At 35.2% G+C, this 144,179-nt stretch overlaps 4 protein-coding genes across 6 annotated transcripts; 2 read left to right on the top strand and 2 right to left on the bottom strand.

Annotated features, from left to right (window-relative positions):
- Nucleotides 1-2,875: 2,875 nt before the first annotated feature.
- Nucleotides 2,876-44,410, top strand: GPR155 (G protein-coupled receptor 155). 3 transcript variants are annotated; one of them, XM_031960436.1, is made up of 17 exons: nt 2,876-3,084; nt 3,626-3,770; nt 8,394-8,891; nt 13,273-13,672; nt 15,951-16,116; nt 17,366-17,521; nt 18,905-18,988; nt 20,053-20,170; nt 22,336-22,420; nt 22,522-22,612; nt 23,667-23,880; nt 29,124-29,228; nt 34,114-34,250; nt 35,706-35,801; nt 38,052-38,116; nt 39,943-40,005; nt 40,117-40,307. In XM_031960436.1, exons 3-16 carry the CDS (start codon nt 8,426-8,428, stop codon nt 39,989-39,991), a joined length of 2,232 nt encoding a protein of 743 aa, XP_031816296.1. In that variant the 5' UTR covers nt 2,876-3,084; nt 3,626-3,770; nt 8,394-8,425; the 3' UTR covers nt 39,992-40,005; nt 40,117-40,307. The 3 variants fall into 3 exon arrangements, with proteins under 3 accessions (XP_031816296.1, XP_031816295.1, XP_031816297.1); XM_031960435.1 differs by lacking the exon at nt 39,943-40,005 and adding an exon at nt 42,321-44,410 and having other exon boundaries at nt 2,877-3,084; nt 40,117-40,254; XM_031960437.1 differs by lacking the exons at nt 39,943-40,005; nt 40,117-40,307 and adding an exon at nt 39,743-39,936 and having other exon boundaries at nt 2,877-3,084.
- Nucleotides 44,411-51,391: 6,981 nt separating this feature from the next.
- SCRN3 (secernin 3) lies at nt 51,392-69,009 on the bottom strand. The gene is made up of 8 exons (XM_003763979.2): nt 68,884-69,009; nt 64,494-64,665; nt 63,131-63,312; nt 62,612-62,808; nt 60,598-60,810; nt 56,491-56,653; nt 55,968-56,148; nt 51,392-51,630 (listed from the first exon to the last, which is right to left on the bottom strand). Exons 2-8 carry the CDS (start codon nt 64,647-64,649, stop codon nt 51,457-51,459), a joined length of 1,266 nt encoding a protein of 421 aa, XP_003764027.1. The 5' UTR covers nt 64,650-64,665; nt 68,884-69,009; the 3' UTR covers nt 51,392-51,456.
- A 10-nt stretch (nt 69,010-69,019) lies between these two features.
- CIR1 (corepressor interacting with RBPJ, 1) lies at nt 69,020-108,058 on the top strand. The gene is made up of 10 exons (XM_003763978.4): nt 69,020-69,209; nt 72,785-72,879; nt 75,055-75,128; nt 75,685-75,695; nt 75,792-75,856; nt 76,234-76,282; nt 77,887-78,004; nt 103,832-103,938; nt 104,771-104,856; nt 106,400-108,058. Exons 1-10 carry the CDS (start codon nt 69,138-69,140, stop codon nt 107,151-107,153), a joined length of 1,431 nt encoding a protein of 476 aa, XP_003764026.1. The 5' UTR covers nt 69,020-69,137; the 3' UTR covers nt 107,154-108,058.
- A 9,892-nt stretch (nt 108,059-117,950) lies between these two features.
- Nucleotides 117,951-119,703, bottom strand: SP9 (Sp9 transcription factor). Its single transcript, XM_031957224.1, has one exon. It carries the CDS (start codon nt 119,673-119,675, stop codon nt 118,281-118,283), a length of 1,395 nt encoding a protein of 464 aa, XP_031813084.1. The 5' UTR covers nt 119,676-119,703; the 3' UTR covers nt 117,951-118,280.
- Nucleotides 119,704-144,179: the final 24,476 nt, after the last annotated feature.

Genomic DNA, 144,179 nt, shown 5'->3' on the forward strand with positions numbered 1-144,179 from the left:
TACTATTTGAAATTTAAAACCATTCAAAGCCTGCCTCAAACCTCTTTCTAGGCTGACTTCATATTATTTATTTTACTATTCAACTAAACTGACTCACTTTCTGTTTCCTCCTAGGTACCCATTTTATTTTCCTTACATCTTTGTATTGGGTATCCCTCCATGCCTGGAATGTTCTCCGTCCTAGTATCCCTAGCTCCATTCAAGGGTCAGCTCCAGTTACCTCTTACCTCCAAGGCCTCTTCTATTCTCAGATATTGGCTCTCACCCAGGACCCTTACAAAAATTACTTTAAATTTACTTATCTGTGGTCTATTTCCCCCAGTAGGGAAGGAAATAAGTATAATATAAAACTAATTACATGCCAAGCATTGTGCTAAATAAACATTTAAAAAACTATTACCTCATTTGATCCTCATAACAACCCTAGGAGGTAGGTGCTATTATTATCATCCCCATTTTACAATTAAGGAAACCTACCCTGAAGTGATAGGGGTGATGACCTACGTAAAGACAGAGGCCTCTTTGCATTCAAGGTGAAAATACTAATTTGCAGGGAGGAAACTTTTCTGAATCTTGAAGAAGTGGAGTGAACTGAGCAATGACTCTTGTTTTGAAATGTTAACTCAAAACTAAATGTTAAGATATGACCTTTTCCTTCAAGATTCCCATTACCTCAAAATATCTAAGGATGATGTTATTTTCAAGGCCCTGAACTTGCTATCATTTAAAATTAACCTAAACCTAGGGCCTTCCTTTCATGAATTATTTCCTATTTATCCTGTACATAGTTTGTTTGTAAGTATGTATTGAAATGTTGCTTTCCCCTGAATTTCCAGCACTTAAAACAGTGCAGGACACATAATAAGGTACTTGACTGATGCTTATTGACCGAATAACAGACTAAACTTTCCAACTTTATTACTAACAGAACAGACAAGACTTAATATTTAATTGAACTAAATGATTTAAACTTTAGAACCTGGATTTTCCCAACTCCCCAATCCTTCTTGGTTTCATAACCAATCTGGAAAAAAGTGGAGAATAATAATGATTGTATTTCAAGGGAAAGGCTAGGTAAAAGAGAAGAGAAAGGAAGAGTAAAATGATTCGTTTGACTGTAAAAATGCCAGGATTTCTGTGTTTTCAGCACCACCCCCTCCTCCCAAATTTGGTTAGTTTCAGCTCCTCCCCAAGCCTCTGCAGGGAATTTACAGAACCTCCGGCTTCCAAGTAAATCCGCCCTAGATGGGTAAGAGGTCACGGCTGTCAGAAGAGGTGGTGAGGTTAGAAATGGAAGGCTATGGAGAGACTTACACGAACTGATGCTGAGTGAAATGAGCAGGACCAGGAGATCATTATATACTTCAACAACAATACTAGAGGATGACCAGTTCTGATGGATCAGGCCATCCTCAGCAACGAGATCAACCAAATCATTTCTAATGGAGCAGTAATGAACTGAACCAGCTATGCCCAGAAAAAGAACTCTGGGAGATGACTAAAAACCATTACATTGAATTCCCAATCCCTATATTTATGCCCACCTGCATTTTTGATTTCCTTCACAAGCTAATTGTACAATATTTCAGAGTCTGATTCTTTTTGTACAGCAAAATAACGTTTTGGTCATGCATACTTATTGTGTATCTAATTTATATTTTAATATATTTAACATCTACTGGTCATCCTGCCGTCTGGGGGAGGAGGTGGGGGGGTAAGAGGTGAAAAATTGGAACAAGAGGTTTGGCAATTGTTAATGCTGTAAAGTTACCCATGTATATATCCTGTAAATAAAAGGTTATTAAATTAAAAAAAAATTTAAAAAAATATTAAAAAAAAAAAAAAAAAGAAATGGAAGGCTAAGCAAAGTTTTGGCAATTATGCAAAACGGAATTGTTACTCCAAAGAAAATAAAATTCTAACAATAGCCAAGTAGTCTTACAGGTATGAACTGTTTTACTTGTAAAAAGAATAGGTTCTCATGACTTTAGACGGCGACCCAAAATTTTGATTGCAGTTTTAAGTTCAGGATTTAAATTTAAGCTTAAAACTGCCCTAAGGCTTCTGAGACACACGCTATTGGAATGCGAACGTGTAACTCGTTTTTTTTTTTAAGGTGTTTTCCTTAGTTCAGGTGGAACTTGGAGTAAATGTTCTGAGGGAGCTACGTTTAATTGATGGTTTAATTTTGGAGGGCGGGTTATGATACTGAGAATGGGTTTTGTAAGGTTGTTTCCACACCATTCAATGAGGGTCATTGTTCAGGATCCGTTAACACCTCCCGGCGCCTAAGGATGCTTAACTAGATGGAAGGTGATCTGTGTCGCCACACCTGTTATTGCATCAATAAACAAATTTTTTTTAAGGGAGCGGAGGGTCTTTACGATCGCGGAATGTTGACGTCTTCATGAGGTTTCCATTAGATGGGATCCGCGGCTTTCATAAGCCCCATTTGAGCTGATGGCCATTCATTCAGACAGGAGGCCGGGCGGCGGAGGACAGTGGCCACTGCGCGTCCCATTTCTCCCCTCTCCGGCTTCGAGGCCCTGGTGGGTCTTTCTAAGTTGACCCTCTGTGGGGACCGCGGCGCCCCGGAGGCGGGACTAGCGCAGAGAAGGACAAGTCCTTTCGAGGACGCCTGGAAGGTTACAGAGACCCATCCCCTCCGCGCCGCCGCCGCCGCCGCCGCCGCCATCTTGGGCCAAAGGGTCCCGGCGGAAGTAGTCGCCGACCCGTTCCAGGTCTCCGGTTCCCCCAGTCCCAGCAGGGGCGCCTCGGTGCCCCCGGACTCCGGTCCTCCGAGAGGGGCGGGGCCTGAACCGGGCTGGGGAGGGGCGCCCTGCAGGAGGCGGAGCCATTGGAGCTGTCGGGAGCGCGCGCGCGCGCGCGCGGGGAGGCTGGGGGCCAGGGTGGGCGGGTGACGCTCTCCCTTTCCGGGAACTTGCCCGAGAACCCGCCGGCACTCCACCGGGAGGCTCGGGGCAGGCTGGGAGATGCCTGAGGCTTCCTCCCCAGACTCCGGCCCAGCCCCAAGCTTTGGTGGCCCGCTCGGCTCGGCCGGCGGCCCCGGAGCTGCGGTGGCAGGTGAGAGGCTCCCCGCGTGTGACGCCTCCACCCTCCCTCTACGCGCGTCCACGCGCGCCCGGGGCTATGCGGCCTCGATGGGGGGGGGGGGGGGGGGGGGGAAGGGGGGGCAGGGGTCTGCGCCCGGCCCACACCTTGGTGGGGGTGGGAGGGAGAGACGCTCCTGACTCTGCCTCGACGCCTCTCACTGCGCCCTGGCCTGCAGCCCGCGCGCTGCGGCTCCTTCGCGCGTGAGAAAGCAGGCTCAGGACCCACGGAGCAGAGGGAGCCAAGCCGAGGTCTGACATGAGAAGGTCACTCCTCAGCCTCTTCCTTCAGAGGTTTAGGCTCTATTCTCTCGTTGGAAACCAACAGCCGCCGGCCCCCGGGAATTCGAGTTCCCGGGATCTGAACCCCCCCCCCCCGCCCCGGTGACAGGGATTGTGCCTCCCACGTCCTTCCCTACCGCCTCCCCCCGGCGCCCTGGGGCTGACAGACGGCTCGCGTTGCCACCTGCGCCCGAGCCTCAGCCCTTGGCTCACTCCCCCCCTCCCCCTTGCAGGCCCGTGGACGGAGTAGCATCTGCTCGGGCACTCCGGCGTCCGTAACGCCCGACTGACCCGGCTCCGCCGCCTACAGAAGGGAGCCCTGGCCCTGTGCAGGGACGCTGTCCGTCCCGAGAGTCCCCGGCCGCATTTCATCCTCAGGTCAGTAGGAAGTGGGCTGGGAAGCATTTAAGCCGGAGATGGTTTTTTTTTTTTTTTTTTTTTTGGGGGGGGGGGTCCTGTGGTTAGAGTGTACTGATGAGGGCAAGAGTTGCGTTTGTGTATGTGTGATGTGTGTGTGTGTTTTAATTCAGCCTGAACATCTTTTTTTCGGGGGATAATCAGAACCCAGTTTCATTTCACATTAACCCCTGTTTTTTAAGACTAAAATGGTTCACTTCCATCCACTAAAGCAAATGTTTGTTAAATGTTTTATGAGGGTGCTACGTTTCCCATTCCATTTATTCTGTTGTGAGATTAAGGTCTGGGAGACCTTTTTAAGGACAGCCAACTTTTTTTTTTTTTTTTTTTTTAAGTACCAGAATCTAGACTTTAACTTTGACCGGTAGGTGAAAATACTCAATATAACTCAAAAAACTTATTTTGGTTCTTTTTTTTTTTTTTATTTAAAACTTAAAACTCATTTTATGTTGTAAGCCTTTCGTAATGTTTTCTTCTATGTGGTACAGCCACGCGTCTGTCAAAGTCAATTTGAAAGTAATTTATATTGTTTCACTCTCCGTTGCTTAACCTTTAAAGAGATAAGAATATGAATTGAAGGGAAGCAATGCCTATTTTACATACAAATAAATTAACCAAGCCATTATTGTGGCATTATGACATGTACTTTCTTTTCATTTTAAATATCTTTAATCCTAAATGTGTCTTCAGGTTTTGTTGGCAGTTAATTTAGCACATCAGATTTTATCTAATGTTTGGACTAGTTAAAACTATTGGATTAGTTTATTTGAGTTAATGCTAAGGTAGTAGACGTGAATAGAAATAATTTTTCCTGTGTGGCATAAATAAATAAACTAAAACTAACTAAATAATAAATAAATAATAACTAAATAGATAAAACTAAAGGAAGTAATGGGCACATTTTAACCACTTGATTCTCCTAACTTTTCTTAGTCTTGAGGCATTGATTAATTGCTTCATTTAAGTGGCAGTACTATATAGTGCATAGACAGCTTGCTCAGGGAGTGGGAGAGGCCTATGTTCAAATCCTGCAGATTATGGATACTGGCCAGACCAGTCACTTCAATTACTAGTGCCTGAGGTAACTCTCTCAACACTATAAAAGTGTAGAACTTGTGCCTATCTGGGAACTCCCTGTGATGGTGAAATTACATGTCCAATAACGAAACCAGACTGCTTAGATTAGTTTTTTATTGGATTTTTATTTCTATAGCAGTTTATCTCTTACCCAGTAACTTGTCCCCCCCCCCCCCCCCCAAAAATTGACCCTGGCTTGTTTTTAATCTGTGAATCTCTGTATCTGTGTGTATGTGTGTGTGTGTGTGTGCGCGCGCGCGCGCACTCATACGCACATATCATGAGTTCATTCCTATAGAGAAACTGATGTGGTTATTTAAATATTGTGCCCCTTAGTATTTGTAAAATAGTCATGACTATTACTCCTTCCTCAGATATACTAGTTATTTTTCTTCTTTAGCATGTCATCAAACATCTCAGTTACTTGCCCTGCTTGGTAAAAAAACAAACAAAAACAAAAAACTTGTCATTATTGCTATTGTCAGGAAGCAAAAAACTTATTTCTTGTTTGAGACAGCTGGACCCGGAGTCAAAAACTTCTGAGTTCTACTATAGCCTCAGATACTAGCTGTGTGACCCTGAGCAAGTCATTTCACTTTTGTTTGCCTGAATTTCTTCTGCTATAATCTGGAGATAAGAAAAGCACATGCTTTTTAGAGTGTCATGAGGATCAAATGAGAAGAATTTCCAAAAGACTTATCACACAATATAGGTATTCAATAAGGGCTATATATAGCACCTATCTTGGGCCATAGGTGATTAAGGGTTTATTAAGTACTTAGTCTGTGCCCGAGAACTTTATAAGTGCTTTATAAATATCTCATTTGATCCTCACAACAACCCTTCCCTACCTCCCCCCTCATTGGACTCTGAGATGTTATGTTAATTACATATATTTTTTGGCATGAAAACTTATTCCTGAAACTCTAAGATTTGGTCCTTTTGAGATTCAACAAACATAAAAGCTTAAAACTGAATTTTTTGACTTTAATAATAGCACACTTTAGCTATACCTAACTCAAATAAAATTTGCCATACTGGTTCCTGCTTATGTACATAATTAAGCTGTATCACATTTCTCTTTAAAAAAAAAAAAAAGTTGAAGATATACCTTGTGGGAATAGCTCTTGCCTTGCATATAATTGGGTCTGACTTAATAAATCTTCATAAACAAAGTTCTGCATTATTATTTCTCTACTTCAACATGTTAAGTTACTTTGAGCCTTAATCACAGCCTATTTCATTCATTTGCTTAATGTAAATGGTAGACATGCAGTATGTGTGTAGAAGAAATGATTGATATTCAGTCCTAAGAATTGTATTACATGATTTTCTTTTATACCAATCTGGGCACCATAATACACAGAATGAGATAGAATGGAGATAGTGACTAAAGATGTGATTTTATTGCAAGAAGAATCTCCCACTAACAATCCCAAGCCAATTCTTTCTGTGCAATTTTACAGCCTAGAATACAAAAGGTTGTATTATAGATTATGTATAAAGGTTATGAATATGAAAGAATATGAAAGGTTAAGTGATTCCCTTAGGGTCACTCAGTCAGGATGTGTCAGAGATGGAACTTGAAGTCCTTCCTAGCTCTAAACCAGCCATGCTATTGCCACATGAAGTGTATAAAAATGCCTGACAGTAGTAGCACTCTGGATAAAATGGATAATTCTTTGCTATCTCTCTCTCTCTCTCTCTCTCTTTTTTTTTTTTTTTTTTTACCCCTTATCACCATTTCTTCTTCTAAAGTTGTCTTCTGATACCCCCCTGTTATATGGTGATTACCTTGAATTTTTGAGGATTGTGCCAATCAAGTACAAACTCTAGCAAGTCCTGCCAAGACCTTTATGAACTTTTGTATTTAACTCTGTGGCTTGCTCTTAGTGATAAAGTATATCTGTCTAAGCATCAACCTAAATTCAAAAAGGTGCGGTTCCCAGATTGCCTTTGGGGTAATTTTTTTTTTCCTTTGGCCCCAGCAAAATTCTTTGAATTTATCATTGATTCTATTCAGCAAATGCTGATTAAGTGGCTGCTCTGGGCAAGACACTATATGCTAGGTACTTAATCTACTGAATTCTAGAGGTATTGCTCTTTATATCAGTGAAGAAAGTGAGTGTCTATACTGGTGAAATTACAGTTCTTTGGAGTCCTGAAGTTCCTTCAGGCTTACAAACAGGTGTTTAGCTGAGCTCAAAAAAGGATTTGATGCTTGGAAGTTAGCCAAAAAAAATAAAGAGTTCCCATTAAAGTATCACATTTTTTTGTTTAGCTTATGTAACTTGGTTCTGGACTTGTTTTTATATAGCATGTCAATCTTTCTGTACTTTTCTCCATTAAAACCATACATAGTAGTTGATGAGATACAAAATAAGGCATAGCATAAGGCAACAGAAGGGCAAACATAGGTTGGTTTATTATGAGGGTTTGTTGTAAAACTTGAAAAATTAATTTGCTCTTTTTTTCTCACAAAATAGTGCTAAGAGATGGCTAGGATCTTTTCCTATTTGTTCCCTTTCCCCCCAAGGTCCCTCATGTTTAATCAACTTTCTCCTTTTAACCTATTTGCTTTGGACTTAAGTAGGAGACTTTCAGAGGAAAATAGAAAGGTGGGAAGTAGAAACTGACTTTAGGAAAAATATTGAAGCTTATCATTAGGCTTTATCCATATCTCTTCATTCTTTTCTTTCCTTTTCTACTTGGAAATTTTCTATTGAGATTCCTCATTAGCCAATAAATATTAGCTCTTTCATTGACCTATATAGTAAGCATTTAGCTTGAGAAATGCTTAGGGTACCTTAAGGATTTTTCTGGGTTCAACTGGGAATTAGATTGAAACCTTTTAAGGCAGTCCCCAAAATTAGTCTGCTTCAAGAAGGTTTCCATTGCCCAAGAGACTCTTCTAGAGCTCTAGAATTAAAGAGTGGGACTTAGGATTCCAAAATGAATCTAGAGTAAGTAGTACTAGTGATATCAGAAGCTATTATTGGGAATGTATGTGGATACAGGAAGATATAATGTATTTTCCTGATCTGTAACAATATAGGGTTGGTTAAGATGACTCGATCACTTCCAATTCCAGATGTATGATTGTGTTGACACGCTATCCTATAGTTATTTTATAATTCTCAAATTTTACTAAGCCAAAGGTGCCAAATGGAATAGCAAAAATTTCTTCTGCAGAGAAAGCACCTATGTAATTGGCAATATTTGATATATACCTTATTTACTCAGATTTTTTTCTTACTTGTCTGATAACATACATAATCATTGCAAGTAGAGCTGCATTCTAATTGAATATATTTTTAAAGCTTAAAATTAATATGAACTATTTTTCCATTGTATTTCTCTTAAATAGAGGGGAGTGGGTTTATTTACCTGTCCTACTAACGTTCTTATTGGGAAATAGGTAGGGGGAAGAGATTGAAGAATGTACTGTTTTAACAGAAATACTCAGATTTATCAAATCACACTGAATTTTATTTGCTTTTTTTCCAGAATTTTAGTTGGAGCAATCTGGTGAGAAAAAAATGAATTCCTTTGCTGGCCTGACTTCAAATAACCTCTCTTCGTCAGTCAACATGACCAGTTCTTTACCTACAACAGTAGCCTATCATTTCAATTCCACCAGTAGTCCTCCATCGATGTCAATAACGAGTCTTTTCCCAGCCTTGTTAGAATGCTTTGGCATAATCCTTTGTGGATATGTAGCAGGAAGGGCCCACATTATAACATCAACACAGGCCAAAGGATTAGGGAATTTTGTTTCCCATTTTGCACTTCCAGCTTTACTATTCAAAAACATGGTTATACTTAATTTTTCCAATGTAAATTGGTCCTTCCTTTATAGTATCTTAGTTGCTAAAGCTGCTATATTTTTTATCGTGTGTGTGTTAACATTATTAGTTGCCCGTCCTGACAGTCGATTTAGCAAAGCTGGATTGTTCCCTATATTTGCTACACAAAGCAATGATTTTGCATTGGGATATCCTATAGGTAAGGTGTTTTTTTTCCTATATTTTTATTATTCATATGTTTAATTACTTTATCCAAATGTCTTAGAATATTTAAGCTTTTAGTAGCAAAGAAAGTTTTTACAGTATGAGGATTTTCTTTTTTGGGGATGTTTATAGTTATGTTTTTCCTTAAAATTTGCTATTAATCTTCCTAGCTGGGTGACCCTAGGCAAGTTGTTTAACCCCAACTGCCTCAGGAAAAACAAAAATTGCTAATGATTTTTTCTCTTTAAAAATATAATAATGATAAATATGAGCTAAACCATGTATTTTTCCAGATGTTAAGAGTTAAAGTATCCTTTAAATGTCTATTTTAAAAATTTTATTTATATTTTATTTTCCCCCTATATATATTATATATATAAATAATATATAATTTATATATAAATTAATATATTTATATTAATATTTTATTTATATTTATATAAATAAATAAAACAAAATATTACAATTTTGTAATAAAACAAAAATATATTGGTTTAAATATAAAAACAATTTTTTAAAAAAATTTAATAGCCTTTTATTTACAGGTTATATGTATGGGTAACTTTACAGCATTAACAATTGCCAAACCTCTTGTTCCAATTTTTCACCTCTTACCCTCTCCCCCACCCCCTCCCCTAGATGGTAGGATGACCAGTAGATGTTAAATATATTAAAATTTAAATTAGATACACAATAAGTATACATGACCAAACCGTTATTAAAAACAATTTTTAACATTTGTGTTTTTTTTTTTTTTTTTTTTTTTTTTTATTTAATAGCCTTTTATTTACAGGTTATATGTATGGGTAACTTTACAGCATTAACAATTGCCAAACCTCTTGTTCCAATTTTTCACCTCTTACCCTCTCCCCCACCCCCTCCCCTAGATGGTAGGATGACCAGTAGATGTTAAATATATTAAAATATAAATTAGATACACAATAAGTATACCTGACCAAAACGTTTAACATTTATTTTTAAAAGTTTTGAGTTCCAAATTCTCTCCCTGCTTTTTTCCCCTCTTCCCTCATTTAGAAGGCAAGCAATTTGATATAGGTTATATTTGTTGCAGTCATGCAAAACATTTCCATATTAGTCTGACTTTTTTTTAAGAGCCTAACTAACCTTTAGAATAATATTGATTAGTTCTAAATCATATTTTTTCCCCTTTTCTACCCATCACATTTTACAGTACATTTAGTGTGAAAGAGTTGGTCCTTTTGCCATGTTTTAAAAACCAAAATTTCAATACTGTTTTTTGTTTCTAATTGAATATTTGGTAACTATAGCAAAAGACAACAGAATGTGTTGAATGTAAATATATCTTATTTCTAGCAAGAATTAGTGGAATTCAAGACCAGATTTCTTTTAAATTAAAGCTTTCAATCTATGGTAATGGGGTATTTGGATAACATGGATAAATGAACATTTCCCAAGTCCCAGATTTTGCCTTTGCTAAAAGGAATCTGATAGTCTAAAATGTTCACCTTTCTTCTTTTCCTTCCCATTTTGTTAGGTCTGAATGATAATTTATATCATAATCAAATTTAATTTTAAAATACTTTTTATAATAATACTTTTTTAGAAGTATGTCTGTTCTAAGATGCTTATCAAAGATGCTCATGCTGAAGTGAAGATTATTTAAATTTAAATTAGTATTAAAAATTAGCATACATAGGAAAGTCGGCCCCAGTCAGTATTTTTCTCCATACCTAAATTTGCTTGAATTAACTAAATAACAAAGTATGTTGCCTTGTAATTTGATATAATTTGAAAGATGTTGATCATTGTTTGTAGAATCTCTTGCTTCCCCATATTTTTTTAACTGGTATTATTAATAAGGTGTAATCATTTTCTTTTTTTTTATTATAGTTTTTTAATTTACAAGATATATGCATGGGTAATTTTTCAGCTGACAATTGCAAAACCTTTTGTTCCATCTTTTCCCCTCCTTCCCCCCACCCTTTACCCCAGATGGCAGGTTGACCAATACATGTTAAATATGTTAAAGTATAAGTTAAATACAATATATGTATATGGTGTAATCATTTTCATAGGAATCTTTCTGTAGATATTTATCATCAGCATTGCAGTATAACTTGAACAAATGTTGCATGAAATAATATAGCTTGTTGTCTTTGTATGCACAGTAAAAACCAGCTATACTAATTATTTTATTTGCCTCTCCAAGGAGAACCTATGAGACATCCTTTTTTTCCAATTATAGTCAAAATGTCGAGATTAACTTAGCTTAGTTTGCATCAGTTAATGAACAGAGTTCATTAGTTATGGCAGTTTAAAATAATACCTTCAAAAAAATTAAAGTTGTACATTTTCAGATATTGGTTCTGATAAGAATGTTCCATGTTCTAAGACTTGAGTCTACAAAGTCTACCATTTTGCTATTGGGCAATAACCCCATATTTAGAGTACTAGCAGCTGAATTAGTATTTATAGGTAGTCTGAAAATTCATTGTGTTAGTATCCTCTTTTCAACCACTCTACTACCTTTACTGCAGAAATGTAAGGGGAGCCATATTAATATTTTTCTTTCTTTTCCGAGTTGCCATGGCCAAAGAATTCATCAGCCTATTAGTGACGAGCCCCTCCATACTTAGCTAGATTGGACCATAAAAACAGATGTCTGTTGCTAGGACCATATTTGAGGGCTTTTGGTGTGATAGTATTGTTAGTACTTTTTGGTACTTGTGCTCTGCTAGCATACCCATCACCTAAGTAAGTACTTATGTTAAAAAAAATGGAAAATTCAAGGTTATATTCTCCAAACAAGTTATCTTAACTGATGAATGAAGGTGAAATTACAAAAGTTAAATAACTTGGTTATGTAAGTTTTGGAATATACTTTATATAAGTATCTCAGTGGACTAGGTAGATGAATATTTACTTATCAGTTTATGTTATCCTTCTGTAAATTTAGAAACTTAATCTTTCACATACTGTAAATATTTATCTTGTTCCTTGTGACTTTTTCTTTTCTTTTAATCTATAATATCAAATAAACTATAAACCTGTATTCTTATACACATTCATTTAGTTTACATAGCACCCACTGCCGAAATAATTAAGTTCTTTATCGTTACCACATGAAGCAGTGTGTTTGGCAAAATACATTGCTGATTGAGAAGCATAGGTTTTAGTGGGTGGAATAAGAGTTATTTTCAGAGCTCACTGAAACCTTTGTCTACAAGGGTAGTCTTGAAGTCTTATGTAAAGGGACATCATATACCAGATTAAGTAGTAGCCTGAGATTTCTACAATTTGTAGGATATAAATGCTGCTTCTACTCCCAAATGTAGATGCAGTTTTAGGCATATATTTCCATCTGCTTGTTTCTTAATTTATTCTTTTAAATAAATAGGATATCATTTTATTTTATTAAGTAGTTTGGAAAAGATTTTAAAATCTGATCTTACATTGTGAAAATGTATGACAATTAAAATAGGCTGGATTGAAGTCAGGATTATAATTTACTGAAAGACATATTGCCAGTCAATACACTTTTCATCTAGCTGCCATTCATTGTACATGTAGTTGTGTAAAAAATTTTTATTTTGGCATTACCCCCTGAAAAAATACAGACATTTCTGAGAAAGATGAACACATTAAATTAATTCCTATTAAATTTTTGGTGATCTTTGTGATGGGAAGGGGAAGTCATCTGAGAATTGTCCAGTTGCTTGGACATAGGGAAAGGAGCCAGAGCTGAGGAGCACCATGTTCTTAGTTATTTTCTGTTTTAGAATTAACCCTAAAATGCCTACTCTGACCAGAAAGTTTTTAAAAGCAAGGCCATAATGTAATACAAATTAATATTCTAAATACAATTATTAGAAGGAAGGTTGGTTTTTATTTTTAAATGCATATTATTGCACATAGTGGATGTTTAATGTTTAATGCTTTTTTGGTTTAGATCTTTTTCCCCCTCTGCTTTCAGTTTTGAGCTAGCTTGTATTCCAAAATTTCTATCTAAACAATAGTCTTTAGCTTCATATCGCACATTACATTCTAAGCCAAGGGTTTATCCTTTCTTTAACTTAAAACATGAAAACCATTCTTTCCCCAGTTAGTAACCTGTTAGTTAAAATTAGTAGAATTTTTCTGTAACTATTAAAAACAATTACTTAACACAATAAAGTTGTATACAATGTTTAATAGCATAATGTTCAAAATATCTAACTTTGTAACCTTCATTTCCAGGTATTTTCAAAAGTATTTTGAGTCAAACAGGCTAATGTGATCAACCTGTATTTAAGTTTATTTGGAAATATTTGTAATTATGCACATGGAAGCATTTTATGTATACTTTATTTAAATAATATATCATTTGGTAATCATTTTTAACTCTTGTTTTCCAGTTGAAGCTTTATATCAAACTACTTATCCAGAATACCTTGAGTACATTTATTTGGTGGCTCCAATATCTCTTATGATGCTAAACCCTATAGGATTTATCTTCTGTGAAATCCAAAAATACAAAGAGAATCGTGATACCTCACAAAACAAAGTGAAAATAGTTGGACTTGGACTTTTGCGTGTGCTGCAGAACCCTATTGTATTTATGGTCTTCATTGGAATTGCCTTCAATCTTATTCTTGGCCAAAAGGTGCCAGTTTACATGGAAAAATTTCTGGATGGGCTTGGGAGTTCTTTTTCTGGCTCAGCCCTATTTTATCTTGGTCTCACAATGGTGGGACAAATAAAAAAATTGAAGAAATCTGCATTTGTTGCAATAATTCTGCTAATCACAGCTAAACTGTAAGTTTTTTTTGTTTTTTAATGTGGGGTCTGTGTCTTATGGAAACTCTACCACTTTAAAGGTTATTGTGGGGGAAAGCCTTAGCCATGATTTTGGAGGAAGTTCCTCCAGCTGCTAGTTTCTTCTACTTTAATATATTAGGAATAGTGTCTTTACTTAAAATGAAAGAAAAATGTATTTTTTTTCTAGAAAGTTACTTCCTCATTACACTTGCATACCTTACTCTTTTGCATATCACTAAATGTAGATGAAGATATTGATTTCACTTCCTAAAGGCTTCTTTCACTTCTTTTTTGCTCAGTATTTTTTTTTCTTCTAGGTGTCTTGCATGAATTTCATGTTTTGGGAGATGGGGACATGCCTATTGTAGAAACTCCAAATACCAAAATCAATCAGAAACTCTTCAAAGCTACTTGCCCAATTTATGTCAGTCAGGTCTTCCTGATTCCAAGATAGGTCCCCTCCCTACCATGCCACAGTACACTTCTCCAAGTAGGAGGATTTTAATTTAATGGAATTTATTTTGTGGATTTAGAAAAGAAAATAATTATTTATGTTTGAGGCTAATGAACACTCCTCTCTATCGATTGATCCCAGCATATTTAAAAAAATAATTTATAGCTCCTTAGTAAATTTTGTTAAGCTTATTAGCTGTGAAGTTATAATCCAGTCTAGATGATTTACTGAGATATTATACAGAGTAGCTTGGGACACAGGCACAATGTTTAGTACTTTTATTTGAATATTTTAAATCAATTAAATGAATGTAGTTGTAGTATAATTTGACATACAGCATATTCCATGTAATATCTAAATGTTCTTATTAGTGAAAACTTAGAAAAATATGTGATTAGTGTATTCCCATTAAGGAAAATAATTTTTAGTATTGCTACAGTAATAATTACTGTCCTAACAGTAGTAGCGCTATCAGCCATTCTTTACATATAAAATATAATTGTTCTTCCTTTCAGTTTACAATTCAGACTTTGTTTTCTACTGTATTTCTTGATTTGACTTATTATTGTTTTTTCTTATATTATCAGTGTCATAATCTCTTAAATTTTCTAATGGAGAAAGTTGGGTTGTTTTTTTTTGTTTTTTTTTTGTTTGTTTTTTTTTTTTTTGTGAAAAGGATAAATGCTTTTAGACTAAAGAGCAAAAGATTTTTAAAAATTACTTACAATGTACTCTCAAGAGGAATCACAATGTGCTCCCGATAAGGATCATTGCTTACTAGCGTATTTATTGGGTTGGAATTCAGGAACTATAAGTTATGGTCCTGATGTGGTTTACTTTTTGGCTATAATACTTTGGAGAAGGTCATTTAATCTCTTCTAGTTTTGTTTTTTATTTTTTTCCCCACACCTATACAATAAGGTGTCAGACTTCCTTTTGGCATTTACATTCTTTGAGTTTATGTGTAGGCCATATTCTGATCAACAAGTGCCATGTGTATTGATGGTGTAGTGCCACTTTTTTTGTCAGTCTTTACTGAAGGTTTATTTAAGCTTTGATATAAAAATCACTTTAGTTTGCTATTTTTTTAATTTGGAAATCAAGGGGCTCTAGAAATATTTGTATATTAATTGATTCTTAGCTATACTGAATTTCAAGTCTTACTCTCAATTGTATCTTGTTCTTAAAAATCCTCAAACAGATAATAATGTTGTTTTCTAAAGGGTAGAGTTAATTCTAAGGATTTTTAAAAACTTTATGGCTAAATTATTAGCAGGCTTTTTTTTTTTTTTTATAACTAATGATGTCTTAGTAATCTTTTTTTTTCTAAATACCTATCAAATTTTATTGAAATGTTTGATTTTCCTAAAAGCTTTTCAATAATTTTCCTGAAAATTTCTTGTCAACTTTCACACTATACATATATCTTAAAACATTTTAAATAGACCAATAAGAAAAAGGAAAATCGAAGAATAAAATAAATTATTTTTGAAATACTATCAAATACTGTGCCTGAAATTTTTTACCAAGTGATTTAAATATGTCAATGACCTGTGATGAGTTAAGTTAAAAATAAAGTCAGAATCATTTTTTAAAAGTAGCCTTAGGATACATGCTTTGTGCTTTCAACAAACTATACCTACGTTTCATACTCAAAATATATGGATTTCACCATGCATGAGAGTACACTTGTTTGCAAGAGAGATAACAAACTATGTCTAAATTCATGGAAATAGCTGCTAATAAGAAAACACAGGAAACGAGGGTGAACTAAGAACTGGAATTTTTTATTGCAATATAAATGACTGACTTTCTTTTCAGCCTGGTGATGCCACTTCTATGTAGAGAAATGGTGGAACTTTTGGACAAGACTGGTGGCTTAGTGAATCATACTAGCTTATCCAATTATGCATTTTTATATGGAGTCTTTCCAGTAGCACCAGGAGTGGCTATCTTTGCAACACAGTTCAACATGGAAGTAGAGATTGTATGTACATATTATTTTAGAAATAATTCACTTTGTAAAAGTGTGGTAGTTTTATAATGTAGAAATCAACATTATTTTCTTGATTATGTAGCACAGTGGTGTCACACTTAAATATAAACATATCTTCCTGGGCTAAATATTGACTTAGAAAACCACAAATTAATACCATCTATGATATATTTTTATTTGTTTTGTTAAAATTTTCCAGTTACATTTTAATATGATTGGGGCAGCACTCAGAATTGGGCTTTGAGTTTGACACCTCTGGTTTGACATGCATATACTGATGTGGCAAGTATTTATACATATATTAAATCTGTTTATTCATTATATATATAGAAATAGTATTTTTTTCTTTCTGTGTAATAAATATTGTTAAATACTTCATCTTTATTCAGATTCTATTGTGAATTGTTTCATATTTTGTTTTTACCTGCTTAGTTTGGAATTTTTGATAATTATACTTAAGTATATTATAGGAAAGAAAATTTTCAGTGTTTGAGATATCAGTTCTACCAATATAGATAATGTATGGGGAAGTCCTTTATCATCACAAAATATTGTGTAAATGTAAATTTTGATCAATATGTTCAGTTTACCAGATAATAAACTCCTAAATTTGGTATAATACAATAAACAGCACTTATACTGTTCTAATATTAAATTATCAATGATTTAGAGTAATATGTATAAACTCATCACCTTCTAAAAACATTGGTCAGAAAAGTTTTCAAATAGTATGAATGAACAAGACTCTAAGAAAATTTATCAGCCAATGTTCTTGGCAATTAAGTATTGGAGATATTCTTACTTTTTTTCAATCAAAAGGTAATTTTCCTTTTCAAATCATGATGCCTATCTATATTTTAGTCTATATTTTATATAAGTCTATATTTTAATTACTATGGAAGTTCTGAAAACTGTTTAGAAACTTCCTTAAATCTTTGGTTTATGCCAAAAAATATTGGGAAAAGTAGCAATTAATAGCATAATTTTATACTGTATGGATAGTACAGGTATAAAATTGAGTAATTAAGATTAGAGAAATAAACTTAGAAAGCTAATTTATCAGGTATCATTTCAAGGAAACTGAAAAAAAGATTATATTTAGTGTCAACATTTAACATTTTTTTAAATGATTTAGTTTATCTTTGGTATTCTCTGGAAACAAAGTTTGCTTTTTTTTTTTTTTTTTTTTTTTTTTTAAGCAGAATTGTCAATCTTTCCCTAAATGGATCTCTGTTTACAGATAACTTCAGGGATGGTGATAAGCACTTTTGTTTCAGCTCCAATTATGTATGTTTCTGCATGGTTACTAACCATTCCTTCCATGGATCCAAAGCCCATGGCATATGCCATCCAGAATGTTAGTTTTGACATAAGTATCGTCAGTTTGGTCTCTTTGGTAAGTAACTAAGTAAAAATGAAATGACAACCACAAACTTATGTCAGAGGCAACTTTATTATAGAAAAGAATCAGGAATTTGAAAAAAATGGTTGGTTTGGGGTTTATTGGTGGTTTTGTTTGTTGGTTTGTTTGTTTGGTCAAGGTAGCAGATCAACAATCAAAGGTCTGGCTTTGAATTTGAATTTCACTATTTTATAGTCCATCTGATCGTGAGCTTAATCATAAATCATAGTTTGATTTTAAATCGTGTTTTAAATACCTAATAAAAGAGAGGAAAAGAATCTGGCTGTTGTTTTATCAACAGAGAATATAGTTCACAAAATGTTTCAAGTTCTCTTTTTGTCATATTAAGGTTTTTATGTTGAGTCTTAGGAATAAGAACCGTATGGACAACATTGCCATTTGCTTAGTAGTGAGGTAACAAAGCAGCCAGAAGATTTAATTAATTTAATCTAATTTAAAGACTAGCAACTTTTTCATTCAGAGAATAAAGCATGGAGGAGTGTTATATTTAGGGCTTAGTGCTACATATATTTGGATATGCATCTCTATATGTCCTTAAAAAATATAGTTATCTGGCAAGCATCTCAAAGGACTAGCACCATTAGTCTGAGAGCTCGCTGAGTCCTTTCCAGTGCTGCTCATCTATCCTTAGTGTCCACTTAGTACTCAGGTCTCACCTATACCTCTAAGAGGCTGTAGCATATGCAGTGGCCACACCCCGGTAAACCTCAGCCAGTGCACTATACCAAGTTGAGGGTATATGATGGTTCACAAACCCATCAGTGAATTAGGGGGATACTACTTAGGTAGTTGAAGTCAGACATCCAAGATCCCAAAGTCATCTATTTCATCCTGGGCCATCGGGTTGATGATTGTGTATCTGATTATTAATTGGGTCTTTAATCCCATTCACTTGAGTTGTCAAGATAATACTCTGTCGGGTTGTTTGTCCTCTTTGAAAACAAAGAGTAAAACAACAATAAACAAAATCTGGAGAGCTCAAAGAGCAAAAATAGAAAATGAGAGATTTAATAAAGCATGTAGAAGTTTTCTTCTGTCTACAGACACTTAACTACTTATGAGATGATAGCACTCAACTATACCTGCTTCTATTCTATCCACAAAAAATTGAAATGTAGGGATAATCCAAAAATAGCTCTGGATGTCTAGATATTCTCAAAGGCTCTATTTAAGGAAGAATTTCAGGTAAAAGCATCATTTCCCTGATTTTTTTACTTTAGGTACTTACATTTTATTTTGAAATGTAATCTCAGACTATTTAAAGTAGGAATTTTTTTAAAATAGCTGACTAATGGGTAACTAGATATGTATTCAATTGAAACCATGTTATAAGCTATTAACCCCTTAATCTTTCAGATTTGGTCTCTTGCTGTTCTACTTCTGAGTAAGAAATATAAACAGCTTCCTCATATGCTAACAACTAATTTACTCATTGCTCAGGTTAGTAAAAAAAACTTTACAGGTTTTTAGAAATAAGAATTTCTTAAGAATTACTCTGAGTATTGTGAAAGATTATTATTCCTTTAGGAGGAAGAATATTTGACTTTGTTATATTCTCAGATCTTTCCTAGTTTAAAAAAAAAAAAAGTTACCAAACTACAAATCAGTTAGAATTTGATACTCCCGTTATTATCTGATATGAATTACTTCAGTGTTTCTGTAATAATTTGAAATGAGATAAGAACTTCTCTAATGGTTCTGAGAATGTTTCCAAATTAAGAAAGTCAGTGAAGCTTAATAGCCTGGGGTATAAACAGCAATTGTTGCCCCTAGGCCTTAGCCAGCCTCTCTCCAAAACATGAAATTGCCTACAGGCAACAAATGAGCAGGAAAAAAAAAAGTTTGGACAGCTAAATTTGTGGCTTACCTTATACTGTGATTTCTTCATGACAAAGTAATATGGCTCAGGGATCCAGTATTCCTAGGTAGTTTTCACTGTATATCTCTGTTACATGTGTCCCAGAGAAAGTCATGGTACCAGACTATACTATGAGCTGCCTAAATTCTTGAGCAAGAGAACACTGAAGGGTTTGGAAGAAAATGAATCTGTATCACAATGTTGAGGATTACTATGTTCAACAGTGAGATAACTGCTCATATTACGTGTGAAATAAATCGTTAAAAATAGAATTTTTAAATGACTGAATCTTTGTTTTGAACTATAATCGAAAGGAAAATTAATAATTTTCTATGTAAAGTTTTTGTTTTATTTTGTTTTTATAGTGTTTTTGGAATTCTGCTAGATAGAAAGTTGATCATTAAAACTAGGACCGTTGGCAGTTTTTAGTGAATATGTTATTGATTTAGTAGATGTTTATCATGTACTACAGTATACTGAATATAAATATTGTAGTCATTATTCAAAACAAATTAAAAGTAAATGTGTATAATATGACCCTTGTGATAGGTATGATTAATTTCTTAATGGATAGCTTTTCTTTTGTATTAGCATGTTATAGTTTTCTTTACTTAGAATTAATTTTTTTTAAAATCTTTGTCCACAGTCTATTGTCTGTGCTGGAATGATGATGTGGAATTTTGTTAAAGAGAAAAATTTTGTTGGACAAATTCTGGTGTTTGTTGTGTTATATAGTTCTCTTTATAGCACCTATTTATGGACAGGTGAGTTGTATTACAAATGAAAGTTGTGTACTTTTTGAGTTAATGGATGAATTAAAAAATTTAGTAAGCACTTAATATGACAGATACTGGGCTATAATTCTCTTAGATATGCTTGTAAGTTAAAGGTCATAGCACTTATGGGGATATAAATATAAGAGTAGAAACAGTCCTTTCTCCAAATTCAGGAGAGTAGTAGCCAGCACAATATTTTGTTTTAAAAATATACAAGAAAGAGAAGTGGATCTATAGGAGAATACTAGCATTGGCATTATTGATTTGATTATGGTTTCAGAAGTAGAATGCAACTCGTGGGTGGCAAGGGAGGCTAATGAGTCATAGTGGTGCCTCATAGCTATGTGAAGCCTACTAAAATTAAAACAGTTAGCAAGTAATTAGAAGAGAAGAGAGGGACAAAAAGGGGGATGAAACTAACATATTAAGACTAATTTTTTGAAATGCAACTAGCAAGCTGGCTATTAAAGTATTTCCAAAGGAGAAATTCCAAAACGCTTTCTTTTTTTTTTTTTTTCTAGTAAGTTTATTGATTTTTAATACACATTTCTTTATGAATCATATTGGGAGAGAAAAATCAGAACAAAAAGGGAAAAACCATGGGAGAGATTAAAAACAACAGAAAAAAGAAGTGAATATAACTTGTATTGATAAAAAGGGGACATTTAGTCTCCTTAATTGTTTTTCTGGGAAGTGTGAGATGGCACCTTAGAGTTTTTTCAATTTGCACAAAATACTTTGAACAACATGAATTATTTAAACTTTGGGAAGATGTGATGTCATTTAATCCAATTGAATCAGTTTATAAATTATACTCTTTAGATCTAGATTAAGTTACTTAATCTAGGAAAAAAAGGTTTTTTTAATTATTGAATTATATTCAGAAGGAAAAATTTGCTAAATGGACATTTAATTGATCATTTATTATACAAAACAAAATTTTGAGTGGACTCTCTGGTCCTTAGTTTCTTTGTCTGTACGATGACCTGTAACATTGCTATCTCTGAGTTGAAAATCTATAGCACACCTACCATTGATGACCTATGAAATGATTTAGGGTAGCAAAGCTAAAAGCTTTCCTTAGGCAAAACTATGAACTAGACAATATTTCTATTTGGTACCTTCTTCTGGGTTCATTTAAATTTTTAGAGCAACTCTGAAGATATAAAAAAACTTAACTGGGTTATTAATATAATATAACTAGCGTTGGATTTGGGGTCAGAGGACTTTATTTCAAATAATCCCTGTTCCTACTTACTACCTATGAATCTTTGGGCAAGTAATTTAACTTTTTTAGCCTTCAATTTTCTCCTCTGTGTAATGAGAGAGAAAGAGTTGGACTAAAGGATCTCTAGGTCATCTTTAGCTCAAATTTATGCTCCCAATAATTTGAGGGAAGTGGCCTTCTTTATTTTTTAGGAGATCATTTGGTGACCATAAAGTCATAGAAGACTTGGGCAAAGTAAGGGAGAATATAGTCTGAGGTTACTCCCTTCTTTTTTATCTTGTCATTCCATTATTTAGAGTGGATTGGTAGACTTTTCCTCTCTCCTTTCTCCAACCCCACTCAACAAATGATACTTGGTGTACTACTTCTGAAAGACTGTTGACCCTTGATCAATTCATCTCTGATGCAAATTCTTTTGAGTTTTCCCAAAATAATGGGATGGCAAACTCCCTGCCAAGGACAAGAAAGACTGCCCACACTTAGCAATAGCAGTTCTTTAAAAATATTAACAATTAGATTTTTCCATCCCTGGCCAGTGTGTAAAATACATGTGTTAAAAGTAAAAGATATATCAAAGGTCATCTCGTTCAAACCAACCTAAACCCTAAAATACTTTTTTTTTTTTTTTTTTTTTAAACATTTCTGACTTGTGTCCCCCAGGGATGATAGGCGTACCATTCCTGGTGACTCTGAATAACAGTTACGATTCAAGTTTATAGGAAATCAACAATGCTTAAAATCTTTACTCAATAGTATTATTTGACTTTTAGTGGCAGTTTTGTGTACTGAAAGTTGTCAGAAAACAGAATGCTAAAATGCAGGCTTGGTTTGCAGCTTACTACTCTTGGTTTAATTTGCTTTGTTTGTATAATAATGCCACATAGTTGACAAATTTTCCCTTCTTTTTGATATATCTTGTTCATAGGACTTCTATCAATTTCTTTGCTTTTGTTGAAGAAGAAAGAGGCAATACAGATTCCTGTAGGGATTATTATTATATCTGGATGGGGGTGAGTTGGTAGCTTTCTTTATGCTTAATATCTTTTCATATACACAATTGCTATTCAGATACCTCTTTTCTGTGTCTCTCCTCTTTCTCTTGGTCTTGCAGCATTCCTGCACTTCTCGTGGGTGTTCTTTTGATAGCTGGAAAGCATAATGGTGATAGCATTGACTCGGCCTTTTTTTATGGGAAAGATCAGGTAAGAGGAATGTTTTAAGAAAAATCTTCCAATGAACAACTTCCAATTTAAGGTTTTAAAACTCCATTACAGCTGAGAAGAGAAGACTTGGATTCAGATATTACCTGAAAAACATGATAGCTGTAACTCTAGACAAATCACCATACAGTGATCTCTAAGGTCCCTTTCAGCTCTCAATGATCCTATAATGATCCTATAATCCTTTAAAATGCTGACATTATATATATAATAAACAGCTTTAGTCATCTCAGATAAATTAAGTAAATTATACTTTAATTAGCATCTTTTACTTAGATTAGTCAAAACAAGTGTCATGAATACTTTGCATTTTATAATTGTTTTTAGCTCAGGTTCTCTGTGCTTGAATTATTATTTAACTCTCTTAAATGAGTTATTTATGATTTTTGTAATGCCATTTAATGAGTCATTAGTTCAAACAGTAATAAAACTTTTTGACTTTTGAGTTACTTTTAGCTGAGAATTTAAAGAATAAAAATGTTTTAAGGATTAAAAATTTTAAGAAGAGAAAGGTGTTGTTAGAAAGTTGAGAAATAGGGTACATATAAAAATGGGCATAGAGAATTCTGTTAGAGTAAGGAGGGGAAAAGGATGTGGGAAAGAATTGAGGGACTGAAAGACTGATGAGTTGTTTGCCTTGTGCATGAATAAATGTCATTCTTTTCAGAAGGTAGTTCTACAGTATTGAAGAGACATTGCTGAAAAAGGGAATAGGTTGGTTTCCAAATAATTTGAGTGATTGGAGGTTTAGTTTTTTGTTGTTTTTAGGAGATGTCCCAGCAATTGTTAATCAGTCTTTTTAAATACCCATTTGATAAAAGTATACCAACAGAACAGTTGCTATAGTGAAAAGCAGACTATCATGTGTCTTTCTTTGAACCAGCTAATTAAATTTTTTTATTCATTCATAAAAGAAAATCCTAAATCATTTTGAGTCATGTGTTAATTTTGAACTTTTCTTTTTGTGAATCAACATACTAAGATTACTGATATGATTTTGAAAAGAACATTATAACTTCTTTTTTCTAACTAACAGATGATCACCACAGCCGTCACCCTGTTTTGTAGCATATTGGTATCCGGCATTTCATTGATGTGTATGAACCAGAATACACAGGAAGGGAATTATGAGGGATTAGATCACCGTTCTCAGAACAGCAAAGCAGGAGAGGCTGAAAGGACTGCTGTTGAGGAAAGCCCAGTGCCAACAAATGAACCAGAACCATTTACAAGTTCTACCCTAGAAAGAAGTAGGTCCCTTAAACATAAATCAGTGTTGATGTTTTTATGCTTTATAAATGTTTTGTTTTAAAGAGCCCTCACTAACTTGCCTTGAATAACATCATATAGGATACTTGGATCAATGTAATTAGCAAACAGAGTAATTGGTATGGTACTTATAGTTCTGTGTGGAAAATCATTTGTTAAACTTTGAGAGTTAGAATTTGCTTTCTGAAAAATATATTGACTGAGGATGAATCTAAATGAAATTCCCATATACTTAGAAAATTCAACTACCTTATCTTTTGGACAATAGTAGTGACTGAAACAAATCAAAGAGGTCTCATATAAAAATAAAATTTCTGTTGACAAGAGAAGTATAATTAATTATGAAGCTAACTAGTAAAATAGTATCTATTAATATTTGTCTAGATTGAGTATTAGCTTCACTGTATATATATATTATATCAGGAATGCAGAATCAAAATTTTATTTTAATATATTCATTAACAGATATGAAGATTTCACAGACAAAACATATAATTCCAGGAAATAGATTTATTTCATTACTGAGGGTTTGTTACTGAGAGATCAGTAATGTCAAGCAATAAAATTCTTATGTTGGTAAATAAAGAGCAAAAAGAGATGAGATAAAAGGGAAAGTGTGAGTATTTAATAATGTATTTAAAAGGGAGAGATTTACTGGGACCAAATGAACCCATGATTTGGTCCCAGGGCTGAATGAGACTGTCATCTCCAAGGATCCAGCAAACAGTGTGGGTTCTCAATGACATATATACACATGGCTCAGACACAGGGATAGACTGAGGCAGAGTCTGGGTGCTGAGAGCAGGAATGGGACTCTGACAGGGTGGGTGAGCCTCTGGAGAAGGGGATGACATAATAGGAGAGGCACCCTGTTCTTGGGGAAAGGCATCTTGATAAGAAGGTATCAGATATTCTGATAGCTTGGGATGGGGTGAGGCATTCTGATATTCTAAAACACAAGATCTTTTATCCTTATCAAATATTCTGATTAAGAGGGAGGGGAGGTTTTGCAGGACAATTAAAAACTGAGGCAGAACACTTAGAGAAACTGAGTCAGGACTGGGTCAGGATAATTAGGGAAACTGAGTCAGGACAATACAAGAGAACTGTGGTATAATAGACTAAAATGAAATTTTTCATAGAGAAGAGGAAAAGAAAGGGATTAAGCAAAAAAGCTTTCACTTTGTTAAACAGGTAATTACATTGTCATAGTTGTAGGAATTATTTTAAAAGTGTGCTTTACATTAATATTTTTCATTTTGCATCTGTGTTTTAGCTATCTTGATGGAGATAAAGATATTAAAAAGATGGGGAGGAAAGATAATCCTTTTGTCCAGAAAATCTTAATATTTAGCACTATGTCACATTTTAAAATTTGCAAAGTTTTTTTTTTTTTACAAACATCATCTCATTTTACCCTTACAACAAAGCTGGAAGGTAGGACCTGAGCATAAGTGACTTGTCCAAGGTCACATAGATATTGTGTGTCCGACGTGAGATTTGAATTCAGAACTTCCTGACTCCCAAATCCAGAACTCTATCCACTGAACCACCTCACTGTACAAGTAGCTAATGGAATAGATCAGTAGTGTAAGATTCAAATAAGCACAGTTCTATGCAGGTTTATTGAGTTAGGAAGCCACAGATTACCACTATGTTGTAATATATTTTTATTTATTTTGTTAAACATTTCTTACATTTTTTCCAATTATATTACTTATCTTCCAGAATTGTGAGAATCAAATGAAATAATGTTTGCAGAATTGCAGATTATGCAAATGAGATATCTGTAAAGCTCTTAGCATAGTATCTGGCTCATAGTGGGTTCTATATAAATGCTAATCCCTTTACTTCTTTACCTCCTTCCCCCCAAAATGTCAACTGTATTGGCCTGTGATTTCTTTGTCTGGTAGTTCTGAGATTCTATGATTTCTTTCCTCCTCATGTAATTCTAGGCTGATTTAGTATTAGTAACTAGCAGAAATTTATTATCACTTAGATATCCAGCCTGAATTCCCTCATTGAATTCCCACAAGAGGTATTCACAAACATTTCATTCACTGTTTCCCAGTTCCTTTACTATATGATTTTTCATCTCCATGTTGATATTCATTACAAGGGCTAGTTTTGATAAAAACTATAAATTGACTCCAGCAGCCTTCATTTATGAGCTCACCTTCTTCTAAGAGGACAAATGGATGAGTGAAAACGCATTTATTAAGTGCTTCCTATTTGCCAGGTACTAAACTAAGCTAAAAATATGAATATAAATGTAGAAAAGTCTATCCTTAAAGCTATATCTTTGGAGATGGGGGAGTAGGAGCTAGAATGTTTTGGTGAGTAGAACAATGGGCAGTCAACTGGATCATCCCACAGCAATGATAATTATTGTTTTAATTAGTCTCAGTAAAAAGTAGTTGGGGTTTAAAAATTACTGAGGTTAAAAATATGAATATAGGACCTACTAAATATTAGGATTTCTTATTCAGATCAGGAGGTCCATAACCCCTTTTAGGCTTTATCAGACAGAATGTAATAGAAGTAGAGAATCATTCAGACAATTTTGAGGAAATTTTTAAAGTGAGAAATATCTTTTAGCTAAGGAGAGGAACCTCGGGCAGAGGGAACACTTGGGCCAAACTTGGAGTAAAAAGTGGAGTTTCAGTTAGTGGAGATGAAGAAGGGATGCATTTCAAATGTGAGTTGAGGCAAAAGAATTCAGGATGAGATTTGGAAGTAACTCCTATATCTACTTTGTCAGGAAGTATGAAACAAAGGAAGGAGCAGTAAAAATAATATTGAAAAAGATAATTTAGACCTAAGAAGAGCCTTAAAGATAATTTAAAGCTAAGGAGATCCTTAAATTTCTGGCTGAAATAAATAAAAAAAAAAGGTTAATAAGTGATCTGATTAATATCTTTAAGCATAAGAGGAATTTTGTTATTCTTGGAAAAAGAATATTGATAAATTGTTTCATGAACTAGGACTGAAGCAGTAAAATTAAAATCCTACATTGCTGCTTTCAGCAGGCATTTATTGAGCACAACTTAGTACAGTTATGTTAGGTACTAAGGAATGTTCACAGATAAATAAGAGGATAGGGGAAGTTAACATCTAAATAAGTGTGATACAAATTAGAATTGTTTTATGTTGGCCAAAAGGAAAAGCTTAAGTGAATTAATATTTGTAAAATTCTTTGGAAACAGTAAAGTAATATGCTAATACTAGTTATTATTATGCCAGGGCAACAAACTACTAAAAGAGGGATACCTTTGGAGATTATTTCAAAATTGTTTACCTTTACTTATGATTTTGATAACTTTTAGGCAGAGGACAGGTATCTTTTCCATGGTGCTAATTTAACTCTTTTTTTAAATTATTAAATTTGGACATTAAATAAAACAATAATCTATTTTCCCTTCAGGTCATAGTGTTTATGAACATTATAGTAGATGGACCCTGAATTTCAGACTACAGTCTATTTAGTATTTGAACTTTGACATTTATATTTGTTGCCCAGGCAGTGCTGTTGTAAATTTTTATTGCCAACAAGAACCACATCTGGAATGTGCACACTTTCACAAAGGGCATACATAAGCTGTTACTCAGTAGACCATTTGAAGGAACAAAAGTTGATATATATTATCTATTTTAGTGTTGACTTCTTTATGCTACCTTCAGGATGATATTTAAAACCACGTAATTTTTCTTAAACTTCTAATTTAAAGGAGATCATTTAACATTCAGTAATACCTGTAGGTTTTATTATGTATATTTTAGACAGGAATAGCAAATAATAAGTATATATTTCAGAACTATCACTGCCAAATTCTGTGAAAGATATAAGAGAACTATCAACTAAAATGCCCTTCTTTAGTGGGTCTTTTTAGAGATAATTACTTGACAACCAAGTACAAAATTATATAATCTATACTAAATGTAGTCTGAAATTGTAGAACTAAATCTTGGAGTAGTGGGGCAAAATTTCAGTTATTTTAAGTGAGGGGAAAAACAAAAACTCTACAGACTCACATTTGTACAGAACTGAGTTTTCCAGGCATCCACCTAACAAAAGAACTGAAGTAAACATTGTATTGAAAAAACTGAGGCCCCAGATAAGTTAAGTGACTTACCTATGAGTCACACAAGTGTTGGAGTCAAGGGTCAAACCCAAGTCTTCACACTCCAAGTTTGATATTCTTTCCATTATACCGTGCTGCTTTTCAAATAACTTAGGATACTATAAGATTCTATAACTTATAAGATAAGAAAAGAACTTAGGATACCATAAGTTTCTATAACTTAAATATTAGTTTAGTTAAATATTATTCTAATATTTACTGATTTAACTAATATTCTAATATTAGTTAAATATTAGAAAAGAACTTATAGTATCCTAAGTTCTTTTCTCACAAAAAAAAAAATAGCAACATGAGAAATATAGGTAGTAAAAATACTCATGTAACAGATGAGAAAACTGATGGTTCAGAAAGTTTATGATTGCCTTTGATCAAATGTATGAAGTAAAATATGAATTCATATTTGACTTCAAGCTCAATGATTTTTTTACATAACACTATGCTGAGCATGCCATATAAGGGGACATTACAGAAATCATCTTGCCTGGAATGAAGAGTTTGTGTTGAAGAGTGAGAAATAAGAGTAGGCAGATAGGAAGAGGTCTACTTTTAAGAGTCTTAAAAGCTGAAGAGGACTTCTTAATCTAGAGTCAGCAAGTTTCAGGGGATCTGTTAATTTAGATGGGGAAAAAATTACCTTTTCCTCCCAACCCCTATTAATCTCTAACTTAAACAAAACAGTTCTTTCATTTATTTAAAAATGTTATTTTAAGCGGTCTCTAGGCTTCACTATTTACAAAAGGGATCCATGACAAAACAGATTTAAAATCACCTGGTTTTAAACCTTAAGGCAAGAGAGCATTATAATAGATTTCTAAGAAGAGTGACAGAATGAAAATAATATTTGAGGGAGATTTGAAACAAATTCTGAATTTTCCATACTTAATTTGATAGAATTAAAATGTAATGGGAGAACTCCTTGAAAACAGTATAAAATTTATTTATACATCCTTGTCTATGTATGGATACTTTTTAGAGAAGATGGTTCAAGACCATTTTGACACAACATAAAAAAATCTTCCATGAAATGTTATTTCATCTCATAAACTTTGGACAGACTTCTAACCTGACTTTTTCCCCCCTAGGTTCTTGTTCATGTTCAGTAGGCAATGGTGAATTGTGCCATTCTGTTGTAAAGCCAATAGCAAACACCACTGCAGATGAAACTCTGACTCCTTCCTTGGAGACAGGTAACTTACACTAAGAGTTTCAGGAGGAGATAGTTCCATAGTGTTATGATTCAAAATAAAAGTGAAAAAATTGGGTACTATAAAAAATTAAGTTTCTAAGTTCAGTTTTTCAAATGTGAGGGAAAATTGCTACTAGAAAAATCTGAAGGTTTTTTGGTTTGTTTGTTTGTTTTTGATGAGGCAATTGGGGTTAAGTGATTTGCCCAGGTCACACAGCTAGGAAATTTTAAGTGTCTGAGACCAGATTTGAACTCAGTCCTCCTGACTTCAGGGCTGGTTCTCTATCCCCTGCACCACCTAGATAACAGAATGAAGTTGTTTATCTTGTTTCCCTCCGGCAGGATCTCTCACTGAGGCAAAGTTGAAGGAGATTTTCTATTTTCTAAATTGCCTATATAATAGGTAATTTTTCAGTGAAGAAATTAAAACAATTTATAGTAATATGAAAAAATGCTCCAAATCAATATTGATTAGAGAAATGTAAATTAAAACAACCTTGAGATAGTATTTTATACCTTTCCAACTGATTAAAATGATAGAAGGGAAAGGCAACAAATGTTGGCGGGAATATGGAAAAATTAGAAATTTAATTTATTGTTAGTGGATCTGTGAGTTGATCTACCCATTTTGGAAAGCAATCTCAAATTATGCCCAAAGAATGATTAAACTATCTCCTTTGATCCAACAATGCCATTGTTAGGGTTGTTTGTTTCCCAAGATGATTGGGGAAAAAAAAAAGAACCTATATGTTCTAAAGTACTTATAACAGATCTCTTTATAGTGGTAAAGAACTGGAAAATTGTGGAAATGCTCTCAGTTGAGGAATGGTTGAACAAACTGTACTGTGTGTTCATGATGGAATATTACTCTGCTATAAAAAATGATGAGCTCATGGGTTTTACAAAAACATGGAAAGACTTATGTGAAATAAAAAAGTAAAATGAGCAGAATCAGTTGTACAAATTGTACATATACAATCAATTGTATGCAGTAATAACAATGTTGCTTTTAAGAACAATTTTGAGAGACTAAATTGTTCTATTATATAGAAGGAACCAAATTAATTACAAAGGTGCTATAAAGGAAGATACTGTCTGCATCCAAAATGCATACATATCTGTATTTAATGTTGGAGAGAGAGAATTAAAAAAAAAAAAGTTACATGATAACTTTGTTATATATTTGATAGGAGTAGCAAGTTGTACAAAATAGATTTGCAGTTTCAGATGCAATCTTCTTTTCTATTCCACTTTGTTATGGAAGTATTTGTTTTATTTCTTAAGTTCAGAATTTTTAACAAAGTTAAAAACAAAAACCTATGTGGCCTCAAACATTTGGCACTTTTGTGACCATAGAACCAATCATTTAACCCTGTTTGCCTCAGTTTTCCTGTTTATAAAATAAGTTGGAGAAGCAGATGGCAAACTACTTCAATATCTTTGCCAAGAAAACTCCAAAATTGGATTATAGAGAGCCAGATAGGACTAAAATAAATAAAAACTTGCTGACTTCAAAGCTGGCTCTCTGTCCACTATGCTGCAATGGAGCATATATGAATTTCTTATAAGATCATTAATCATACTTTTTATCTTTTTTTAAAGTTGATTATCTTTTTTAAACATCACTATGTGATCAGTATATCCCTCCTCCCAACTCAGAGAGTTATCATTTATACAAATATTTTTTTTTAAAAAAGGCAAAAGAGAGGGAAATGAGGAAATCCAAAAAACTACAAATATGTTCAATATACAAGCACTGTGGACCTCCCACTGATGGTATTTTCTCATGTCTTTTAAGCTATGTTTATTCTTTATAATTTTGTAACATTAACTTTTGATTTTTTATAGTAAATCTGCATTTACATTATTGTAGCCATTGTGTATATTGTTTTCTTGACTCTGCTTATTTAATTTTGCATCATTTCATAGAGATTTTTCTATTCTCTGTATCAGTCACATTCATCATTTCTTAGAGCACAGTAAATATTTCATTACATTCAACTACCACAGCTTTGTAAGAAAGAAAAATGTGGTCAAATGATATGAATGAACAATTTTCCCCCGCAAAAAAAAGAAAAGAAAGGAAAAGTATTCCTTACAGGCCTTTCCTCAATCAATAGGTATCTCCTTTGTTTCTAGTTCTTTCCTGCCACAAAAAGTTACAATTACACATATTTTTTTGTGTATACTTTCCTCTTTTTAATGGAATCTTTGGGTCAAAGAGTGTGGACATTTTAGCATTTTATTTACATAATTCCAAATAGATTTCCAAAATGTTTATACTGATTCATAGCTTCACCAACAGTGTACTAGCGTACCTATCTTTTCACAATCCTTCTTACATTAATGATTCTCAATTTTTGTCATCTTTGCTAATTTGCTAGGAATGAGATAAAACTTTATGGTTTTGAATTGCATTTCTCTTATTAGTAATATGGAGCAAGTGTTCATACAATTTTTAATAACTTTAAATTCTTTTAAGAACTGTTTGTTCATATCCAGTGACTGCATTTTTATTTTCAAAATTGTTCCTGTTAGAAAAATCCTAGTACTAATACTGTTTTGGTATATGTATTGGAAATGAAGGGGTTATTTTTTTAGATATCTTATATATTCATAGATTTAAAACTGGAAGGGACCTTAGAAATAATAACATCTAAATCCCTCCTGCAAGAAGTGAAATGTAGCTTACTACATTAAGTCTCTTGCCCAGGTCTACACAATTATGAAGTATCTAACACAAGATTTAAAATGATTCTGAGGCTATTTACTATATCATGCTATCTCCATTTACTACCGCACTTAATGGCTGCTTTCCCTTCTACCCATTCTCCCTCCAAAAAAATATCCAAAGGACATTAATAAGATGCTAAATTGCCTTGAATTCATTAGTTAATATTTTTTGAATGTCTGCCATATACTAAGTATTAAACATTAGAAATATTCTTTCCTTTCATTTCAAACTAAACCAAAATTTTGTCCCAAGTACTGCTTTTTAAAAATTGTTTTGACTTAGAAAGTGAATAATATTTATTTCATAAACTTTTTTGATTTATATGCATGTCTTTTTGAAAAATATTCTTTCCACATACACTTGAGTGTTGCTGCTAAAGGGAATGACCTTTTTGGCTTAAAGATTGAAATTCAATCATGGATTTATTGGATTTATCTCATGACTATTTCATATTATTTAAAACCATTGAATTGGTTTGTATATATGTGTTTTGGATAAGTTGTCAGCCTCATGGATTGATTTAAACATGGGTTGGGCGAAGGAACCAAAAAAGATGGTCTGTACACATGAAACATGAACTATTGTAAAATTTTTAATAATATATAAAATATTCTATTTGTTCTCAGGATGAGTCTTTCTCTCCTTTGTGCTGCCATCTGCTGGTATAGACTGAATATTTAATACTATTCAACTTTCCAAAGGGCTAAACACACATACACATTCACATGTGCACATGTGCATGCATGTATACAAACAACTGCAACCCTCTCTCTAAGCCTTTGAGATTGTGACTTAACGTTTTATGCCAAGGACCTCTTGCATCTGTCTAAACAAGAGACTAAATTTTTCTTCAACTATTCTCCAATCCCTAAATCAAAAAAAAAAATAAAATTGGGGGGATGGGGGTGGGTTTTTTGTTTTGTTTTTGACAAGGCAGCAGAGTTAAATAATTTTCCCACAGTCATGCTTCTAGTAAGTATCAACTGTCTGAGGTTAAGTTTGAACTCAGGCCCTCCTGACATTAGGACTGATGTTCTATCCACTGTGCCAACTTGCTTCCCCTTCTAAATTATTAGTATTCTTCCACATAAACAGGTTCTTTATGCACGTAAGTGGAAAACATTCTCAAAACATCATCTGATGCTCTTGTTCACCTCTTTTTTTGCCTCCAAGGTCTGGTTTTTAATCATTCTTCCCTCACTGGTAAATTCTCCTCCCAAAGTCCTGGTGATCTCTAGAGTTGTTATATGGAAAATCCTTTGCAACTTTTATAGCATAACTTAAGCATGAATTTACATAAGCTGTTTTTGTTGAATTTATCACTGACCTCCAACCTATGGGGTTTTGTCAGTATGGGTGCTTCCATTTTATAGATCCCAGCTCCCCAAGGCTCTCCCACAGGTATGCTGTGCCAGAGAATTTATTATCTGATGATCTCTTTCCAGACTTAGATGATAGACATACTTTTATTAGATATTATTACTCTTTTATCATGTGAGTTTTTATCTGTTAGGATAAAAAGTCTGTTTTGTGAAAGATTGAAAAATTCTTGTTTTAACTATTTTAAAATAGCAATTTAGATAGCAAAGTTGATGTTTTATTAGTAAGGGTAAATCCTAGTGAATCTGTAGTAAGAAAAATAATAGTTGTATATCTTTCTATATAATGCTTCAGAATTCAACAAATTTAAAAACATTTAATGCAGTTTTTCAGTTGAATTTTGATTCATTATAAACATAAAGCACTTTGTATATGCACTATTTATTATTATAATTTATATTAACCAACCAAACTGAGAAGTATAAAGCCTTTCTTGAAAACAGACAACAAATATGTAAATCAGTTAAGAGTGAAATTTAAGAATTCTCAATTGAGGTCTTTCTTTTTTGTAATGATCTTAAAATTATACTTTTAAAGGTACAAAAGCAAGTGTTTTTATAACTTTTCAGATAGATGGAGTTTGTGAGAGAAAATATGGAATATGTTCTTGTTTTGTACTATGAAAGGAAGAACTTTCTATAGAGCTTTTGTAAAATAATCTGTTATGACTCTGGGTTGTATTTGGACATGACAATTTGCTTAGTCATTAAACAATTTTAATTCCCTTTAAAATAAAAAGCTCTGATTATATATTATTCTTAATGTTTTCTAGATGAACATTGTGTGAGTCATTGTAATTCTCAGAGTTGCATATTAGCCCAGGAAGAAGAACAGCTTCTACAGATTGGAGACAAACAACTGGCTAGACATGTGTTGCTGTGTTTACTACTTATTGTCGGCTTACTTGCAGTAAATATTTCTTTTATTCTTATTTGAGACCCATACCTTTAAGTGTTTTGCAAAAATTGTAGTTGGGCAGCTAAAAAAGCTTAGTTACTTTTACAAATGGTAGTAGACAGAATCTTAAATCTCCCACCTTTTTTAAAAAGAGAAAAAAAAAAGGATTAGTAGTCTATTTTGCGGTATTACTGTCCTATTTGTGGAAAAAATATTTTTATATTGTCTGGGATATGCTTGGATAATTATCCATCCAAGACCTTAAATCTAAAATTTGAAAAAAATCTGAATTTTTCTGTTAATCACTCACTGTTCATCATAGGTCATCAATTAGCTGATTTTTATGAAGAGACTCCACTATGTCTTTTTAAAGAGATCTTCCCAAAATAACTATTTTCCGAGATAGCTACAGACATGGCAGTAAATAGAATGAACATAGAGTAATCTCTCCAACAATTCTGATATTCATTTTATATATATTTTATTATATATAATATGTTATAAAATATATACATATATTTATATAGAATGGTATCATTCTATATACCATTCTGCTTGCCTTTTAAGGATAATAATCAGAAAAGATCTAGGAGTATCTGGGTCTTTTTTTTTTTTTTTTTCCATAAAGTGTATTGTTTTGTTGGTTTTCTGGAGGTCTTGGGACAGCCTTCCTTTCAGTTGAGTAATCACCACAAGAATAGCCAGATGTTAAAGTCCAAATTCTTTATTGACTCCTTGCCTGGGGCTGGACAGATTTCTGAAGAGCCTTTCAAATTGGCTTTGGTCTGAGAGGGGCAAGTGCAAGAGGCTAGCCACCACGTGGTGTGAGATGAAATGAATGAATCTGGTTCTGAGTCCCAGGGCTTGTGCTGTGCTTCAGCCTCCAGCCACCACAAAGGTAGAATTCCAATGAATGAATCTCTCTCTCAGTTCCTCCTGGATATTATATATTCTATTATAATTACATCATTGTAGGTATGAGTCTTGTAGAATTATATTAAGTACTAAATACATGTACTGAACTAGAGAACTATTAATCACCATGCTAAACTAGATAACCATTGTCTTTATCAATTCCACTGACTTAACACCTTGTAAGAATCTTTGTTTCAAGTACAAGAGTTCTCGCCTATAATAATAAAGTATTTAAATTTTTAAAATCTTCCGTTTGCAATTAGGCATCAATACTGATGTCTTACATAAACTTTTACAATATAGATGATGTCTTTTTACCCCCCAGAATTAATTAGAATAGACATCTGAATAAAGGCCATATCTCAGAAGGATGTATCAACCTCTTTCTAGAAAGACAAAGGTGTTATATAGTCCCTTAATGTTTTGTCCTTTATTCTTCCTTTTCAAATTTTAAGTAGATTTTAGATTTGAGGCATTTGTTTAATTGTAACTATTCTGGTAAGTAAGGTGAATAGCTTTCTTCATTTAAAAAAAATTATTATTTCTTTGCAGAATCTTTCAAGTTGTTTGTGGTGGCTGTTCAACCAGGAACCTGGAAGACTATATGTTGAATTACAATTTTTTTGTGCTGTATTTAATTTTGGACAGGTACTTATTCACTAGGAATATTGAAGAAACATTTGTGTGCGCATGCACATGTGTTCTGTTTGATCAAACTATATTATATTATCAGTCAGAAATATACCTATCTCTGAGTAGGAAAATGTATTATTATATTGATTGAATTGATCGGATCAATTGAACTGATTGACCAGTTTGTATTCTGAATATTTCAACCAGAAATATTGAATTCATCTTCCATTTTAATTTTGAAAGCAAGAATGCTTATGGAAACAAAGGCAATGCATCTCATGATCTATATAAACTTTATTAAATATTTATTAGATTAGCTTTGACAAATAAATTCTTTATTACAGCTTCACATAAAATAAATTATTTAATAATTCTTGAGCAGAAAGTCTTATTGAAATTCTAAATATGTATTTAGACTTTTAACAGCTTAAAATCACACTAAGATCCTATATTTGTTAAATATTATTTTAAAATTTATCGGCAATTTTTAATATATCTTCAATATTTCAAGAATTCATGATTTCATTGATGATTTCAGTTCTTACATAAAAATCCCAGCTCCTTTCTTTGCTTTAACAGACAATTTCCATTAAAAAAATTAATCATCTTTGGTAAACTTGGTCACAAGCCTCTTTGAATTTGGCTAGACTTATCTCTATTTAATAGACAGGAAGTTTGTTGGTATACTCTTCCTTAAAGCTTAGGTAAATCTACAAGAGCATATATGCCATTATTAGAATCTTCAAGAACCAAGGATCATTTCTATACTAAAAGGAGATAACAAAATAGAATCTTAATTAATAAACATTTATTAGTGGGAAAATTAATAAATTCTCCAATTTAATACTTTTAAACATCAAGTTCTCTTATATTTATTTGATTTGACATATGCAACCCTGTAGTTATTAGCAAAATTCTTTTTGAAACCCCCACATCTCATTCCATAAAAAGTATGAGAGGGAAGCCTTATTTTTAGGCAGAAGCTTTGAAGGGAAAACTTAAGAGTGAGATTAAAGGATAAGTTGAAATGAATCGATAAGCGTTTATTTTGTTCCCGTTATATGCCAATCACTGAGAATACAAAGACAAAATAAGGTCCTCAAGGACCTTATGTTCTACTAGGAGAATGTGGGTATAGAGGAAGGAAATTTTTTAGATAGATAGATGTGTATCTGTGTGTGTGTGTGTGTGTGTACATAAATACACATACATACATATATACACAAATATATCTTTATAAACACAAACAGTTTACAAAGTAAATATAGGGTAAAAAAGGAAGCTAGGCCTTGTCTGCCAGATATTGTGCATGAGAGCAAGAACACCAGTTTGGCTAGACTGTAGAATTAGTGAAAAGTGAATAATGTTTAATAAACATGTAGAAAGATAGGTTGGTTAAGTCAGAGATTCATAGTATTACTTTATTGTTCCATTTGAGATCATTTTGAGACATAATAGCATTAAAATATCAGAATAGTGATATAGTTAAAGACTCAATATAAATGATTTTTTTCTTTCCTTCTTGTTGTGGATTATCTTATTTCTACTATCCATTAGTCTCAATAAACAAGAATTGTCTATAAAACAATTTCTATGCCACGTAAAGTTTATGTCACTTATAGTTTGCATTACACAAAAATGATTTAATATGTAGTACTTGTTGCCAGCATCATTTTCTATGTATTGGCTATTATATCAGAATGCAAATAATTCTGATAATGTGTTCTGAAGGCATATGATATTTATATGAAACATGAATTCTTGGATAAGTGCACAAAATTACATGATAGAGGTGCAAGGTAGAGACCACATCCATAAGAAAGTAATAATTTATATGATTCCAGAAGCCAGACATTGATTTGAAATAATTATTTCTACTACATGTTTTCCTTCCCAGTAGCACTGGCTGTAAGGTTGAGGTAAAAGCTACCAAATATCTTCCCAGTTTTGTCTGACTACTTTTTTACCTGTCTCTGCTACCCAATACAAAGAAGAATGGGAATATCATGTGGAGCAGAACTCTTCCTTTCTTCAGCTTCTGTTCTCTTCTAGAGGAGTATCACAAAGTCTGTTAACAAAATTGGCAAGACCAGGTGCCTAGAGCAAGCAACCAGAAAAATGCTCTTGTTTTAGGGCCTAAAACTTTAAACTGCCTTTTTGGTTACTTTTTAAATGTTCTCTGGATTTTTTTTTTTTTTGGCCTAAAATTTTATTTCTAAGTTTTAAATATGTAACTTTGTGTATATGTGTTTTTTTTTCCACCAGGGTTTTATTTCTTTTGGAATCTTTGGGTTAGACAAACATTTTATCATTCTGCCTTTCAAAAGAAGGTAAACTAAACTTTTAAATGTATCTAATTTTTAATAAAATGAATGGTAAAAGTAGGCTCCTAATACTTAATGGCAGAAACAACAGTGTCATCTGCTGATTGATATATTTATAAGAAGTGTCCACAGATAAAGTATTAAAGGAACCATTATAAATCCAATAGATAATATTTCCATTTTACAAAGAATTATTGGATATTGTATTTAAAAAAACTTACTGAATTAAAAATGCAATTTTAAAATATGCTTAAAGATAATATAAAGATAGTAAAGAGTTTTTATCTCATCTTTGATAGGTATTTCTATACTTTAATAGTGTATCTCTTTATCAAAAGTAGTTTAGATTCTTGCAATTTGACTTTTTTCTCCAAGAAAAAAACTCATTCTGCTTTTCTAAAGTTTTAGTTCTACTATTTTCTGCAAAGTTTGTTCACGTATCAACTTTAATAGGGGACACTTATTTACAAATATTCTGAGTCATAAGCATTAAGTTTGGATAATTTTTTTTGAAAGTATATAAAACATTCTCATTAGCCTCATTAGGTTTCATGGTAAAACTAGCAAAATGTAGAAATGTTCACTAGAGTTCCCCTTACCAAGGCACTACATAATAAGGACTGCATGTTAACAGGCTTCATAAATGTTTAAAAGTGGCAACTTCAGTGTTCATTCCTTGTCAGCACTGTGGAAAATGCTGAGGACACAGACAGACAGACAAAATCCAAAAGGGTACCTTTTGGAGCCCTTATGGGAGTCTATATTGTAATGGAAAAGACAATAGGCAAAAGAAATGTACGTACAAGATATATATGTAGTATAAATAGAAGGTAATCTAATCTCAGAGAGGGCACAAGTATTGGAAAAGGAGGCAAAAGGAGACTGGGAGAGGGCTACTTGTGGATGGTGAGATTTGAGCCAAGTAATACAAGAAGCCAGCCAGAAAAGCCAAGATCAGGCTTTAAGATTTGGCATTATTAGGTTCTTAGTCTCCATTTGAGTTTTTTTTTCCCACTTAATTTTTTTATTTTTTTCAATCACATGTAAACAAAATCTTCTAATTTTTTCTTTGTTAAATAGTATTTTATTTTTCCAAATACATGCAAAAATAATATTCAACATTTACCCTTGCAAACCTTGTGTTACAAATTTTTCTCCCTTCTTTGTCCCCTCCCCCAAACAACAAGCAATCTAATATAGGTTAAACATAACATTCAATTTTAAAATTTTGAGTTCTAAATTCTCCTCTTCCCTCCCTTCCTTGACAAGGCAAGCTGGTATAACTAGCCCTGTTTTATTTGTGCTGTAGTTTGGGCCTAACTGCCACCCCAGAGGAAGCCTTTTCCTGCTGACCTCCTAAGTTCTCATAGGCTGTAAAGTTATTTCACACAGCCTTTTGTTCTGATTCTAGAATTTGATATGAGGTGTTACTTTAGATTTGTTTGGAGAGGAATTTGGGAGAGCTTGGCTGAGTGACAGTAATTTAACTCTGCCATCTTGTTTCCTGTTTCCACAGTGAAATCCTCATGTAGTCTTAACTAAAAAGCAGTCAAGGTGGTCCCATGGTAAAGAAATAGGAAAATAAAGTGGTCATTTACAGGAGATTTAATCATCTGTTTCAATATTGATTAGATTAAAGAATAAATAAACCAGATGGCTGGATTGACTCACAGAATAGATGTTCTACATTCAAGATATACAGGAAATCTGCCTATTACACAAAAATGCTGAAATACAATCTTTGATCTCTGTTAAGACTGTTTTTAAAATATCTCAAGGAAAATGGAGTTTGACAAATCACAAATATGCCAAATTTGTTGTATGTATTTAAGGAATAAAATATCAATGAAGACAGATTACCATTGCTTCAGGCTTGAGTGATACGGATATGCCAGGTAGATGATGACTACTATTGAACAAGCATGTTTTTATAGAGGAATAGATCCCCTGTGTGGTGTTCTTTGTTTTCCCTTACAATTAGCCTCTTCTTCAATTGTGATTTTCAGATTTGAATTCCTATGGAGTAATAAAGAAACAGCAGAAAATAGATCATCACCTGTTGCTGAGGAGATCAGAATGACCTGTCAACAGTTTGTCCATTATCATCGTGATCTCTGTGTCCGAAGCATTGTCAAGGAAAGGAGGTGGGCAAATGCCTGTACAGAGAAACCTGTTAATTAAAATATTAAATGTTGAGCCTATCTTTTAGATTAATTAATACCATTGACTTGGGCATGTTAACCAAAAATGTTTGGTTCATGAGACAGTACGTGTAAGAAATGGATTATCCCTTAAATAAAACTTATGTAACATACCTAGGCTATCTTTATTTAGATAATTTTGAAAAGATGTTAACTTTGATTTCTCGTAAAAATTATGGAAATATATTTTGAGAAACAAGACACTAAGATATTAGAATTGAGGGGACATTAGTTATTAATGCTTTTCAGAGAATTTTAAAGACTTTGAATTTAGAAACAATTTTATTTTCATATATTCCTGTTGATGTTACTTTTTACCAAAAAAAAAATTTCAAAGCTATGACAGTCCTGACACCAGCTACTGTTTTTCACCTCATGCCCAAGCATCTCAGTAATATCTATAAGAACCAATTAATTGATCTTAGCCTCAGATATTAAAATAAAAAGAATAAATGCATTGCCATGTTTTTTTTAAGTTGTGTAATGGGGAAAGTGAAAAAGCAGATAAGCAAAGACTACTATTTATAGACCACACAACAGTCTTTTTTTGTGACAGTAGATTTTGATACTGGACAGGCAAAATAAATTGAGTTTCCTTCAGCAGTTCAAGAGGGTGAGAAAACTAAAATTTTTAGGAGAAAATTTCATTTGATATCTTTACACAAGTTATAAAACAGAAAGGGAATCATAGTGCTGTTGCTGCTTTTTAGGATTGCTAAGGTGGGTGATGGTAAAACCCTCTATTCCACTATACCCTTTTCAGGATACATACCCTCATTATTTAATAGTGACCTTTGTCCCATTGTAAGGATACATGAGTTGTCATTACATAGTTATCAGCTGACATGTTTATCAGAAACCATACTAGATTTTAATTGAACATTTAAAATTAACAATAAGAATGGATGTTCAACCATACATTATTTGGGGAATTAGTCTCATATTTGAACTATCTGAAATTTAGTGTCCAAATTACGATGTATTACATCTTATATGTACCTGAAATTACATTTTTTTGTGTTCATTGTAATGTTACTTGAGATGTTTAAATGTATATTAGCCTTTTGTGACTTTTGTATGACTTCTTAGTCTACTCATGTAATTAAGTGTATTCTTTTTCATTATCTGCTTTCTTCATTTCACCTTGATCTTTGATTACTGTTTCCTTTTTCATTCTGTAACAGTTCTTTTGCTTGACTGATGCTTTTATTGAATGTACTGCATGTCCATTATATGTTTCTATTAAAATTTACAGGTTCATTTGGTTCTTGTTCCTCTTGTTGTCATAAACTTTAATCATTTGCTGAAACATGAGGAACAATGCTTTTATATTAGGAGTGCATTTAAAATAATCAAAAGTATCATACCAACTACAACTTTTATCTCGTTGTTTTATTAAAACAAATTTTACATCTCTGATTAAATATTATTATCTGAGAAACAATTCCTGATTTACTGTAGTTTTCAATCTTAATGAGAACATTTTGTATTTTTATAATTGGACAAATTTTATTTAAAGCTTATGTAGCAGGGGCAGGGAGATAGCACAATAGAGAGAGCATCAGCCCTGGAGTCAGGAGGATTTAAGTTCAAATCCAATCTCAGACATTTGGCATTTACTAGCATTGTGACCCTGGGCAAGTCACTTAACCCCAATTGCCTTGCAAATAAATAAAAATTTTTAGTAGTAGTTTCTAACAAAGCTATTACAAAAGTTGATGCTATTGTATAATGATTTAAACACATTTATATATAGTGTGTCACTTTTGTGTTTAATGTTCCATGTATTAAGTTTAACTCTTTTCATAAACATAATTATCATATTTTTCATGATTTTTACAGCTTAACAAATCATTAATAATCCAAAAGTTTCTTTTCTCCCATACATTTTACGTATCAACTATCATGCTGTCTTTCCTCATTTTCCCAATTTCCTTGCCTGTCCCTATTATGCAGTGCTGATAGCAGATTTACAGAACATATGGGTGAATCATTCCTTTGACATACAGGTGTGGTGCAAAGACTTCTACTGGAACTTTCTGTGGCTGTGACCTGGTGAACTGGCTAATTGAAGTTGGCCTTGCCTCTGACCGTGGTGAAGCAGTGATATATGGAGACAGGCTGGTACAAGGAGGAGTTGTACAACACATTACTAATGAATATGAATTTCGGGATGAATATTTGTTTTATCGATTTCTTCAGGACAGTCCCACAGAAAGTCCTCTAGGCACTAATTCAGGTACATCTTCACAGGATAGACAGGTAGAAATTGAGCACTCATCCCCTACCTCACTTTCTCCCCAAATTTAAAATATGTGAATATAAGACACTTAAAGAAACTTTATGAAACAAAAACAAGAACAATTTTTCCTTATTATATCATTATTATTAGAGAGCTCCTTTTGAATATAATAATCACCAGTTTAGGCAAAAATTGTTATTGATTGATTTGCATGTAATTATTTAATATAATTTTAATAACCAATAAGCCACTACTCTAAATTACTGAATTTTACAGTTGGATATTGAGCTGTAAATGAATCTCATGATTATGTATACTTTGCACTTACTAATTGCACTTGGAGAGACTGAAAATCATTTTATTAAGATGTCTTCCTAATACTTAATTTCTCCACCACTATCCAATTTTTTGACAAGTGGTACTCATTCAAATCGGGAATACAATGAATTTTTGTTTTTAAAGTACACTTATTCTTGCTTTTCTATCAAAAGGTAAGGGATAATCTCCACAAATCTATAACAGAAGTTAATATATAAGTTTAGTCTTTAACTTTTGTTATGCACATTATGATTAGAATACTTTAACTTACAAGACACCAACAAAATTACTACTATAATTGTTGAGGTATACATATATACATGTATACATATACATATGTGAATATATATGTATACATTTATAATTTTTGCACATCCCGGCTTAGAAAATTTTTGCACATCTCATCTGAAGCACTATTTAGATAAATTAAGATGGGAAAGAAGTGGTTCTTGTCAACAATCATTTATCATGTGGCTCTTACTTGTCATGCACCTTGCCAAGCACTGGGGATACAAAGATACAAATGAAAGCCTTTTATGTATTTCAAACTATTTTTGAAGCCAAATCTAATATGCTGCTATAAATTTTAGAATTTAATTTTTGGCATACTGATTCCTAAGCACCTACAAATGTATGTAGTTATAAAATATTATTCTTGTTTTGAAATTGGTGGGGAAAAGATGGAGAAAAGGATGATCATGTTATCTGAGTCACTCAGTGTTTAGTGTGCTTTATTTCCTAAGTTTTAACAGTCACTTTTTTAAACTGTCTAGAAAATATGCCCAAGTTGTCTTACTTTTTTAAGCCCAATTTAACAACAAACTCTTACATTAAATATTTGGCCCCCTACTGATTTAACTTAAAATATTTAGTTTCTTTGTACTTAGCTTCTAACTTCCATATGAAAGAGACGGAGAGTTTTTTCTATTGTCTACTTGGATGTTGTTTTTTTTTTAAGTGAATAGGACATATTTTACTACCCTTTTAAATCTGTATGTTTAAAAAAAATTTAGGAAAACCCTAGTGTTAGTTTAATGAGTAAATCTAAATACTTTGGATGACATTTGTTTTAAATTAACATTTTGAGGGTGGAGCAGTTTTATCAATTAAGAGTCATCTTGACAAGGAAATGTCTAGTTTTTTTATATTCTAATTGTGACTGTCTTAATGCTCTGGAATTTAGACTAATTTTAAGCTTAAAATATAACTTATGCCAGGAAGAACTGATTTACAATTGCAATATTTGAGGTGCAAACTCAAATGCATGTATCTCAAATTTAAATTAAGAATCAACTGTTTTATCTTTGCACATATGTACATTCTCTGAAACAAAGGGAAGCAGAAAACTGCATCTTTTAGCACATAAAGTACTGACAGAAAACTGTTCATCATTGTGATCCTTCAAGTTTGGCTAGCAGTACTTTTGTTATATTAAATATTTTTAGAATTAAGGATGTCAGTTTTATCAAATGAAAATATCTTTGTACCTGTGACCTCAATAATGTAGCAAGTTTCTCAATAAAATAGCTCTTCTAATTTGTGTTGCAGAAAATGTTTTTCTCGTAATTCTTTGATTTATTTGAGTAATGCAAAAAACACATAAGAGGTCTTTTCGGTCATTCCTTAATACTATTCTTATTTTAGTTCCTTCAAACTGTCTTCTTTTTTTTTTTTTTAAAACATTTTTTATGGTGCTATGGGGAAATAAAACTACTTTTTAAATAGTACTTTACAATTTCTGCAGTATAGTATGCTGTATAGTCACTGTATAAGTGCTGAATGAATGAATCTGGGAACCTATAATTTTCCTCTTGTGTCTGTCCCCTTTTCTGTACTCGGGTAGCCATCACCTGAATTCAGGCCTTCATCGCCCCTCACCTGTACTATTACAGTAGCTTCCTAATTGGCTTTCTGCCACAAGCCTCTTCCTAATGCAGTCCTTCCATAGGGCTCCAAAATAATGTTTTTGAAGCTCACATGTGATTTGATATTCTCTGAGCATTTGTCTTGCACAATAAGTGTGTAACTTTATACCCTAGCATAAAAAGCAGCAGAGAAAATTTTGGGGGGAAAATTTTTTGAGCTTGTCCCGCTGACAAAGCTACCTGCCTAAAATATTTAATCTATTTTCAAAACCAAATGCTATATCAGAATGCAAATTGGCACCATAGAGCACTGTATGTAGAGTTCAGGAAAACCTGAGTTCAAATTCATCCATAGATACTGCTAATTGTGACTTTAGACAAATCACTTCACCTCTGTTTACTTTTGTTTCTTCATCTGTAAAATAATGATAATTGCACCGCACCCACCTCCCAGGGTATGATGAGAATCAAATGATATTTTTAAATGTTTTAGTATAGTTTCTGGCATATAATAGGTGTCATCTATGTAAATGCTAGTTATTAATTATCTGAGGAATTCTGAAAAGTGTTCTTAAAACCAGACTATTTAAAAAATTATACATCAATTACCTCTAAAAATTTAAATCTAATTTTTAAAAAGGTAAAATATTTCACAAAATTGAATACCTTTAACTATTGATCATTTAGCTTTTTCCTTCTCTCTCCTCACCTCAGTCCTTTTTATAACTGGTGTTAAAACCTGTATCTAACTGTCCAAATGTTCTTTACATTGCTCATGTAGCCAACAATTTATTAAAAATCCTACTTGTATTAGAACTTTTAAAAACTCAACTTGATAAAAATGTAGGATAAGTTTTAAATTTTAGGATTAATATAGATTACACTAATAATTCAAACAAAACAAATTAATAAAGAATATATAACCTTATACAACTATGACAAGGAAAAATTCTTAACTAAATAATGGATAGAAGTAAGTTATCAAGAAGCATTAAAACTGAAAAGATTTTTCATGGGAAAAACTACAATAGAATTAAAAGAAAGGAAGGAATTGGGAAAAATCTTTGCAGCAAATATCCCTGATAAAAATTTGATGTCCAAGATAATAAGGAATACATACACATACACACAAGCCTTATCAAAAAGTATGAGCAGTTTTTAAAAAATGAAGCTTAAGCTATCAACCACCACATGAAAGAATGTTCCAGATCACTAATAAATGCAAATTGAAGCAACTTTGAAATTTTACTTCATGTCAATCAGATTGGCAAAAAAATAACAAAAGACAAAATGAAAGCTTTTGAGCTACTGGAAAGGTAGGCACATTAATGCACTGTTGGGAATATGAAACAGTCCATTCTGGAAGGTAATTTGGAGTTCAAATGAAAAAGTCATTCAAATGTACACATGCCATTTGATCCAGCAATACCTCATCACTAGGCATGCTATTCTAAAAGAAGGTCAGAGTAAAATGTCCTATATATCAACATGCACTTTTTAATGTTATAGAACTAGAAAGAAAGTGGCTGCTCGTAGATTCCTGGAAAAATGAGTGAACATATGATGATATATGAACATAATGGAACATTATTGGCTCTTAAAAGATGAAGAATTAAGTGAAACAAGGTTAGATCTGTATGAACTAATATTGAGTTTAGTAAGCAAAATCAGAATAATTTTCACAATAATGTAACGAAAATAATGCTGGAAGACTGAAGAAATCTTAGAAAGCTTTAACTTCAGAGAGCTTGGTAGACCACAAGTGTGGAATGAAGTCTATAAAGGTGCACCACAAGGTGGTATTTTGCTTATTCCTCACAAAGGAAGCTTGGAGAAGTCATTGGGAAAAGACAATGCTAAATAAAGCATAAGTGAAACTAAAAATGCATGTGTGACAGGACCGCTTTCTACAGAAAATGTCCTTCCTCTGGTTACATGGATTAGCATAGTTCTTCCCTGAAAGATGATAAAATGTGTCCTCCAGATTTGAGTGAGTCAGGGGAATTAGGATTCAAGTTGTACCCAGCTTGAAAGACCTTTCTCCTACATTCTGACCATAGTGATGTGACTTCTTAGTCATAAAAAAGGCCCACTCACATGGAGTTAGGGCTATTCATATTTGGCAGATACCCTAAGAGTGGTACTCACATCCTACCTAGATATATTTCCATATGGAAATAAAAGGGCCTTGTCTACTCAAGCTAAGCACTGAAGTATCCTTGGTTAAGAAAACCTTTGGTTAACTGCTGAATGACCTATGAGAGCATCATTTTATTTTGACATTGAATCTGAATAATAAATGGATACCAGGCTAAATTAGGCTTCTAGATTATAACAATCAGATAGGCAGTTCATTGAACTAATACATAAGTAAGTAAATATAAACTGGATAAACATTGAGCGTGGAAAATAATAAACTGGGTCCATTGAAAAACTATGTAATTTTCCATGATTATAATCTGCTCTGAAACATAAAAGGCAATCTATGTAGCAAAATTACCCAGGCAATATCAGAAGTTTGTGCATCAGAGAATACCATAACCTTATAAGATAATAAAAACATCTGTGGTAGATGATAAAGTTTCAATAACTTGCTAACAATGATGTGAAAAGTGGTATGAAAGTCTTGATTGATAATATTGGTGACTAGAAAAGGAGGTGGGCTTATGCAGCAATAATAGGTAGTCACCCTGAATGCTACACTGGTATTTGTAAAATATTAAAAAAAATCAGAGGAAGGTCTCAAGTGTCTAGATCCTATATAGAGGATAAATGCAAATATAAAAAGAATGAAAAGGTATGGAAGGAATGCAATCAGCCACACCAATGAGAGTATTCACACTTATATAAGATCAGGGTATTACACATTCACCATCATCATCAATAATAATTACATAATAATGCTTTGATTTTGAATACATTATCTCATTTGAACCCAGCCACCCTGAAGTAGTACAGTATTATTTTGGTTGCTATTAAAGTTTACTATAAACTACTGTAATTTATAAGATTAAAATCCTAAAGGGAAAGAGCTAAAACATGTACGTTCAAGTATAAGCTACCAAATGGGCTAAATAAAAGGTGTTAATTCTGGTGCATGGCTATAGTTGTGAATGATTTTTGGAAATGTAAGATGTATAACATAGCAATGCCTTGTTTAACAACTGCAACATACATAATTTAAGTTCCAACTAAGAAGTACTGGGCAAAATATTCATTAATGTAGTAGCATCCTTGCTGGGGAAGAAGGCAGATACTTTTGATTTGATACCTATTAAAAACTTACATGGGAAGCTATGTTTTATAGTGGACAGAGCACTGGACTTGTAATTAGACTCATCTACCTGAGTTCAAATCTAGTTTCAGACAGACACTAGCTTTGTGGCCCTAGAAAAATCACTTAACCCTGTTTGCCTCAGTTTCCTCATCTGTAAAATGAGCCAGAGAAGGAAATAGCAAATAACTCCTGTATTTTTGTTAAGAAAATCTCAAATGGGGTCACAAAAGAGTTGGACACGAATTTAATGACTAAACAGTAAAATACAAAAATTAAATGTTGACATAGAAAAAGGCCCCTCCAGACAAAGATAATTTTTGACAAGAAATATTACATGTTATTTTATCTCAGGTTCCTCTACTTTTCAAATTTAAATGGGGTATGAACTAGGATTCTAGGACTTAAGAAATTATGTAGTTCAGGAGTTCTTAACTTTCTTTTGAATCATGGACTACTTTGTATAATCTGTGAAGCCTAGAGGTACCTCAAAATACTGTTGTTGTCTTTTTTAATATTTTATTTTTCCCAGAAATTACATATAAAAATAATTTTTAACATTATCTTTAAATTTTGAGTTCCAAATTCTATCCATCTCTCTCTCTCATTCCTCTTCCATGAGATGGTAAACAATTTTATATAGGCTATACATGGGCAATCATGTAAAACATGGTTCCATAAGTCATTTTGAGGGGGGGAAAAGGGAAAAGAAAAGAAAAGAAAGCAAGTTTTCAGTCTATTCAGATGCCATTACCTTTTTTCTTTGAAGGTGGAAAGCATTCTTCATCATGAGTCCTTAGGGACTGTTTTGGATCATATTGCTGAGAATAGCTAAATCATTCACCATTGATCATAATACAATAATTACTACTACTGTGCACGTTATTTCGGTTCTCACTTCACTCTGCATTAGTTCATGTTATACTACAACTATTTAGCCATTCTCCATTTGATGGGCATTCATCAGTTTCCAATTCTTAGCTATTACAGAACTGCCATAAAAATTTTTGTATAATAGGTATACCTCAGATAAGAAATCTGAACACTAGCCAGGTGAAGTGACTTCCCCAAAGTCCACAAGAAATAAAATGGAAAAGTCAGGCTTTAAGTTCAGATGACTTGCTTCCCACATTGGCAACTGTAACTATATGTTACTAAGTGATCCCCTCCAAACCCTCCTGGCTCTAAATTGATAGCTCCAAGAGTCAGTCATTACATAAGCAGGCAAATTGCAGTGCTCAAACTACAAATTCCAATCTGCAGTGTCTTCAGTCTTATAAAGGTTTTTGTCCCCTACTTTATTATTTTCACAAGTCAAATTTAATATTTTGTTAAAACCAAGCTAAAAATGAATTACATAAATGCACAAGGGAAAGTAGTACACCTTATCTGAATTGGTAGATTACACTGAGAAATTACACAAAGCGTTATGATAATAAATTACATGATATAATGAAAATAAAATGGAACCTAAGAGTTGACACCTAAGGTTCAAATCCTGACTGCCACTAACTTAACTTAAATCAAGTGTACTCCTTTAAGCCCATTTCCTCATCTACAAAATAAGGGGTGTCAAGAGGGCTTTTCCAAACATAAATAAGTACTGTGTGCATACAATAAAGGGAGCATCAGCTTAATTCAAGGATGACTGATTTAAACTTTTTTATTTATCAATCTATGTTTAGGGGAACCACGCAATTATACAGAGTATTTTTTTTTTTTTATTAAAACTTGAGCTACATAGGCCAAACCTGGTAGTCTGAATATATTATATTCTTTGTTTCTTCTGTGGATTATTTCTTCAGTGTGGGGATTCCCTCCACCAATTCAGAAAAGAATCCCCTCCCAACTTCAAACCACCTTATTCCATATGACTTTTGTCCATCAGACCCCAAAAGAATACTACTCAATATTCTTGAGATCTTCTTTTAGTTTCTCAAGAATCAATGTGCGTTAGAGTACAATGTCCTCTAAACCTTCATAGAGATAGAAAGAGGGATCAAAACTAGTTTCACTGATCCAGAAAATTTATAGGAAAGGAAATTCCTTGTACCAATGCAAGCTGACACCTTCCCAAACAGAGATTTAAACACTACCTGCTTATCATAAATGTCTAAACACTTAATTTTCTGTTTTTCCTAACCTTTTCTTCCACTGGTAGAATGAACATAAGAATTTAAGTTCATGAAACAAACAAACAAAAAACAGCTAAGACCAAGTGTTCTCCATCTTTATGCTATGAAGAATATAAAGAATAAATAATATGCTCTGAAGAAAAAAAATTCAGAGGCAGTCAGATCAAGTTGGGATTTGGAAGTACAGATAACTGGGAATGCAAATATTCAGTTGAAATTAATTTAATAAGGCTGAAATATCTTTTTCCCAAAAAATACTGGAAATCAATTTGTAGAATGCATTAGTTAGTCAATTCTACAAACAGCACATTTGTGCCATATAAAGTGCTTTGACAGAATACAATAAATTAGAGAAGACTAATATGTAAATCTTAAAAAGTTTCTTGTTATGGGGCATGATAGCACATGCCTACAAACTCTATGGAAGGGGAGGCTGAAGCTAGTGCATCACTTGAACTCAAAAGCTTTGAGATCTAAAGCTTTGAGGTTTAAAACTAATCAAGTATCTACATTCTGGCACTAGCATGGGGGTCCCTGAGGAGGGCAGGTAGAGATAGAACAAGCTGCCAAAGACAGGGTCAAATTTGGTGTAAGTCAGAAAGGGATCAGATTGAAAGCTTCTATGCAAAGCTGCAGTGGGATCCAAACCACTAGTAGCAACTACACTTTCAGCCTGGGATGGGGGAGGGGAAAGGGGAGAAGAAAAAGAGAGAGATTGAGAGTGAGAGACAGAGACAGAGATATAGAGAGACAGAGTAGTTTCAAAAAAAAAAATATATATATATATATAATATGTATATATATATTATATATATATAATATGTATATATATATTATATATATATATATATATATATCTGGTAATTTCTATTTAAGTCTCAGATGACTCACTTTTTTAAAAGTCTGCATCATTAAAGTATTTTCTTACTGTAACTGGAAACATTTTACAATACTGCATAATTATATAATGAATCTGTACTGCAATGTACACATTTTGTGCTTACATTAAAGCATTAGAAAATCAGCTTGAAATTCATAATTACTTTGACAGTAACATAATATTCAAGTTTCCTAATTCCAAGTAACATTTAAATGTTCTATGAAATAAGTATATTAGTTAAAATTCATGTAAACTTAATTTTTTTTTTCAATATCCCCCCAAAAAAATGGCTTGATAATTTTATTATAATAGTCAAGATGAAATTTCAGTTACCTGAATATTACTAAAGTGATAAAATCTGCTGAACTCAGATTTGCTAGATTTAATAAGCTTAAGACTGATTTTAAAGAAGATCTTTGAACATGCTAGGTTCAGAAAGAGCTAATATTTGATTCATAAATTTTCATTTCATTGTTCACATATTGAGAAAAAAGGCTAGCAGCTCTGTTTACATCAAGATTCTTATTTTGAAGGACTGATTCCATCTCTTTGAGCATTTCTTTCTCCAGTATTTTCATCTCTTCCAGCATTTTTCTTCCTCTTTCCTAAAAGAATAATTTTAAAATAAAATATTAATACAGTACAAGATTTTAAAAGATCAACAAATGCCTTTATTCTAGTCTCCCATCTACCAATCTCTTCATACGAGATTCATTTTAATTTTGAAACAATTTTCATGGGTCTCTCTCCTTCCATCGTTTGAAAACAGAAATGATAAAACAATAACCAAAAAAAACTTTTAAATTGCTGCCATTTAAGACATCATATAAACAAAACAAAACAAAACAGAAAACAGAAATAACCATAGAGAGAAATCTAGGTAGGATAGGTTTTAAATTCACACTTCTTCACCAAGATGGAAAGAAAAGGAAAGAAAAAATTTTAATGCATTTTTTTAATGCAGGCTTTGAAAATGCCTGTGGCTTCCCATTTCTGAAACCATTTTGAAATAAATTTTTCTGAGATTAATACAAAATGTTTTTCTAGATAGATGTATTTAATGAAAAATTGATATTCAGACATTACAGAAGACTTAGGACTGCTCTTGTGTTCTTATTTTTTTCCACACAACAGCTAATTATATAATACTTAATGACTTAATGTTGGCTTTGTGTTATATTCCCCTCTTGTCAGTGATATCAGGAAAATGTCTCAAGTATCTTTGTACCTCACCAAGAGCCCAGCATATTTATTTCCATGACTACAGGGCTTAAAAATAGTTGACATAAATGTGATAGAATGAAAAAAAGAAATATACAAGGGAGAAACTAATTTCCAAATTTTCCAGCTGGAAGTAAATTAGGAATAAAGCCCAACACAATTAGCATATGCAAAAGTGCAATGCAAAAAAGTTAAGTTACTTGCCCCAAATCCCACAATCAGTTAGTGACAAAGCCAAGATTAGGGCCTATGCACCCATCTTTCCAATACACCACCTTGCTATTCTATAGTTAACACACACTAATTGTAATTTAATACATCCTAATTTTTTTTATATAATTTTAAAATAATCCTAATTTTTAAAGGCAATTCAATATAATTTGAAAAATATCACATTAATTGATAAATTCTTTTAGTCTAAAAAGAAAAAGTATTAATAAAATCAACAAAGTTGACTACCCTTGTTGTGGAACTCCTACTCTTTTAATTTCTTTTGAAAAATATAAATTATACATAATCAACTGCAAGTGACATTAACTCTAATTTTTGCCTTATTATACATTAAAAATGCTTCAATAAATTTCCATTCCAGTTCTGCTATACTTCAGACTTGTGGGATACTGAATTAAGTTCTGGATACCCCATTTTTAAAAAGATGCCATAAACTCATGCTATATGAAAATCAAATAAAGTAATGGGATGTTTAGCCTGAAAAAGACAAAACTTCAGTGGAAGATGACAGCTGCATCCATTATTTGAAAAACTGTCATGTGAAAGGATTAACCTTCTGCTTCATTCCAAAGAACACAACTTGAAACAATAGATGGAAAAATTCCTAATAACTACAGCTATCTGAAAGTAGTTGTGATGCCTTGGGAATGGTGGTTTCCTCCTCAAGCAAAGGCTTTGTGACCATTTGTTAGGGTTTTTGAGAATGAATTCTGGTTTATAGGTTAGTCTTAAAGTTTGAAGTCCTGTCCACATCTGAAATTCTGTAACTCAAGAAAGGCATTTTCAAAGTTTAATTAAAATTGGGAAACGAGTGATAAAGAAAAATAGGTAGTTAATACATAAATTAAGAATCAACTTTTCTGAAAAAAACTGGTTGACTTTTTTTCACCACTTAACTGACCAACCTGTTTTCACAGAATCCTAAGATTCTGAAGGGAATCTCAAAAGCTATCTACCTAATCTGGGTTGTACCTGAGTGAGAATCCTATCTATAATATACTTGTCAGACAATTATGCAGTTTTTGCTTAAAGATTCACAAGAAATTCATCACTTCATGTAGCTTTTTATTCCCTTTAGGAGAGAGCTATATAGGGCAGAGTTTTTCCAAACATCAAGCTCCAATATGCTTTTCTGAAACTTTTCTGTAAAATCACTTCTGGAGCCAAGCAGAATAAGGTTAATCCCCTTTAACTTGATTCTTTTCTATGCTTCAAGAGAACAATCATGAACTAGGCATAGACCAACATCTAATACTCTATACTAAGAGATGGTCGAAATGGATTCATGATTTAGATATAAAGGTGATACTATAAGCAAATTAGGAGAATAAGATATAGTGTACCTCTTAGATCTGTGGAGAAGGGAGGACTTTAAAGTTAAAGAAGAACTAAAGAATATTATGAAATGAAAAAAAATGGATAGTTTTGATTACATTAAAATTTAAAAGTTTCTGAACAAACAAAAACCAATCCGAGATTAGAAGGGAAACAGAAAGCTGGGGGGAAATTTTTTTTTCTGTTGCTGATGAAGGCCTTATTTCTAAAGTAGAGAAGAGAATTAACTCAAATTTATAAGCCATTCCTCAATAGTTAAATGGTCAAAGGACATAGAAAGGCAATTTTCACATTTAACACTCTCAGAATGGCTCAGATGGAAGGAGAATATAATTATTAATGTTGAAAGATATGTGGAAAAACTAGGTCACCAATGCATTGTTGATGGAGTTGAGAAATGACTCAACCATTCTGGAGAACAATTTGGAACTATGCCCAAAGGGCTATCAAACTGTACATGCCCTTTAATCCAACAATGTCTCTATTGGGCCTGTATCCCAAAGAGATAATAAAAGTGGGGAAAGGACCAAATGTGCAAAAATGTTTGTAGCAGCTCTTTTTATAGTGGCAAGGAACTAAAAACTGAGTAGATGCCCATTAGTTGGGGAGTGACTGATTAAGTTATGGTATATAAATGTAATGGAATATTATTGTTCTATAAGAAATGATGAGTACACTGATTTCAGAAAAAACCTGGAAAGACTTACAAAAACTTAAATGAACTTACATGTTAAGTGAGCAGAATCAAGAGAACACTGTATACAACAACGAGATTATGTGATAATCAACTGCAATGGATTTAGCTTTTTTCAACACTGAAGTGATTCAAGGCAATTTTAATAGACTTATGATAGAAAGTATCATCCACATCCAGAAAGGGAACTATGGAGACTGAATGTGGATCAAAGAATAGTTTTTCACCCTTTTTTTGTTGTTGTTATTTGTTTTCTTGTGTGTTTTTTTCTTTTTCTTTCACTTTTGAACTACTTTTTCTTGCACAGTATAACAAACATGGAAATATTTGGAAGAATTGCACATGTTTAACTTATATTGGATTGCTTGCTGTCTTGGAGAGTGAGGAAAGGGTGAGAGGGAGAAAAGTTTGGAATGGTGAATGTTGAAAATTATCTTTGCATGTATCTGGAAAAATACTATTAAAAAAAATAATCCAAATTTAAAGAAAGAAAGAGAGAGAACAATAATGACCTCATAAGTCTTCTTTTCTCCGGGCATTTTTTCCTACCAATCCTTTTATGGCATAATATTAAGGCCTTTTACCATCTTGATTATCTTTCACTAGATACTTTCTAGATCATCTAAATTCTTCTAAAATGTGCTGCCCATAACTAAATGCAAAACTCTAAATGTCTTCTGGACAGGGTATAATACAGAGAAACTTTTACCTACTTAGTCCTGGACACTATCTCTCTCTGGTGACTTTGAGAATAATTAAATCTTTTTGATTGCTAAATTACACTGTTAAAATCGGTACTAACCCTAACTCTAAATATCTAAAATCTCTTTCAGACAAACTGCTGTCCAGCAAAATTTTATTTTTGCAATTTTGCAAATTTTGCAATTTTATATTTGTGAAGCTGGTTTTTGGACTTAAGTGTAAAACACTGTGAAGCCCATTTCTTATCACCATTGTTTTTTACTAATTTAAAAGATAAATACTATGTCAGAAAGAAACATAAAGAACATAAATAACATGCGAAGGAATATTAATATATTCAGAAAAAGAAAATAAATGTCACATTGGAATAATAATCCATCCTACCCAATATTACTTGTTAATGCAATAACAAGGGATACTAGACAATAGATGGTCCTATCTGCCTTTCAATCACTTTTAGGCTAAGGTAAGGCATGTGTCCTATGTCACAAATATCTCATTTCCCTCAAAAATATATTAGAAAATAGAAATCTGTGATTTCACCAAACACTTTTTTGAACCTGTTTATACAAGTTGAAAGTCAGACTGGTGGTTATAGATGAAACACTAATAATTCTTGAAATAGACTATAGGTTCTATTAAGACAGATCCTTTGTCTAAAAGAACTTTGCATCTTACCACCACAATGGCTATGGACCTATAACTGGTTTTGTATAAAACAGACATTTAATAAATGTCAAATCAAATTGAATTTTATACCTTATTGGAAATTATCATTTCTACTGCCTCTTCATGTTTTCGGTAAAGAGGATGTCTTCTGTCAGGCTTATTCTGAAAACGTGGCTTCTTTTTAACTGGATCTTCTTGTCCAAATGTTGGTGAGCTAGTATCTAATAACTCAGTTATATTTGGTACAAAAATGAATGGTTTAAAAACAGATCTAGAAGCAAAAAAAACAAAGTCTTTATTAAGGGCAATCAAGATATAAAAGCATTTAAAACATTTATTTTCTCCTATTATTCTCTCTAGGAAAATTTCCATTAATAAACTGTGTTTAACTTATATAACCAAAAAATATTTAACATATTTATCTCTTCTTATAGAAACAAAGTATTTACTACTGACAATTATATGTTCATAGATGTAAGACTAAATATTTACAAGATAATATATCCTATATTTTAAACTGTTTAAAAATTCTAATTAAAATTTAAATGATATTAATTTAACTAAATTTTAAGTTTCTTTTCCCTATCCCTTAATCCCCCACCTCTAACTTCACCTTTCAGGATCAGGGGTTCCTGTAAAGAAATGAATACATGGAAGAGTAGGATCTGTAGGCAAAATAGAAACCATGCTGCTAGTAGTCTGAAATTCTCCCTCCATATTAATGCCACTTTCTTTATCTCGAAGAATTTCCATCATTTTTTCAGAAGTCATGCTTCCTATTGAAAATGTGAAAATTAAATTAGTTATACAAATATATTAACAAATCCTAACTCAGTTTGGCATGACAGCAATTTACTTTACAGACCTATATAAGTAAAACTCATTTTCCCTAAGTCCTCTTGCCAGAATAGAAGCCACAACAAAAACCTATAAGAATTAGATCTATAATTAACTCAAGTCTTTCTTACATATAAAGTGTTTTCTCTGCTCATAATTAATAACATGAAATGTTGGTCTCACTATAAACACTGCCTAAGATATTAACAAAATATAGTCTCTGTTATCAAATTTGCTACATGAAACTCATCAAGCTCATAACCAACTAGGAATAAATTTAAGAGAACATTAGCTATATAAATTATTATAGCTAAGACAGAACTCCCAAAAGAATAAAAAGCAAAAAGGGAACAATACAAAAAAATGCAACCATTCCTATTTTGCACATGGACTAGGAATAAAGTTATTTAAGTAACAATGATTTTAAAATTATTATTTAGACATTTTCCAAACTTTTCTCCCTTGGGAGCCAAATAATAAGAGAATGTTACATCACAAAAGTCCCTTCCTTCCTCAAAGTGGGAAATGTTAAGTCTATGTCTGTGATAACTTCAGCATAATTATTATTCTGAAGAAAAAGAATAGCTAATATTTGTATAGCACTTTAAAACTTTACAAAGACCTTTACGAAAAATCTCTCTTTTAATGCTCCCCATGACCCTGAGAGGTAGGTGCTATTTTTATTCCACTTGGCAAGTGAGAAAACTGAGGTTGAGACAGATAAAGTAATCTGCTGGGAATTATATCACTAAGAAGTGTCTGAGACAAAATTTGAATCCAGAATTTTGAGTGTTACAGAATGTAGAATATACACAGTCGGGAAACGAAGGGAATAAGATGTAATAAGACATGAAACATAAACTTGTAGTAGACCCAGTCAACAGTTTCATGGTTTTCTCCAGCTTTGTTCAACAATGTATATGTTGAGGCAAAGGTAGTAGCTAGTGGGAGTAATTCAAGGCTGAAAATGGGCAGGGCAAGATTTTCAATAGGATCAAGAGACAAGAGCTTCTGGAGGACAGTAAAAAGTTGAAATGGTTCATCAAGGATCAATATAAGGTCAAGAAAGTGTAGCCTGTGCAGGAGAGATGGCCTGGGAAGAAGGGGATCAGGATGAGGATGAAAAACATGGTTTGGAAAGGAAAAGAAAATAAGCCATCAATGGCTTTAAAAATGCTGAGAAAATAGCTAATTGTTCTCCATAAATTATCCTGTTACAAGTGAAATTTATTGTAATAAATTGAAAACAAAAATTTTAAAAATATATATTGGGCAACTTCTAAAAACAGCTCTTAATATTTTTTTGAAAGACAGACAAAGCCCAAACTACCAAAAAAAAAAAAAACAAACAAACAAAAACCTATGAATCAGGTAGATAACAGGAACACCCAGTGTGATTTTAAAGAGATTGAGACCTAAATTCCTGAAAATAAGGATTTATAATGAATACAGTGACAGAAACATAACACTCTTATAATACAGGTATTATGAAAATGTCTTCTCTATTCAAAACCTACAATTCTCGAAATGAAGGAAGGATTTACATGATCACAAGAGCAGGATAGCTATAAGTAATCCACTAGCAAGCATTGAATAAGTACTAAGGCTGTGGTGGTAGGGTTCAGTAAAATGAATAAAAAACACAGGGGTGCAATTTCATTGCAATTTAAACTAGTTATTTCAAATGCATGAGTGAATGTATTTGCAATTTGGATATACATGCAGCACAGTTAATAGCTACCATAAAGGAACAGTTGGAAGAGAAACATAGCAGTGTTGGTCTATAGAAATCTAAAGAAAAGTTACAATGATTACCAGAAAATTGAATGTTAGAGTGAGAAAAAGGCCTTTCCTCTTTTGAAGATTCACAGTGAACTATATGAATTGTCTTTTCTACACAGAAAATTTTTAAAATTAGCTACCAATTTTTTTATTGCAACTACCTATGAATTAAAAAGAAATTAACTTTCCAATTAATTTTGTAATTAAACAATTTAATTTTAACATATTACAAAGTAGATGGTAAATTCAAAGCCCTTTTCTTTCCTCCATCAATTATCCTAATAACATGATTTTTTACACTTCTTTCACAGTTCAACAATGAACATTTTATAATAAGTGTCTGATGGTTCTAATTCCTAAGCTAAAAGAAGTTTACTGTCATAAATAAACATCACAATCCTCTAACACAACCTACACAATTATTCTACCCAAGTTTCTAGAAATGTGTATAAACACACAAAAATAAACAACAAAGAAAAGTGAATTTTGAAATCTTTCTAAATGTAATCTACTTCTAACAGGTTAAAAACTAGATAACCTGAGAGTCGATTTTCTAATTAAAGCATTGACATTGCTTGATAACATATATATTAACCAAAAATATGTATAAATCTTATTCCATCAAAACTGAAAATAGTCAATCTGTGGTTTTTAAGCACCTACTGATATTGTGGAAAAGTCTAAACTATCAGTCCAACTTAATATTAGGCAAAATAAAGGTGATCTCAGCCTATGTTCACAGTTATTGAGGACACAGAAAAAGAAGAAAAGAAAATGAATCACTTCCACAATACAGTTTGTGACTATTCTTTTTCTTAAAATCTCTTGAATAATATTGCTAGAGAAGCCCCTATATCTTCTTCCTTCAGATATGGCCTTTTTTCCCCAAAGAGGTAATCAATATTTTAGTTATAGAGCCAATGAGATGAAACAATACTCAAATACTAGACATAGTAACTGAGAAAATTAATTTTAAAACATTCTCTAAAAGCCCCTATTTTTCAAAAGGAAAAAAAAATGAATTTCATTTAAGCAGCATTTATACAAGAATTTTTGTAAAATAAAATTGTTCATAGAATGCTTTTTGTGAAAAGCACTTATTGATAATATTAACAAAGCTATGATATCTCTTTTCAAAACAGCAGAAAATATGAAAATATTATGTATGTTAAAAATTCCATCACTAGTTTTTATTTTTCCTCATACTTAATAGTAATTAACACTAAACACTAATGAAGAAAGTAATTGTCCCTAACTATCTCACTTACTAAAAGCTAAATTCTGACTTTTAGAATCAATTCGTGCTTCAGTCAGTGAAAGAACATGTAGGTCACAGACACTATGGTTTTTATTATCTAAATAAAACTGACTCCTTTTGGTGAAACTTATTTAAAAAAAAAAAAAAAGGAAATATCTGTCATTCAGCAATTTGCTAAAAGATAATTTTTCTGGCATAATATTGGTGTTCAGTACATTGGAAATTATTACATCAGAAGCAGCAGTTGGCTTAGAGAATAATAAAGTTTTTATATGATGACCAGTTCTGATGGACCAGGCCATCCTCAGCAACGAGATCAACCAAATCATTTCCAATGGAGCAGTAATGAACTGAACCAGCTATGCCCAGAAAAAGAACTCTGGGAGATGACAAAAAACCATTACATTGAATTCCCAATCCCTATATTTATGCACACCTGCATTTTTGATTTCCTTCACAAGCTAATTGTACAATATTTCAGAGTCTGATTCTTTTTGTACAGCAAAATAACATTTTGGTCATGTATACTTATTGTGTATCTAATTTATATTTTAATATATTTAATATCTACTGATCATCCTGCCATCTGGGAGAGGGGGTGGGGGGGGGGGTAAGAGGTAAAAAATTGGAACAAGAGGTTTGGCAATTGTTAATGCTGTAAAGTTACCCATGCATATATCCTGTAAATAAAAGGCTATTAAATTAAAAAAAAAAAAAAAAGAATAATAAAGTTTTAATGAATTTGTTTATAAGTCCTCATAAAGACTTTTTATCATTACTATATAGGAATATACAAATGCTTGCAAAAATTTCATTCAGATGTTATTTAAATAAAAAGATTACCTTTATATTTGTTCAGAAGCTTGGAACCCTCACAGTATCTGCCTGTTAATGTGGTAATACAGGAATTTTGAAGATGGGAATACACAGCCGTGAAATCAAATTCCTTTTGACCATCCCACCAACCTTTTTCCTTAGCATATTCTCTCATTTTGGGATGTTCTCGGTCAATTTTGGTGGTTATACAGAGTTGATTGGAAATATTACGAACTCCCTCTGTTATCAAAGAGAAAAAAAATTATATATAGCCAGATTGATCAATAAACATTTATTAAGCAGCTATTATATAAACTTTTGCTAGGCACTAGGAATACAAGGACATAAAAATAATAGTTTTTGCTCTCAAGGAGCTTATATTATAGAGGAAAAAACTGCATGTACATATATATATATATATATATATATATATATATATATATATAAAATATACAAAGTAAATACAGGGGAATTTCACATTGAGAGATACTAGCAGCTGGAAGCATTGTAAAAAGCCTTGTGGTAGAAAGTGGCACAAGCTAAGTTTGAGGAAGGATGTAGATTCTAACAGATGAGAAGATATTGTGCATTCAGACAGAGAGCATGGCCTTGGACTTGGAGGAATACAGAAGTTTCTATGTGAATATCAGCAGGCAAGTTAGTTTTACTGAATGAAGGGGAATAGTCAGGTTGTAAAGAGTTTTAAATGCCAAATAAAGCAATTTGTATTTGATCCCAGAGAAAAGAGCTAAGAGAGGTTTTGAAGCAGGGGAGGAGCATGATCAAGCTTGTATTTTAAGATCTTGCATTGGCATCTGTGTCGAGGGTATACTGGAAGAAAGAGATACTTCAGAAAGAAGACCAATTAGCAGGATTTTGCAAGAGGTGATAAAGACCTAAATGAATATGTGTTAAACTAAATCGAATTTTGTCAACTGTTTCTTATGATTTACTTCTACTCACAGAAGAAAACCTTATACTGAAATCTATTATTGGAAAGGACAGTGAAAATTTAATCTGAAGAGGAAGAAATGATAATGGCTAGCATACAGCACTTTACAATTTGCAAAATATTTTGTATACATGAGCTCATCTCATTAACAACCCTGTGAGATAGGTATTCTCATTATCCCCATTTTCCAGCACCCCAAGAGGTGATGTAATTTGCTCCGGTTCACATAAATAATAAGCATCTGAGGCAAGATTTAAACTTGGTTTCTTGATTCCCAGTCCTGGGTTGTAACCACCAAGTCCCAGCTTCCAATTGTGTGATCTGGGCTGGCCATGTGACCTTTTTGCTCTCATTTTCTTTATCTGTAAAATAAAGATCTCTAAGATCTTTTAAAAATCCAAATCCATGTTTCTAGACTCCTAAAATGCAATGTCTTTATCACTCATTATGGATCAATCATAGGTACTACTGTATTATTTTGTATTTTTTAAAATTTCATCCTGTGTGTCTTCCTTGCCTAACCTTCCAATGAGACTGGAAGTTTCTTGAGAGAAGAAACCATAGGTTAAGAGTGCTCTTCCATCATCCAGAACACCTGCTAATCATACGCCACACATGGATTTAACTCAATATCTATCTCCCAGCTAAAATTAATGCAAAACATTCTCAAACAACTGAATTGATTTTACTAATGACTAGATTTTATATTTTAATGTACCTATAATAAAAGCCTAAAAAATCTAATCTGAGTACCTAGAATGGTCAAATGCTCAAAAATTCCTCTCCAAGTCCACACACCTTAGTATCAAGTGACAGTAGGGAAGAACAATAAAAAGTAATAAATAAGGTCAAAAGAGCTATTGATTAAAATATCAGAAATAGTTTATACTGAAGGAAATTACACTTCAAATTGGCCAAATATGGGAAAACAACCAAGATCTTTCTTCTCCAAAACATCCTTATATTACATCAGATTTACATCTTGGACAAATGAATACCTTTCAGTCCTGAGAAGCAATCCAGTAAAGTATGAGGAATTAAAAGTATTTAATGTATCATAAAATGAATTCAACAATATGTTGTCCATACCTTCTATTTTTTCTGCTGCCCAATATTGTCCTGCAGTTTCGAGAATCCAGGCTTCATGCCTATCAGCTATCAGAAAACTATTGTGATAGCTAAATACCATACTCTCCGAACAATTTCCACCCTGTCCATATTTTTCTAGTAAATTGACAATAGTAGTAACTGCTTTTTCAGCTGTATCAGCTCTTTCAAGACCAAGCCTAAAATAAAATTTAACATGTTCTTATAAGATATTTGCATTTTTTCAAAATTGTTGTTTGTAAGATATCATATATTAATCTCAACATAAAATTTTTTTAATAATTAAATTTATCCTCTATAAAAATTTGCAATTCTTACTATTTCATCTTTCTGTTCTGGAGTTTAGCCAAAAAAATAATGTTTTTTACTCTCTAAAAGTAATATAACAAATATCAGAACATTTTTAAAAGTCTGGCATTATAATTTTAAAAATAAAATTAAGTTTTATAAAATATAGTTTGTTTTTATTTTCCTACAAAACTCACAAATATATCTGATAACCTGACAAGGTCCATGCCAAGTAATGCCTCTTCATCGCTTACTTCTTCTCTTCCCCATACAGCTTCATTACCAATGCAAACTCCATGTTCATTGGCTCCCATTTCTGCACCCCATAACCAAGATGGCCGACTCAGGATGACAGCATATGTTTCTGTCACCTGTTCAATTTCTATATAGGTGCACTATAAAGAAATTCATAGTTTAAAAAAAGAATGTTAATGATTTAGCAAAAGCTGAAATTCAATAGTTTTCTAGCCAAATTATTACAAAAGAAGTGTAACAAAAAGCACTAAACAGAGCTCAACAATAATTAAAAATATTACAAAATACATTTAAAACTGCTCTAAAAAATTAACCAATATAAAAACAATCTAAAATATAGTATTCTATCCAGCCATTCTGGAAAGTGATTTGGAACTATGCTCAAAAAATTATCAAACTGTGCATACCCTTTGATCCAACAGATAAAAAAAAAAAAAGCTTATAGAAAGATTGGTGAGATGTTTAACCTATAATAGATTACTTGCTATCGAGGAGGGGATTAGGGAGACAGAAAAACTGAATGTTAAAAAGTACCTTTACATGTATTGGGAAAAACAAAAAGGTATTTAAAAATGTGTGGGATGTAGAAGACCCTTACCCAAAATGACTACTCAGAGTTCACTCAGTAGAAAACAGAAAGGTTGTTTATTAATATTTATAGACTATAAAGTTACATAGAAAAGAGTAATGTTAGATAAAACTTGAAAGATAAGGACATAATAGAGACTGTGGTAGGCCTTGAATGCAAGAATAAAGAGCTTAGAGTTTATAAAGTAAATTGCAATAGACAGAATGTTAGGATTCAAGAAGACTTGAATTCATGTGTGACCTCAGACACTTCTTAGCTGTGTGACCCTGTCACTTAACCCTTTTTGCTTCAATTTCCTCATCTGTAAAATGAGCTGGAGAAGAAAATGGCAAACCATTCTTGTAACCTTGCCAAGAAAATCCCAAAAGGAGTTATAAAGAGTTGAATACAACTGAACAACAACATCAAGCACAGTCACTGTAAAATTTTAAGCACAGAAGTATAGAACAGAAGTTCAAAAACAAAACAAAACAAAACAAAACAGGGATCGTCTCATTTTTTGTTTTTATATCCCTAGTACTACAGTACTCTATACAAAAAAAGTAATTAATAAAGGCTTTTTGAACTGATTTATACAAAATATTACAAAAGTGCATATATTTTTATTGAATTGTTTTTCATATTTAATTTCCTAACTTTTTAACTTGCTTATCCCCTGGAATACTGTCTCACTCACAAAAAACTAATCATGGTTCTTAAGAATAATATATTGAACAAAACATTTTACCTTACCTCAAGTTTTTTTCCAGAGCCATGAAATGCAGCAGGAAAATAAACTATCTCTTGTACTTCATCAAAGACTCTATCTGAATTTTTTCCAAAAATAATCCTATTGCCAATTGTTGCAGGAGGCAAAGCCACAAATGTATCACAAGAAGTAGGTTCCATGTTCCTTATGCCAATCCTTTAAAAAAAAATGTAAAAAATTAAGGAAGGAAAGTAATTTGGGAAATAAATCAAACAAAATCTAGGAGTTTCACTTGAGGATCAAGAGCTATGTAAAGACAAATTTTTGCCCATCACCCTTCAGTCAACCTAAGGAAAACCTACTCTAAACTTGAGCTGGCCCTCAGGTGATTGACATGCAATTTGTCTCCACTTTGGATCTTTCCAGCTTAGTAAGCCCTTCCATAATTTGTGCTCCACTCATACGCTTTGGGAATTCACCTCCACTCTACAATGAGGCAGTGAGACAGAATTTTCGTGTAACATAAGAAAGTTGCTAAGAAGTCTTATTAAGTTTCATATATTGCATCATATCCTCTCCTGTTTGAATACCTCGTTATGAAGACAGTTGTGGTTTCCCAAAGCCTATGCCAGTGTACTACTAAAAGCTCCAAGGATGCCATTACAAGCTTAAAAGACTTCACAAACAAAGAATTATGATAGATTCTATAATGATAGTCTAAAAATCAGCCTAGCCAAGTCTTGAAAGGTCAACCTTAGGGAATACATAGGACTTACAAAGGCCCTCTCCTATGATGGGGAACAAGTAATATCTATTGGTGGAGGGAGTACTTATACTAATGAAAGCATGGATTCTTGAAGTATGAACTATGTGAATCAAAGATCATGGCAAGGATAGGCACCATTTTCATTTGTAATAATACTTTCAAATACATATACATCATCAAATAACACATGCATATATACATAAATAACTTGTAAATCTTAAATAAATCTTGTGTCTGGATTAGGAAAATAATTTCAAATAGGAATATAAAGCTGACAAGATTTACATTTTATAGCAACTTATACCAATTAAATGAGAAATCTGTAAAGTATTTTGCGATAAATACAAGTGATTATTATTGTTATTATACTAACAAATCAAAAAAATGATGTCAGTTTACAAAAATTCCAAACTATTGGAATTCTTAGTTGTCCAAAATTGGCCATTGAGAATTTCAAACTGGGTGTCTCATCAAAATTCAACATATCTAAAAGAAAACTCATCTTTTCTCCAAAAAGTATAAATTTGGAGAATTTGTATTTAATTATCTTAATGATCACTCACAGTGCTCTATTATTTACTTCCTAATTTTCCTTCTAGTAGCTATTTTTATAATTCATCATGGTTTTCAAATGATCTTCTATCTCCCTCATTTTGTAAACCTGTAATACCATAATATTATATACATTATAGCATTTATCCATTACTATATGAGAACTATGAAGAGCAAATCAGGAAAGTTTAGCATACTGGTGGGACCTTCTATGGCAAACTTATGGGAGGACATTGACAAAAGTAACACAGCAGCTGGGCAGACAGACAGTTGTCCATCTGCAGATCACCAACATATTAGGAATATCACAGATCCATTTGGATGAATTTTTAAAAGTCTAAACAAGGAACATGAGGTTTGTAACTACATCAAGACTGCTATAGAAAAAAAGAATATGGAATTTCAAGCTCACCATCTGCTATGTGACATTCAGGAAGATCCTGCTCCTCTCTAGTCCTTAGTGTGATCATATGTAAGACCATGATATCTAAGGCCCCTTCTAGCTTTAATTTTTCTCCTACCCTTTTCCTTCCCTACCAAAATAGCAGGAGGAAGAGAAGCACTGGTGTGCTCCTCTTTTAAACCTGCTTTCTGCCTCACCCCTAGCCTGATTTCTTTCTCACTCCTTCCTCTGGGCACTCTGATGACACTGCTTACTTACCCAAACACCTTTCCAGTTTTAGCTGTCCTTCTTATACTCCCAACTCATTGGTCATGGAACAAAAGTAAAATTACAATTTACTTTCCACTGATATTTCCAGACTTTCTTTCTTCAACCGTCACTTACCAACCTCTACTCCTTTGAAATTGCTATCTCCAGATTATTACCCAATCAGTTCTTGGTGGTCATTATCCACCTATTCCATCTTCCTCCTTATTCACTGAGTTCTGGGACAGGCTCATGTTTTTTTCTCCACTCCAACTCCTGCCTTCACACTAGGACACTGGATCCATACATATTGATATTCCCTCAAATATTCTAATTTTCCAGTCTCTTACGTTTTCTATATCATTTTCTATGACTTTCTTTTTCCACTTTACCTCAGCTACAAATTGATGATCACAACCTTGATCTTCTCTTTATCCACAAGTATTCTAAGTTCATACCCTCCATAATGTCTTTATCTAATCATAATTTATTATTATTTCATCTTCCCCTAATCCAGTTCTCTGTTCTCATCAGGATTTCTAATCTCCCCTACTTCTCAATATTTTCCTAACTCGGCATTCCTCCTTCCCTATCTTGACTCTTTGATGATCCTATTCAACTCTACTCTTGAATCCCATTGCCCTCTGTTCTATAGCCAATCAAACCTTGAAAAACTAACTCCAAATTACTTCCCACCATTCTCTTCTTTCTTACTTCCCACCATTCTCTTCTTTCATTCTTACTCAAGTGCTTGCTGAAAAAAAAAAAAAAGCTGAGAAGTCCCAACGCATGCCGATTACATTCATTTGTAATGAACTCTCAAATAAATTACTCTCAAACAGACCCTGTTGTAAGGCAATCCTACAACTTCCAAATGTTTTTATTTCTCAAGCCTTTGGTGTCACAGTTCCTTCAATAGTGAAAATGACTTTCTGAGAACTTTGCTAACAGTCAGTTATAAACATTTATTAAATGCCTACAATGTCCCAGGCACAGTGCCACGGGAAGAGGACACAAAGAAAAGGCAAGCTAATTGTACAATATTTCAGAGTCTGATTCTTTTTGTAGCGCAAAATAACGGTTTGGTCATGTATACTTATTGTGTATCTAATTTATATTTTAATGTATTTAACATCTACTGGTCATCCTGCCATCTAGGGGAGGGGGTGGGGGGAAGGAGGTGAAAAATTGGAACAAGAAGTTTGGCAATTGTTAATGCTATAAAGTTACCCATACATATAACTTGTAAATAAAAGGCTATTAAAATTTAAAAAAAGAAAAGAAAAGGCAAAAACAAAGTCCCTAACCTCAGAAATTCTAATGGAGGAAAACTGACGACACATAAAAAGAAGCTGAAAAGGAAAAGGGAAGGGCAGGAAAGTTATACCGGCGAGAAGTCCTGCAGCAGGTGGCAAAAGTTGATAACTTCCTTGCGGGACCTCCTTAAATGGAAGGTCTGGGAAGAGCTCTTCAAGGTTCACTCTCCATCTAAAGAGGAGAGAGAGGGACGCCAGGAGGCAAGGCGTACTGAAAAGATCTGGTTTTCCCAAGAGATCATTATATACCTCAACATTGTTGAGATATATAATGTATGAGGATGTATTCTGATGCCAGTGATTCCTTCGACAAAGAGAAGACCTAATTCAGTTTCAATTGATCAAGGATGGACAGAAGCAGCTACACCCAAAGAAAAAAACACTGGGAAATGAATGTAAATTGTTTGCATTTTTGTGTTTCTTCCCGGGTTACTTCTACCTTCTGAATCCAATTCTCCCTGCGCAACAAGAAAACTGTTTGGATCTGCACACATACATTGTATCTAAGATATACTGCGACATATGTAACATGTATAGGACTGCTTGCCATCTAGGGGAGGGGGTGGAGGGTGGGAGGGAAAAATCGGAACAGAAGTGAGTGCAAGGGATAATGTTGTAAAAAATCACCCAGGCGTGGGTTCTGGCAATAAAAAAGTTACTATAATAAAAAAAAAAATTGGAAAAATTTGAAAAAAAAAGAAAAGATCTGGTTTTCAGAGCTGATAAGATTTAGCAGTATTATAAATTTCTGGAGACCATGATGAGAAGGGAGACAGACACACACACAAGCATTCGCTAAGCACCCTTCTATGGGCCAGTGCTCTTTATACTGATTATCTTAGTTAAGTCTTACAACCGCCCTAAGAGGTGGCTATCATGCCCATTTATAAAAGTATTTCCATTTTACGGATGAGGAAACTGGGGCAGGGGTGAAGCGAGATCACCCAACTGGGACGCATCTAAGGCTGAATTTCTCCTCAATGTCACTTTTCGCCTTCTTCAGAGCAGAGGGAGTTAGGAGTCCCAGGGGCAAAAAAAAAAGGTTCTCCACTCTGGCCCGGGTTTTCAGCCCCATCGGTCACACGTGACCGTTAAATACGTCCTTCCCCCAACCCTGCAAACTCCGAGGGACCTCGCTGTGCGATGCTCACCTGGATGTGGATGCTCTCCGGAGGCCGAGACGAGGAGGGGCGGGGCGTCAGAACCCGGACCGAGGGAGGCAACTGAGGGAGAAAGGGCCTGGGGTTGTCAATTACTGGGTCAGATTAAGGGAAGAGACTTGCGGTGGGGCGGAAGTCGTGTCCTTTAACCCCGGAAGTTGTCTCTAAACGGAAGAGCTGTTCCGGTTCGGGAGTGGAAAGTTGTTGTCGTTGGGATCCTCTCAGGCTCCCGGTCCGGCTCAGACATGGGGAAATCATTCGCCAACTTCATGTGCAAAAAGGACTTCCATCCGGCGTCCAAGTCCAACATCAAGAAAGTAAGAGGGGCCCGCGCCGTTGGGTGCCGCCGCCGCCGCGGAGACTGTGCTGCTGCACGTCGGGGTGGCCGTTACCCCCGGGCCCTTGGGCAGCCCTTAAGCATGCGCCCCCCTCCCTCCCGGTAAACCCTGGAGGTGACGCTCTTCCATCTCTGACCAGCACTTTGCTGACCGCTGTGGAACCTCTTTGAGGGTAGTTCCAAGCAGACCTCCGTTTTCCTTAAGGTCTTGAGCTTGTGTGTTCCTTGACTCCTTCGGCAAGGAAGCTGATGGTACATTTAATTGAGCCTCTCGTCACGATTCCAGCCGAGAGCACAGATACTCATGATCGGGGACCCCTTTCGGAATCATAGCCCCATTCTCTCCTGGCCCTTTGCCCCTTCGCCTTCTACTGCCTGATTCTCCTGCCTGGAGAGGGTGTGACTTCTCACCCGCTCAGGCGGCTACCATCCCGTGTTCCGAGACCGTCTCTTCTCCTAAGCCCCCGGGTGTTGGTTGGGTTGGTTTTATTTTGTCCTTTCCTCGGTGCAGATCTATCCGGAGCAATACAGAAAGCTAATACTGATAAGAAATTAAAACAAAAATGGGATGCAGAAATGATGCTATCATTGGGCTTGACTTTTTGAGTAGAGAAGACAATCATGTATCGGGGAAATTATTTGGAATTATGTGCCTCCTAATTTGAACGGCATAAATTTTTTTCCTCCGTGTTAATTCACAAAGCTGATTTTTTTTTAAGTTAATAGCCTTTTATTTGCAGGATATATGCATGGGTAACTTTACAGCATTAACAACTGCCAAACCTCTTGTTCCAATTTTTCACCTCTTACCCCCCCACCCCCTCCCCCAGATGGCAGGATGACCAGTAGATGTTAAATATATTAAAATATAAATTAGATACACAATAAGTATACCTGACCAAAACGTTATTTTGCTGTACAAAAAAAATCAGACTCTGAAATATTGTACAATTAGCCTGTGAAGGAAATCAAAAATGCAGGTGTGCATAAATATAGGGATTGGGAATTCAATGTAATGGTTTTTCTGGGCGTAGCTGGTTCAGTTCATTACTGCTCCATTGGAAATGATTTGGTTGATCTCATTGCTGAGGATGGCCAGGTCCATCAGAACTGGTCATCATATAGTATTGTTGTTGAAGTATATAATGATCTCCTGGTCCTGCTCATTTCACTCAGCATCAGTTCATGTAAGTCTCTCCAGGCCTTTCTGAAATCATCCTGTTGGTCATTTCTTACAGAACAATAATATTCATATACCACAATTTATTCAGCCATTCTCCAATTGATGGGCATCCCCTCAGTTTCCAGTTTCTGGCCACTACAAAGAAGGCTGCCGCAAACATTTTGGCACATACAGGTCCCTTTCCCTTCTTTATAATCTCTTTGGGATATAAGCCCAGTAGTAACACTGCAAAGCTGAGTTTCTAATGGATATCTCGAAACCCCACAGAAATTACCCCAGTACCCTTGTTCTAAGGTTGTTTTGGACCGTGATATTCGCCCTTTGTTTCCTGAACTTCTTTGATAACCTGTTTCCCTTTTATGAATTAATGTTCTCCTTTCCTCATCTCCTTAGTTTAGGAAATAACACTCTTCCTTCGAGAGTCAATTTCAAATGCTACTTCCTCCATGAAGCCTTTGCTTCACTGCAAATAATCTCTCTTTCCTAGAAGCTCTTTGTATGCCAGGGCCTAGGGTTTTGACTTTATTCAGGGAACAATGGAGAGCTATGAAATTTTGTAAATAGGGAAGATATTGTAACGGTGCTTTAGAAAGATTGCTCAAGTTATGGTGTGAAATATGATCTGGAACAGAAGAGATCAGAACCGGGAAGATTCATGGGGAAGCTGAATAAGTTAGAGCTTTAACTGAAGCTACTAATATGAAATAGAAAAAATATCATCACCAGGACTTGGCTGATGATTTAAAAAGATGCCTATGATAGGGAGAATTGTAGGGCCTTATAATGGCTTAAAGATGAACAATATTGAATGATTATAAAATCGATTTAATAGATACTATTATGATATTTTTAAAAATTTACTTTTATTCCTTTTTATTATTAATCTTTGATAACACTTTTTAAGGCTTTTTAATTTTATTATTTTGTTTAGGGTCCAGGGCTGCCTCTTTTGTTTGAGGTGGCTTGGATGGCAAAAGCTGTTTCCTTTGTTAAAATTGTTAAATGTTAAATTATTAAAATATTTTCTGACATCCCTAAGATTAGAAGCATTATGAAAGGCTTGAGAAACTTAATTTTGTTTATGGAAGGACCTCAACCTACTCTATCTGGCCCTTTAACTTCTATCTTTTTGACTTGTAAATAATCCTTCTCTGTTAGTAAATAACTCTCTGTTACCAGATGTAATTGAAAATTACATAAACTTTGTTAAGTTCTTAGTTATTTTTTGATCTTTGGACTTATGCTTAAACATAATAAAAACCTTGATTTTAACATGTAGGAACTCCGAATGTCATTCTTCACTAGCAATTACCCATCTCAAGAACTCGGGAAATATTTTCCCCAAAATCTGGGCTTGATAGGTTCTGTATTTGTTATTTCACTGTGGAAGAAAATGCCTAGTGAGATTTCCTCTACCAAACATCAGAATTTCCTTGGCAGCTTAGAAATTTCTAAGAAATACTTGGGGGTACCAGGTGGCTAAGTGGTTTACCTTGGTCAAAAGCAAATATGTATCTATGACTTGTGCCTGAACCCATGTCTTTGTGACTGAGCCAGGTCTTTATCCATTAGGAAAAGTTTCTTCTTATGATAGTGATGATGATATGTAAACTTGTAAAATACCGTGTTGAGGACCACACCTAACAGTGAAACCCAGAAAGCCTATAAAGGGTTAAAGGGGACTGTACCCTTAAGGGAGGGCCAGTTCTCCTAAAGCCCCCACAGCTGTGAATCTTATAACACACTTGAAGGAATTGCAAATCAGCTTTTACTGAGGCAGATATTCTTGTGAATTGGGAATGAAATAAATGGGAGGAAAAAGGAGGGAGGTCAGAGAAGGCAACTGCCTCTCAGTCTCCTTGTATTGTTATCATCCTCTCACATGAAGGGATCTATTCTGGTCAGATTTAGATCCTCAGCATCCACTAGCAGGTTGTTCCTGTAACAAACAAAATTTTGATTTTTGGTTGTTTTTTTTTTCTCTCCATTATTCCAAAAGATTGATAATTTTATTGGCATGTATGCTCCCTCTAGTTATGGAGATCACAACTCTCCCCTCCCTATCTTAGAATGAGTTGGCTGTGACCAGAAACTATTATTTGAGGCCAACTTTCTGATAAAAGACCGTTTCCAGTCTTTATAAGACTCATTCACAAATAAACAGTTCATTGCCAAGTACAAATCTTTCTGATGTTATAGGACCTACCTCCTAGAACCTGCACTCATCTGGCATAATCTAGGGTGATAGTGGGAAGAGACAATAGCTGGATGTCTTTATTGGAGGAAACTGACTATTAATAATAGAATTTATTATTGTAAAAATGAAACTGAAATTTAAATAGTAAGTATAAAGTTTTACTTTTATTAACAAGGTATGGATGGCTGAACAGAAAATATCATATGATAAGAAGAAACAAGAGGAATTAATGCAACAATATCTTAAGGAACAAGAATCATATGATAATAGGTGAGAAATGGCTTAATGTGTGTTTGTCTTTTTTTTTAAGTTAGCAAAGAGCTAAAGTGCTTGTGACAAAAAAAAAAAAAAAAAAACAACTTACCAATTTACTGTATGTATAGCTTGGGAGTGATATTTTCTTTTTGAGTCAGGAATGCACAGGTGCTATTCAAGCACTGTTGTAAAACTACATTTCTGATACATTTTTTCCTTAGAAACCAATATCTTGACTTTGATTCAGAATCTGCAGTTAAAAAAATATTCTTGTGTTTCAGAAAACATTTTTTGAATGGTTCAGTAATTCATTTTGAACAAGTCATCTTTTGACAATCTTTACTCTAAAAATTAATGTTTTAATCACATAAAATTATTACACGAATCATAGTTTGTCTATAGAACTGTGGTTTTTTAAATATTTTGTGATTGGCTCTATTATGACTTCTCAGTTTTAATTAATTTTCCATATTGGACAGTGTAAAGAGAAGAAGGCCAGCTTCAGAATCTGGATGACCTGGGTTTTTGTCTATAGAATTGTGGTTTTTAAATATTTTGTGTTTGGCTCTATTATGACTTCTCAGTTGTAACTAATTTTCCATATTGGAAAGTATAAGAGAAGGCCAGCTTCAGAATCTGGATGACCTCGGTTTAAGTCCTGCCTCAGTTATATATTTGTGTTTCTTTGGATAAGCCACTTAACTGATCCCCAGGCATCTAAGTTCATACATTGCAGAGCTGTTGCTTATCTGAATGGGTAGCAGTTTCCCTCCTGCTTAGTATTAAAAAAATCCAATTTCATAGTAGGCATCAGTACTCAAATATATGTAAATATATATATTTAAATCCTGAAAGTATAAGTGAATGATAATAGCTTAAATGTCTATAAACCTTAAAATTTGCAAAGTACTCTTATATACATTGTCATATTTGACCTATACAGCAACTGTGTGAGATATGTGCTACAAGTTTATCATCCCCATTTTATAGTTAAGAAACTGAGGCTTAGGGGCAGCTAGGTGGTGCAGTAGATAGCGCATCAGTCCTGAAATCAGGAGAATCTGAGTTCAAATCTGGTCTCAGACACTTAACACTTCCTAGCTGTGTGACCCTGGGCAAGTCACTTAACCCCAATTGCCTCAGGGAAAAAAAGAAAGAAAAAAGAAACTGAGGCTTAGTAACTTGTCCATGTTCACTCAACTAGTAAATGTCAGAGACAGGATTCAGACTTAGGTCTTGGGTGACTCTTTACATTATACCTTCCCTAAATTTTATAAAAATTATTTTGCATACACTACACTGCAAGCTAAACTAACAGTGAACTAACTGTGCATGTAGTAATAGGTCTGAAAGACCATTCTTTACCAATTTCACTCAATCTTTGATTGTTTTCCACATTGGATAAAAGCATACATAGTGAATAATTAATACAAACAATGAGAGGGATAGTTTTGCTGTGATTTCCTATACATATATACATATATACATACATACATATATATATATATACACATACATACATACATACACACACACACACACACACACACACACACTGTTTGAGTCTTGGAACTTCTTAGATCACTTTTTTGTATCCTTGAGTTGCACAAAAAACAGTTTGAAAAATATCATAGCATGAAATCGTTTTCATTCTTCTTTGTAGGGTAGCTCATAAAGGGGAACATCAAACTCTTTAATACTTAGGTCTCAAAATTGTTTAATACCATTCTTTTGGCTTTGATTTTTAAAGATATTGCTCTTTTTCAATTGAATAGAAATATTTACTATTTATTTCAAGTTATTACATAATGATTTAAGCAGTCACCAATTAAAATTTCTTTACTACTTCCTAAGTTGAAAAAAGTCTCTAAAGATGGCAATGGGACCACCACCACCCCTTTTTTTCCCCCAGCAAATGTACTTTGAACTCTCAATATAGGGATAACTCTCCATAATTATTGTGTGATTTGTTAGTCAAACATTTTTTGCTAGTGATTATGTAAAATTGTTTAAATTTACATGTCAGAATGTAAAATATACTTGCTTTTTGTGAAGTTAAAGTTATAGAAGATTCATTAAAAAAGTACATTGATACAAAATCTATAGCTTCTGCTTTTAGGGAGAATTATTCTTTAGAATGCATTTTGGTTTTTTTTTTTTGGTATAAACCTAAGTCTTCCTTTCACTTAGATTGCTTATGGGAGATGAACGTGTAAAGAATGGCCTAAATTTTATGTATGAGGCCCCACCAGGAGCTAAAAAAGGTAAAAGCCTAGTTGCTTTATTTTTTAAAAGTCTTTGGGAAGGGAAGAATCCAACCAGTAGAATAAAGATCATTATAACAAGTATCAAGGAAAATTGCTTTTTTTAAATGATATTGTACTTCTATGAAGATAATAAAGTAAATAATAGGTAAGAGAAGGTAAAAAAAAATGTTTTTATTGCCTAATAATATTTAATTTTGTCTTAAAAGAATTCAGTCTGAACACAGATTTAATATTTCCAAATCTTTAATACTGAATGTAGCCCATAAAGAAATTAGAAATGTAACATACCCATTTCAGCATGATAGATGTGCTAAATTTAACATGTTTATCAATAGTCTTATTTTAAATTGCTTTCAATTCTTTAATCTTAATTTTTAATTCTTTAATCTTTAAAACTTAAATCTGCAAAAAGAAAAAGCAAGAAAAAAAATTAGTTCTATATGAATTGCAATATAATGCCATTATAAATGACTACATATAGAGGTAACATATTATATCATTTATTTTAACGTTCTTAAACCTATCTTTTTCATGTTTTTGATATTCAATCAAGAAAACAAAGAGGTAAAATATTGTTTTCTGTTTTTCTATTTACTTTAAATTCAACAAATGTATCATTGTATCTTTTATGGAAATCTTAAAAAACATTTATATTTTTAGCAAGAAGATGCAAAAGGAGAGACTGAATACAAATTTGAATGGCAGAAAGGAGCCCCACGTGAAAAGTAAGAACTGTTTTTTTTTCTAAATAAAATTTATAAGTCATAGAATTTATTTATTTTCTCATTTCTTCTTTCCTTGCCCTTCATGTAAAAAAGGTGACTTTAAAAAATTGCTTTCATGTGACAGATCTACTTGATCTTGGTAATTTTTTATTTATCTGCTTAGTCTACAAATTCTGAATTGTCAGGTTCTAAACTAGGTAAAACTATGAAGTGCTTTTTGAAATATATTTCTTCGTTGAGAATGTTTCTAATAATGGTTTTATTATTTGCTTGTTGAAATGAAAAATTGCAGTAACCTAGGAATTATTAAACTTTCAGATTGTTATTGATGATTGACTTTCAGTTTTTGCAATATGTACATTTTCTGTACTTAATAGATATGCAAAAGATGACATGAATATCAGAGACCAGCCATTTGGTATTCAGGTAAATGATGTCTTTTTCACTTTGTCAGAATACTATTTACATAAAATAAAATTTTCTTTGATCATACCATTCAACACTTTTACAAGTGTTACACCTTCTATTTATTAACATCACATAACAAAAGAAAATTCAAAGGTTATAAACAGATATAAGTACTCTGATAAAACATGGACAAGATAGTTATGTGTATGAGGTACTATTAGCCTAGGGTATTGCTTCAAGCTTTTGGTCTCTTGAGAGCTATGGAGATTTTTTTTATCAGAATCTAGAAAAAGACATATTAAGTATAGGTCACTAAGTCACCAGAATACCAAAGATTTTGTCATCATGTTTTGTGGACTTAAGTTAAGCTGTGGAAATATACTTTTTTTTTTTTTTTTTTTTTTTTTTTTTATGTGTTCATGTTTTTTTGTCACAGTAACTACAAGAAACCTAAAGCACCATTCATTATGGAGAAAAAGAGGAGTCAAACATATACCAGCTCCAACTTGGACTCTAATCCCTTCACATACTTAAAGGAGAAAGAACTAACAGCACACCCAGTATAGGATCCTGGAAGTAACTTGACAGCTGTACTCCCTTCCTTTTTGAGACTTTCTGCAGAATTCCTTGAGACCTTCTGTAGACATTGAGTGATCATATTTTGTCTCTCAATCTTGAGTTTGGGAACTAATTTTTTAAAATACAAGAAGTCCTTGGTTCATGAACTATATAGAAACAGCAGGCTGGATTTGGCCCATGGGCCATATTTTGCCAATCCCTGCCTTAAAGTAACCTAATATGTTTTTATTTTTGTCTCTTGACTTGAAAATTTAAAAAAAATTAATCTGTGCACTACGGCTTCTAAATCCAAAAAGAGCTCATACATATAGTACATAAAAGCTATAAAGAATTGAACCTGGCCAATTCCAATAGACTTTGATGGAGAGAAGCATCTAAATCAAGAAAGAGGATAGTGGGGACTGAATATAGTTCACAACATAATATTTTCACCATTTTTGTTGTTTGCTTGAGCTTTTTTCCCTTTTTTTTTTTCCTTTTTGATTTGATTTTTCTTGTGTAGCATGATCAGTGTGGAAATATGTATAAAAGAAAAGCATTTGTTTAACATATATTGGATTACTTGATGTCTAGGGGAGGGGAATGGGGAGAAGGGAAAGAAAATTTTGGAACACAGGTTTTGCAAGGGTGAATGTTGAAAACTATCTTTGCATGTATTTTGAAAATAAAAAGCTATTATTAAAAAAAAAAAAATGAGCCTAGATGAACGAAGGCTAAGGAGTAACTTAACTGCCATATCAAAGAGGTAATCGTTCTATTAATATGTCAACGTAAAAGGCGCGGGGGGGAGGGGCTTAACTTTCACTTGTATAGGGATTTAGATTAAATATTAGAATTACCTTACAGTTAAAATTGTTAGTCATTGGATTGGAATTGCAAAAGGAGAGCATAACTTTTTTTTTTCCTGGAAATCCTTAAAAATAAATCAAAACTTGTCATTCCAGAATACTTTAAATTCAGTGCTTCATAGAAATAAAAGAGTTGAAATAACAAGAAAATCTGCAGAATATTCAGTAACTATAACAATAATTCTGATTTGTTAGGTGCGGAATGTGAGATGCATTAAATGTCACAAATGGGGTCACGTCAACACTGATAGAGAATGTCCTTTGTTTGGTCTTTCTGGAATCAATGCAAGTTCAGTTTCCAGTGATGGCTCAGGTAGGCAATGGAAGATATATTATTTTTTTTTGGGGGGGGGGAGGGAAGGGGAGGAGGGAGAAGAAGGGGAGTCATCTAGGACACATGGGAAGAAGACAAAATACAACTTTTTTGGTTGCCTCATATTTGGATTGGTACATCATTTTTTTCAAGAATGAAATTAAGGTTGTATTTTTAGATCAGAAAGGTTGTATTGTCAAAACTGTTTTAGATGTCATTTGTTAAAATTAAATGTGATTTTTCTGGACCTAGAATCATTGCCCATTGTTGTAAGGCTTAACATATTTACAGCTTTGTTAAGTTTGTTAAAATGGAAGGAGGGATAGAAACACATCCAAAATATTAAAATAGATGTTTCTCGTGTTCTGACTCCTTCCTTCTAAAAGCAGGTGAAAGTGAAAGCCAGTCATCTCTTCATAGCAGCTAGTTTGCTGCAGTTGACAGAGTGCTAAAACTGAGTTCAGGAAAACTAGAGTATACATCCTAAAGTGCTATTTAAGTGCTAGCTATTATTACAATCTTCTGGGGTTTTTTTGTATTACGGTGTATATAAAACTCTAATTAAATTTGATTTTCCATTAATATATTTTGCCAACAAAGAATTAAAACCCGATTGTGTCTATGTTTTAGCAATGAATCACATAGGATCATGAATCTAGAGCTAAAAGTATTGTTAGACGTCATCTGTCTGTGCCAAACCACCCGACACTGTCAGTCATACAGAGAGTAAATGGAGAGAAAAGCTGCAAACTCCAGGCTTTTAGTACCAAATTCATAAAGTTGCTCAAACTGAGAGCTAAACCACATATTCTGGACCCAAGACTCAGAGCAAAAGTTCAGATTGAGAGCCAGGGATGCAGTTCTACCCCCAAATTAAGCCAAAACACAGATAATGCTAACAAATAGCTCTCTCTAGAGCTTTTTACTTCTTCAAGCAAGACAGATTCAGACTGGGAGCCAAAGGATGCTTATTCCTGACATAAGGAATTTGAGTTTGATGTTAATCCTTTAGGATCAGTTTTGGCATGATCCACAGGCGTGGAAATTGAATTCCCAGTTTTCTAGTGACATTGTAAGTCTAGCTTCTTATGTAAAACAGTACTGAGAAATAAAAAAGAATTTTGGTCTTTTAGTATAGATATTCCCTCAGGGAGACTGACTACAATCCTTCCTGAATTGAAGTCTGGATATTTGGGTTCAGGCTTGTCCCAAAACACTTATTCTAACTGTGAAGGAGCCTCTAGTGTGTGTGTGTGTGTGTGTGTGTGTGCCTCAATTTTCTCATTTATAAAATGAAGATAATACCTATAGTGCTTATTCACAGTTCTCTATGAGGACCAGCCAAATGAAATGATGTACAGAGTACCTCTATAAACTTGAAAACACTATTGCTTTCTCTCTAATTCTTAAATATTTCAAGCCATGTAATTTGATTAGTTAATTCTTTTCCTCTATGTACTTCCCAGTTTTGAGAAAACAAATGTATTTTTTTTCTTTTTTCCCCATAATTCCCCATCTATTGAGCCACTAGTGAAGAGATACTAAAGCATCCTCCAAAAGTTTGATCAGCAAAGTAAATAAGTTTTTTCTGTAATTAAAAAAAAAAAGTTTTCAATCCCTCTTCATTTCACAAATTTTTGTGTGCCTTCAAAAGCTTTACCATCAATCATGAGAAAAAAGTTAGATCTAGAAGTAACCTCAGAGGCCATCCAGTCCAACCTTATTCTTTTACTGATAAAGGAGTCGAGGCCAAAGGGGGATAAGTAACTCACTCTCATCTGGTAGTATCTGAGATCGTACTGACTCCAGGGCCATTGTGCTTTCCATTGTCCTATATTTACAAAGAAATAGTCACTTCCTCCTATAAAATGTTCTCTGCTTTGGACAGGATTAACCAAGGGCATTCTTAAGATTGTTAGTGGACTTTTGAAAGCAGGAATGCACCAGTGATCAGTTTCACCAATACATAATGTAGCCATAATTGAAAGTTTTCCCCCTGAAGAATCTCTGAAGACTTATTAGTAAGAACAATTGAAGATGTATGTAGAGTAGTTATTTTAGCTTCTCTTAGCAAATATTCAGAGATGTCCTGTTGCCAATCAGAAACAATCTTACTCTGAGAGATTTTTTTAAGAAAATATTTCCTCTTCAGAATGGAAAGGAGTTCAAGTAAATATGGTAATCCTCTATTTAACAAGGACCTGCTGATAGGATTTAACTGTGAGGCAAAGTAAAAATAGGTAGTATGTTTATTGAATTTTCATTTTTCTCTAAGCAGGAAGAAAATTTTCTCCAAGGTCCTCCAAATTTATATGCTTCTTCATGAGCATTTCTTTGTGTGTGTGTGTGTGTGTGTGTGTGTGTGTGTGTGTGTATACACATTTTTTTATTATAGCTTTTTATTGACAGAACATATGCATAGGTAATTTTTCAACATTGTCCCTTGCAATCACTTCTGTTCCAACTTTTCCCTTCCTTCCACCCCCTCCCCTAGAAGGCTAGCAGTCTCATACATGTTAAACATGTTAAAATATATCTTAAAATACAATATTTATACAGTTCTCTTGTCCCGCAAAATAAATCGGATTTAGAAAGATAAAAATAACCTGGGAAGAAAAACAAAAATGCAAACAGTCCACATTCATTTCCATGGGCATTTCTTTATACTGAGAGAACAGAAATATCTCTCTACAAAGTACCATTATCTCTGATAGGTAATCCCTGATTTAAAATATTTGAATTTTTTTTTTAAATCTAATAACAATAGTTCCTTACTTTAATGATATAATTTAAAAAAATATTTTGTGAAATATTTTATTTATTGTTTTTTTTGTGAAGTATTTTTATATCTGTAATGTCAATTTATGCTCTTACCCATGACAAGAATACTTATCCATACATAACTAATGTCTTCAAAATTCTCAGAAGAAATAGAATTTAGTCATTTAAGATTAGAACATGTGAAACAGTAATGATTAAGAAACTTATTTTAGAACAGTCCAATAAGTATAATCTTTTCTAATTGGTTCTTAGTAAGATTTTTCAAGTGTTCATTTAAAATTTTTTTTGCATTTTATGAAACAGATATAGATAGCTGTAGCTGACATTTATATAATATTTTAAAGGTTTGCAAGCCACTGTATACATGTTAACTCATTTGATTCTAACAACCTTTGAGATAGGTGATATTATTCCCATTTTACAATTGCAGAAAAAGGCACAGAGAGGTCAAGTGACTTGGCCACAGTCATACAGTTAAGAAGTATTAGAGACAGAATTCATACTCGAATTTTCTTGACTCCAGGGTCTGCTCTTTCTTTGATCCAATAGTAGACAAAAATTAGTTTAACTGATGAAAATAAGAGTACCCTTGATTGACTAAGATCATCTTGATCAAATGGCCTCAGTGGGACACACATATTTAATAAATGCCCAGGACGTAAGTTCAGTTATCTTCTGTAAAACCAGTTAGTTGCTTTTCAGAAAAATCAAGTGACTGTTGTTTGCCATATCAAGTAGTTCATTTAGGGTTCTTGAAAAAATATTCCAACAATTCTGTCTTTATCACAAAATGAAAAGAAATTGGAAGAAAAATAGTAGTTCTTTAATAATATGTTGTGATGGTTTCTCATTATTAATGATTATTAATTCTTTGAGGGCAGAACATATTTATTAATCATACACACACACCATTTTTAGTACAGTAAGTAAAATTAAAGCTGAATAAGTATTGAATGGATTAATTAATAATGAAAAAAGTTTACCTCTTCCAATCTTAACACAGATGCACAATGTAAAATGATGTCATCATTATTATATTTTTAGTGATTCTAAATTTGTTCTATATAATGCTCTTTTTAGATTATACCACTAAGTAAAGCTTAATATCTTTGAACTCAACCTTAGCTTCATCTTGTGATTAAAAGCTTAGGGAAGAAAATAAGCAAATGCCCTGGGTTTGTTCTTTAGCTAATAATTAAAGTTAGTAAATCCTTCTGCCTTAAGGTGGGTGAACTAATGTTAAACTGTTCAGATTTCAAAAACCTCATGTCTTATTTAACATCTTGAAAGGTGACTGAAGTGAATCTTGTTTCTGAAACAAAATTCTAGTTAAATTTTAGCACCTTAATTCAACCTTTGATTCTAAATTATGTTTAGAGACTATGCGTTTGACACTGTTTATCATACATAGACAATAGGAAAAAAAAACCCATTAAAAACTGTTGAGCAGGTGAGTAACATGATGGAAGTGATATTCCCCCCCCCCCCCCCAAGGCAGTTGGGGTTAAGTGACTTGCCCAAGATCACATAGTTGGCAAATATTAAGCATCTGAGACCAGATTTGAACTCAGTTCCTCCTCTGATTCCAGGGCCCATGCTTTATCTACTGTACTACTTAGCTGGCCCAAGTGGTCTTTTCAAAAAAGAACTTAGGCTGACTCTTAGACTGATTCTATTCATGAGTTCACACATTTTCCTTAGAATGATTGTCCCAAATTCTTCAGAACTAAAATCTAAAAGCTAGAGAATTTGCAGTCCTCTTTATTTGTTGTGACTGATAGACATGTTCAGAGGTGGAGAAAGCAACTTTCTTTGCCTTTCCTTTTCACAGAGGAAGATGTTAGGGAGGTATAGACCACTTCCCAAACTATCCTTTAAGGGCTAGTAAGTTGGAGGGGCTACATCACATGGGGATGAACACACAAATGCACAAATGAACCAAATTAACAAATTAGCTATAGATAAATCACTAGGGCCAATAGGAGAGAGTTGAAGGAACTTATCACCTAATAGCCAGTGTGGTAGGAAACTGATAGAATGTTGATGTAAAGAGTTCCAAAGCATAGGTAGGTCAAACTCAATGAATTACTATAGAATTACAAGTGACCTAAACAAATACAGTATATCTGTAAATTCATGGTGAAGCATTTTTAAATTTAATTGATTGGAATAAGTAGCAACCATGAGTTCATATTTATCTTTAAAGTTATAAAATCAATAACTTAGTCTAAATTTTTAAAAACAGTCAATACTTCATCCAGATATAAATTGCCAATGATAAAATCTAAATTTCTCATTCAACTCAGATATCTGACTCTAAAAGAGGCAGGAAGGCAAGTACATAGAAAAATGTAATTCTCTTTGATGTCACTTTTAAAAATTAGAGACAAACATCCTTATTTCTCTTAGCAATTTATTATGTGTTTCATCTGTAAATGTATCTCTGTCTTTTCCCAGTTTTTTTATGTTTTTAGTCTGTACCTCTTTAGTGATAATATAACGAGCTTCTAAAATACTACCCACTATGTTGTAAAGTACTTAAAATTTTTGTTTTCAATTTACATCTATCAGAGATCCATGAGCAACTGGTTCGACTTAATTCTGGACTCTGATGAACGGAGCTGTGTCATTACAAAATTTTCCTAATTTTATAGACCTTGATTTTATTTCCTCTTGTTGTCATCATCTTTCCAGATTAAAGAATCCTAAAATTAATCTGTTACGTAGAGCAACTGTCTTGATCAGTTCATTGTCCTAAATCTTCATTAGTTCCCATCCTATCTTTGGTAACTCACAAGCTTGATTTCATTGTTGATCCTTACCCTGAAAAAACTACTATGCTTTGGGTTGCCTGAAACTTAAATTATTCTGAGTTTAATAAAATGTGCCAAGAACGCTCCAAATGAGGACACAAAGAATTTGGCTCAACTGAATGAAATGCAAAGTCTAGAATCTAAATATTTCCTAACTTGCTTCTTAAGTCCATTTTCTATTTCGTCATGAAAATGCCAAACAAATATGCCTTCAACTTTTTAGCTTTACATTTTATTCTGCTATAATGTCTATTCCTTAGGATGTTATAAGATGTTCTATAATCACTTTGTAAAGGGAATTTAACAACTCTAAAATGAAAGAAATGGATTGTCGATGTATATGCTTTTTCAGGTCTGTGAAGTAGACGGTTCTTCCAATCATGCATATAAAACATTTTTCTATCTTAGACCATTTTTATGAATCACTGTGGCTAAATAATGCATTATTTTGTGGCCAATCTTCTGGTGATCAATCTCTCGAAATTTAGCTGGTCACTTCCAAAAATGAGGAGCATAGTACAGGCTCTGTGGTCAAAACATTTCCAGCTTAGTTTAAAAATCCAAGTTAAATGAAAGTTCATGAAAATAGAGATTTTAACTTTAACAGAGTTTAGCTTAACTCTAACAAGGGTTTCTTAAATTTTTTTCACTAGCAACCCTTTTGACCCAAGAATTTTTATATGACCCTGTCTTAAATCTGAGCAGAGGTGTTTCTGGCAGCGTTTATGCATATAAAGTAAAAAGTGCACACATTGTGTGCTCAGAATCGAGGCTGCAATGAAATCACATGATACATGTTTAACATTTTGATTTTGAGTTAATTTTTGGTAGTTGCATTAAGAAAGCTTTTACTATTGCCGAATTTTTCGCGAACCTGATATTCAATTGGGCAGTCTCATGGGGTTACAAACCACACAGGTTAAGAAGCTTTGAGCTATAGAATGTGATAAAATCTTACAATATAAAAGTTGTCCACAAAATGTATTTTTATCTACTCTATCAAAACTTGAGTTTAATGCTTGATTGTGTTTTTTTACTGTAATTTTTGCCTTGTATTTAAATTCCTAGTTCTTTTCAATAAGATATAGAAAATTAGAAAAGTTATGACACTGTATCCCAGAATATATGTTAGCTCAAATACTGGCAATAACACAAAATAAAGGTGATCCAAATTTAAATGTATAGTCAGTAATTTTTCTCTTGTTAAGTTCTTAAGGGATTTGAACTTGCTCACATTCACTGTTGCCAATTTATATAATTGTCCCTTGAGAAGATTACTCTAGGTTGGCCCTTGAAATCATATCAAATCATGCCTTCAGCTACTAACTGTGTAAAGGGGTAAATTTCAATTTCTCAGTGCCCCAAATAACACTGTTAGCTAGGTCTTTAAGAGAACTCTTTACAATGTTGAAATCAAAGTCTAAACCCCAAAAAGAATCCCTTATCATTCAACACTTTCATACTTTTCAGGGCATTTTCACATACATTCTCTCTACAGAAATAAATAACAAATAGTTACCTGAGAACTAGAACCAAAATTCTTCAAAAGAAAAGTATTTTACAAAAAGCAAGATGTACATTATCTAGATTCATGGTTTTATATGTAATCATCCTTTTCTATTCTGCTTTGTGTATGAAATGCTTCCCTTTCTGGTCCTAAGTGCAGAATTAAGAAAAAAAATATATAATGGTACTTTATGAATCCAATTAATACATATAACTTAAGATACTTTTTTGTATTAATTTACTGTGATTGCATATTGTACATAAACTCCATATGTAATTAATTATGAATCATAAATACCAGTGGAAGAACATTAATAAGTCTATATCAGTCATTTCTTGACATGACTTAATTTATAGGGTTAAAGTTTTGTAGTATTAGGTTAAAATACATTGAAAGAACTGGAGATCTGTTCTTTGTTTTAGAAATAATGGTCTTAAAAAAAGATAGGAATATAATCTTGATACTTAAATCAGAGAGAGAGAGACCAAGGAGAAAAAAGAAAATATAGATTAATGTCCCTCATAAATATCATCTCAAAATATTAAACAAATATTGGACAACTGGGGGGGATTCTGGGAAGATGATGGCGTAGGATAGAGAATTCTATTCTCTCAGTTTCCTTTGCAAAAAAAAAAAAAAAAGACAGAACATTATCTTAGAATGGAAAAATAAACAAGGGATAACACAATTTTCCTCCTAAGGCAATTTGAGAAGACCCCAGAAAAAATCCTGACTTCTGGGGGTGAAGGTTTGGCACAAATAATCCTTGGCAGATGCTTCCAGCAGAACTTTCCACTGTCGAGGCATATCGAGGCATAAATGTGCTGACGCAAGTGTGTGTATAGCTATGAGGGAGGAGCTAGCATACATCTGGTAAGTGCAGTACCAAGGGGTAGGGAATTTGTTGGTTATGGATACTTTCAGGAGAGCAGAGTCCCTGACTTGATATTTGGAGCATCATTCTTCATACTTACAAAGTACAAGTTGATTACCTCATTAGCTGCCAAAAACAAAACAAACAATAAATGAGCATGAAAAAAGGAGAAGAAACCCCAACATAGTTATTATAAGGATAAAGAAGATTGGGGTTCATATTCAGAGAAAGATAATGGAACTAGAAAAGCAACTCCTTTATCAATAAGAAATGTCATGTGATCTCAACCACAAAAAGAGTTCTTAGAAGGTCTAATCATTTACTTTGTATATGTGAAAATATTAGCCATATTCTTATGATTGATGTCACTATTTAAATAGTTTCAAAAAACTGTGGACTGAGCTGATATGATTGATTTTTTAAAAATTAAACTTTCGGGGGTGATTTTAAAAAGGAAAAATTATCTCATATGAACGGAGCATAAAAAGAATAGAAGAAGCTAATGGGGGCAATGGGTAGTGCTTATTATTTGGAATGGGTCTAAAAGAATATAAAGTCTTCTAAATTTAAAAAAAAAAAGTAAGGATAAGGGAATAAAATGGAAGAAGAGGATAAATTTGGAACTCCTAAAAGGTTGTGGAGATTAATGAATAGGTCAAGATAGCAGGTTTATTACTCATAAAACAGAAATGAATAGATTAAAATTTTGAATTCAACAGTATATTGCTTTTAGGAAACACTCTTTAAAAAAAAAATAAAGGGCAGGAGTAGAATTTAGGATGTAAAGAAAAAAAAACAGGGATAGTAATCATGATCTCAGACAAAGTGAAATGATGAGCTGGTTGATTTAGAAAAACATGGAAAGACTTGGATTTAGGAAAGAAGATGCTATTCACCTTCAGAGAAACAGATGATAGGAAGAAAAAGCGTAGTATGGTCGTGTGTGTGTGTGTGTGTGTGTGTGTGTGTGTGTGTGTGTGTGTGTAAGTAAACCACACTTGTAGCCTTTTTTAGCGGGCAGGGAGGGAGAAAAATAAAGGAAAAGTACGTAACAAAGAAAGGAAGAAAAGCTAAGCAGTTTGAAAACAATATAAAGCATTTCTTTTATATATATTTTTTCTGGAAATGGAAATTTCTTGTTTTATATTGAGTCCCCTCGTGGTCTGCAGTATATATAGCAATGTTTTTTTTTTTTCTTTTCTCATTTCGCATTTCATTTAAAACTTTTAAAAATTACACACACAGAACTTGGAATATTTAGCCTAGAGAATCAAAGACTTAAGGAACCCTAATAACTAGCTGTTTTCAAGTATCAGAAAGGCTATCTATAGTACAGGGATTATACTTGTATCATTTGGTCTCAGAGGGCAGAAGGAGGATCAATGAGTGAAAATTGCAAAGAGGCAACATCAGGAAAACTTCTTAACAATTAGAGCAGTCCAAAAGTGGAATAAGTTAGTAAAGTGATCGATTTCTTCTCTGCTATATGGGTTAGACTAAATGGCTAATAAAAGGAATGCCTCAACTCTCAAATTATCTGATTGCCAATTTCCTTTTCTTGTTGCAATGAGAAGACACAAGACGGGAAGAACTGAAAAAGTACAATTTGGAAGAGTTAGAAATATAAGACAAGAACATATTGCCTGGAAATATGAAAAAAGCATAGAAGTCTTAAAATTGCTAAAAAAAAAAAAAAAAAATTGTCATTTCTAAGAGTTGGAAAAAGACTAGTGATATTTCTAATATTTTAAGCCTCTAACCTCCCTAAGATAATGTTCTCATTATGAACCAGTTATATGGTTCATAAGGGTACGATAAAGCTAAAAACAATCATAAATAGTATTATTGTAGAAACATCTAACTTTGACCATCTGATATAGGAATTTAGTGGAGGCAGACATACTTAACTACAGAATATAAATCATTCAACCATATTTAGTGCCATACAGTTATGGACTTGAGGGTCAGAAGATCTAGGTTTGAATTCTAATATGCTACTTACTTAGATGTATGACATTGGGCAAGTCATTTTCTAAAGGAACAGATTGAGATATAGATATCTAGGATAAGTGACGTCTTGGTGATGTGGTTTTAAAGCCCACACTTTGCACTGCACCTCTGTAAGAATACCCAATGAGCATGCATCTTTATGTATAGAAATAAATGGACTATTGTCTTAAAAAATCTTTTCACTCCATATCCTTAATGTCATGAATTTATTTAATTCAATATGGATTTAGATAGTGTCTTTTAAATTAGTTGGAGCTTAGTTTAAATTTTATTGCTAAGAAGATGTGCGTGCCATTGAATTGTCCACTTTTAAGAGTGGCCTGAACAACTTAGCAGTAACCTTTAGAAATACTTGTCTGATGATAATAGAAACTCTAAGAGCTTCTCAGAAACAAAATCAAAGCTATACTGTATCAAACAGGAAAGCAAGTAATAACAATCCTGTATTCAAAGTTTGAATGCCAAGAAAAATAAACTGACCAATTTCCTAATCCACTTGCTGATTTGAGCTAAAAAATACAATCTTTTCATTTTAAAAAAAATCACCTATTGAATAATGTCTCACCAGTGAATAGAGATTATTTTTGCAATAAGGCAATTTCAGTGGATGTGGTTATCATGGGATAATCACACCCCTGGGGTACAGCCTTGTGTCTGTAATCTCCTAGGAGTGTAATTATTTCATGATAACCATACCCCCTGGTGTTGCATTATTTCTATTATGAAATTCTTAGTTTAGTATATAAAGTAACTTACTTTGATCACTTGAAACTGTAAGGTAGTGTTAGAATGTTCCAGCTGTGAGGTTTACAGAGACCAACTATAAGCTTTACTACTACTCCTTTACAAAGTTAAATTAGGCAATCAAAATGCTTCTTTGTACTAAGCTGGTTTAGAATATGTTTTCCACTGATAAGATCTTCTTAAGTTTCCGTTTTCATCATCAAGATAACAGCAGAAATTATATGTGAAATGTGTAGGTTTCAGTAATAAACCGAATCCACATAAAAATGTTTGTTTATATTAAAATAGAGTTCATTAAATGACTACTAAGACTAGCCTTATGACTGTGTACACTACGTCTCTTATTTTCTCCAATAACTGTTAGCACCTCTTATTTATATTCTTGTGCATAGTAGTTTGGCTATCAGCTTTTTATTTTTAAATCTAATGTTTTCAATACAGGATTTCCTTTTAATTAATTTTAATATTTAAAAACAGTTGAAATTTGTTTTGTTATTAGTACATTTTCTAATATACTAGAAAGCCCTAAATAGGTTAATCTCATAACCTCCAATCCAGTCAAGTTCACCAGTTGCTAAAGCTTATTTTTTCATTGGAAGTTAGTAGCTCATCTTTTCACATAAACACTTTATTATTCTAAAGGAGGCATTGTGGTGCAGAGTGAAAGGAAAGCAGAATTTGACATCAAAGAACCTGAATTCAAAACCTAACTCAGCCACCTACTACTTGTATTATTTAAGTCACTTAAATTCCATGGGCCAAAGTTTCTTTATATGTAAAATAAGAAGTTTGGATGAAATAATCTCTTATTCTAAGTTTTAAGTCTATAATTGGGAGCTGAGGGGGCTTAAAACAAAACAAATTGCTCTGATGAATCACACCATGCAAAGAATATTGGGCTTTGGAGTCAGACCTAGATTTGAATTCTGTTTTTTGAAATCTTGTTTGCTGTGTGGCATAGAGCTATACTCAACCTCTCTGGGCCTTAATTTATTTATATCATGAGACTGGGCTATGGTCTGAAATCTGTGGTTTTTGTATTACTTCTAAAGGCTACAAGTCTTGCCATTCTAGGCTACTAGTTTAAACCGCATCATTCAGTCCTTCCAGAAAAGTAAGGGTGTCTACAAGTAACACTGCCCACCTAATGAGGTCATTTTTTTCCTCCCTTTGAACCTTACTTGCTTTGTGAACCCAAGCAAATGATATCTCTGAGCCTTCATTTTCTCATCTATAAAATAGAATGATGATACAGACACCACCTGTTTCACAGTATTGTTGTGAGGAAAGTATTTTAAATCTGTAAGCATTATATAAAGGTGGTGTTAATAATTGTTTCCTCACAACATAATATTCTCACTCTTTTTTGCTGCTGCTCACTTGCATTTTGTTTTCTTACTAATTTTCTTTCCTTTTTGATCTGATTTTTTTTTAATGCAGCAAGATAATTGTATAAATTTGTTTACATATATTGGATTTAACATGTGTTTTACCATGTATAACATATATTGGATTGTTTGCCATCTAGGAGAGAGGGATGGAAGGAGGGGAAATTTTGGAACAAAAGGTTATGCAAGGGTCAATGTTGAAAAGTTATCTATCCATATGTTTTGAAAATAAAAAGCTTTAATAAACATTTTTTTAAACCCCACATAATTAGAAAAGTAAAATACTGAGAAAAGTTTTTTTAAAAAAGGAAAGTGACAATTTGAGACTTTAATGGGATTTTTTAAATATAAAGACTAATCTATTGTTGCCGCTAAAAATAATTGTTTCCTCTCTTTCCTACTGAATATTTACCCTAGAAATATAATTCTAACTATTTATTGTATTATATTGATTGTAAGCTTCTCAATGATCACAGTCCCTTTAAAGATTCATTGAATAGAATGTTTTTGTTCCCCCCCACTCCCAGTCTAACACTATGCTTTACAACATAGCAGTCATTTATTTATAAGTGCTTGTTTGATTGGATTGGATTGGCAAGAAAAAGCAACAACATTCTGCTGGGTCACTTGCTCAGAAGATCTTGTTACAAAAATAACTTTTAAAAATGCAATACGTATATATGCCAGGATTCTTTATTTAATTAGTGAGAGCATCATGTCCACTGATATTAGAGTAAGTTATGACCAAAAAAATTGATCACTTGATGAAAAACTTTCTGGTGAATTCTCAAATGTTGGATAAGCAATCTATTGCTTGACCCATATTTTTTTAAAAACCTCTGGTGGTATCTCTCAAACTTGTGTTTGAGAGGAAGCCTTCCAAAACCCAGATTCACCTATATGCCTCAATGAGCGCTAATAGTAAAACTTAATACTCTAGAATTTTATTAATTTGAATCTCATGAGCAAATATGTTTAATTCATTTGCATGATTTTAGTTTCTTGAGTTTGACATTCCAGGCTTATATTGAGATATATATATTTAAGCTTTTTTTTTTTTTTTTTTTTTTTTTTTTTTTTTTTTTTTTTTTTTTTTTTTTTTTTTTTTTTGCTGAGGCAACTGGGGTTAAGTGACTTGCCCAGCTAGGAAGTGTTAAGTGTCTGAGGGCAAATTTGAACTCAGGTCCTCCTGACTTCAAGGCTGGTGCTCTATCCACTGTTCTACTTAGCTGCCCTCTTAAAACTCTTTAACACAAAATGTTTTCATATAAGACATTTCAAAATGTCCACTGAATTACATAGAATTTCATGTAGCTTGCATTTTAATTATGTATAGAGATTGTCAACTTTGGATACTAATCTAGATGTTGGTTTTATTGTCTGTAAGTTGTTGGCCCTTTTCACATTTTGATATTTAAGATAATCTGAAAATGTTGAAACAGTCCTATTCTTTTCAGAGAGAAAGATTAGACCTGGGATATTACTCAAGGAATAATTCCTTTTCTGGATTGAAGAGGTTCATATTTAGCAAATTGTGAGTGGAAAAGGGTTTACTGATGAATTGTCTATGTGAGAAACTACTTCCTCTTTTCCATTGAAGGGCTTTATTGCCTCTGAAGGAAGGTGATCAGCCAAAAAAATTTCACAGAATTTATCTGTTCATAAGTTTTAAACAGGCATAGGCAGACCTCTAGAAAAGTGCCTCAGCAACCCTAAATGTGCCGAAAGTTGAAACTCCCTCTGCCTTGGAGCTACCTAATGGCCATCAAGAATTGGAAGTCTTATTAGGATAGTTTCTAATGTAGATCAAAATCTGGCAGGATTTCATAATAGAAATATTTATGCAAACCAAAGTAAGCACCAGAAAAATTAATAAATGAATGAGTAATTGATCAATGGCTGAGGCAAACTGAAGATAATTTCTGTCTCTTGCTTAATTTTCATATGTAGTAGACCAGTCAGAGAAGCAATTATATTTTTTGTATTTAGGGAAGCTTGATGAGAAATGAATGAGTAAACTATATAAAAACCCTGTCAGGTCAGAGAAAGTACAAAGTCAAAACTGGTAATGTCACAGTGCTCCAAAGGCCTGAACATTAATAATGATGACGCATACTTTGTAAAATCTTATAGTGTTAAAAGTCATTTGAAACTTTTTAAGCATTATCAAATTTGTTATTTAAAGTGGCTATAACATGAAATTCCTTTGTGATCTACTAGCTGATTATAGTACTGTTATGTCATAGAATTAATCTCATATCTGTTTTAAAGAAATATGAAGGATGGTGGAAGCTACATATTTCTTAATCTCAGAAATATTATGTTTCCATAATATAAGCCCTCAAATCATTTTCTCGTGTTACTTTTTTTTAATAATCTGTTTTGTATATATCCTGTAAAAATCATTCTACTCACAATCTGTAGGCTTTATGTCAAGACTAAGCTTGTGACTAATTAGGAGACTAACTTAGCATAACTGATAAGCTAACTGATTTCTATCCAAATCACCTGTGAATTTTGAAGAACACTATTCCTTTTGCTCTGGAAAGCAGCATTTACATGTTTCTCACCCATGACAAAATAATCAGCTATTCATAATCTAACTTGCAGGTACTTAATCTACACACACGTGTGCACACACACACTCATGCACTCAGCAAAAGAGATGAGCAGATAGTGTTAGAAAGACCTGCATTAACATACTCATCTTCTCTGTGACACTAGTTATGTGATTTATGGATTCATCTTTTAGCCCTTCTGAATTTTTAACAACTGTCTAATAGATCTTTGATGCATTGGTATGTATATACTTATATTTAGATTATTCTATATATATATACTTATTTTTAGATTATTCTATTATTTTAGTTTGCTGGAATATGTCAGCACTCTGGGACTGTGCTTTAATAAAATATTCACACATATTTCACACACATTATCTAGCACCCTGTGCTAGATAAAGAAAGGTTCTCTGCCTTCAAGGAATCTAATCTAATTACGGAATAAAACCAGTCACTAAGACCACAAACTTACTGCTATGAACCATATTGAAAAAACAAACAAACAAAAAAAAACATGATAACATGAAATAAAAACCATATCCATTGCAGCTATGAATACAAAGAAAAGTTATTTAGGTTACAGTGAATCCTGGGTAGTGCAGAGAAAATGAAAACTGTGAAGAGAATCTTCCAGACAATGCCTAATGACCTAAAATAAGTTCAAAGCAAGAAGACAGTAACAATATATAGATGTATAGACCCAATATACTCAAGCCTCTGATACATATGTGATATATAACAGGTATTTCAGTATTTCAGAACTCATTGTTTTGGTTGTCTCTGCAGAACAGATAGTGGTAAATTCTATTTTCATTTTTTACTCCATCTTAGAGCATTAAGTCTGGAATTGACCCAGAATATTATTTAATCCAATTTCTTTACTGTAGAAGTGATATAACTGAAGACCAGAGAAATAGAGTGACATCCCAAAGAACATACAGCTAGTTGATAGTTGGTATTGGAATCCAGTTCTTCAGAATATCTATCAGAGTACCAGAAACAAAACAAGGCCTTCCCTAGAGAACCTTATAGTCTAATGAGGGGAATGCTGAATCCCAACTACTTAATATTTCCAATTGGGTATCCGCTCTCACTTCAAATTCAGCACATCCCAAAGTAAACTAATCATCTGTCAGAATTGGTTCTCTCTCAATTTTCCTAGTTTATCAGTGGTATAATTCTTCCCATCACTTAGGCAAAAAATTTCAGAGACACTTTGATTCATCCTGAATTCCAGTGACCCTGGCCTACTTGCTGTTCCTCCCACATGACACTCCCATTTCCAGACTGTGATTTCAGTGACTGTTTCTCTCCCTCCTCATCTAAAAGCAGATGGATTTGTTGGTTTCATTCAAGTCATCAATTAAAATCCCACCTTCCACAAGAAGTCTTTCCCAGTCTTTTTTTTTGAAAACAGGTTTTATTGCTCATTCTAGGAATTCCCTCCAATATTCCTTTCCCTAATCCTCCTAGAGACCCCTCTTATCTAATATATAACATATATTAAAGACAAAAAGAAAGGAGAAAAGGTCAACATAACTTATCAAAAAAGTCTGGAAATATGTTCAATGGGCAACATTTATGGATATACCACTTCTGCAAAGGGATAGAGTTGGGAATATCTATAATGTCTTTCAATCCAAGCTTAGTCTCTATAATTTTGCAATATTCACTTTCAGGGGTGGGTAGATGTTTCTATTTACATTTTTGTAGTCTCTTTGTTTTCTTGACTCTGTTTACTTTTGTCAGTTCATGTAGATGTTTCCACATTTTCCTATATTGATTATATTTTTTATTTCCTACAATATAGTATTTCCTTTACACTGATGTACCAAGAATTTATTTGGCCATTACCTGATCATACTTTCACAAAAAGTGCTGCTATAAATATTTTGGTGTTTGTGGGATTTCTGATCTCTTTCAATGCTACAGCCTTCCCTGTTCTATCACCTCCAATTTATCCTATAGATTTATTTATTTATTTATTTGCATAGTTGTTATGTGTTGTTTACCCTATTAGGTTGTGAAGTAACTACTTGCGAGCAGGGGGAAAAAACAAATTTTTTTTTTAAACTTTCTTTGTATCCCTAGCACTTAGCACAGTGCCTGACACAATTTAGGTGCTTAATAAATGCTCATTAACTTAGTGAATGATATCTCTCCTTTCTATACATATGTTTTTCTTTCTAAGTATCTTTGAAATTTATCTTTTCTTGATAACTTCAGTGTCATCAATTTAGATTCAGGCTGAAGTTTATAGTATTGTATTAAACATCTAATCTGTTCCAAGAACTGAGAATAAAATAGTCCATATTTCTAATGCAACTTACATCTAAATGGAAAGAACAGATATCTGTGAAAAAAACACTTGCGTAAAAGTTAATATACATATATACAAAATAGTTTAAATGCATATTTTGGTAGCTACTGAAAAAAAATATTAATAATTATTGGAAAAAACTTCAGACTTGAAGATGGTTACTTAAACTGCTTCTTGAAAGAAGAGAGGAACCCAATTGAGATGGAATAAAGGAGGAAATAAATTACAGTTCATTGGTCAGTTACTTCTCAAGATCATCTAACAGTTAAACAGCCAATATGTGCCATAGATGATAACTTGAACTCATTTCCTAATGACTCTTAGACTGGCATACAATCCACAATGCTACACTCTCTCAATTGTTGGAATTTTAGCAAGCACCTACAATTTTAGATTGGAAAAGGAAATGGCAGAACATTCCAGTATGCCAAGAAAACCCCAAATGAGGTCACAGAGTCAGAACAACCACCACAACAAATAGATGAATACGAATAAGACATGGTCCTTAACCTTAACATACTTTTTCATATTAGATTTTTCAAGTATAGTTATGAAAACAGTTCTCTGACAAGGGACTGAGTAATATATGCCATAAATTGCTTCCTCTCCCTGTCATCATCTTTTTCATGTGCTATCTTGAATCTTTTTATAGATACTACATAGCTGACCCATTCAGTGTGTGACACCATTCCATACCTATACACATGTACTTTTTCTTCCCTCATGTCTCATGTGAATCTTTTTCCATCCTATTTTTAAGGGGGCAGAAAATAGTTGGCCCTAAATGCCCTTATAGTTGTAAAATTTAATTCAGTTTTGAGGAATCATTTTGCTATTTTGCCAGTTATCTAGCCTTAACTTTAATACAGCTGATTCCATCTCTCCATTTTAATTGTAGCTCTGCTTCAGATTCCAATTTATCCACTACTCTTCTATTGCTTCTCTTAGACACTTATGCTATCAAATTGAGACTACAGCCATTGGGAAATTAAAAAAAAAAATTAAGGCTAGCATTTTGCACTTGAAAATATAACTTTATTTGGAGTTATGCAGAGTAGAATACTATCTCCATTACAATGACTCTACCATATTCTACCTTTTGATCATTAGGAATTGTTAACTGACTTGAAATATTTTAAAGACTTTTTTTCCCAGTAACTTATTTAAATTTAAAATTAAAACAATTAATTTTTTTTCTTTTTTTTTTCCCTTGCTGAGGCAGTTGGGGTTAAGTGACTTGCCTAGGGTCACACAGCTAGGAAGTATTAAGTGTCTGAGATTTGAACTCAGGTCCTCCTGACTTCAGAGCTGGTACCCTATCCACTTCACCACCTAGTTGCCCCCAAACAGTTAATTCTTAATAGTTCAATTTATTCAACTTAATATTCAGAAATGCCCATTGTTAAAGTTGATTTTTCTTAAACTACAGTGTGATAAGAAATTTTTAAAATTACTTTATTGCTGCAAAATCCATCATCATTTCAACTGTGATGGACTTGTATCTTTTTAACAAGAAGGTGATCCAAGGCAATTCCTATTAACTTGTGATGAAAAGAGCCATCCACATCCAGAGAGAGATGGAGACTAAATGTGGATCAAAGCAAAGTGTTTTCACCTTTGTTGTTGTTTGCTTGGTTTTTTTTTTCTTTTTGTGTTTTTTCCCTTTTGATCTGATTTTTCTTGTACAGCATGATGAATATGGAAAACATGTTTAACCTATTGCTGGCTGTTTAGGGGAGAAGGGAAGGAGGGAAAAAAAATTTGGAACATAAGGTTTTGCAAAAATGAATGTTGAAAACTATCTTTGCATGTATTTGGAAAAAATAAGAAACCATTTTTTTTTTTTAAAGAAAAGAAACCCATCATCACTAAATTTCACTGATATAAATTCAGTTTGAAAATAAGTGATGTTTCTATGGTAGCATCACTGGAAACAAGTAGATGCCCATTGATTAGGAAATGAGTAAACTATGGTAAGTGGAGGAGAGGCAAAAGAGGGAAAAAGAACTTGGAACTCAACATTTAAAAAAAAGTATTAAATGATTTGTTAAATATAATTGGGAAATATTTAATGAAAAAAATAAAAATAATATCTTTACATATAATGTTTTTCTGGTAGTTTTTTTTCTTTTTAAAAAAAACATTATATGTAATGATTACAATAATGAAAATAAAATTACACAAAAAGCCTAAAATTAATTGCAGTGACTAATTTTCAGTGACTCCCTATTTTCTCTGGGTAAAAACGTTGATTTCCTCAGTCTAGGTGTCAGTGAGCTTTTCTATAATCTGGCTCTCATCTGCCATGTTTTCTGTCTCTGCCTGTTAATTTTTCATCTATTACAATCCATGACTTTGCAGAAGTGATCCCCTTTGTTTAGAATGTACTTCTTCCCCATCATCTTTACCTCATAGATTATCTAGCTTTTAAACCCAGATCATGTGTCAATTCCTTCAGAGGACCTTTCCTGCTTTTCTCAGTTATCAACGCTTTGTCTCGAAATTGCTTTGTATTATATATACTTTCCTCCTCTCAGTTGGGGAGCAGGGAGCTGGGACATAGCTACATGTATTGAATGTTGCATATCCTCCCAGGAATGGTCATTTTGGTGGTCAATTTTGCTTAACTATTTTCCTTTGTCACGAGAGAGTTCCGTCAGAGGTAAGAGATTATATCGAGAAATGACTAGCATAAAAAAAAAAAGAGGAATAAATAAAAATTTTAAATTGTGTAATGATGAATAAGACAACTAAATGTAATTTACTGACCTCTAACTACATAGGCTCCCTAAAGTAGGCCATAATAAGATCATCAAGGGTTTTCTAGAATATGTTGACATGAACAATTATGGCATGGTAGTTTTGTCCTAGAATAGAGTTTCATATTTCCTTGCCTTTTGTGTATCTTTCAGAAAACATTTAGGGATAAATTAAATGTTGAAATTTTCTTTAACATTGAACATTTTAATAATGATTAAATTGAATTTCTTCCCTATGAACTCAGATAAGGACAATAAGAGGCCCTATTGTTCTCAGCATCCATGAAGATGAACTGGCAATGTGTCAGGAAAATTCCCAGTATGAAAGAGTTTTATTACAATCCAGTACAATTGGTTCTTGCATAACCCTTAGAAAATCATACATAAAACATTTTCATTTATATAAATAAAAATCACCCACACACTCTATTAATAACTAGCTCACTTTTTTATTTGGGACTTAAATATTGCTTGTTCTTACTGTGAAATTTTTAAGAGATATATTCACTAAGGCTTTCTTAAAAGCAAAAATTCTGTGATCACATTAGGAAAGGAATATAATACCTAACATTCCCCCATCATAAATGCCCATATTCCTGAACTTCTGCACATAAGTGGCAGCCCTAAAATAATCCTTTTTATAAGTCAGTGACAAGGATGACATTCAAACTAAATAAAGGCAGTTTAGCTTTTTTGTTTGTTAGGCTTAATATTAAGCATCATATCAGATTTTATTTTTAGTTATGTTAAAGTTTTTGAAGTATTTTTTTCAACAAACAAAAATCTTTTAAGCCTTTAACTCCAAAGATATCAGTCCTACTGAGCAAATGGAGAAATGTAGATCCTTGAATAACTGAAAAGCAGATTTGCTTATTCTGGTAAGGTTTGTGCTCAGTGTCAATGATGTCCTATTTAGAAGGACTACCAGCTTGCAAAGTATCACTCATAGTGTCAGGTATGAGGGAAGGAGTTCCTCATAGACAACTGACAACAATATCTTTCTGTCAACTAACACCTCCCTCTTCCTTAGTAACATCACAGAGCTAAGGTGAAAGAAATGATCAACTGGATGATCTTTTCAGTTTAAATAATAAAACCTATTTGAGAAGAGTACTTGTACCTCCTTCTAGTAAGAAAATCAAGAAACGTAGACTGGAGCTTTCACTCTGTTCCACAGAAGATGTCTATGTGCCATAATAATTTTAGCTGACATTTAAATGATGCCTTCCTCATAAAAATAAAGGAACTGAGGCCCAGAGAGAGAAAGCAAGTTGCCCACACTTAACTCTGTTCTGAATCCTGTCAGTTATGTGCACTATATAGTCATTGCAATTTTATAGGCTTTTTGCATCTTATGACTAAAAATTTTACTAAATTTTGCAAAATATTTTGAGTTATTTTAATTTGAGTTGTTTTATGTGGAAGCTTTGCACTTTGGAGTAAGAATTTATAGTGTTGAAATCATATCTTATAAATACTGAAATAAAATGAACATTTACATTTTGCTACTGAATATTTTCACCAAAGAGTTGCTCAGCATGGTGTGGATGGAGAGCTAGCTTTAAGATAGGAAAATTTGGGTTCATTCTCACCTCAGAAATATACTAACTCTGGAAAATTTATTTAATCTATTAGTATCCAGGCAAACCTCTAAGAAGGTATTGCAGAATATTCACTGATCTGCATTAGAGGATGGCATTTTCTCACTAGAAGTTCCTCACTCAGATGAAATCACACATCTGGACAATAACAAAAAAAATTGCCTGTCAGTGACCATTCCTGTTTTGTCCTTTTTATTGGTCATTTGTCTAGTTCAAGGATCCTTAACCTGGAGTTCATGAACTTGTTTTGCTTTGTTTTTACTAATTTATAACTTTGTGTCAGTAGAATTGTCATCCCTTGTAATTTTCAAGGTTTTATTTTATATATTTTAACTATTATCCTGAGGTGTCCATTGGTTTCACTGGACTGCCAAAGGGGTCATTAACACAAACCACTACTATTGTTCTTTATGTATAGAATTTGAATTTCAAGTGCTACCTAATTCTGCTTCTGATTACAGATTGCAACAAACTTAAACATTCATGGAGCGACTTATACATTAAATATAAGTTATTTATTGATTTAGCTTTCTGAGTCTAGCATCTATGTACTCTAGAATACAGAGAATAAACCCATAGCTGGTTTTCCTTTGGTAGCCTACTAGAGTTCATCTCCTTCCTGGACTTAAGTTCCCACCAGGTTGCTCTTTACAATGATCCAATGAGATTAGCAGGAGAGTGAATCATTTTAAAAGTGATGCAACAGTGGATCCTTCAATTAGTGTTTAACCCATTTAAAGTACCAGGAGAACAAATAAGTATTGTCTCTAGGGGCTTTTTTCTGTGAACTTCATTCCCTTTTTTAAGAATGATTCTACCAAGTTCAATCTAGAGGCAAAATGCTTCTCACTTATTTTTGTCTATGAACTACACAAGCAACTTAGATCTAACAGAAAACTAGTCATACCAGTTTTACTGTCTTACGAAGGCTAAGATCCTTCAGTTTGAATTGCAAGAGAAGCACATAGAATTAAGAGATGTATTCAGAGCTGACAAATTATTTCACCAACATCAGAACCTTCAGATATGATCAGGACAGGAATTTGTTTTGCTTCACAATAAATATTTGTTTAAAAGAGTTTTGGTCTTTGTTTTTCTTTTTCAATAGGGGTTTCAGAAGTTCGAAGAGAAAGAAAATGTTTTCTAAATTTAAAAAATTAAAATTTAATATATCATAACTATCATGTGAAAAACTACTAATTCTACTTCTAAACTAGAGAGTTTTCATCTGTCTTCCTGTTTTGTATCATAGATTGTAAACTACAAAATGTAGAAATAGTTTTTCAGTTAATGCGTAAACCATAGTTCAACATCCTAATAAGTTTAATAAATAGAATTTAACTTTACTTATTTTAGAATAAAAAAGGTCAAATTTTCAATCCTATCTCAGATGCTTAATAACTTTTGTATTCGTTAAGGTGTAACCTCTTTGGTCCTCACTTTTCTGATTTGTAAAGTGGGAATAATACTTGTATTACTGAATACCATTGGAGTGAAATAAACAAAGAATTTTATAAACAAGATGCTTATATAGAAATAGCACTATTTTCTTTGGAAAATTGTAAAGAAAATATCATTAACCTATTCATAGCTGTTTTACCTGCTACTTGCTAAGTAGAAAACCATCATTGGTTCTACTAGTACATTACAATTATACAGAGTATGGAAATGAGTAGGTCTTATTAGAAATCACACCTTCAAAGAATCCACAAATACATAGATATCATGTTAAATATAAACAAGTAATTATATTTTTCCTGTAATTCATGTATATGGAAGCAAAACAAAATATTTTTCAAAAAATTATTCAAAAAATATCACTTTTTGTCTCTTCCCTTTTCTTCATAGTCTTGATTCTTCATTGCTTTTGTCACCTGCCATTGGTCTGACCTTTTGTTTGGGGATTTTGAATGGGGGAGGGGTTGTTTTGCTTTTTAGCAAAACCTTCTATGTTGCAATAGGCTAAACTACAATGTCTGAGACTGCTCAATAGGAGTATTCATGTATAATTTTATCACAGATGCTCTTCTCTGAGCAAAGCAGATTTTTTTAAACTGCCAAGACTCTTATATCAAATAAGATTTACTGGGAACAGTTTTGTATAAGTGGATTATAACCATTAATGTGATGGCAAAGGAGAAAAAAAATAGTGTATATGTATATACAACAATATTTATAATATGTCCAAAATAATATCAGAATCATTTCATTCCATTTTAATTCTAACCCATTTCACTTAATTCATTATCAAAATTATAGCTCATTTTGTGTTTAGTGTGGCCTTTTTTGCACCCTTAGGATAATAAAGTCTCAGCTCAAATTTCCCATCTTTGATTTTGCAGAAATTAGTTGGGATTATAAAGAAGTATTACTTTTAGAGGGAAATGAGATGAAAGGGTTTTTGTATCATAAGGCTTTTTAGAGATCATATAATCCAAAACTTTGATTTTGCAAATAAGGAAACTGAGGCGCAGGAAAGTTAATAAATATTGTTCTGACTCACAATTATATTCAGATCTTTAGACTTCAAATTCTTTCCAAAGATGAAGCCTATTGACATTTATTTAAATTGTTTAAAGCAATCCATACTAAGAATAATTAGACTTACTTGGTCAAAAAAAGGACTTCCATTTCATTGGAGTAGTTATAAGTACCACAAAAAAGTTGATGTGAAAACCATGTTTTCTGAAACATAAAAATTACCCATCTTTTGATGAAAACTGATGAAATTATAAAGGAAATGTTCTTTGGTTCCATATAAGTAATAATATACTGGATCATTTTTCAATTTAATTCCTAACATATTAACTTGTTCAATTCATTTGTTATCTAATCAGATTGTTGACAAGTAAACTTCAGTACAGAAATTTTGTTTTGTGAAAGTATACTCTTAAATATAAAGTTCAGATAGCCACCTAACTGAACGCATTATAGAATATTTAAACCTATTAAAAATGTTTAAACCATTTTAAAATGTGTGTCACATTGTTATCATTAACAAATTGTATTTGATTTAAATGTAACCAGTAGGAATAGCAATAAAAATTCTGGTTTTATTTAGGAATTTATCATTTTTGCTTCCTGTTTATCAAATTTCATAGAAACACATTGGATTAGTTGAAATCATTTAAAATAATTAGTGATAATTAAATTTCATGAGTAGAAAAGTAATTAATAATCCATAATTCCCTAATTTAGGCTTCCTTCTCAGTAATTAGAATGAAGTATAAATGTTTATTGCTATGTTTAATACATATTAATTTTATTTAAGGTATCATTATTTTTATTTAGTACCAAACCCTCTTAGACTTGTTCCCTCTATTTTTCCAAAAACTCAACAGTCAATTCTAAAACTATCAACAGTAAAATCTTTAACTCAGTTGTATGGTATCACCTGGTCCAAGTTGACCACAAAAAAAATTTTCCAAGGGAAATAACCAATGGACAAATTCTCATTTCATTACCTTTCTTTTCCCATAATCTGCCTCTAGTGAACATGGCAAAAGAAGTTAAATGGCTTAAGGTGATTTGCATTCAAAACCTTATCCATGAAGATACTCTCATTGCCAAATGTTTTTAACAAGATCATCAAATGTCCTCATTCCATTACAATTTGACTACTTTCATAACAAAGCAAAATAGAGAAAGGAATAAGGAAAATAATGAGAAAAGGAAGGTGGTATGCTCTAATTTCTGGAAGAGAAGGTATAGGAAGGGAAAGAAAACACATACACACACACACACACACACACACACACACACACACACACACAGATAGGGTTCTAGATTCATGTGTTTTCTCCTTTTTATTTTTTTTTCCTGGCCCATTTTTGCTATTTACTTATATCATGCTTATGTGTCCAGAAAGAAATCATGGATTGAGTTCCTGCTCATGTTAAAAAATGGCAATTTCAGCAATAAATTAATCATTCTCACCCCCACCACCACCACCACTACCACTACATTCCCCACTCTAACAACAAAAATTCATATTCCTCTAGCCTACTTCAAATTCCTTACCACACCCAAGCTCATGATTCAAAATTTCAAGGTCTAGGTATACTATATATTTGGGAATTTGACTAAAATTTTTTATGCCTTTAAATACCTATTTTAATTGGGTTTTTGTAGGAAATAGCCATTGGAAATTTAATTGTGATCTTTTCTTCATTCTTGTTGGGTTTCAAAATCTGAAATCCAACAGTAACAAAATGCATTTTTTCAATATGACAAAAGTTACATAAGAAGAGAATCCCCTTGCACGTAAAGAAAAATGCAATTATTTTCTATTCTGAATCTCCAGACTGCTGTTTTAGAAAATCATATCTGATTATTTGCTCAGCAGAAGATTATTGAGTTGATTTAGCTGTGATTTTACTTAACAAAGCTTCAACTGCATTCCTACTGTGGAGTCCAAAAAAGGTAGAGAGATATAAATGATACATTCAAACTGTGATTTTTGTGAACAGGGCCATCAATGCACCCCTCGGAGCTAATAGCGGAGATGAGAAACAGTGGGTTTGCACTAAAACGAAATGTACTGGGGAGAAACTTGACCGCAAATGATCCATCACAGGTAATGATCTTTTTATCAGTAAGCTGAAAATGTCTATAAATCTAAATGTGATTGCTTGTGAATTGCTACTTAATGTTTTCCAATATGCATGTCCATAGGAAAGCAAGAGAAAGCAATGGAAAATGTCTAAGATCTATTGTAGTTTTGATTCTTTACCAAGATGGCAAATAAGAACTTATTTTTAAACCTCTTTTTTAATAAATGAAACCTCCTCTGGTTAGTATAAATGGACTATCTACTGGCACAAGGGTACTGAGTATGATTTGATGCTACCTAAGGAATTTAGGTGACAGAAACAAGTGGGAGGGGGGAAGGGGAGTAGTATATAAAAGCAACCCCACCCTCCCAAAAATTATAATATAGTGTTTTAAACTGTTATTTATTGACTTAATTTTCACACAGTTGTCCTCATATAGAAATGCAATGCTTCTGAACATTGAGAGGGATTGTACAAATTAAGAAAACAGCTCGTGGAATAAACATGAAATTTAAGACTTTTATTGAAAATTTGAAACTAAAAATTCAAGCAGCTTTTCTTTTAAAGGTCCATGATCTTATTCATTATGTAAATTTCTTAAATTCAAAATAAATCTCAAAAGGTTTGACATGATTCACTCTGAAGAAAGAAGGTGGGGAGGAAAGTGATGATTTGTAGCTCTGGCATCCCGCCTTAAAACACCCTAATGCTGGCTCAGATGTTCCTCTCTACCCTAGTTCATCATATCCCCTTTGGGTGTTATTTCCACCATTCACCCAGAAGTATTTGTCAAGCAATCTTATATAACTTGTTAGGAAATTAAGCAATTTAATATCAGTCTCTTGTTGGTACCAGGAATATGTTGCAAGTGAGGGTGAAGAAGACCCAGAAGTTGAATTCTTAAAATCACTCTCAACTAAACAAAAACAGAAACTACTCAGGTAATTATAACAAAGTATATATTTGATGACTTGAGCTGTAATTTTCTTTATGTTGAATTTTAATGTACATATTTAACTGCATGTGAGTGAGCCTAAGAGTTTACAGCAAATACTTTGTACTCCAATTCTCTTCATCACATTTATTGATTTTTAAGTACAACTATAGTGATGGAATTTAGTAAGAAAGAAATGTGAATGCCCCATTTTGTTCTTACTTTATTAGTATAAATGTATGGATTTTTTTCCTAGTATATTAAAGGGACATTTATAGATTAAGGGACATTTATATAATGTGCTTTTTAAAAGAAATTTTAAATTTGTTTCTAATTTTCTGTAGAAAACATTTCCATTTTGGAGGTATTTTTATTTAATTTTGTTTTGTTGTTTTTTTTCCCCTCATTTAAATTAAACATGTTTGGGTTTCTAATGTATATTTAAATTATCTGTATCTTTTTGTGTATCAGTTTACCCCTGAAATTATGAAATCTCTTTTAGAGTACCAATAGAGGGAGCCTATATTTTGTAGGTACCACAGAAATGTTAGGAGTTTTTAAGGAGACTAGTAAATTTGCCTTTTCATTTTATGGAGACAGAGCTTAATGAAAACATATGTAATTTATAGTAGATCAGATGTATCTAATAAATCAATTAAAAAGTCTAGAAATTTTTTAAAATTTAATTCTAAATTACTTAGTAGTAAGATTAACAAGTATCTTAATTATTTAGAAAAATATGGAATTCTTTTTTGTTAAAGTAGCATTCTACATTAAACAAAAAAAGGATGAATTTTAAAAGAAATGTAAATTTATTTCTCTTCAAGTTGCCTTTTTTAATTTTAAAAAATGTTGAGTCATATTTTCATCATACTTTAAAACATTTAAACATATGTAATATGTAATTTTTTTAGATTAAATATATACCTACAGCCCCAAGTTCTGGCATCCCATATATTGTTTTATATACCTAATAGACTAGGCCATTTTAACATCTTATAATGTCAAATTCTGGCTCAGTAATGTGAGCAAAGAAAAAATAACATTAAAATGATTAAATGAATTAAAAACTATTCCAAGAATTGGCCTTTATTCGGTTGCTTTGATACATTATAGCTTCCTAATAATTTTGTAATTTCAAACATCATTCTTTACTTTTTTTAAACATATGCCATTTAAGTTGACAACAATTAACTCTGCATGAGAGAAAGAAAGTCTGTGTATTATATATGACTCATATTATTTGTATAGGTAGGTGAACTATATGATATATAAAATTCTTGCCAGTTCTAAATTTATTTGGAGGCTCTCTGGCTTTTTTTTTTCTTTTTGGCCACTTGACCCCATTTCCTTAGGAAAGAATAAGTACTGCAGAAAAGGGAAGTAACATTAAATTTAAAAGTAAGAAATATTTGTCATTTAATAAGGTATGGAATTAGTTATTTTAAAAGTCACCTTTTAAAAAAATAATTGGTGTACAGTGTTGAGCCACTGAGCTGAAATCAGAGAACTGTTTAACATACTGATTACTCTTTTATCTCCAAATAAAGGAAATTGGATCGCCTTGAGAAGAAAAAGAAGAAAAAGAAAAAAGATAGAAAGAAGCAGCAGCTGCAAAAGAAGAAAAGTAGAAGTAAACACAAAAGATATAAAAACAAGTCCTCTTCCTCCTCTAGTTCTACCACCTCCTCCTCCTCTTCCTCCTCTTCCTCTTCTTCCTCATCTTCCTCCTCTTCCTCCTCCTCCAATGAAACTTCAGAAAGCAGCAGTGAGAGTGAGAGTGACAGCAAAGAAAGAAAAGCCCGAAAGAAGATGTCTTCTAAGAAGAAAAAAAAAGCAAAGTCTTCAGATAGTGATAGCAGTGATTTTGGAGACAAGGGGGGAAAGTCTGTGAAGCCCAGATTTGATGATGAGCCCTCCAGTAGTCATAGTTACAAGGAAAAGGTGAGGGAGAAGTCCAGATTTTCAAAGCAAGAGAGTTTTGGAGAAAATAACAAAAGGAGCCATTGTGATTCTGAAAGAAAGTCTAAAAGGCAGGATCACAGCCCAGGCAAGAAAGAATCTGAGGGTAAGGAAAGGAATAGTGAGAGCCAAAGCAGGGAAGAGAGGGATCACGGAAACTCCAGCAGAAGTCACAACAGTTCTAAGCCAAGACAGATGAGAAAGAGACCAAGCCAGAGTCCCAGCAAAGAGTGGAGCCGAAAGAGTGAGTCCCGAAGCTCTAGCAGATGTGTGTACAGTGGAGGAAAGGAGTACAGAGAACGAAGCAGGAGTGGAGATCGAATGAAGAGAAAGTGTCTGTGACAGGTACCTGGAAATAGAAATAGCTCCACTTTTTTATTGACTACTCTTCTCCAAGGGCTAAATTATGTACTATTGTCTTTCTAATAAAAAAGCTCTATTTTCATTTTCCACTCCTGTAAACTGTCGTTTCGTGCACAAAACTCCCATCAGTACTATGAGAATGAATTTTGTGAATATTTGTAAATGGCCTATTTTGTCTGTAGAAATAGTTTCTTTTGATTTTTTTTGTTTTCCTGTGCTAGGGGAACATTCATAACTTTGTAAATGACATTTTCTTTGTTTTGAAATATCTTTAAAAAAAAAAAAAAAGAATGACAGTTCATTGAATGGGTATAATTTAATTTGAATTTCTCATTGTTTTTTAGATTTAGATTTTCCATGGGCAAAACGTAAGCTTTGTAAAAATCTTATCATAGTATGGTTAAATGCTAGAATGTTTCTGACTCCTTCTGGTATAAGGAGTAGCCAGAATATAATATTTGGGGCAATATTGAGGGAGTTTGGGTACTGGATTTTTTTATTCTTAAATTTCTATTAGTTTTCTACTCAAACTTCTACTAGTAGTTTTCATGAGCTAAATAATGGTTTTAAAAGTTCTGAAGAAATGTATAACATGTTTTGGCCTCCTGCCGTGTATAATGGGGGTGAGGTCTGTGTTAACATCATGAACCCCTGTTGGTCACTGTGGAGTCAAGTTATTGTTCGATAATTTTTCAAGACGTGAAAAGAATACTGCTTGAAGCTTTAACTGTTTCCAGGTATTTCATTTTAGGCAGTAGGATATTAACTTGAATGCCTTTTTTTTCTGTTGACACACAGCTATTTTGTTTCTGTGTTTTTCTAAGGTTTGGTTTTTCATTTCATGTCATAAAGATGAACCATTTTAATAAATTCCATTATTTTTAGAAGTAGTGAGAAACATTGCTTTTTGATGTTGTGTCTGACTTCAGAGGAACAAATTTTGTTGCAAAACATCCTTGAATTTAAATGTGGGGGGGAGATAAGATAAAGGATAGTCAAAGAGATATTTTAGTGATATATACAAGTACTTTTGTCATGTTTTCACATTTTCAGGGTGTGTGTTTAAATTCAGTTGTGTAGATTTCAAGGTTCTTACCCACCCCTTTAAAAAAAAATAAAACAGTTGAATCCCTTCAGATACTTGAATTAAATATTATTGAATCAGGTTTCCCTTTAATTGTTTTCATTATTCTTTAAAGCTTAACACAACCATGATGTGTCTGTAAGTTGGAGCTTTACATGTAAAGCCACTTTATTTGTTCCGAGATACATTGTTTCTTATTCACACCCAAGAAATCCATTATCGATAGATACTAAGTTAAGAAAAATCTGTTACATTTAATTGCTATCATACTGACTTTTTTTCCTTTCTTTGTGCCACATTGATAATTACTTTGTAATTTATTAAAACAGGGCATTGTTAACACCTAAAAACATTTCTCTGCCAAACTGGTTTTAATAATGGGACTTTGAATGACAATTAAACCAATCTAGAGCTGTTGTCCATTGGCCTTTAGCCTCTGAACACTTATTTGTGTAAACCAGTGGCCTAAACATTAGAGAAGCAAAGACCCCTTTTGTTCATAGGATGCCTTTTTTGGAAATTTTGTAATTTGGCCTGTTTTCTTCTTGTATTTAAGAGCCAATGTAAAATGCAAACAAAAGTCCAGATATAACTTGTCTGACTATAAGAAAGACTCCTACCAGACAAGACACACAGCATATAAAGTGGCTTTGAATTTTCAGTACAGCTTTTGGTATGAAGCACCTAAAGTGACTTTGGCTAAAGATCAGAGTAAGACTTGGATGGCTTTCATCTCAACTTTCCACACTTAAAAATCAAAAGGAGAGGCATTTTACACATGACACACAGAAATAATAAAGCACAGTTTTATGGAGACCTGCTCTGTTTTATATGTCTTAATGTAGATAGTAAGGAGAATGGCTTGAAAGTAATTTTGTTATCTTGACAAAACGGTAAATTTAAAACTTCTAATTCTAGGTTTTATTTTTCTGATTATTGTAATGGGAATGTAAATTACGAGAGAACGTAAGGAAATGAACTAACTGGATAATTCTAAAAGATCTTTTTTCTGTGTATCTCTTTTCTATGCAAATTCCTAATAAAAGATTTGGGAGAGAGCTGAAATCACAAAATAGATTCTCTACATTCCCTGATGCCAAAGAAGCACTATACAGTTTTAATTAACGCCAGAACTTAACTGTCTTCTGCTGTGACATTGCCTATTTCTAGGCTGAACAAATGTCCATTTTATTTGAGTATAAATATTCCATCCTTAGTTTTTCCTGCAATATAAGTCAGAAGATTAGTAAATAGTGATCTTAATGACGGGTTTTCCATTGCCTGTTTGTCTCTGCCTTTGGAAAAGATAATGTACACACTTTCTTTGGTTCTGACTGGTTCACTAGTACCTGATGATTGTAGATTTGACTTAATTTAACATGAGCAAATTAATTCCTGTAGGAGGTGCTGTTGATTTACAAATGGCTAGGACCGAACTATGGTTTCTGTGGTGAGACTTGATTGTTCTAGTATCTGTGTATGGAAATGTGCCGTTAGGCAGAATTGCATTATCTGTGCCAGGATAGACAGATGTGGCACATCATTTAGCAACTGGTTGGATTACCTTGCAGTGTTGAATGCAGATTTTTTTTGGGGGGGGAGAGGGAGCACGTTATTTTTAAGGCATGTATTGATAATACCTGGGAAAAACTCTTTCTCTAGAAAGCTTTGGGAAATCTCTTTGTTGCTTGTCCAGAGAACCCATTCTGGTAGTAAATCAGATCAGTCTTATAGTCCACAAACCTGATGTTTCCGATTTTAATCGCTGAACATTTAGCATAACTTAGTGCTGACCTACATATGTTTAAAAATCTACCTGGGCTCTAGGACTATCCCACTATCACCTAATGACCCCTTAGTCATAACATCAGCAGAGAATGCTAAGTAATTCATCCTGCCTGTCTCTATGTTCTAGTCCTCTTTGCAGTCTACTCTCTACACCTAGCTAGATAGTTCCTTGCATTTAAATTATCTGTAATGGAATTGAGGGGGGGAAATGAAGCTATTGAGAAAAATGAAGTTTGTCTTTATCAATTTAAGAGCCCTAAGGAAAGTTTTGTGTTTTGTTTTGTTTTGCTTTGTTTTATTCAAGAGATAGTGCAGCATTTCACTGCATCTCAAGCAAGAAAAAAAAGAACAAAAGGGATTGGTAAGACTGGACGCTAATGTGCAAGTCTTAACTCTAACTGGTAGATGAAGGAAGCTCACCTTTTCAAAGTCTCAAAAGAGAGAACTTATCTTCGTCTCTCATTCAGAGACTTCCAAAACCTAAAGGAACAGACATAGCCTTCCTCCTTTCCTTGCCTATTTACACAATACCATGCCTCACCTCCAGAATTAGGAGGGAAAAAAATAGCCGAGGGAGAGGAGCTAATAAGAATGGAAGGGAATTAGCAGTAGACTAAATTGAAATCCTTTTCCCGTGGAGAGAATCAGGAATCAGTCTTGCTCTCACATAGGCCCAAAGCGATTTATGACAGGAGAGGCATTACATTACAACTGAACAGGCTTGGAGGTGATGAGAATCCAGGACTCAGCCGCCTACATGCTTTCAGAAAGCTGCTTTAGGACTAGCCATAGAGCATGTTTTCCCAGTGGTGACTAAACCCAGAGGCAAAGTGCATGCCTGCCTGCCTGGCTGGGGGGTAAGGCCCAGTGAAGTCAACAGACTTACTTTTTCTTAAGACTTAGAAGCCCAAATAGAGAAGCTGGTCACCCCTAGGTATCCTTGTGATTTCCTCACCCAAGTGCCTCAAGCAAAATGCAGAACACATTCCAAACTCAAATAAAAGTGAACTGGGAGAGCTGCTACCTATGAAAAAGATTTCACATCCTGGCTAGAAAGGTTTTAAGGTAAGAGTCACTGGTCTGCTCCTCTCACTTTACAGCATTTTCTTTAGGTAAACCTCTCTAGGTTTCTTCTGTTCCATCTCTCCCTCTTCCCCCAGCAACACTGAACAAACTCTAGAGTGCTATTGCATGACTGCAGCTACTACTGATAAGGTTCTTGATTAGAGCTCACGGCAGTCCGAATTTGTCTTTCTGAATTCCTCCCTCTTTGGCACAGCTTATGAAGAGGGCACAGAACCGAAAGCACACACCTGCACTCTGGCATATTCTGAGCTCCCTGACCCCAAATGTGCTTAGGAGCAAAGACAAGTGGTTAGAAGAGGAAGCTGATGGATTTATCATACAGCCTTTATCTTTTCTGCTTTCAAGGCCTTCATTGCTGACTCCACAGGTGAATCAGTCACTTTTTTTTTTTTTTTAACCTTCAGTTTCTGTTTCTCCCACCACCTTCCCCCCCCCCCCCCCCCCCCCCCCCCCCCCCTTATCCTGGGCAGCAATAATAAGCCCAAAAAATCTCTTGGAGACTTAATTAAACGTCAGTGAATCCGTAAGAAAGAAAGATAAGCAAGGAGTCTGAGGGAGGAGTGGAATCAATTGGTAGCTTTGTCTTTAAAAAAAAAAAAATGCCCGAGAAATATTCAAAATGAAGAAAGGAGCTTCAGCAAAGTGAAAAGAGTCCCTGAGAGTGGGTGACCCTGATAAGTCCTATCACATCAAGGACATTCCCAGATATCTTTCACCTAAAGTGAATATGTACACAACACAGACGTATCTGAAGATATTCGCCTTCTATGCATTTCTATAAACTCCCTAGTCTGTAAGGGATGGGGGGTAAATAACACTGAACGGTTAAAATTATGGAGAAGGGATAATAACTGATTACTAATTTGAAAGTAAATAAACAGGTGACTTTTTCAGATCAAATTCCTCCTTGGATCGTTACAATAAATATCTCTGAAGGAAGCTCTCTATTTATGTTGTCATTGATTAATTCTTCACTACCTCATTTGATTTCGATTTAGAACGATTTGATTCTAATTTAATTAGCATGTAATTTGGATGTACATAATTACTGTAATTATGACATTCAGGTAAGGCAGCTTTAGGCTGAAAGGCAATTTCAAATTTTCTAGCAACCTACTTTGTACTGGGAAATGGACAAGGACTTTGCGCCCTGGTACCCAAGTAGTAATTAGCACATCTTTGAAATAGGCAGTGCAGTGGGGTTTGTATTAAAACAGCAAATACAAATCCAGCCGAATTACCCACTGCAAAGGTGGCTAACGTGTTCCCCCGGAAACACGCTACATTTTACTCATTGCGAGTTCGTGGGAGATTTCGTTTCTTGGAGCTGACGCTCTGAGGCTACAGAGTCCTGCTCGCCGCTGAGCTGCCAACAGCTCCGCCGCAGGAGCGCACTTGGGGTGGGCATGTAGGTTGCTGCTTTTAAAATAAAAATAAAATAAGGCGGGTGGGGGAGGGGGCTGTCGGGAAAGAAAAGGGTACTGGAGGAGAGAACAATCCACACAGTGGAGAGAAAATTATCAAACCGCCCCCGACTGCTATCCGATTTTAGAATTTGATTTAAAAGGAAAAAGGTGGGGGCGAAAGGGGGTCTGTTTGCGCTGCAAGAGAGCTTTGATCCCCTGGGAAGATCTGTGGGCGATGGGCTTAGGGACTTCTTACATCCCCCTTCCTCTCCCTCTGTTCCTCCCTCCATTTTTCCATACACACACACACCCCAAAATTGCAGCCTCCCAATCATTCCCAGCAGTCTGGATCACCAGGCTCAAGCAGAGGAAGGGATTGTTGGTTTGCAGACCTCCAGGCGAAACTGTACTGGATAAGGGTGAAGAGGTGACCGGTGTAAAACAACTATCCCTTCCTCCCCTTTCCTGCCTCCTCTCTCCATACTATTTCTTCCGGGGACCGCTTAAATTTTTTAAGTCCAGGTGCTGGGGTTGGGGTTTTTCCCCTTGATGGTTTGATCAATTTGGTTTCCCATTTTGTCATGGAAACTTTTGGCCGGCTTCCCCCCACAAAGGACAGGTTTCCCAAGCCACCCAGAAATTTCTTCCAGCCCCAAGAACCTTGAGGGGAAAAAGGGACACTGACTGAAGGTCGCCCCTGTGGGTGGTCGGAATGCCGCAGTTCACGAAGCTTGCCAAATCGGGCCCAGCGTGCTGGAACCAAGAGTTCTAGGGCACCGAAGTCACATTTTTAAAGAATATTAAATGGCAGCAATTCCAAATCTGGGCTCAAGCTCGAGTTAATTTTTCGTTTTACTTAGATTTTCAGTGGGTACGTTTCAGGAACGATCCCATTTTCCGGACCCAAAGCAGTAACACAGTTCGTTCAAAGTAACTCTTCTTTATCATTCCTCCTCTCCTCTCCCTCAAGAATACCAAACCTCGGTTTCTCTGCCCCAGCTCTCACGCCTGGATACTAAATAAAGCCCATTCCCTTTCTTGCCTTGTTTCAATCCCGGACAAGGGGGAAGTGCTTCCCTTCCTCTCCTAGACCTCTAGATGGCACCAGAGAGCCACAATTACAAGCATCCTCTCAAAGGAATCAAGAACGACTGTCAAACATAAAAGCAAATCAGAGTTTTCAGTTTTTTTAATGTGTTAAGAATGTTATTCCTTAAGAAAATTTGTAGCTAAATTATTCTCACTTAAAATAAACACTTAGTATACCAATTACACAAATGGGCGGGATTTATGTAAGATTTACTTCATCTGCATTTTTGTAGTGGAAGAGAGCCTTGGTGAATACAGATAATAGATGCAAATAAGATTAGAGTTAAAATAAATAAAGTTTTCATCTGAATAGAAGAAAATCATTTTTACATGACTTTTAACGATTTAACGAAAAGTCCACACAGGCATTCAGGTGCACGAATCTGATCTCAAAATAGTAATTTTTTAAAGAAAATACCGTAATTCTCAATAATCTCATCCCCACCCTCACCCCCCACTCATCAGGTAGGAAGCCACCGAGGGGAAAAGAACAATGACAACGACAAAAAAAAAAAAAAAAAAAATAGAACTCCTAGTGGATCAGAAACTTAGACAGCGAGCTCTGGCGGGGCTGGAGAAGTCAACTCCGGAGCTGGGCCCTCGACCCCCGAAGCCTTGCTCCAAACCTGTTTGGATTGGGGCTGGGTGGTGGCAGGGATGAGCGAAAACTTAGCCGAGCTCCTGGGACTGAAGGTGAAACTCGCAAAACAGAGCATCTGAAATGACACCGAATAAAGCGAAATTAAATTTTCAAAACGTGGGGCCAATAGCGTCTTCTTCTAAACCGACCTCGCTGAACTAAAGTCCCCGAACCAAAAAGGACACCGCAATACTCTCAAGCTTTGTCCTAGGTCCCCTCTCACCCTGTGGGACGCCGAGGCCCATCCTCCCAAAGCAAACCAGGGGGAGAGCCCCGGATTCCGGCAGGTTCTCCACTCCTATGGAAATGCTGCTGTTTAATAACAGTTTCGAGAGGAAAATTAACGAGTTTTTGTATGGTCCTTTTTGTTTACTTTCTCCAAACATCTCCACACCTTCCTCCAAAACTTCTCATTCACACAACCATTTACCAATCACTTGGGTAAAAAATTTTCCAAACCCAAATCCGTTGACTCTTAAGGATTTATCTACTGTTTGTTGCCCACAATGTCTTGGGGGTTCGGAATTTGGGCTTTATTGGGAAAAGTGTTGACTTGGAGGGATGCCTTTTTCTTTGTTTTTTTCTTTTCTTTTTACGAAGAAGGAAGGGAATGTGTTACGCCGCCCCCACCCCCACCCCCTTCTCTCTTTTCTTTTCAGGTTATACGCTCGCTATTTTCCTCGCTGAAGGAACCGGCTCTGCGGCCCCTCAGCCGTTTCCCCATCTCTGTTTCTGGGGAGTCTACAGATGATGGACGTTTTTTGACCTGCAGGGGCAAAAGCAACGCAGAAAGGTCCTTGATCACTGAGCTGAGAAGTGTAGCCCTAGCCGGAGAGAAACTGGACCTGGATGGTCAGGTCCTTTGATCTGTTTTTATTATACATGGGAAACAAAGCTGACTTCTGCCCAACACCCGGGGAGTATCGCATTCCTCTGAAAACCCAACAACATTAACAACCAGCCAAGAGGGGAGATCCCAGCCCAGCAGCCCCGGCGACCTCGCTTGTTTATTTTACCATGGCGCGACAGTATCATCCTCGCCAAGCTCTACTCCCCTATCATACTCCCCCCTACCCCCCATTTCTCACGCCAATCTCCCAAATACCATTCATCTTTCACCAGTTTTTCCAGGTACCCACCCGCCTACTCTGGGTAGGAAGCCGGAGAGAAAACACGCAAGGGAAACTGATAACAGCTCGAGGTGGCAGAGAAAATAGCAAAAAGAGACAAGGAAAAATCCAAGAAAAGTAGTACGGTGGAGGAAAGCAGTGGGGAAAGGCAAGCAAGGAAGGCGTGGGGAGGGGAGAGGAGAGAGGCGGGGGCACAATGGTATCATGTTGCTAAATGACACCAAAGCTGTGCTGAATACCCCTAAAAAAAATGTTGCTGGCAGGATGGATCCCTTTCTGTCCTGCCTGCCTGGCGACCTACACTACTACTTATCATCCTTAAGAGTCTGATATTTGGCTGTCCTTTCCAAATGGTATTTTGAGAGAGGATGTTTTGTTTAAAATTAACAACGGATTATGGGAGATTTTTTTTTTTTTTTTTAAAGATTCAAAATCCTCATTCGAGTTCATATGACCGGCAGTAATAAAATAGAATTTCCGTGGGGCTGGCTTAGCTTGCGTTTGCTATTGTGTAGGGGGCACTTGGAAATATTTTTATTCTTTGAACACGGATTTTATTTTCTAAATTAACATTTTTTGAATTGAGAAATTATCTCATTTAACCATTTTCTTTTGCTTCTTTCCCCTTCTCTCTTTTAAACTGTGGCTGTTAAGTTGGTGGTCAGAAGACAAAGGGAGTGAAAATAATTTTCATTTCAATAATTGCCTTCTGGTCAATTTAACTGTGCCTTATTTTGAAAGAGACTGTCTAAATGAGATTCCTGTCCCAAATGTGTTCCCAGGCCTTATCCCAGCCTTTAATTATTCCTGAGTTTTTTTTCTTCAGAATAAGACGCTGCGCTGAGTAATCACAAAGAAGTCAGAGAGCATCCTTGAACCTTTTCAATAGCAGAGCCACTGATATTCAAATAACCTGCGAGGGCCATTTGACTGCATGGGGACATAAGCATTTCCAATTCACTATTTGCATAGATCAACTGTCTTTGAAAAGGGAAGGAGCAGTTGTCTTCCATAACATTAAAAAGCCTAGTTATCAAATCAAGTGCTTAGTTTGGGGGCTTTTAAAACGTTTACACTTTATCTCAGGTTGCCCTTTACCGTTTGACATGCAAATTTGGTGCAGTTAATTTAGACAATTAAAAAGATCTTCAAGGGAGCTTTGTCACGGAGAATATTCCGAGTTTTCCCCGTGGACCAGCTGAGATAAAGTTGGCCAGAACAAATGATGTCTAGGAGATTAATTAGATATTTGATAAGACATGAATCCCTAATAAGGGAATACAAGGCACAGGGGGCTGCTGTGTGCTCTAAGTCAAAATTAATAACATTTAACAAGATTTTCATTTAGGCATGAAATGTCTTTTCCGGAGTATGACTAGCGATTTATCCCCCTGAGATCACCTCGAAACCTACGCAGCCTTGGGAGGCTAAAGACATTTTTGTATTATTTTTTCCCCCACTCGCTTAAAAAAACAAACAAAAACCCCTCATAGTTTTACTATGATCTAGGAGTATTCCCTCTAAATGGATGCGTTTTCATATTTAAAAATGCAAACTTCCCTCTCTTTTATCAAGCCTCCAGGAATTTTAAAATATCACCTTTTAAAAGAGCTCACATTAAGAAGTGCAGCTAATATCTTTGAGAAACAAATTTAGCTGTTGAAATATAAACTATTTTGCCTTCTGAGACATTTCTAGGTACTATATTTTTTTAATGAGCCAAATATGACCTATATTGACTACAATTATCATTGATGAGTTTTTCTCTGGGAGAAGAAAAAAGAAAAGTCTGCCTATAGAAGGGTTATTTGAGGGGTGGGAGGGAGTAGAAACCGGGAAAAGGAAATGTATTGTTCAGAGTCCTTTAATAATAGCAAAAGGAAAATATTATGATGCCAATATTTTCTTCATACAGATAAACGCATTTAATTTCTTTAGATGACCTTAACTTACGTGTTTGTGAGTGAAATGATAACTCAACATTTTAAATATCTTTACATATATACTGACTTCCACAAAGTGCATCAGAAAATTAAAAAAAAAAAACTCCCTGAATTTCAGGAATTCACAAAAAAAACCTATTTGAATAAACATTTACAAGAAAATAAAAGAGAACACAATCTTTTGAACCCTATTTATACAGATGTTATGAAATACAGAGAAATTGTCTTTAGACTTCCAGTTTAATTTCTCACCTTGAGCCTTTTTTGATGCTTCCTTTTTTAAAAAGTCTCATTGTAAATAGATATCATCAAGCAGGACTTGGAGTATTTTATATATAATATAATCCACACAAAGGGTCTGTTTTTATAGGTCCCATTTGTTTTCAAACGTTCTGACAGTCTCTGCTGGGTGGTGGTGGTGGTGGTGGGATTTTTGAGATGGGGAAGAGGTGGGTTAAGGGGGGAAGTTGGGCTGAGTTAGAGGAGGGAGAGTTTGTCTATTGCTCTTCACTCAAGAAGTTTGTATAGCGGTGTGTGTGTGTGTGTGTGTGTGTGTGTGTGTGTGTGTGCGCGTGTGTATGTGTTTTTCTGTGTCTAAAAAAAAAAAAAAACCAAACAAACCAACCCAAAAAACAAAAACAAAAAACCTCTTTTGACTTTGTCGGGGATTGTTATCAGCGGTCCCTGGACCAAGCGTGGCGTTCAAGTCTCCGCCGCAGTCAAGAGGGGAGAGATTCGCCCGGAGCGGGGAGAGTCGCGCCTCGCGCTCCAAACTCGGGCTCCGGAGCTCCCCGCGGCTCCTTCTCCTCCAAAGGCGGGAGCAGAGGAGGGCTGGGGGAGAGGAGAGGGACCTCTCTCGCGCTCGCTCCTGCTCTCTGCATCTCTCGCTTGCTCCGCGTCTGTCTCTCTCGCTCGCTCGCTCGCCTCAGTCTCACCCCCTCTAAGAGTCGTTGGGCCCCGCAGCGGATTCCTTGCCTCCCGCCGAAGCGGCCGCCGCAGCCGCCGCCGCCGCCGCCGCCGCCGCCGCGGCCCGGGCCGCGCTCACCCCGGAGTCGTGCAGGATGAGGTCGGGGGACTCGGAGCGGGGCGTCTCCAGGTTGCTCGCGTCCGTGTCACTGTCGCTGCCCTTTTTGCCCCCGCCGCCCCCGTTGTGCGTTTTAATGTGTTTGCTCAGGTGGTCGCTGCGCATGAAGCGCTTGTTGCACACCGGGCAGGCGAAGCGCTTCTCGCCCGTGTGAGTCCGCAGGTGCCGTTGCAGCTCGTCCGAGCGCGTGAACCTCTTGCCGCAGAAGAGCCAGTTGCAGACGAAGGGCCGCTCGCCCGTGTGCCAGCGCAGGTGCGCCTTCAGGTGCGACGTCTTGCCGTACACCTTGCCGCAGCCGGGGATGTGGCAGCTGTGCAAGCCCTTGCGCCGCAGGCTCGCTCCGGCGGGCCCCAGCCGCTCCGCCTCCTGGCAGTTGGGGCAATCGCAGGTGGCCCGGCCCGAGTAGCGGCGGGCGGAGCGCGCCGAGCTCCCCCCGGCGGCGGCGGCCGCGGCGCCGCTGATCATGGCGCTGGCGGCGGCCGCCACGGCGGCGCTGGAGTCCGTGTAGGAGGGCAGCACGGGCTTGAAGCCCTCCTGGGTCAGCAGGTGCTGGCTGGTGGAGAGCAGGTGCGAGGCGGCGGCGGCCGAGGAGCCGAGGCCCGTGGAGCTGAAGGCCGAGTGCGTGAGGGAGCTGAAGTCGGGGTTGTAGGTGCCCAGCTGCGAGTGCAGCGAGGCCTGGGGGGCGCCCGAGTGCAGCGAGCTCTGCAGCCCCCCCGCCGGGTTCTGCACCTCCAGCCACGAGCCCGGGTTGGTGTGCACGTCCCACCACGAGGAGGCCGCCCCGTTGGCCACCTCGCCGGCCGCCAGCGTGGAGTGGAAGCCGGACTTGTACCAGGACTCGTAGGGGTGCGCCATGCCCACGCGCGGGTACAAGCTGTCCGCCGCCGACGTGTGCACCTTGGAGATGAAGGCCGACTGGCCCCCCGCCTCCTGGGGGGACACTCCGGCCGCCGCCGCCGCCGCCGCCGCCGAGTTGGAGAAGAGGCCCCCGTAGTCGCTGCTGAAGGCGGACGACGTGGGCGAAGTGGAAGCCAAGCAGAAGGCGCTGTTGGCGGCGCCCGAGCCGCCGGCCAGTCCGCCCGAGCCCCGGCTGCCCGTGGCCACCGCGAAGCCCGAGAGGCTGGAGCCGAGGTTACAGCTGGAAGTGGAGCGCTTCCAGGGGTGGAAGCCCCCCTTGGCGAAGGCGCTGGACTCCGGCAGCGTCGTCAGGGGGCTGGTGTTGCCGATCTTGTTGCAGGTCGCGGCCAGCATGGCCAGGGGGGTCGTTCCAAATCTTGGCTCTTCCTAGATGGGGTGGGGTAGGGGAGTGTAGAGCGGGATAGAGGGAGGAGAAGGGGAGGAGGAGAAGGTGGGGGAAGGGAGAGGGCGGGAGGAGGTGGGGGGAAAGACACAAAAGTGCACCCGTGAGCAGCCTCATCACCCCCGTACTAGACAGTCAAAGAGGGGGAGCGGCCCCCCCTTTTCACACCTCCTCCCACCCCCCTCCCATAACCCTCCACTTGGCTTCCGCACACCCCCTTTGCACACACACAGGGCAGCCAGCGCACCATGCTAGGGCCGAGTGAATCAGAACGAATGCTCTCTGAGATCCAAAAAGTTGCTCTTCTTTAGGAAGGTTAACAAATAAAAGATGCATCGTATATCCAGCGACACTCGCAGCAGCAACTCCTACCCAAAAACGGGACGCGGGTTTGCTTCACTTTTTAGACTCTCGTGTGCAGAACCAGACCCCTTTTTATAAAATCTACCCAAATCGTCTTTCGGGGACAGAGGAAGAAGGCAGTATATAGCAATAATAAATAGGAGGGATGGGAAACGGTATGATAAACAGCGGCACAGAGACCAAATCGAATGCTAATCCCTGAATTAGCTCTTTCCTCCCAAATTTTCCTAGGATTTTGATCTCTTTTTTAAAGTGTTTATTTTTCCCATTTACAAAAAAAACAAAAACAAACAAACAAAAACCAAAAAACAACCCGATTCTGAATGCAACAATAATCCGAGGAGGTGAAACGACATACGACGACGGATTCCAAAGTCACGGAGAGATTGGGCAAACCGGGATAAAAGCACAAACGTAAACACTTGTTTACGCGACTAAACAGACTTCAATACAAATAAAGCTCTTTCTGGAAATCCTTACAGAAGCATAATTGCAACATTGCCCGAAGTGGGGGAAGGGAACGAGGGGGAGGGGAGAATAAGGCACGAGAAAGAACGAAACCTCCCCCCCCCCCTTTTCTTTAAAACCAAATCAAAGGGAGCTTGCACACAAATTGTTTTATTGCAAAGGCGTTTCCAGAGCTCCCCAAACTTGAACGGAATCTGCTCTGAAAATGCAGCAAGAGTCTTTAAAGAACCAGAAACTGCTTTATAGCAGCAACAGTTTCTCAAGCGAAAACCTTCCCCGAGAAGCCATAACAAAAAAATAAAGCCACTTAAAATGTGCAGAACATATTCGCGCCTCGGACTTACCCCAAGTATAGACGTAGCCATAGCACGTCCCTTGGCTGAGTGCTGGGGCCGTATGGGGGGCTCTGCCAGTCGCGGCGGAGAGGAGGAGAGTTTCCTCAATTCCCTCCTTCTCTCCCCGCTTTACACCGCTTACACTAAGTATACTCCTGGCTCCTGTGGGCAAAACTCAGCCTAAGTGTGGGGAGCGCCTGCTTTGAAGTACCGCTGGCTAGGACTCTCACCCAATGAGGGCGCAGAGAGAGCAGACAGGAGCTGCCCCGTAGCCAATCAGACACTCCGAGGTGCCAGAACCAGGGCTCCGGGCGCGTGCCAGTCAAAGGCAGAAGGGGGGGTGGGGGACGCAGTGCTTTGGACTGAAGAAATTATACTGCAATTAAAATTTAAAAAACACACACAACAACAACCTAGGTTTAAATAACGCTAAGATGGTTCACAAAACAATAAAACCCAAGAAATGCAAAGTTACATGTGACTCTTCACTCATCACTTGTGGGGAAATGGGGGGGGGGGAGGGACGCAGGAGGGGAGGAGAGGAGGCACCAACCAGGGCAGAAGAAAAGAAGGAAAATAAGAAAATGTCAGTTCAATTTTCATTTCCTGACTTTTATCAATCTATATAATTTTATTATTTCACATCTCTCTCTCCCCTACCCTCTCACTTTATATGCCGTCTATATTGCTATATATGCATGTATTTATCAAATCACTTGTTATTACTCCTATATCTAATTCTGTACTCTCAGTTATCTTGGAAGGAGATGCACTAGATAGCGAAGCAGAACAGAAAAGACAGAATCTTATAAGAGTCTTCAGTCCTCTCCACAGACGTCCAATGAAAATATCCTATATCCTAACTCAAGGGGGACCCTCAGCATTATTTACTCAAAAGCTTAAAATGTCTCCCTAATTGACACTTTAGTCTATCAGGTCGTTATCTTAGTTCCTAAAAATACCACCCTCTGAAAAAGCTACACCAAGTCTTTGGGAAAGTTTCAGCACTTTATATACCAAACAGTTATCAAATTTGATCAGACAGTAGGAGGTACTGATTATTCTCCAGGTTTCATTTTGGAGAGATGGGAGAGAAGGAGATATGAAAAAGTATCTCTAAAGATACTTTGTCTTCAATTATTTCTATTGGTGAAAACGACTTCCAAAACCTATGTGGAAAATGTTTTCTTCTCCCTCCTCCTCCCCTCCTATTCTCCATTTTGTCTGGAGTAAAGTTTGTGTTGTTTACTTGTTTGGATGTTTCAGCGGGTTAGGATTTCCGTGTTTGAGTGCAGGCTGGCGTCTGGTTTTCTTGCCACAACTCTCCATCCCAACATTTGAAGCCTTCTAAGTGATGGCGGAGAGGCTGCTTGCTCTCATCTCACACCGCAGCAGCGTAAGGGCGCCGCTGCTAGCCTCCTCTTCCCCGACCCTTGGCTGTGGCCTGTCTGCACTTTGTACCCTGCTCTCCCCGGCCAACCTCAGACACTTTACCTGCTCTATCCGTTTACTGAAAGAGATAAAAGTTCAAGTTGTGGGTTCTAGGGGCATTGCAAACTAGTTTCTGTTCTTTGTAATTTTCAGAAGCTTCTCATGTCCCCACATTACTGTCACCCCAATAGTGGGCGGGTGGATAGATTTGAACATTCAGGAATTGGAGTTGGATGTAGTTGCTTTTTGGGGGACATTTACAAATGCTGATATCATTATGTTTCATCCTTTTGGTGTCGCTCCTTTTCTTGTTCTTCAGGGCAGCAGCTGCCCACGATTTTTGAACCAGATATGTGAGTACATGCATTCAAATCAGACAGGAAACTAGTTTAAATTTCATTCTTTCTCTCCCAACTCTTCAATCTAAGTCACCTTCAAATTTCCAACCACCAAACCCCAAACCTTTGGTACAAAAAAATGTAAGGGGGGGGGGGTAGAGAACAGGAAGGAAGAGACAGAGAGGGAGAAAATTGGTGCCCCCAGTGTTCTTTTGCTGTTGCTGAATCCCTTTAGTTATAAGTGCGAGCATCATATTATGCTTTGCCTTGAGATTAATCCAATCTTTTAGCCAGTGGGCAAGAATATCCCTGAAGGTCTCTTAATATTCAATAAACTACTTTGCCAAGGAGTGTTTTTTAAGGGTAAGAAAGGATAAAAGAAAATCATATTCAATTTCAAAACGCCCTCCTAAATGGGGAGGGGAAAGAAAGAGACAGAGAGACAGAGACAGAAAGACACAGAGACAGAGAACGAGAGAAAGAGAGACAGAGCGAGGGGGGAGGGAAAGGGAAAGAAGGGAAGAAGAGAAAGGGAGAGGGAGAGAAAGGGAAGGAAGGAGGGAGGTAGAGAGGAAGGGAAGGAAGGAGGGAGAGAGGAAGGGAAGGAGAGAGAGAGAGAGAGAGAGAGAGAGAGAGAGAGAGAGAGAGAGAGAGAGAGAGAGAGAGAGAGAAAGAGCGCTAGCTTTGACAGTAGCCTGCTTACCCAAGGGAGCTGTGGTGATAATCGGGTTGAGGCGTTTGAAGAGCTCCCTCGGGGGTGGGGGTGGAGGGAGCCCAGAAGCCTGGACAAGTCAGAGAGCCCGGCAGGGGCACCGGGGAGTCATTCCCCAACAGGTGACTCTTTCCCATAGAGGGAGGACTGGCACTTCTGTTTATTTAGAGGCTCCGCGTTGATTTACTAATAGAGGTGATTGTTAAGTGGCAGCGAGGCGTTTCAGACCCACCCCGGAGCAGCCCAGGGAGGAGAAATGGCGAAGGTTCCCCCCCCCCATCCACCCACTACCCCCCTCCTCTCTCCTTAAGGAAACCTGACAAAGTAATAAATATGACGATCCAAAAAGGCACTTAGAGCCGGTGACATTTTAAAGTCAACCATTTAAAACAGTTCACGCCAGCACCTCATACTCTTGGCTCTCTCGTTCCTTTCCTTCCCTTTTCTCCTCCCCCTCCCCCCTTTCCCGTTTCATGTTTTCAAACGTATTTCCAGCTGTCAGCATCTATCTATACGGGCACATAGTTATTTCTAGAGATACCCACGTCCTGATCACAATAAAAGTTAGAAATCTCCTAACCGAAAAAAGACAGCTCTCCATGTTCCATATACTGGTACCATTTAAGCGGAGTGGGAGTGTGGGGGGCTTAGTAGGAAATCTTTAGGGGGAGGTCCAGCTTTTTTTTTTCCCCCTTTCCTCTGACAGATTTTTTCATACTCTAAAAATCTAGTTTTTAAACAAAGATCAATGTGTTATGCTAAAGTGTTGAGCTGACTGTTAAAACATTTGGGGAAATAATGACAATGTAACAAAGGCCTGGTTTGGAGTGAATCATCACCCTTTTAAAAGTTAAAGCAATTTTCAGGAGAATAGCTTTCAGCAAACGCTTTACATTATTCAAAACGGCCAAATAATGCTCTATTATAGCGCCTGAATGCTGCCAGTCAGCCCATAAGTGCAATTTGTGCAAAGGCTCGGTGCCTTATCTCCACTTCTTTATAAAGAGGTGAATATAAAACAATTTCTTCCAAACCCAGACAGAGAGCACGAAAATTGCTTCCCTTTCTGCAATCAGGGCAATTTAACTGGAGTGCAATTAGCACTATTAAATGTCGATTCTGCATAAACAAATCTGACTAAGAAGCGAAAGTGGGGTGAGAACCTCATATACACTGAAACTGATTTTTTAAAATTATGTATCCGGGTCCTTTACAATTGATCCGTGACGTTTTCTCCTTGGAATATATTTACATTGTAAATACACTATCGTGAAATATACTTTTTTTTTTATTTGTTAAAAAGAAACACCCAACAACTCAATAAGAATCCTAATAAAGGAGAATGGGGTAATTAAAGGGAGCAGTTCACTTCCTTTGAACAAAAATTGTTTCCCCCATCTCTTGCCTTTTCCATTGAGCTTTGATCTGAGCCAGTGCTAAAGTTGCTGTGTTTAGAAGGAAAGGCTGAGGAACAATTCCTTCATTAGAGCTGATTGGAAGGATCCGGGGTTCGTGCGCCACGGATGAAATGATTCTCCCTTGCGTTCTAGGAAGCAAGGTTCTGAGAGAGAAGCGCCAAATAGATTCTAAATAAATCGATATAATAGCTGGTTAAATGTAAGGTGGCAGCACAATTTCCTAGAAACCTCAGAAAGGCGCAGACTTTACCCACGGATGTTACAGGGATGTGATGGGATGAGATAGAATGGGACAGAATTGGGTGGGGATGGGGGAGAGTAAGAGGATCAAGGAAGGAAGGAGGGAGGAGGGAGGTACAGACCTTTTCCAGTTCAGCTGCAGTCAGATCTTCTGCCACATGGAATGGGTGTGCGGGGGAGACCTGCAAAAAGCACCTTTCTGACAACTCATCGCACCCTGCCATATTTTTTTTTAAGCTACCGTGGCTCCCTTTCTCAGTCCTTCTCCCAGTTTTGCTTTTCATTTACATTCCCTATGCTCCAACAATGATTTTCGGGTATCAAGATGTAGGAGTTGGGGAGATAAATGAAATAACTTTAATTAAGAAAGGACTTTCCTTCTATATTTATCAAAGACCGGTTGTGAAAAAGGGAGCAAGGAGACGTTAAAATACAGACCTTGGTGCCTGTTGAGTCCAGAGAATTCTCCTCTTCTCCCAACTCCTCCCCCCTCCCCAGTAGAATGTTTCATTTGCGGGCAAAGATGTAGTCACGCTTTTGATTAAAAGAGACTCTTTATAGTTAATAATAATACTAGTACTAATAAAAAGAGAGGGGGGGAGTTAGCACTGCGATCAAATGAATCAAAGAAATTAATTGAAAAAATTATGGAACTCTCCCACAATTTCCAAGGGGCTTTTAGTTCATATTTGTTACATAACGTCCTCTTGCTGCCCCCACCGCTGCTAATGAAAGGAACGGGGAGGATCAATTGACGAATGGAATTTAATCTTTCCTCGGTCTTGAAGGTGCCACCACTATTTAGAAGTAACAGGGAGATGCAGGTTTCCCTACATCTGTGAAGAGGAAGGAGGAGGCTGCTAAAGGAATTGAAAAGCCTTAGTCTATTAAGTGCTTTCCAAAGGTTTGCCTACATAACTAATTTTCCACCTCGAAATGTATTTGGACTATCCGTATGATTTAAGCCTTCCTGGTTCTGTTGATCTGAGCCAAAAACACACGAACAATTAAGGGAAAGACTCTGGTGTGTCAAAGGAAGGAAGGTGACTGTAGACTGTATGATGATTTTAATTACTGCAATTATTGGAAGATTATTCAACAAGCATCATAGATTTGTTTACTGCATTAGGAGGAAACTATGGGGAGCGTTTTGCTGAGAATTTTACCCTCTTTTATCACATTCTCCACTAACACGTTCTAGTAAGGTATAAAGGAGTCATGACAGGTATAGACCGAAGCAGGCTTGAAACTCAAATCAATGGGAGAATTCATCTTCAGGCCCCCTCTACTAAAGTGGATACATTTTCAAGTAGGGAGTTGCATAATTAAACTCCACTGGAACTATCTTTAGAGAGACTGAAGCTTCCTTTTCATAGAAATCGTGCGAGATTGTGAAAGAAAGCTCTGATGACTTTAGCAATTAGCGAGCATTTCCAAGCGAGAGCCCCTGCTTGTTAGTTTTCCGCTTTCTTCACGTGTAAGCTAACATCCCGAAGGCATCATACATGGAGGCTTTCGTAACTTCTCTCCTTCCCCCCTCCCTCTTCCTCTGGGTCCTTGGAAGAGCCATGGAAGTTAATCGTGAAAGGAAGTATATGTTGGCCCCTACTCCAAACCTAAGGGAAAAAAGACAGACTTTTTTTTTTTCTCTTAACCTTTGATTTTTCCCCCTGCGCGTTATTCCCGAGACTGCCCTGCCTTTTTTTTTTTTTTTTTTTTAAATAATCAAAACCCTTGGCAAGATTTGATTAAGGAAATTCGAACTTGATACAAATATAGACATGAATCTATATGGTAACAAGGTGATTGACATGGCCAAGTGCTTTTCGGTCCACAATGACCAATAAATCTTAGCACAGGTTTTGCTCATTAATGAATTACTGATTTGGAAGAGAGAGGGGAAAAATACTGCGAATCTCCCCACCGCAAGCTACCCCACTAGTCACCTCCCTCCTGTCTCCTCCCCTCCCCCCTTCCCGAACGGGTGTGAGGACTGGCAAGGGAAAAGAGAAGGGGTGCCTCTCATTGTGCTCCTTATAATTATTGGATCTCGAGCTTAAGGTGAATTTCTGCTCAGATCATGAACCATTTCACGTTCAAATGCAAGCTTGCAGTACTTTGCTAGTGGCAATTAGGAGCCTATTACAAGCCATTAGATTGATCAATGTACCTTAAACAATGTGAATGATTTATGCGGCCAAGAAGAAAAAAAAAAGAAGGGGGAATAAGGAGGGGGGGCAGAATAGGGGGGAGGAGTAAGAGACCTCCAAACCCTTTACATCCACTGAACTACTCCGGAGGCCAACCTGGCCTGGAGACTATTCATTTTTCTTGAACAACAAAAGCGATTTATTTAGAAAACTTAACACGCCAAAACCGACAGGCTTCGGTTGTGTAGTAGGTGTGGGAGATCCCAAGCCTTTTTGCCTTTTTCCTTCTCACTTTCCTTGCTAATAGTTCCCTTCCCCCTGAGAGTAGTATTTAGAAAGACCAAGACCAAAGGGAGAGACTGAGGAACAAGGAAAGCCAAATATTTTCAACACACCTTATACCTGAAGAGAGGAAACAAAGAGTCCCGAGGATTTTGGAGTCCTAAAGCTGTCCTACACCCCAGCCCACACACCCCCATCTGTACTGCATCTGAAAAAGAAGATGGGGAGGGGGGTGAGTGTGGGGAGCTGGTGCTGGGACTTGCATATTTGTTTAACGAAGTGCTAGGGAAGCTTTGCTGCCTTTTAATTACCACAGGAATACAAAAACCATTAATCCTTGAAGTTTCAGACAGGGCTTGGGGAGCTGCGACCCAGCTCCCGACGTGGCAGATGACTTGGGGGATGGGAAGGGAGGGGAATCCGACCCACATAACTTCTCGCTATGGCTAAGTATTTCAGCTAATCTATATAGCGAAAGAGAAATTACAACAGAACTGAAGCGATCAAAGGAAGCCAAATTCATACCCCCCTCCTCCCCTTCACCCCCATCGCCTCCTCCCACCCTGAGGCCGTGAATCTGTTTGCAGTTGTCTCCTCTTCAATAGACACACATTGATCTTCTCACGACAAGGAAATTCCTTCCAGTTTTTCAAGAGCCTGCAAGGAGAGGACAGACACACTTCACACTTGCCAGAGAAATAGAGAATTCCCATTGGTTCTTCCCATTCTCTCTCTCCTCTTTCTCCCCCCTTCTGAAAGGAAAAGGGGTGGAGGGATTGGAGGTGTGGGGGTGGGGAGGGATTGAAGACTATTCTCAGCTCAACCCCAGACATATTCTTCCCTTTTATTCTTTTTTCCACATTCCCCCTCCAATTCCTCTTCCTTGTCTTTTTTTTCTTTTCTGCCTCTGTCTTCTTCTGCTTCCCTTTTTCTCTTTCCATCACCTCTTCCATCACCTTTCTCTTTCTTCTCTTTCTTCCTCCTGCCTTTGGTTTCCTCCTTTCTCCCTCTTCTTTCTCCTCTTTTTTCATCCGGACTTGAAGCTATCTAACCTTGGCTCTTGCCACCCTTCCTTCTTTCTTTTTCCTTCCTTCATTTAAGTGCCGGAGCATGCGCTCTGTGGTCCCCAGTGGCCCAACCGGCGGGAAAGGGCTTCGTCTTGGCTTGTTACTCACAAGACTAATCCTTTTGTTTGTGTCCAAATTTAGAGTAGAAAGCATTCTGTACTGAAAATCACTGGAAGGGCAAAGAGGAAAAAAAATAATCTACGATACTTATCTTTACAGCCTTGCTGACACTGCCCAGTTCTGGTCCCGTCCTCCCCAGCCTCCCTGCCTCTTCCCTGTAGAGACAACTCAAACTTCCTTGCCTAGAATGAATGAATCCCCTTAACTTCTCATGTCTGCCTGCTGAAATTCTTCCCTACATTCAAGTCTCAATTTAGATGTAACTTCCCCTAAGAACTTTTTCTTATCTTTCTCTCATATAAAACTGATCTTTCATGCCTTAAATTTCTCACATAATACTCTACACACTTTATTACATTTTCACTTGTATTATAGTTATTGTTTACAAGTCACCTCCAGCATCAATTATATTTTACAGCTCCTTGAGGGGATGAACCATGTTGTTTGCCATCCCTAAAACTAGGATGGCGAAATCGGTCTGAAGTTAGCAAAGCTTTTACCAAGGATACCAACATCATCCTTCCTGGAAGAAGACAGCCTTGTGATAGCACAGTCTGGGGCCACTCACCTTTCTTGTTACTGTGGTTCTCATGAATGAGAGTGAGGTCCTCTTCCCAAGGTTTATAGAACATCGGGTCCAGTGATCCTAGTAACTTGTCTACTTTGCACCCCCCCACCCCACTGAATTTCTTGTTACAAGATATATTGCCTTTACTATTCTCTAAAGTCTCATTTCTTCATTTATGTGCTATTCTCTTACCTGATTTCAGAGAGTAGGTTACCACAGAATTTTAGAATTGGGAAAGAACTCAGAGACCATCAAGTACACCTACATCTGAACAAGAAATCCCTCTACAACTTAACCTACAAATGTTATTTGGTCCCTACTTGGACCAGTAACAAACTGGATCTGTAACAAACTATTTTTGCATTTATGTGGAGCACAAATCAAGATCAAAAGGCTATCTCTATTAGGGAGGATTTGTTGGGTTGGAAGTGAGAATATCAAGGATAAAGAGGGAGTTAATCTGGACTGTTCCAAATAGGTAGAAGATAAAGGATATTTGGTAGGTTCCTAGTTTAATTAGCCACTCTTAATTGTTTAATTAATTATAATTTAATTAATTACTCAACTAATTATCACTAAATAAGCACTGAGCTCTGCTGCCGAAAACCTGTTTTCAACACTATACAAATTTAGGATCCCTAGAGCAAAGCCTCAGTTGACCTGAGCTACTTAGAGCTTTGGCTGAAAGATCTTCAGTGAGGAGAAACCCACAATTTCCAGAGACAGTCTAGTTTTTAACATCTCTAATTATTAGAAGATTTTTCCTTACCTCAAGCCTAACTCCAACCCACTACTTCTAGTTCTATCTTCTGAGACCAAGTTGAACAAGTCTAAACAAATGGACCTAAGGATAGTCCTTCAAATACTTGAAAATAGCTGTTTCCATCATTTGCTAGCTATGTAACTACTGCAATTTAAGTATGTTAACTATTACTGTATGACTCTACAAATTACTTTAACTTGATGAATTCAGTTTCTGCATCCATAAAATAATTCAATGTGCTACTATAGAAAGATCCTGGATTTTGGAGTCAGGGTAAAACATACCAGCTTTCCAACTTAGGCAATTAGCTCCCTCCCAAATTGTTTTTGCCAGTAGCTATCTCATGCCATTCCCACTGATTATACTGCTCTTTTCAATGGAAGAATACTGAATTTGAAGTTAAAAAAAATACAGATTACAGTTTGAGTCTTCCACTTCTCGTCTGTATAACCTTTGAAAAGTCATTTATTCTCACTGGGCTTCCATTACCTCATCTATAAAATGTAAGACTGGACTACATGATCACCCTCTATCCCTGGAACAGACAAAGATCCACTTCCTTTCCACCTCTAAACTCTTGGACTTCTTTATGACCATATCTTCTCTCCACAAACACATACAATCCTAACAATTTTCTGAACTTTCTTCTGTTTTAGTCCCATAGCTCATTTTATCCAAATAAAGTATAAGCCCCTTGAAGGCAGGAACTATTTCATTTTTACTTGTGTTGTGTTTTCCACAACGGTTGGCACGGACAAAGAGTGGAGCTTAATTGAAAGAATGGATCTATCTTGCTTTAAAGGATTGGGTTAGAAGTGTTTTGTTTTGAGGGTCTTTATATAAGTTTAAATAGGCTAATAAAGAAAGTCCCTTTTAAGACTTTCCCAATGAATCTGATGTCTTACAGACTTAAGCCCAATCTTGTGGAGTCTTATTTTTCTGGACTCTTGCACTGATATATCAGAGATGAAATGAGATTCTCAATATTCTTGTCCTTCTCACTCCTACCCCACCTCATTTTCCTGGAATAGAGTGAGATTAGTAAACCCAATAAAGTCTTACACACTAGCACCTGGATGCAAGTAATGAGGCCAAGATGGACACTGTCTGTCACTATTCCCCTTGAGGGAGAGCCTAATGAAGAAGGAAGGTTTCAGATGAGAGCTTGCCAGACATTCTGCTCCTCCTTAGAAAACCTTTCACCATCTGTACACAAAAAATGTGCATTCACAAATATATACACATGCGTCTGCACATACATGTTAATTCATATACACTAAGGGATAAATGGAGAGACAGACAGAGAGAAAGAGGGAGAGGAGAGAAAGAGAGAGAGAGAGAGAGAGAGAGAGAGAGAGAGAGAGAGAGAGAGAGAGCCAGCGGCAGCAGCTACAGAGATACACTCTTGTATTAGAGAAGAGAGCTCACCTTATTCTCACAAAGAACTGCTCACTAATCCAGGGTGCAAACATTCAAGCCTTCCGACACACATTCATCTCCCACTCCCATTCTAGCTAGTTATTAGTACCTTAAAGGGTGGTGTAAGCCCAGACTCTCTCCATGGAGCTTTTCTAGTTCCCTCGGAAGGCCTGCCTGAGGTAAAGCAGAGTGACAATCCCAGACAATTCCTTCAGAAATCCGCACAACTGCCTCCCTGCCGGTGTCTCTGGCCCCCTCCCTCCTTGTCTTCCTCCATCTCTCCTTCCGTGTCACTTGCAGCATCTGCTGCTGCTGCTGAGTTGTCAGCCTCCAGTGCTCTTCTTTTCCGCGAAGGCTGCTGCCACGGACTCCTCCGTTACATCTGGCATGCATTGCCCTTTAATTGTCAATCCCATTATTGTGATCAAGTGAACTTTTACTAATCTCCACATTTATTGTTTAGGTAAATAGATGCTGCGTTTAATCAATACGCAGGGCCACACCAATAGCAGCGCCAAGTAACTTAAGTCAACTGTAAAGAGTTCAATGTGTGTATAATTACAGAGGACGGGGCATATTCACTTCGACTGAATTCGTTCTTTTTTCATTACAAAAAGAGAAACGGGGGTTGGGGCGGGAGTGAAATCTCCATTCTCTAAGGGAGTCAAGGACCGACCAGTCCTCCAGGGAGAGTAGATGGACTTTGCGATCTTAACCCGGCTTGCCCAGCCAAAGACTCTTTTGCAGACAGGCAGCAAATGGCACAGGGACTGCGTCAAGGCTGGCCCTGGGAAAAACCAGCTGGGTGATTAGAAGATCAGCCCTCGAGCCCCTTCCCTCCCTCCCACCTCCCCGACTGCACGTCGCTTCAGCTTGGCCCCAGCCTGCTCCTCCCTCCTCCTTCCTCCCCGTCTATTGCGGAAGATGGGACCAACGTGGGTTTCAATTCAGGGCTAGCCCCTAGGGAAGGATCGGGGGTCACAGGTTCCAATAGTGGCGGTTCTGTCCTTTTGGGAGGTGTGAGGAGTCAGACAATGTCGATCAGACGCGGGCTTAAAAATATTTACATTCAGACGACTCTTTCTACACGGTTTCTTTTTCATAACTCTCCCCAAACTCCACAGTGAGGTCCCCTGCTGGGTGTGGGGGGCGGTCAGTCTTTGGCACGCGTTTCTCAGGGGCGTTTGCCTTCTCTCCTCCCCTTCTTTTATTGCTTTCCAATCCTAATGCTAATACTACTGGACATTGGCAAAAGGAGATTGCGATGAGGCCCAGAAGGGAGAAGAGTGGCCTCCAGGGAAGTAGGTGCCCCTACCCAAGAGCAAGAGGGAGAATTAGATGGTGTTGCCTCCTTTAGCAAATCCCCTAAGTGGTCCTCGGTTTGGGGACCCGCTGGAGTCAGTTTCCCGCGGGGAAACGCTTAAAACAGAATTTCCCACTCAGCTCCCAGATGACTTGTATTCCATCCAGCTCTGGCATGCCCAGGGAGAAGTTCAGAACCCAGAGCATCTCTGGTTTGTGAACTTTTCAGTTCAATATCCTCCAGCTGACTCTCTCTCTCTCTCTCTCCTCTCTCTCTCTCTCACACACACACTGTGTGGGCATATATATGTTCACATATGTATGTGTATACATGTATGTATGCATGCATGCATCGGGTATGATTCCGTATATGTGCACACATCCTTTTTCCCTTCCTGTCACCTTCCCACTCCCTCTATCTGCCCTGGGTACTTCTCATGCTCCAGCCCCACCTTTCCCTTCTTAGAACTGTCCTATGTAAACAGACAATAACAAGGTTGTAATCCGACACCCCTGTGGTTAACCCAGCCGGCTTTCAATCATCAGGATTCTAAAGTAAGCTCCCTTTTCAAGTTTAGGGTGTCAGCTCAACCTCTGTACTAAATTAGGTATTGAACTTGAATCAAGGCCCATGGTGTTGGATAGCGACTAGCTGGTTTTCTTTCTTTTTTCCCTTTTGGCAATTAAACTGCAGCAGTTTTCATATAAACTCTCTCTGTTTCTGTCTCGGTCTCTCTCCTTCCCTTCTCCCTCTCTCTGTCTCTCTCTATCTGTAATTGTCTCTCTCTCTCCCCCAAAATAACATTTTTTTAGAATAGGGAAATGAAACACAAATAATGTCTGTGAAATTCCAAAAGCTCACTTCTCTCTACCCTTTAACCCCCAGGCTTCCTATTCTTCTTACTCAATATTCAAACCAGTTAAGTTCTCAATATTGTATCTCCAGGGTTCAGATGAACAAATTTGCTAGTCCTTTTTCTTTTCTAGAGGGCTAACTAAGTATAATCCATCTGCTATGTGAAAGGTTGTCATTTTTTGTTCTGAAAATACTTCCAAAATAAAGCGAGAACAGAAAGGCAAAATTTCTTCCACTGTGCCATTCTCCTGCTCTTGGAAGGGTCTCTTTCGAAAAGCCAGACAATGCATCATTGAATAGTTCCAGCTGTATCACTTCCTCCTACAATGCTTCATCTATAGGAAACTAAAAGCAAGACCAAAAACCCAGGCCCCAGACTGTTTTAAGATAGGAAATCTGAGATAGGAGTAGTGAATTTTGGTTGGTTGAGAATGAATCAAAGCTCTGGCACTTATTAGAATTCTAAAAAGTTTCATGATAAAATTATCAATCCAATTTACAGCCTCAATAATTTGATTACCCCTATGCCTGCTCCTTTCCTTGAAAACCATGTTGAATCTTTTTCCTTTCTGTCTTTTCTATCTTTTAATTGAGGCAAATAGTGATAAGCAAGCCTCTGGCAAGATGAACTTAAATGCTAGGTATTTACAAAGTTAATCATAAAAAACTTTTCTGTTCTCAACATCCTCAATAAGATTGGAGGGCAATAGGTAGTAGGAAAACAGTGAAGTAGAAATAGAAATGGTATTTTACTTAGATTTTGAATATTAGCAAATAATTTCTACATGTAAATATACCTCCTCTCTGATTACAATTGAGAACTTAACTAGATAGGTGGCCATGGACAAATCAATGACCTCAGGTTCCTCATCTGCAAATTGGTAATATAATGTATAAAATGCTTGCTTTACTGAAGCAGCTCATATAAACTAATACTTGTGAGTTTTCTTCCTATTAGACCCCATTTGGAGCTTTCTTTAGAAGAAAGCCATTTTCTTCGATAGCTCATTTAACAGATGAAGAACTGAGGCAAATAGGGTTATTAAATGATTGCCCAGGATCACACAGCTAGTATCTGAAGCTGGATTTGAACTCAGGAAGACAAGACTTTAGCTACTGCACACCCAACTGCTTTGTAAAAATTAAAGTTGTTATAAATGTCAGTTATTAATATTACTTCTAACAAGCAGTTAATCAAGACACTCCCCCCCCCCCCGCAAGAATATGGAAATGCTCAAGGGGGAAAATTAGTCCCAGTGTTTTATTTCTCCTTTCTCTCTTTCTCCCTTTTCTTCCTACTGCTCTCCCTTTCCCCCTGCCTCATAAGTGGAACTAGATAAAGAGAAAACATCTCTTTAGAGTAGTTACTTTAAAATACCAGTCAAATTAACAACTTGGTAGTTTGATATGTGATATCTGGCTTTTGTTACAGTAGTTTTGAAACCACAGTTGCCCTAGCAACTGAATACATTTTTCTTTAAAATTTTTTTAGCTGTCTGGAGGGGGAAAAAAAACTTCTTGCCAGAATTCTCCCATAATAGCCTCCATTAACTGCAGTGACTTCTATTGGTGAGACCAGCACTGATGTCTCCTGCTGTCACCAGTCACTCACAGATCTAGCAGATGTTTTGTTTGATAAGACCAATTTGAGCTTTATAAAACATTTATTTTTTCACCTCCAAGGAGCAAATACCAGTAAGGATGGGATTTAGCCCTGATCGCCGGATACCAGACAAGGGGCTCACCCTGCTAGCAGTGCTTGTGATTGAGAAGAAAAGCTAAAACAAATCTAAAGGGTCCTGTTCATAAGAAGGGGGAGAGTGTGGGTGGTGGAGGGGTTGGGGAGTTAGATCCTTTCCCAGAAGATTCTCAGGCATTTGGGGGAGGGGGAGTGAGTTAAACATCTAGAAAAGCCAATAGTTTAGTATGGAACCTTCCTGGGAAGCCCCTGATAAATCTACAAAAGAGGGAAGTGAGAAGCCTCCAAGATAAAGGGAATGCTTAGAGCCAAGGTAGTGAAAACTCCATTCACATTTTAAGAAAAAAAAAAGTAGTACAGGTATTTAAAGGGAAGGGAAGGGAAAGCTGGGATGTCCAGAAGTAGAAACTTTATAAGAGAAGGATGTAAATGAAAACTTCAGAATATCACTTGTATCCTTTGGGGAATTAGAAATGATGTCCAATAGTTTCAGAAGACAATAAATGGAGAGCGGAACTGTGCCACTAGTAGCTCATCACACAAACACTAGGTTCTTTCTCCTTATTGATTAAAGAAACAAAAAAACAAATACATCATTTCTCTCAAATAAAAGTAAGGAACGGTTTAAGGAACTGAAGCAAGTCAGGTTTTCCAAATAAATCAGATAGGAAAAAAAGTAACTGTATAAGGTAGCTGTTACATTATACTTCCTTACCCAAGTTTTATTTTTTAAGTACCTCATTATGCCATTATTTTCCTAGGGGCCATTTATTTGAGAAGTCTGCTGAAAATAATACAATTTGGGGTGCCAAGCCCTCCTTTGCAATATAATGGAATAATAAAAAAAATCCTGGGCTTATGGTAAGAGCCCCTAAGAAAAAAGTGTTCTATTTCTCAATCTATTATAAGGAATTCACTTTTTTTAGCAGAAATCTAACCTAAATACTTAGAATTTTTAATGAAGTAGGAGAAGGAAGAAACTTTTATATTTAGAGAAAAAATGCAAACTACCCTTAAGAGATAGGGATGTCACCAGCTTTTTTTTTTTTTTTTTTTTTTTAAACAAAGACAGGATATGGGAATAATACATAGACACAGTATTGTTTTATGGCAATCATTTAACTCCTAGGGTCACTAAAAAAAAAAAACTTTCAAGGACTATCAGTATTCCTCCAAAGACCAGCTGTGAAAGCAGCAAATAAGAACTCACATCTTTCCATTTGGCTCCTACCACAAAAGACCAGGGATAAAACTAAGAATCTAGAAGAAGAAGAAAAAGAGAGAGAGAGAGCCACAATCATTCCAATGCTCCTCATTCTCAAAGAATTAGCCTTTGAAAGGTACCCATTCTTTGTTTTCCAATACTGGGCTCCTGACTATTCTGGGGCAAACTATAGTCTAGTTGAGTGACAGATGAGTCAGCTGTAAATTCTGACCATAATCATTAGACAGATAGAAAGATGAATAGATGGCTAGGCAGGTAGGTAGGTAGGGACTAGAGCTGTGATCTCATGATTTCACTGTCACAGGACACTGCTTAGTGAGGAAACTCTCTTGACCAATATAGGTTGCCATCTTTACAACTCATGGTTTTAGAGTTTTCTAGGCAACTGAGAAATTATTGATAGATATGTACATAAGCACATGCATAATTATGTACATGAATGATATATACATATGTGTTCATGCATGCATCTCACCTAACATATATATTATGTGATACTGATGAGGTTCGGCTCCCCTTGATTCCCTGTCAGTGAGCCAAACTATGTTGACTTTGGAGCTAGAATTGCAGGTAAGGTGGTGCAGCAGTCAGGCTGGTGTGGAAGTCCTCAGAAGCAAGGATGTCTAGAACCTGAGCTCCTGAGTAGGGAGAGGGATTGGACTTGGGTTGGAACCCATATTGCTATGGTCCATTGTGACTGTGGATCACAACTCCATATGGGGTCACATAACTGAATGTAGGGGTTGAAAAATTATGATTTATTATCAATAATATTTGATTTGCATATCTATTTTACATACCTGTATACCTAGGGTCATGCAAAAATTTCTCTGGTAAATAGGGACCACAAGCGGAAAAAATTCAAGAAGCTCTGCTTTATGGGAATAGAGCTAAGCGATGACTCTAATTCCTTTCCTATCCACCTACCCCTCCCTGAGATACAGGAAAAAGAGAGGATTTATATCTCCCATGTGTCAGGAGTAGTATATCTGTATGTCTATTATTATGGCTTCTAGGAGTTACAGAGGGAAGGGCAAAGGGAAAGGAAAGGAAGAGAATAAGTATCTTTATAGCATTTGCTATATGCTAAGCACTGGGCTGAGCACTTTTATAAATATTACCTGGTTTTATCATTATAATAACTCTTTGAGGTAGATGCTATCATTATCTCCAACTTACAGCTAGGAAAACAGGAATATGTGCCTGCCGCATGGAGAACCCCTGATGTCCTTTTTCTTCTTGAGCTAGCTTCAAGCTGTGCCACAAGGCACAGAATCCGTTGAATAGATGGTTCAGCTAGGATTCCATGGCCTTTGTATTTCTGAATTTAGGATCCTAACTGCAAAAGATTATTCTCCCTTGAATTTATAATTGATTCTTTCTCTTTGGCTCAGGGTTAGACTCACTAGCGACACCTGCAATGACAACTTGACTCCATTGCAAGACTTGCACTTCTGCGTTTTGAATATATATGGGTAGTGATGGGGATGGAGAGTACATCGAACCTAACTTTTTATAGAATGATCCTTTCTCAAGAGCTGAGTTCTTCCTCCATAGGTATCTCTTTTCTTTGCTGCCAAGGACCGCTTTCTCCAAAGCCTTCTACCTCAACTATGACCAGAGTTAGAAAGTTAGCTTTTTAAAAGGCCCATCTAGTGTCTGGCTGAACTTTGGCCAGTCAGTGGAAGGCTATTCCTCTAATTCTATCAAGGAAGAACTTTTTTACACTTCATAAAAGGATAACAGTATGGCACATTTTTTTCTGAGTTTAATACATTAGCACCTTATTATTTATCAACAAGGCTGTGAAGAGGAGATCAATCACTTTGAAATGTCCTGACCAACTCTCTCCTATACCCACAATTTAGTCAGCATAAAGGATTCCCAGGGAAGAACTTTATGCACCAATGCTGATTGTTACCTCCTATACAACTCACCATCATGAAGCCAGGGGCACTGATGAGTTAAGGAGACTTTGTCAAGATGTCATATCTTCCTAAACTTTATAAAGTCAGCTCATACCATTTAAAATCCCCCCTCACTGTACTGCCTCCCTGGAGACCTTCTCAAACTATGTCTTCAACAAAACTGAAATAAGTTCCTTACAGTAATTTCAAGGCATTGTGCTCAGTATTCTCTTGACCATTTCAGAGTATCACTCAAGATAAATAATTTATGTATTTATTTATACACACATGTATATGCTCACACAGATGTTATACATAATGTGGTATCTATAAATAATGTATAAATATATAAATATAAATACTTATTTGTTTCTGTGCATTTTAAATCCTCTCTCCAGAATTAAAGTTGCTTTTCTTTAATAAAAAAAAAAAGAATTTACTATCCAAAAAAATAGATAAGTGGTCAAAGGATTTGAACAAATAACTGTCCAAAAATAAAAATAATTATCAAGTATTTATAACCACATGAAAGAATGCTATAAATTTATTAATAAGAAAAATTAAACAAAACAACCCTAAAAAGTTTTCCTTACACTTTTCAAAATGGCAAAAAATAACTATTCTCAATGTTAAAGGAACTAGGCAACAGTGAGCATCCTTGTGTATGTGGCAGAGTTGTTAAATGGTATGACCATTTTGGAAAGCAACTTGGAATTATACAAATAAAGTGATTAAAATATCCTTGTTCTTTGAATCAGAGTCTCTATTATTGGGCTTATACCTCAAAGAAACCATGGATAAGAAGATAGTTCCTTAATACACCGAAAAGAATTGGAAACAATGTAGATGTCCATCAGTTGGGGAATGACTAAACAAATGTGATACATGAATATAATTAAATGTTATTGAGCTGTAAGAAAAGATGTGTGCGATAAATATAAAGAAGCATGGAAAGATCTTTATGAACTAATGCCAGGGGAAAAAAGTAGAGCCAAATATACGTATGTGTGTTTGTGTGTGGGGTATGTATAAACACACATGTATACATCAAATAACTTTTTTATGTATAATATAACTTCAACAATGTAAAAAGAAAGAATAATCACACACCAAAAAGTTAAAATTAAATATAATAAAATTATAAAGTACATCTTGGGCACAAAGAAGGATGAAGTAGAAAATGTTTTATTTACAGTCTTTCAAGAAGCAGTGACAAGACACACATACTCCCAGAAGCTGGGAGAGCCTTCTTATCCTATTTCTTATTCTAACACAAGTCCCTCCCTCAGTTCTCCATTGGCTGGGTACAATGAGGTTTGCATACTTCTCTGCCCACCTTCTTCAGATTACTCCTTGGTATGTCCCCCACTCTCACAGCATACACTAATATTTATGGGCTAATTGTGCATGAGCACTTCAAGCAAAGCTTAAGTTTTATCCTATTTAATTATGTCCTAATCTTGAACAAGACAGAATCAGTTATATTCTATTTTATCTAGTTCTTCTGCTAATTGCTACACTGAATTTATGGAAACAAGCACTCCATTATATCTCTCAAATATGACTTGAATGAGGAGAGACACCCCAAACCTCTACTTCATGGAAATGGGAAGCCCATAAGAGTTACACATTGACAGGTTTTCAGGCTTTTTTAATATTATGTTTTTTAATGTTTCAGACTTTTTCACTCTCTAAAAATACTATTTGTTATACAAGATGGCTCTTGGGGAAGCAGAGGAATTGTTAGGATAACTATGATGTAAAAAACAAGCCATCGCTAAAGACATAAAAATGAAGTTCCTTGAGGTCAGAGACTATTTCATTTTTTTCTTTCTGTCCTTGGCATATAAGTTTATGTGCCTTGCAAAAACTTATCCATAATAGTCATTTAATACATGTTTACTAATTTAATGTCAAAAATCTCTAAGGTCTAAACCTGGAAGTTGGAAAGAAGATAGTACTTTGTTTTTTCACTAATTAAAATTGTAAAAAGCTCAAAAGTAAAATTGAGAAACAATAAATAAATAAAACAGTGAAAACAACTCTGAAATGGACACTAAAGTATACGGTTAGTTCTTTTTTATCTTCTTGTTTCTCCAGTGCCTATGGTCTTTTGTTATTGCTGTTGAGTTGTGTCAATCATGTCCATTTGGAGTTTTCTTGGTAAAGATACTGAAATGGTTTGCCATTTCTGAAACTGAGGCAGAGTTATCTAACTGGCCCAGCATTATACATCTGGTGAGTGTCTGAGACCATATTTGAACTCAGATCTATTTGACTTCAGGTCTGACACTCGATCCATTGTGCTATCTAGGTATAAACAATAATGATGTATTGATTTGGATTAAGGTGGTAGCAGTGTGAGTTGCAAGGATAGAACAGTTGCAAGAGATATTGTGGAGGTAGAATCAATGGGATTTGTCAATAAGTTTTGGAGGGAAGTGAGGAAGAAGGCAGAATACAAAATGATTCTCATGTTTTTGAACCTGGGTAACTGGAAGATTGGTTATGTTAGAAGGATGCTGGTAAATGTTAACAACTAGCTCTCTAAGAAAAAAATATGGTCATGACATTAAATTATGTTTAATATGAATTATTAACATTTTCTTCAGCACTTTCTTAAGTAGATGACCAGCAAAATGATAAACCAAGCCTTGATTTATAGTATTTGCTAGCTTCCAAGTTGTAAATGCTCACAATGAAATTATATAAATCTGCTCTTAGTAATAGAAACTGACTCCAAGAGACCCCAAGTGGTATCATTCACAAGAAAAGAAAACTAAATTACTTCATAAATTCCATTGTTTGTATTAGAACCTAAAGGTGTTGTTTTTACTCTTGCCTTCCCTCCCAAATATTGATCTGTTTGAAAACCCTCAGAGTCAAATTATGCACAGCAGAAAGAAAAGCTCCAAATCCTGAAACAACCAAAATATCTAACAATAAGACAGTTAACTAAATTCACATTAATTTAATGGAATCTTTAAGAAATCTTGACCAACAAGTATGAGGAATACAGGGCGATCTGAAAAGGTTTAAAAATGCCAAATGAAATGAGCAAGACCAGAGTTACTGAGTAGACATGAACTCTGATGATATAAGAAGACACATAGAAAAAGAATAAATGGACAGAGTGTTGATAAGGGTAAAGAGGGAGTGACTAAGCAATTATGATAATACTTTATGCATTGAAATTAATTTAAAGTGGACAGATATTAAGCAATTTTAGTTAGTTTTATTACTGCCCAATGTTAACTTGTTTATAATTAAACATTTAAATTAAAAAACCCAAGAATTGGAGAATAATAATAGCTAATATTTCTAGAGTGCTTTGATTTTTTTTTGTTGTTGAGGCAATTGGGGTTAAGTGACTTGCCCAGGGTCACACAGCTGGGAAGTGTTAAGTATCTAAGTTCAAATTTGAACTCAGGTCCTCCTGACTTCAGGGCTGCTGCTCTATCCACTGCACCACTTAGTTGCTCTCTGAATGCTTTAAATTTTGCAAAATTCTTTACACAGCAACTCATTTGAGACAAAAAAAAAATCCTGTCCTGTGAATTCAGTGTTAATATTATCCACATTTTACAAATAAGAAAACTGAAATTGAGAAATTTTAAATGATTTGTCCAGTATTACATATCTACACAAGTGCCTAAGGTAGGTTTTGAACTTTCCTCTCCTTTACTCTTAAGTCTTTTGCTTAACCACCTATCTTTCAGAATGGAAAGCACTAGATTTTGGGGGGAAGATGATGAGTTTGCTTTTTTAATATGTTGGATTTGAAATGATGGTGGAACATTGAGATGGTGACACCCAAGAGACAATTGAAGAAATGCAATGACATTAAAGCTCAAGATGGATATTTGTGATTGTAATAAAACAAAATCCCCTGATTTGTGTTTTAAAATTTTTGTGTTTTTATATTGTGTTTTTACATTTTTAAAGTGAAAAACTCATGATCAGCAGTCAGCAGACTTAAGTACTGGCTTAGTTTCTTCACAGAGTATTAGTAGTACTGTATACAAATGACCATTTTTCTGCATGTCATTTTCTTTTATCCATTAAATAATGACCAAATAATAATATTGTACTTCTGAAAGATATTTTGAAGGCAAATGAGATTAATTATATTAAGTTCTTTGTTAATGCTCTAACTATAATCATCCTGCATCCAAGAAGCTTTAGGGCTTCCCTACTGGCCCTCAGATAAAACATGAACACCCCATTTGGCCCTCACAATATGACTCCAGACTACCTTTCCTATCCCAGGATGATTATTCCCTTTCCCACATAGTGACTGATCTACTTGCTTTTTCCCTGAAATGACTCTTTAAGGCTTATGTCTGGGTTTTTTGCAAAGCCATGTCTCATGCCTGGAATCCTTTCTCACTTCTTCCTCTTGGAAATCTTAACCCCCTACACAGCTCAGTTCAATTATCATCTCTTTCAATAGACCTTTCCTGCTTACACTAGTTTTCTCCCAAACCCCATTACTTTGTACCTATTTTGTATCTATCTTATATCTGATTGTGAATTCATCTCTCATATTTGTCAGAGTGGTTGTTGTTCTTCATTCTCAGAGGACCAAAAAGACATCAGTCTGTTAGAGCAGAGTTCCAGTGTGTGACTGGCTGACCAGACCAATAGGATCTCAGAATGCTCTGCCACAAGTTGGACACAAATAATCCCTTTGAATGTTTGGGGTGGATTCTCTAAATTTGATTTTCTTCTGAGCTATTTTAATTCTACTCTGCTCATGGCACAATACCTTCTCTGATGAGAAAGTTGGGCTGTCCTGTGCCAATGTCACCCATGTCATACCATCAATTCTAAAGTTTTTGAGAGGCTTTGAGAATGTCCTTGTATTGTTTTTTCTGACCACCTTGTGAGAGCTGAATTCTCCAAAAAATAGGTTTTTTGGCAAATGTGCATTTGGCATTCAAACAATGTAGCCAGCCCAATGGAATGTATGCTTGGTACCTTAATTTGAGAAAAGACCTTAGTTGTCTGCTTTCTTATACTGTTAGGATCTTCAGAATCCTCCTAAGACAATTCAAATGGTCATGATTCAGTATTAGTACACTGTCCAGGTTTCACAGGCATACAACAATGAGATCAGCACACCTCTGTAGACTTTCATGTTGGTATTCAGTCTATATTTGTCCCTTCCAGTACCTTATAGGTTATCTGGAACATAGTAGGTATTTAATATTTGTTGATTTGTTGGAAGATCTTGATAAAATTATGCATATGAATTACTTTTTCACATTTTTATTTACTTTATTTTTAATGTATGGGACAAAACAAGCATTTTCATAATAGTAAAATAGAAAAACAATAGTATATGAAACTGCAAATCTTTTATGTACAACTTGCTATTCCTTTTAAATATATAATAAAGTTACCATGTAAATTTCTTTTTCCCCTTTTTTTCTTACTTTCCCTCCCTATGCAAGAGATGGCTACCATTAGACACAAATATGTATATCTATGTAAAATCATTCTCTCTCTCTCTCTCTCTCTCTCTCTCTCTATATATATATATATATATATATATATATACTTATATATATATATATATATATATATATATATATATAGGTTCTTTCTCTGGATGCAGAGCCTGTATTTCCCAAATAGTAAAAATGACTTATTTACTCCAAGTTTTTCTTAAAACAATATTGCTATTACTGTATACAATATTCTCTTGGTTCTGCTCATTTCATTCTTCATTATTTTATACAAGTTTTTCATTTTTTTTCTAAGACCATTGAACTCATTATTTCTCATAG

Source organism: Sarcophilus harrisii, chromosome 3 (genome assembly GCF_902635505.1).
Source record: "Sarcophilus harrisii chromosome 3, mSarHar1.11, whole genome shotgun sequence".
NCBI classification, from domain to species: Eukaryota; Metazoa; Chordata; class Mammalia; order Dasyuromorphia; family Dasyuridae; genus Sarcophilus; species Sarcophilus harrisii.

Coding starts and splice junctions, on each gene's coding strand:
- SP9 (XM_031957224.1), bottom strand. CDS start 119,675: ATGCTGGCCGCGACCTGCAACAAGATCGGCAACACCAGCCCCCTGACG.
- CIR1 (XM_003763978.4), top strand. CDS start 69,138: ATGGGGAAATCATTCGCCAACTTCATGTGCAAAAAGGACTTCCATCCG. Junction 103,939..104,770: donor CCGCAAATGATCCATCACAG/GTAATGATCTTT, acceptor TGTTGGTACCAG/GAATATGTTGCAAGTGAGGG. Junction 104,857..106,399: donor CAAAAACAGAAACTACTCAG/GTAATTATAACA, acceptor CTCCAAATAAAG/GAAATTGGATCGCCTTGAGA.
- GPR155 (XM_031960435.1), top strand. CDS start 8,426: ATGAATTCCTTTGCTGGCCTGACTTCAAATAACCTCTCTTCGTCAGTC. Junction 22,421..22,521: donor ATTATTATATCTGGATGGGG/GTGAGTTGGTAG, acceptor TTGGTCTTGCAG/CATTCCTGCACTTCTCGTGG. Junction 29,229..34,113: donor GACTCCTTCCTTGGAGACAG/GTAACTTACACT, acceptor AATGTTTTCTAG/ATGAACATTGTGTGAGTCAT.
- SCRN3 (XM_003763979.2), bottom strand. CDS start 64,649: ATGGAACCTACTTCTTGTGATACATTTGTGGCTTTGCCTCCTGCAACA. Junction 60,811..62,611: donor GGCAGCAGAAAAAATAGAAG/GTATGGACAACA, acceptor CTTTGATAACAG/AGGGAGTTCGTAATATTTCC. Junction 56,149..56,490: donor GGAACCCCTGATCCTGAAAG/GTGAAGTTAGAG, acceptor TTTTGCTTCTAG/ATCTGTTTTTAAACCATTCA.